Raw genomic sequence first — 144,179 nt, 5'->3', positions numbered from 1 at the left:
GCGCTGCGTCGGAGGCAGACCTGCGAACTGAAGGGAGCGCGACCCATAGCCACCGACAAAGAAGAAAGGACGCGCGCGGGAGGTTGAAGCCGCCGCTGTCACCGCCGCTGCCGTGAATGGGGTCGTTGCCATCGCCCTGCACACCGGCGCCGTACACCACATCGCCGGAGGGCCAGAACGCGATGGAGGAGAATCCTACCTTCGCCACTGCCTTTCACTGCCGCCTACCTTTGCCACTACCAACCTGCTGCTTCGCGGTGCTTAGCTGGCACTTCTGATACTGTCGCCGGAGTTCTGAGGCCACCGGAGCCACCGCCGGAGCTTCTGGCTGCTTCTGTCGTCGCCGAAAAACTCTACTGGTAAGGGCTTTGAACTTGGTTTTCATTCGTTTAAGATTCCGGAAGCTTTATCGCCTCTGTATGTGGGTTTCAGTTACCAATGCCGGAGTCCGGTCGCCGCTGTCGTTTGAGGTGGCTGCCGGGCTGCCGCCGAACCAGTTCAGAGGCCGCCGCTGTTCGGTTCAGCCGTTCCTTCTTCGTTTTGGTAAGTAAGTATGTTTCGGAAAGCCTCGCGTTAGTATTTCGTTGTGTTTGGTTAATGAATATGAATTTTGGTAACGTGGGGTGGGGTCCTGATTATTATATGTTGCGATTAGTGTTGCTATGGTTATTGCGAAGGTGGCTGGGAACTGAGGTTTTGGTTGCCGTCAGTTCGAGTTGAGGCGGAAAGGACTCTGTGAGACGTTTGGGTTATGGAACTGCGTTTTGAGGTAGGGGCGCTTTCCAAAACTATACTTTATGTATTGGAATTATTACATATGGATACTGATGTGAGAAAATGTGTATTTGGTGATTATATCGGCCTTATGTATTATTTGATTGTCTCGAAAGCTTATGAATGTTTGTTTGGCTGAATTGTTGTGCGGCTTTGTGAAATGTAATGTTTGGAAGTTGATTCTTTAAAGATTTAAAATATGAGTTTAATCCGTTGAGGATTGGTTCGAAGTGAGTGAATTATTTTGATGATGTGAAAGATAGAATACTCTTGAAATTCAGCCTGGGTTGCTTTAATTGATTTGGTTTTGATAAATGATTTATTGCTAAACATATTCTTTTAAACTTTGGGAACGATTTAAATCGGTTGATATTGAGTTGATTTTGAAATGGTTTCCTTGAGATATGACACTGAGGCATTTAGCTTGCTTTTGAATTGATTTCTGGTTTTGGGCTGTTAAAAAGGAATGAGAAACGGTTTAATTGGGACCCGAACCGGGTGGCAAAGTCCAAGTTTTAGGGGAGGTGCTGTCGAAATTTCTATAAAATCCGAGTCTTTATTGAAATGTTGTTGGGAAAATGATGAGTTAAAGACTTCTACTATTTTATTTGAATTATCAAGAAAAGGATGATTCATGCTTTCGAAATGAGTTAGTAAAGAGGAAATTGTGATTTAGTCTTGCTTCTTAAGAAAGGCATTGTATCTCTTTCAGGAGAAAGTTATTTAGATGAAACTTGTGTTTTAAAGCTGTTTGAATGTGAAAAGGGTTTATGCCTTTGAATTTGACTTTGGGGTTTCAATTAAAGAAGTTTTAATGATTTTGAAAGGACCTGAATGTCTATTGACAAGTTTCATTTTGAAATGTTTTGAGAAAGGTTTTAAGTACTCTTTGAATTCTGAATTCTTGCAAGACTAAAACAATTTTGAACAGTTGAAACGTTCTAGAATTTATCATGGGGGGTTGAAGTTGGTTTTGCCTAAGTAAAGGAAACGGCTTTGAAAGAAGTAAATGATTACGTGACTCGGTTTGGCTTAGATTCTATTTTACTGCTCAAATCGGAAAGTCAAGGTTTTAATGATTTTAAATGAATTTGGCGAAATGAGTTATGTTATTCTCCCCTAAAGACTTGGGACTCTGCCAAGGAACTTTTGTTATGAAATCCCATTGTTGGATGGATGATTTTGAATGTTTCAAAATAAATCTTTAACTTGCCATGGTTATGGAAGTTTGGAAAGAGGATGCCGAGAGTGGCATTATTTTCAAAGAGGAATTTACCTTGAGTAAAAGTGGCTTATGAGCCTGAGATGATTTGAGAAATGAGATCTTTAAAGCCAAGGCTGAAAAGAGTTGAAACTTGATTTCAAAGTGAATGATTTGAGAAAAGTGATTTATGGCTTGAATGCCGATTTATGAATTTGATGATGTTGAATGGTGGAAGTGCTGTTTTATTGTGAGCCGGAATGGCTGTGTATGATTTATGAATATTGGCTGGTTCTGGATTGAACCGTGAGCCGGAATGGCTGTGTATGATATTGATTCATGGCTGATTGCCGAATGAGTTATGGGCCGTATGGCTGACTATGAATTATGAATTTAAGCCGGATGGCTGAGATGGATGTTGATCCATGGCTGGGACTGAATGAATATATGCTTGAGATACCTGGGTAGTAGCAAGGGTTGTGGTTCGTCCCACTTACTCCAGGTCAGAGACTGTGACGCCTGGGTAGTAGCGGTAGTAGTGGTGATTCCACTCGCTCCAGGTTGAGCTTTTAAACACCCGCCTGGGTAGTAGCCGTAGTAGTGGTTATTCCACTAGCTCTGGGTTGAGCGGGTAGTAGCAATGGGGTTGTAGCTCAAACCTACTTGCTCCGCGATGGGTGTTTATGTCCATGGTTAGCTACCAGGACGTGTCGGGTTGGCTATATAACCGACAGATGATATCATCAGCCACTAGGGACAGGCATGCATCATATGCATCTATGTGACATTGTTTGGGTGTGCATATTGTACTTGGTTTGCCTATGTGATTAACTGCTAATTGTTCTACTTGCTGTAACTGTTTGTTTGTGTTTGAACTTCCTATTTGTGTTTGCAACTGGGACTCTGTTGGATTGTGGTGATTGGTTGTTGGTTGGATTTGTTTGGGCCTAGGGCCGTGGTTGAAATGAGATGGACCGATGGTTGGTTTCGATTTTGTGTGTTTCCGGTTTGGAAAGATATAAAAGGCTATTTTGGTTCAGTATAGATAAACCTTTTTGAAAGGCTTTTGATGTTTTTGAGAATTGAATGGTTCCTCTTTCAGAAAAGATTTTCGACTTCACTTTTATTGAAAACCGTTGTTTTTGAAAAGAGGTATAAGACGGTTATTAATCACTGGTACGGTTATCTTCATGTATCCTATTACAGTAATTCCCAAAAACCCTCTACTGAGAACCCTTTCGAGGATGATGTTCTCACCCCCCTACATTTTTCCCCTTTCAGGATATGGGCGCAGAAGTCACAAAGAGTTTATTTAGTTGTTGTTGAGATGCTTTGTATTGCTTTAGTATATTTTTGTACCCTCGCCTTTATCTTGATATATTCTGTAAGAGGGATAGGAATTGTATTGGTTAATGCTTGTAATATTATATATGTATATGTATATATATGGATGTACTCTTTATGAGTTTTTGTAAGTTGTATGGTATCTATGGATGTGCGTTGTCGAACGAAAGTATTTTGGGAGTGGTATTGCGGTTTAAAGTTTCAAACAGGCTCATATTTTAGTAGTAAATAGTATAAAAGTCGTCGTAATATACAGCCGGAAGCGTGAGCTTTGGTAGTTAGGGTGTTACATTATGGTATCAGAGCAGTCCTTCCTGTAGAGCCTGAGGAATGGACCGACTATGCTTTGGTTGCATACTCTGAGCGTTTGTCATGTACTAAGTCTTGTCGAATGACGAGGATTAGAGCTTTATGCACATGACGGTCTATTGATTAATGTTGTTAGTCTTGCATTGCATGATTCTTGGTATTAAGTTTGGCCGGCTTAATACTAGTGAATTATGTATATGAGAGCACTAATGGGTTATCATAAATGATCCACGAGTTTTGAGTAAAGCGAAGTCGTGGGTTTTGGGATCGTTGGAAATTATTTCTCGAGGCTATTCAATTGTGTGTCTTGAATTTTATTCGAGTCGACTTGTTCTTTCATAGCCTAACTTGAAGTTCTTGTTTGCTACTCCTCTTGAAAAGTAGTTTGATTTTTCAACTCTATTCCTCTATTCATATGTATTCTTGTTTGATCTTAAATGCATTTGCTCGTTTGGAATCCTTGTTGCATCTATCTTCCTCTGTTTGAGTTCTTCTTGATTCACGTATTCCTTGCTATAGCTTTGCACTTGTCTTAATGTGCTGTGCTTTTAACTCCGGATTCCGAGTCCATTCTTTGAGAAATTGTTGATTCAGTTTTTCTCTTATTTGACAGTGATCACAGCCAATTTCGAGATTTTTATAAAAATTGCTGTTGATTAGATATATACTTATCTGTATATATAAAACTTTGAGATTACTTATACAATTTAACAACTATTTATTTCTAATACCTCGCCTGTACTTTTACTGGTTACGGAACTGCATTTACTTTGAACTACAATTTGACTTTCTAGTAATTTTAATATAGTTCCAATGCACATCTTCATTTGATTATGTATTTGAATATTTTTCAAAATTTTGAAAAGAAAGGATTTACCACTTTTGTCTCGGTTGAGTTTCGTTTAATAAGCTTTACTTAACTTATTTTGAATTGAGCTTGATTTAGCATGCTATATGGTTTATGCCATTGTTGTTCTTTTGAAAATGTTGGACTCATAGCTTTCTTCTTACGAACGGACTAAAGTCTTCCTTAAGCCTTCCATCTCCATGAATGTCATGCTTGACCTTGTTTTTAACTCATCTTTTACATCTTGTGAATATTGCCATTGATCTTAGTTTTTCCTTTTTGTGAATCTCATTCTTATATGAGTAAGTTTGATTCGTTTCAAAATAGTGCATCATTTATCCTCTCATTGTCTCTACCAGAGTTTTTAGTCAAAGACTTATCCTTGAGAGATTACTAATGATTGAGTTGTCTTTTTCTATAACTTTTGTATTCTTTTGGATCAATTGAAAGCTTGTTTGATGACTCATCCCTAGTGAATCTTGTTTGAACTACTTTGATTTAAGATCCTTTCTAGTATGGTTTGACTCCTATTTAGTACATCTTAAACTTCTTGAATGTTCTTCTGAGATGGTGATTTCAAGAACACTTTTGAGTCTTGTTTTGAACTTTTTAAAGAAGTTTTGAATTCTCTTGTAAGAAGTTTTAAACGGAATTTATTTTCTGTTGTTTGATTGAGATTGAAACCATTGTTCAATTTTGGCGAAGTTAATTTAAAGTTGGCATACACTATTTTAAATGAAGTTTTGAAAAGCTTCCTTGTTTAGTGGAAACCGGTTCGTTTGTAACGCACCACTTATTTTCTTTACCAAATTGTAAGCAAATTTTTACTTCGGAGTTTCTTTTCTAAAAAGAGTTTAACTTCCTCTTTCGTACTTGCTATAAATGTTATACATGCTTGTTTGAATATGAAATTTTGAGAATTTTGAACAAACATTTGATTACTTCCGAGTTTTTATGAACTGCTTTTGGTTAAGTTGTGCATCTAATTATCTTTCTAAAATATTTGAGGAAATATTTTAGCTCTTAGCCAAAGTTGTGTGCATTTGTTTTTGGAACTCTACAAAATCTACTTCAACATGAAATTGTATTGAAGTAAAGCCACATTTATACTTTTGTTACTCTCTTGAAGGATATTTGTTGCTTAACTTTTCTTTTAGACTGCGAGGTGATTTTCCTGCAAGTTTTCGATTCTTTTAAGAACAATGTATTCAGAAGTATTTTTAATCATGCCCTTGAGTTTTGTGAGCTTTGCCTTGGGTTTGAGATATTCTCTTTTGTGAACCTCATACTTCTTCGACTCATCTTGAATTTGTTCAAACTGATGCAATGATTTTCTTCTTATTGATCCTATTGAACTTCTTCGATCCAAGGGTCATCTTTGAAGTTGTCAATTGAATTGAGTCTAGCAAACTTCATTGCTTGAGTGTCCTTGTTTATCTGGATCTGGATACATTCTCCCAAATCTTTGAGTACTATCCTTGACATTTGACTCTCCTTTCTAAAGTCTTGTATCCTTCTGAGTAGACTCGAGAATTATTTTGATATCACGTGCGACTTGTAGACGTAGTAACGCGATGCGTTAGTTCTTTAAGACGTGATATGTGTATACGGAAGTTGAAGCGGTAGGTGTGCAACGTATGAGTTGTGGGTGTTTTGTTCCTTGCGAATGGGTTTGCAGTTGTCAGGCTTGTGATCGAGTATGGGGATTGTAAAGTGCTTGATGGAGTTAGAAAGTTGAAACTTTGAGGTTGATATGAGATTAGTGTGCGGATGTTAAGCACGTCATTTTAACTCCATCCTGTTTTATAGCTTGATGCTTTGCCCTACTATCGCATGATTGACCCATGTTATCTTTTGCATTGAGCCTACCTTGTAACGTTTGCTTTGCAATCGCACTCCTACCTTTGCACCCTTATGCATATGACAATCAAAGTATTTGAAAATCGTATATATGTTTATATGATGAGATATTTTTGCTTCTTCCTTAAATGTGTTCAAGGGTGAACTGTTATGAAATTTCTTTCGTTTTGCATCAATTTTCGAGGGCGAAAATTTTTATAAGGTAGGTAGAATGTAAGACCCAAAACCTTTGAAAAATGGCTATCATTAGCTAATTTCAAATTCAGTATTTCTATAGCTTTAATTTCGGAAATTTCTCTATTAAAGAAAATTAAAGCAAGTTTTGATTTATTGAATTTGACACGGGTTATGATTATTATCCAATTTTACAATTATTGGATTATTTTCTATATTTGAATTATAAAGTTGATAGTTATAACATAATAAGGATTTTATATGATTTGGATTGGATAAGTAATATTTTAAATATTAATACTGCTATTTTGAAAAATAAAGAAATTAAGTATATTATTTCTAATTATTTGACTTGAGCATTTTATTGAAAATAATTTGTGAGATTGATGAGCAAATAGTATTTTTATACATTATTATTGTTGGGTTAAAATTCATTTCTAGTTACTACTATATTGTCCCTATTTTCATTTGAAATTACAAAAGTAACCCTAACCCTAATTTTTGAAAATGAAACCCTAACCCTGAAACCCTAACCCATGACCCGGTTTCCTCACAACTGCTGCATCCCTCCCTTCTAACAACAGCACACACGGTTTCATTCCTCTTCTTCCATGAAAGGAAAGAGGCAGAAACAGAAAACGGAGAGAAGGGGAAAGGGACTGCCGATCTGAGAAGAGATGAAGGACGGCGTCGGCGGGCGTCACTGCCGCCGCACCACCGTGTTGCACCGGAGAGGATGAGAGAGCGAGGAACAGATCCGAGAGGGGAGGAGGGCGACGCAGCCGCCGAGCCGATCGTCTTCCTCGCCGCCAGTGCCGTCGTTGTCACCCTCGATGGAGGAGAGAAGGGAGAGCGCTCGCGAGGAGCTACTGCAGAAGCCATCGCGCGTTGCTGCTGCGGCTTAACTGCGTCGCCGCCGACTGTGAAGCTACCGCCGATTTGTCGCGCGAGGAGCCCGTGCCGTCGTCGATCATCCTTGCGCTGCGTCGGAGGCAGACCTACGAACTAAAGGGAGCGCGACCTATAGCCACCGACAAAGAAGAAAGGACGCGCGCGGGAGGTTGAAGCCACCGCTGTCACCACCGCTGCCGTGAATGGGGTCGTTGCCATCGCCCTGCACACCGGCGCCGTACACCACATCGCCGGAGGGCCAGAACGCGATGGAGGAGAATCCTACCTTCGCCACTGCCTTTCACTGCCGCCTACCTCTGCCACTACCAACCTGCTGCTTCGCGGTGCTTAGCTGGCGCTTCCGATACTGTCGCCGGAGTTCTGAGGCCACCGGAGCCACCGCCGGAGCTTCTGGCTGCTTCTGCCGTCGCCGAAAAACTCTACCGGTAAGGGCTTTGAACTTGGTTTTCAATCGTTTAAGATTCCGAAAGCTTTATCGCCTCTGTATGTGGGTTTCAGTTACCAATGCCGGAGTCCGGTCGCCGCTGTCGTTTGAGGTGGCTGCCGGGCTGCCGCCGAACCGGTTCAGAGGCCGCCGCTATTCGGTTCAGCCGTTCCATCTTCGTTTTGGTAAGTAAGTATGTTTCGGAAAGCCTCGCGTTAGTATTTCATTGTGTTTGGTTAATGAATATGAATTTTGGTAACGTGGAGTCGGGTCCTGATTATTATATGTTGCGATTAGTGTTGCTATGGTTATTGCGAAGGTGGCTGGGAGCTGAGGTTTTGGTTGCCGTCAGTTCGAGTTGAGGCGGAAAGGACTCTGTGAGACGTTTGGGTTATGGAACTGCGTTTTGAGGTAAGGGCGCTTTCCAAAACTATACTTTATGTATTGGAATTATTACATATGGATACTGATGTGAGAAAATGTGTATTTGGTGATTATATTGGCCTTATGTATTATTTGATTGTCTCGAAAGCTTATGAATGTTTGTTTGGCTGAATTGTTGTGCGGCTTTGTGAAATGTAATGTTTGGAAGTTGATTCTTCAAAGATTTGAAATATGAGTTTAATCCGTTGAGGATTGGTATGAAGTGAGTGAATTATTTTGATGATGTGAAAGATAGAATATTCTTGAAATTCAGCCTGGGTTGCTTTAATTGATTTGGTTTTGATAAATGATTTATTGCTAAACTGATTCTTTTAAACTTTGGGAACGAGTTAAATCGGTTGATATTGAGTTGATTTTGAAATGGTTTCCTTGAGATATGCCACTGAGGCATTTAGCTTGCTTTTGAATTGATTTCTGGTTTTGGGCTGTTAAAAAGGAATGAGAAACGGTTTAGTTGGGACCCGAACCGGGTGGCAAATTCCAAGTTTTAGGGGAGGTGCTGTCGAAATTTCTATAAAATCCGAGTCTTTATTGAAATGTTGTCGGGCAAATGATGAGTTAAAGACTTCTACTATTTTATTTAAATTATCAAGAAAAGGATGATTCATGCTTTCGAAATGAGTTAGTAAAAAGGAAATTGTGATTTAGTCTTACTTCTTAAGAAAGGCATTGTATCTCTTTCAGGAGAAAGTTATTTAGATGAAACTTGTGTTTTAAAGTTGTTTGAAAGGACCTGAATGTCTATTGACAAGTTTCATTTTGAAATATTTTGAGAAAGGTTTTAAGTACTCTTTGAATTCTGAATTCTTGCAAGACTAAAACAATTTTGAACAGTTGAAACGTTCTAGAATTTATCATGGGGGGTTGAAGTTGGTTCTGCCTAAGTAAAGGAAACGGCTTTGAAAGAAGTAAATGATTACGTGACTCGGTTTGGCTTAGATTCTATTTTACTGCTCAAATCGGAAAATCAAGGTTTTAATGATTTTAAATGAATTTGGCGAAATGAGTTATGTTATTCTCCCCTAAAGACTTGGGACTTTGCCAAGGAACTTTTGTTATGAAATCCCATTGTTGGATGGATGATTTTGAATGTTTCAAAATAAATCTTTAACTTGCCATGGTTATGGAAGTTTGGAAAGAGGATTCCAAGAGTGGCATTATTTTCAAAGGGGAATTTACCTTGAGTAAAAGTGGCTTATGAGCCTGAGATAATTTGAGAAATGAGATCTTTAAAGCCAAGGCTGAAAAGAGTTGAAACTTGATTTCAAAGTGAATGAATTGAGAAAAGTGATTTATGGCTTGAATGCCGATTTATGAATTTGATGATGTTGAATGGTGGAAGTGTTGTTTTATTGTGAGCCGGAATGGCTGTGTATGATTTATGAATATTGGCTGGTTCTGGATTGAACCGTGAGCCGGAATGGCTGTGTATGATATTGATTCATGGCTGATTGCCGAATGAGTTATGGGCCGTATGGCTGACTATGAATTATGAATTTAAGCTAGATGGCTGAGATGGATGTTGATCCATGACTGGGACTGAATGAATATATGCTTGAGATACCTGGGTAGTAGTAAGGGTTGTGGTTCGTCCCACTTGCTCCAGGTCAGAGACTGTGACGCCTGGGTAGTAGCGGTAGTAGTGGTGATTCCACTCGCTCCAGGTTGAGCTTTTAAACACCCGCATGGGTAATAGCCGCAGTAGTGGTTATTCCACTGGCTCTGGGTTGAGCGGGTAGTAGCAATGGGGTTGTAGCTCAAACCTACTTGCTCCGCGATGGGTGTTTCTGTCCATGGTTAGCTCCCAGGACGTGTCGGGTTGGCTATATAACCGACAGATGATATCATCAGCCACTAGGGACAGGCATGCATCATATGCATCTATGTGACATTGTTTGGGTGTGCATATTGTACTTGGTTTGCCTATGTGATTAACTGCTAATTGTTCTACTTGCTGTAACTGTTTGTTTGTGTTTGAACTTCCTATTTGTGTTTGCAACTGGGACTCTATTGGATTGTGGTGATTGGTTGTTGGTTGGATTTGTTTGGGCCTAGGGCCGTGGTTGAAATGAGATGGACCGATGGTTGGTTTCGGTTTTGTGTGTTTCCGGTTTAGAAAGATATAAAAGGCTATTTTGGTTCAGTATAGATAAACCTTTTTGAAAGGCTTTTGATGTTTTTGAGAATTGAATGGTTCCTCTTTCAGAAAAGATTTTCGACTTCACTTTTATTGAAAACCGTTGTTTTTGAAAAGAGGTATAAGACGGTTATTAATCACTGGTGCGGTTATCTTCATGTATCCTATTACAGTAATTCCCAAAAACCCTCTACTGAGAACCCTTTCGAGGATGATGTTCTCACCCCCCTACATTTTTCCCCTTTCAGGATATGGGCGCAGAAGTCACAAACGTTTATTTAGTTGTTGTTGAGATGCTTTGTATTGCTTTAGTATATTTTTGTACCCTCGCCTTTATCTTGATATATTCTGTAAGAGGGATAGGAATTGTATTGGTTAATGCTTGTAATATTATATATGTATATGTATATATATGGATGTACTCTTTATGAGTTTTTGTAAGTTGTATGGTATCTATGGATGTGCGTTGTCGAACGAAAGTATTTTGGGAGTGGTATTGCGGTTTAAAGTTTCAAACAGGCTCATATTTTAGTAGTAAATAGTATAAAAGTCGTCGTAATATCCGAGCTATCAGAGTCGTGCAGCCGAAAGTGTGAGCTTTGGTAGTTAGGGTGTTACATTATTGGGTAAAGGCTCAATGTTAAATAGATAATAAAGAAATTAGGTTATTAACACCTTACTTTTGGTACGATTATGACGTGCTGGAAATTGGGTCATTACAGACAACACTGGTATAGACATCCCCCACTAAAGCGTCCTCAAAACTAAATAAGCGTAGCCTTTGCCAAAGGCATCATTTTTTGTCATTTTTAGCTACATTTTTTAAGAGTAGCTAAATAGGTGATTTTCTTGTTCATTATCAGTAACTAAGTCAGTGATATCAGCATTAGATGATATTGAAATAGGAATAGGATAACAAGAAGTAGAAATATTATGAGATGTAGAATGAATATTAATATTAGAAGGAGAGATATAGCAGAAAACATATATAAGGAAAAGATTTTTCATCAAAAATGATATTTCTAGCTATAATTACCTTATCGCTTTTAGAAAATATAGGCACATTAACCCATAATTGCTTTATAGCGCTTTGATTGTGGAGCATACCTCGAAAATAAACATAATTCATACCTAAAATCTAACTTATGTTTATTAATAGGTCTTAAATGGGCAAAGCACTGACAACCAAAATTTTTTAAAAGAGAGTAATAAGATTTTACATGCTTGTGCATCTCATACGGTGATTTGAGATTGAACACTTGGTGAAAAACTTACTTATGAGAAATACAACATTTAAAAAGGCATCTTCCCAGTATATTTGTGAAAATTTGGTTGCGGCAAAGAGAGCTAGGCACATCTTAGTGATGTGCTTATGCTTCCTTTCCACCACACCATGTTGTTGGTGTGTATATGGACATCATAACCTATAAAAAATGCCATGCTCTTGAAGGAATGTCCTGAAATCATAAGATAAAAAATTTTTTGGCATTATCTATCTAAATAGATTTTAAATTTGAACCAATATGCTTTTTCATCCAAATTTGTACTGTTGAAAATTTTGAAAGACATGTGTTTGAGAGGTTAAAAGGTAAAGACATTTATAGTGAGTAAAAGCATCAACAATATTCATGTAATATTTATAACTAGATCTAGATGTAATGGGTGATGGCCCTCATGCATCAATGAAAACCAAATCCAAAGGAGCAGAATAAATAGTTTAAGAGTATGCAAATGGAAAATAATGCAATTTTCCCATATAACATGGCTGGTGCGCGTGTACGCAAACCCCCATACTCTTCGTACAGCAGTAGTACCAGCAAGTGCACTGGGTCGTCCAAATAATACCTGAGCGAGTCAGGGTCGATCCCACGAGGATTGTGGCTTGAAGCAAGCAATGGTTATCTTGCAGGTCTTAGTCAAGCGGAATCAGAGTGTTTATGTCAACCTTGAATGATTATATGTCATAAATGCTTGGATGTTAAGTTGAAATAAGGATAGAGATAAAGTTGAGATTCGGAGTTGCTTTGTCTTTCTGAATGAACTCTGGTATTACTGTCTTCCTTGCGTATGAACGATCTTCTTCTATGGCAGGCTGTAAGTGATCAAAGCCATTGTCTGTGGTCATTGATCTCCTCTGCTACAGGTCAAACGCCATTGCCTGTTGTCATTCAATCTGACGGAGGGTGAAGCTCTTAGCAATTCATTCTCTTGGCGATCCTACTCAAAACGTTACAGACATGGTCGAATCTTCCGGATCAGAGAATGATGCTTCTTTGGATTCTAGCCTATACCACGGAGACCCTAATCTCTCTGAAAATTGGCTGAACTGGTGTCTCGAGAAGTCCCCAACGAAGTCGTGGATTAACCGTCTGAGAGATGTATAAACATAGCTGTTGGCTCGTGCTTTCCGGCCAAGTATTCACACGAACCCAAGTAGACGCGGGTGTTTGTCAGGCACGTTCGTCTTAATGTGATGAACAAAGCTAATTGGTTAGATCATCCTATTCACCATGATGAAGATCGGATATACATCTTAGAGATAGATCAAACACAGATCGAAGAAGAAACAAAAATACTTTTATTAATTCATAGGACTCAGCAGGGCTCCTCCCCTCAACCTAGGAGGTTTAGAAACTCATACTGAAGTAAAAAAAATGTAAAACTCGAAAATAGTGTAAAAGGTCTGATGTTCTCTCCTCTAAATCGAAGAGTCTGAATTACATAAATAAAATCCCTTAAATACTAAACAAATGACTAGTAAGAGTAAAACAGTCTATTTAGTGCTAAAATCCACTTCTGGGGCCCACTTTGTGAGTGTTTGGGCTGAGCTTTGATGAGATCCATATGCTTAGGCTTCCTTGGGCATTGAACTCCAGTCCTGACACCTTTTTGGGCGTTGGACTCTAGCTTGGAATCCCTTTCTGGCGCTGGACGCCAGAACTGGTCAGATGGCTGACGTTGAATGCCAGTTTTGGGCCTTCTAATCCGAAGTAAGTATGGACTATTATATATTGCTGGAAATCTCTGGAAGTCAGCTTTCTATAACTGTTGAGAGAACTCCATTTGGACTTCTGTAGCTCGAGAAAAGTTCTTCCAAATGCAGGCAGGTCAGATTTGAACAGCATCTGTAGTGCTTCCTCTGTCTCTGAATCAGACTTCTGCTCTAGCTCCTCAATTTCAGCCAGAAAATACCTGAAATTGTCCAAAAACACAAAAACTAAAAATAGAATCCAAAAATATGAATTTAACACTAAAACCTAGAAAAACTTAATAAAAACTAAATAAAAACTACTAAAAACTATATGAAAGTAATGTCAAAAAGCGTATAAAATATCCGCTCATCACAACGCCAAACTTAAACCGTTGCTTGTCTCCAAGCAAGTAAAAACACAGTAGGATAGAAAAGAAAATTAAGATACAATAAATTTTTAAGTTTCAAATGAAGCTTAGTTAAAATCAGATGATCGGGACTTAGTAGCTTTTTGCTTCTGAATAGTTTTGGCATCTCACTATCCATTGAAACTCAGATATGTTGGCATCTTTAGGAACTTAGAATCCAGTTGATATTATTGACTCTCTTAGTTTGGCTTATTTTGATTCTTGAACACAACTTTTTAGAGTCTTGGCCGTGACCCTAAGCACTCTATTTTCCAGTATTACCACCGGATACATTCATGTCACAGACACTTTACCTGGGTGAACCTTTTCAGATTGTGACTCATCTTTGCTAGAGTCCCCAGATAGAGGTGTCCAGAGTTCTTAAGCACACTCTTTTTGCTTTGAACCATGACTTTACCGCTCAGTCTCAAGTTTTTCACTTGACACCTTCACGCCACAAGCACATGGTTAGGGACAACTTGTTTTAGCTGCTTAGGCCAGGATTTTATTCCTTTGAGCCCTTCTATCCATTAATGCTCAAAGCCTTGGGTCCTTTTACCCTTGCCTTTTGGTTTAAAGGGTTACTGCCTTTTTCAATCTGCCCTCCTTTTCTTGCATTTTTGGGCAGTAATGGATTTTTCTACTTTTTTTTTCTTTTCGCCATTCTTTTCTTTCTTTTTCACATGCATTTAAATTTTTTTTTTGCAACATGCTTTTTCTTGCTTCAAGAATTAATTTTTAGATTTTTCGTATTATCAATAATGGTTTTCCTTTTTCCTTATTCTTTAAAGAGCCAACATTCATAAATTTCAAGTTCAAATATGCATTGTTTATTCATACATTTAGAAAATAAAAGCAAATGACACCACATCAAACTAATTAAACTAATCTTATTTTAAACTTGAAATTCATGCATCTCTCAATTCTTTTCAAATAAAAATTTTTTATTTAAGCAATGTGAGAGATATATGGAACATTTTACATCTTTAAGACATCAATGCAAATGATCATGCAACTTAGAACAAGAGAACAAATAAACAGATAGACAGAAAACAGAAAAATAACAAAGGAAAGGAATAAAAAAGAGAACGATTCCACTTGAATGATGGTGGCCAGTGCTCCTTCTTGAGGATCCCATGTAGTGCTTGATCTCTTCTATGTCGCTCCTTTGTCTTTGTTGAGGCGGCCGCACAGGCTCATGTGCATGCTCTCTAGTTTGCTCCATCCTCTTCTTCTATACTTAAGAGTGGTAGAAGTCACAAAGCAGAGTTTTTGCAACACCAAACTGAAGAGTTTTGCTAACCCTCGAGCAAATATGATTAATGGAGAGGAAGAAAGTGGGGTAGGTGGAGCTTCTGTGGGACCTCTTAGTCCTGAGAGGCTAGAAAATTCCAGATTCTTTGCTTCTCTGCATTGGCATTTGAACACCCAGGGGCTGCTCCCTGGCTGGCGTGCAACGCCAGCAATGCTCCCCTCTTGGGGCATTGAACGCCCAGGAGGGCTTCCTCACTGGCGTTCAACTTTAACATTCTTTTCGGAGTGTTCTGTTTTCACTGCTGTGAATTCTGTCTCTGGACTGATGCACATGATCATGACTCTAAGACTGAAAAGAAAAACAAAATGCAAATAAAATAAATAAGGTTGAGTAAAATTGGGTTGCCTCCCAACAAGCGCTCTTTTAAAGTCACTAGCTTGACCTTCAGCTCCTTAAGGAGGTGAGTAAGGGCTCAGATTTTCGCCTCTTACAGTGAATTTTCTGCCTGTTCTCTCATGAATGAGCTCTACATACTCTAGAGTTAGGACATGGTTCACTGTATGTGGTAGGACTGGATTCTTAGTGAAGACAACTCTCATGCCAAGTGAGAGGCCTTCAGTTGGGACTTTCTTGTCCTTCCAGCCTTTAGGTACTTTCTTTTTAGTACCTTTGTGCTTAGAGCTTGTTGAGGACTGCCCAACATCAAACTTAGAATTGATGTCTGTGGGCTCTGTAAAGCTCTGCGTAGAAAGAGAGGGTTGGCACACTAGGTGTTGCACAGTTGTCCCTATCTTATTGGAGGGAGAATTATGATTGGACATCTTAAATAAGATGTAGTCCTCTCCTAATTGGAAAATCATTTCTCCCTTAGCTACATTAATCAAAGCTTTTGCAGTAGCTAAGAAGGGTCTTCCAAGGATGACACAATCATCCTCATCCTATCCAATGTCCAAGACAATGAAGTTTGCAGGAATGTAGTAGTTTTCAACCTTAACCAAGACATCCTCCACTAAGCCATATGGCTTCTTCATGGTCTTGTCTACCATCTCTAATGAGATGTGTGTAGGTTGTACCTCAAGGATTTTCAGCTTCTCCATTACAGAGAGTGGCATAAGGTTGATGCTTGGCCCTAGGTCACATAGAGCCTTTTCAAAGGTCATAGTGCCTATAGTGCAAGGAATCAGAAAGCGTCCAAGATCAGGAAGCTTCTGAGGTAGCTCTTACTGAACCAAAGTATGGAGTTCTTTGGTAAGTAGTGGAGGTTCTTTCTCCAGAGGCTTTGTACTAAATATCTTGGCATTCATCTTCATTAGAGCTCCTAGGAAACGAGCAACTTGCTTTTTCCTACTGTCTTCATCCTCACTTAAGGATGAGTAGTCATCAGAACTCATGCACTGCAGAAGTGCATTCAAAGGAACCTCAATAGTCTTTATGGTTTCTTTTGGTTCTAGGCTAGAGGGTTCTTGAGTGGGCTTTGAGCACTCAAAGGGTGTGCTTGGGCTGGCGTTCAACGCCAGCTCTGTAAGCTTATTGGGCATTGAATGCCCTTGCTGTCCACCTTAACGCCAGTCCCTCTAGCATTCTGGGCATTGAACGCCCATCAGAGATGTCCTTACTGGCGTTCAACGCCAGCTTCCCTGGGCTGGTGGGCGTTGAACGCCCAGTGAGGGGTTCCTCACTGGCGTTTAGTGCCAGAATGGCTGCCTGGTTGGGCGTTGAACGCCCAGTGAGGGCTTTCTCACTGGTGTTCAATGCCAGAAAGCCTTCCTATTTGGGCGTTGAACGCCCAGCCAGTGCTCCCTGGCTGGCGTTCAACGCCAGCTTCTCTGCTAAGATGGGCATTAAATGCTCAGTGAGGGGTTCCTCACTGACGTTTAATGCCAGGCTTCCTGTCATTGTGGGAATTGAATGCCCAATAAAGGCTTCTTCACTGGCGTTCTTCCCATTCTCCTCCAATTCGGCCTCAACCTCCATGGTTATGGCCTTGCACTCGTCTCTAGGATTAACCTCAGTATTACTGGGAAGAGTGTCAGGAGGGATCTTAGGGATCCTCTTGCTCAGTTGACCAACTTGTACCTCCAAGTTTCTAATGGAGGACCTTGTTTCATTAATGAGACTATGAGTGGCCTTAGTGAGGCTGGAGACTAGAGTGGCTAAGTCAGAATGGCTCTGCTTAGAGGTCTCCATATTCCCTTGAGAAGATGGGAATGGTGGTCTGTTATTGAACCAATTTTAGTTCCTACCACCTTGGTTGAAACCTTGCTGAGGTTTCTATTGATCCTTCCATGAAAGGTTATGATGATTCTTCCATGAAGGGTTGTAAGTGTTTCCATAGGATTCTCCCATATAATTCACCTCCTCTTTGGTGGGTTGATCAGGATCATAAGCTTCATCTTCAAGAGAAGCTTCCTGATTACTGCCAGGTGCAGTTTGCATCCCAGTGAGATGTTGAGAGATCATGTTGACCTGTTGGGTCAAGATCTTATTCTGAGCCAGGATGGGATTCAGAGTCTCAACTTCATGAACTCCTTTCTTTTGAGAGATTTCATGATTTACAGGATTTCTCTCAGAGGTGTACATGAATTGGTTGTTTGCAACCATCTCAATGAACTCTCTTGCTTCTTCAGGTGTCTTCTTCAAGTGGAGAGATCCACCTACAGAGCTATCTAAGGAAATCTTGGATATCTCAGACAATCCATCATAGAACACGCATATGAGGGACCATTCTGAGAGCATGTCGAGAGGACATCTCCTGATCAGTTACTTGTATCTTTCCCAAACTTCATAGAGGGATTCACCTTCTCTTTGTCTGAAGGTTTGAACTCCCACTCTAATCTTGCTCATCCTTTGAGGAGGAAAGAACTTAGCCAGAAAAGCGTTTACAAGCTTTTTCCAAGAGTCAAGACTCTCTCTTGGTTGGGCATCCAACTAAAACTTAGCTCTGTCTCTTAAAGCAAAGGGGAAAAGCATCAGCTTGTAGACTTTAGGATCAACTCCATTAGTCTTTACAGTATCACATATCTGTAAGAATTCTGCTAAGAACTGATGTGGATCTTCCAGTGGAAGTCTATGGAATTTGCAGTTCTGCTGTAGAAGAGAGACTAATTGAGGCTTAAGCTCAAAATTGTTAGCTCCAATGGCAGGTACAGCAATGCTTCTGCCATAAAAGTCAGAGGTAGGCATGGTGAAGTCACCAAGGACCTTTCTAGGCTCCTCTTGTGGTTCGGCCATGTCCTCCAATTCTTGTTCAAAACTTTCTGAAAGGTCTCTTCCGGAGTGTTGTGCTTTAGCTAGTTGTAAACGCCTCCTCAGAGTCTTTTCAGGTTCAAGATCAGGAGTCAAGAGGGGTTCTTTATCCCTGTTCCTGGTCATAAACAAGAAGAAAAGAAAAGAGGAATAGAGACTATGCCAATAGACAAGAAGCTCCTCCTTAAAGTCAGAAGTAGAGAAAGAAGAAGAAGATAAAGAAATAAAAATAAAAATAAATAAAAGAAGTAAAAGAAAAATACTTTGAAAATAGTAGATAAGAGTAAATAAAGGAAGATAGAATATTCAAGAAAAGTGAAGATGGAAAAGAAATCACAAGAAAGCTTTTTGTACCACTTGGATAAAAGAGTTTCCAGTGAAATGTGAAGAAGAAAGGAAAGAAGATAAAGAAGTTGAGGTAGACCAAGAGTAGAAGGAAGTAGAGTTGAATGAATAAAGATGAGAAGAGAAGTATAAATAGAAAAATTAAAATATTTTTGTTTTTATCTTATTAATTAATTAAATTAAGTTTTCGAAAATTATGTTAATAATTTAAAAAGAATTTAAAACTTAAATGCAAATTTCGAAAAATAGAAGAGAGAGAAATTTTCAAAATTTAAGAGAGAAGGGAGTTAGTTAGGTAGTTTTGAAAAAGAAGAGAGAGAAGAATGAGATATAATTTTCGAAAATTAAGGAAGAGAAGAGTTAGATAGGAGGTTTTGAAAAAGAAGAGAGAGAAGGGGGTATGATTTTCGAAAATTGAGGGAGGAAAAAGTCAGTTAGGTGGTTTTGAAAAAGATGAGAGAGAAGATAAGATATTAATTGAGAAAAGATAAAAATAAAAATAAAAATAAAAGATAAGATGAGAAAAGATTTAAATTTTAAAAATAAGATAAGATAAGAAATTAAAAATTTTTGAAAAAGATATGATAAGTTTTGAAAAAGATAAGATTTTGAAAAAGATATGATTTTTAAATTTGGAAATTTTGATTTTTGAAAACTTGATAACTAAAATATGATAAGATAAAATTTTAAAAATTGAAATCTGAATTTTATTTTAAATTTTAGAAAATTATGTTAGAATTAAGTTAGAAAATATATTTTTTATTTTTTTGAATTTTATGATGAAAGAGAAAAACACACAAAAGACACAAGACTTAAAATTTTTAGATCTAGCACCCCTTTATTTTCAAAAATTTGGAGGGAAACACCGAACGACACTAAACTTAAAAATTTTAAGATTAAAACACATACAAGACTCAAGAACACCTTGAAGACTCACAAGAACACAAAGAACAAAATATAAAGACTCAAAGAACTCAAGAACATAAAAAGAACACCAAACTTAAAATATTTAGAAAACCAAACATAAATTTTCGAAAAACACAAAGAAAAACACAAGAAAAATAACAAGGAAGTACCAAACTTAAAAACTTGACATAAGATTTAAACAAAGAAAATATTTTTGAAAAATTTTTAGAAAGAAAGACTCATAAAAATCGAAAAACACAAGAACAAAAATAAAAGACTCAAAACAAGAACAAAGGTCGAACAAAGAAAATAAAAATATTTTTGAAAAACTTTTTTTGAAATTTTCAAAAAGTTTGAAGAAGAAAATAAAATTAAAGTCTCAATAAGAACACTTTCAAAGACTCTCAAACAAAGAAAAGACAAATATTTTAAAGAAGTTTTAAAATTTTTGAAATTGAAAAGCATGAACATGCAGGACTCAATACCAAGAACATGAACACAACGCTCTAGCCAATTGAACTACAAAAATAAAAAATATTTTTGAAAAAAGTTTTGAAATTTTCGAAAATTTGAAGAAAGAGAAAAATAAAAATAAAAGACTCAAAGACTCAAACCAAGAACAAAAATTGAACAAAGAAAAGAAAAATATTTTTTTTGAAAAAGTTTTAAGAATTTTCGAAAATTAAGAAAAGGAAAACAAAAACAAAAGACTCAAACAAAAATTAAAAATTACCTGATCTAGGGAGCAAGACAATCCTTCAATTAGTCCAAACTCAACAATCCCTGGCAACGGCGCCAAAAACTTGGTGCGCGTGTACGCAAACCCCCACACTGTTCGTACAGCAGCAGTACCAGCAAGTGCACTGGGTCGTTGGTGCACGAAATTGTGATCTCAGGTAATGGCGCCAGAAACTCTATACGCACGTCTTAATAAATCGTTTTTCATTCACAACTTCGATACAACTAACTAGCTAGTGCACTGGGTCGTCCAAGTAATAAACCTTACGTGAGTAAGGGTCGATCCCACGGAGATTGTCAGCTTGAAGCAAGCTATGGTCACCTTGTAAATCTCAGTCATGCAGATATCAAAAGGTTATGGAGTTTTCGAACATAAATAATAAATAGATAGAAAATAAAGATAGAAATACTTATGTATATCATTGGTGAGAATTTCAGATAAGTGTATGGAGATGCGTTCGTTCCTCTGAACTTCTGCTTTCCTGCTGTCTTCATCCAATCAATCCTACTCCTTTCCATGGCTGGCTTTATGTAAGGGCATCACCATTGTCAATGGCTACATCCCATCCTCTTGTGAAAATGGTCCAAATGCTCTGTCACAGCACGGCTAATCATCTGAGGTTCTCGATCATACTGGAATAGGATTCACCCTCCTTTTGCGTCTGTCACTACGCCCAGCACTCGCGAGTTTGAAGTTCGTCACAGTTATTCAGTCCCAGAGTCCTACTCGGAATACCACAGACAAGGTTTAAACTTTTCGGACTCTCATGAATACCGCCATCAATCTAGCTTATACCACAAAGATTCTGATTAAGAGATCCAAGAGATACTCATTCAATCTAAGGTAGAACGGAAGTGGTTGTCAGGCACGCGTTCATATGGGAATGATGATAATTGTCACGTTCATCACATTCAGGTTAAAGTGCGAATGAATATCTTAGAAGCGGAATAAGTTGAATTGAATAGAAAACAGTAGTACTTTGCATTAATTCATGAGGAACAGCAGAGCTCCACACCTTAATCTATGGAGTGCAGAAACTCTACCGTTGAAAATACATAAGTGAAAGGTCCAGGCATGGCCGAATGGCCAGCCCCCAAAACGTGATCAAAGATGATCCGAAGATCATAAGATGTCTAATACAATAGTAAAAAGTCCTATTTATAATAAACTAGCTACTAGGGTTTACAGAAGTAAGTAATTGATGCATAAATCCACTTCCGGGGCCCACTTGGTGTGTGCTTGGGCTGAGCTTGAATGTTACACGTGCAGAGGCTCTTTCTGGAGTTGAACGCCAGGTTGTAACGTATTTCTGGCGTTCAACTCTGGTTTGTGACTTGTTTCTAGCGTTTAACTCCAGACAGCAGCGTAGAACTGGCATTCAACGCCCTTTTACGTCATCTAAACTCGTTCAAAGTATGGACTATTATACATTGCTCGAAAGCCCTGGATGTCTACTTTCCAACGCAATTGGAAGCGTGCCATTTTGAGTTTTATAGCTCCAGAAAATCTACTTTGAGTGCAGGGAGGTCAGAATCCAACAGCATCAGCAGTCCTTCTTCAACCTCTGAATCTGATTTTTGCTCAAGTCCCTCAATTTCAGCCAGAAAATACCTGAAATCACAGAAAAACACACAAACTCAGTAAAGTCCAGAAATGTGAATTTAACATAAAAACTGATGAAAACATCCCTAAAAGTAACTAGATTCTACTAAAAACATACTAAAAACAATGCCAAAAAGCGTATAAATTATCCGCTCATCACAACACCAAACTTAAATTGTTGCTTGTCCCCAAGCAACTGAAAATCAAATAGGATAAAAAGAAGAGAATATACTATAAATTCCAAACTATCAATGAAACATAGCTCCAATCGGATGAGCGGGACTTGTAGCTTTTTACCTCTTGAATAGTTTTGGCATCCCACTTTATCCATTGAAGTTCAGAATGATTGGCTTCTATAGGAACTCAGAGTTCAGATAGTGTTATTGATTCTCCTAGTTCAGTATGATGATTCTTGAACACAGCTATTTTATGAGTCTTGGCCGTGGCCCTAAGCACTTTGTTTTTCAGTATTACCACCGGATACATAAATGCCACAGACACATAATTGGGTGAACCTTTTCAGATTGTGACTCAGCTTTGCTAAAGTCCCCAATTAGAGGTGTCCAGGGTTCTTAAGCACACTCTTTTTTTGCTTTGGACCTTGACTTTAACCGCTCAGTCTCAATTTTTCACTTGACACCTTCACGCCACAAGCACATGGTTAGGGACAGCTTGGTTTAGCCGCTTAGACCAGGATTTTATTCCTTTAGGCCCTCCTATCCACTGATGCTCAAAGCCTTGGGATCCTTTTTATTTGCCCTTGCCTTTTGGTTTTAAGGGTTATTGGCTTTTTGCTCTTGCCTCTTGGTTTTAAGAGCTTTTGGCTTTTTCTGCTTGCTTTTTCTTTTTCTTTCTATTTTTTTCGCCTATATTTTTTTTTCTGCAAGCTTTGTTCTTTGCTGCTTTTTCTTGCTTCAAGAATCATTTTTTTTTATGATTTTTCAGATTATCAAATAACATGTCTCCTTGTCATCATTCTTTCAAGAGCCAACGTATTTAACATTCATGAACAACAACTTCAAAAGACATATGCACTGTTCAAGCATACATTCAGAAAACAAGAAGCATTGTCACCACATCAATATAATTAAACTAAGTTCAAGAATAAATTCGAAACTCATGTACTTCTTATTCTTTTGAATTAAAACAGTTTTCATTTAAGAGAGGTGATAGAATCATAGGACATTCATAACTTTAAGACATAGTTACTAACTACTAATGATCATGTAATAAGACACAAACATGGATAAGCACTTAACATAGAGAAAATGAAAAATAGAGAATGTAAGAACAAGGAATGAATCCACCTTAGTGATGGTGGCGTTTCCTTCTTGAGGAACCAATGATGTCCTTGAGCTCTTCTATGTCTCTTCCTTGTCTTTGTTGCTCCTCCCTCATTGCTTTTTGATCTTCTCTAATTTCATGAAGGATGATGGAGTGCTCTTGATGTTCCACCCTTAGTTGTCCCATGTTGGAACTTAATTCTCCTAGGGAGGTGTTGATTTGCTCCCAATAGTTTTGTGGAGGGAAATGCATTTGAGGCATCTCCGGGATCTCATGGTGATGAGCTTCATGCGCCTCTTGAGCTCCATGAATGGGCTCTCTTGCTTGCTCCATCCTTTTCTTAGTGATGGGCTTCTCTTCCTCAATGGGAATGTCTCCTTCTATGAAAGCTCCAGCTGAGTAACATAGATGGCATATAAGATGAGGAAAAGCTAGCCTTGCCATGGGGGAGGACTTTTCGGCTATTTTGTAGAGTTCAAGGGAGATGACTTCATGAACTTCTACTTCCTCTCCAATCATGATGCTATGAATCATGATGGCCCGATCCACAGTAACTTCGGATCGATTGCTAGTGGGGATGATGGAGCGTTGTATGAACTCTAACCATCCTCTAGCTACAGGCTTGAGGTCCAGTCTTCTTAGTTGAACCGGCTTGCCTTTGGAGTCAATCTTCCATTGAGCTCCTTCCACACATATGTCCATGAGGACTTGGTCCAACCTTTGATTAAAGTTGACCCTTCTAGTGTAGGGGCGCGCATCTCCTTGCATCATAGGCAAGTTAAACGCCAACCTCACATTTTTCGGGCTAAAATCTAAGTATTTCCCCTGAACATTGGTGAGATAATTCTTTGGGTCCGGGTTCTTACTTTGATCATGGTTCCTAGTGATCCATGCATTGGCATAGAACTCTTGAACCATTAGGATGCCGACTTGTTGGATGGGTTTTGTTAGAACTTCCCAACCTCTTCTTTGGATTTCATGTCGAATCTCTGGATACTCATTCTTCTTGAGCTTGAAAGGGACCTCAGGGATCACCTTCTTCTTGGCCACAACATCATAGAAGTGGTCTTGATGAGCTTTGGAGATGAATCTTTCCATCTCCCATGACTCGGAGGTGGAAGCTTTTGTCTTCCCTTTCCCTTTTCTAGAGGATTCTCCGGTCTTAGGTGCCATCAATGGTAATGGAAAAACAAAAAGCTTATACTTTTACCACACCAAACTTAGAATTTTGCTCGCCCTCGAGTAAGAAAAGAAAGAATAGATGAAGAAGAAGAAGAAATGGAGGAGAGGGAGAGGGAGATGTGTTTCGGTCAAGAAGGGGAAGATAGGGTTGTGTTGTGTGAATTTGAAGAAGAATGGGGGGCTATATATAGGGAAGGGAGGGGAGGTAAGGTTTCGGCCATATATGGTGGGTTTGGGTGGGAAATTGATTTTGAATTTTGAAGGTAGGTGGAGTTTATGAGGTAGGTTTATGGGGAAGAGTGGATGGATGTGAGTGGTAAAGTGGTGATAGAGAAGAGAGATTGAGGTGATTGGTGAAGAGTTTTGGGGAAGAGTGTTTATGGGATTGTGTAAAAGAGGGGTGAGAAGAAGTGAGTGGAGGTAGGTGGGGATCCTGTGGGATCCACAGATCCTGAGGTGATCCTGTGGGGTCCACAGATCCTGAGGTGTTCAAGGATTTACAACCTTGCACCAAATTAGGCATGCAAAATGCCCTTGCACACAACTCTGGGCGTTCAGCGCCAGATTGGTGCTTGTTCTGGGCGTTGAACGCCCATTTGTTGCCCATTTTTGGCGTTGAACGCCAGAACCATGCTTGTTCTGGGTGTTCAGCGCCAGCTCTTCTCCAGGGTGCAATTCTGGCGTTCAAACACCCAGATGCTGCCCATTTTGGGCATTCAGCGCCAGAACCATGCTCTGTTCTGGCGTTGAACGCCAGCCAGATGCTTCTTACTGGTGTTTAAACGCCAGTAAGGTCTTCCTCCAGGGTGTGATTTTTCTTCTGCTGTTTTTGATTCTGTTTTTAATTTTTATATTTATTTTGTGACTCCACATGATCATGAACCTAATAAAACATGAAAAACAATAAAAATAGAAATTAGATAAAAATTGGGTTGCCTCCCAACAAGCGCTTCTTTAATGTCAATAGCTTGACAGTGGGCTCTCATGGAGCCTCACAGATGTTTAGAGCATTGTTGAGACTCATCAACACCAAAATTAGAGTTTGGATATGGGAGTTCAACACCAAACTCAGAGTTTGGTTGTGGCCTCCCAACACCAAACTTAGAGTTTGACTTTGGGGGCTCTGGTTGACTCTGCAATGAGAGAAGCTTACTGTGCTTCCTCTCCATGGGTACAGAGAGAGATCCTTGAGTTTTAAACACAAGGTTGTCCTCATTTAATTGAAGGATCAATTCTCCTCTGTCCACATCAATCACAGCTCTTGCTGTGGCTAGGAAGGGTCTTCCAAGGATGATGAATTCATCCTCATCCTTCCCAGTATCTAGGACTATGAAATCAGCAGGGATGTAAAGGCCTTCAACCTTTACTAACACGTCCTCTACTTGTCCATAAGCCTATTTTCTTGAATTGTCTGCCATCTCTAATGAGATTTTAGTGGCTTCCACCCCATAGATTCCCAGTTTCTCTATTACAGAGAGGGGCATAAGGTTTATTCCTGAACCAAGGTCACACAGAGCCTTCTCAAAGGTCATGGTGCCTATGGTACAAGGTATTAAGAACTTTCCAGGATCCTATTTCTTCTGAGGCAATCTCAGTTGATCCAGATCACTTAGTTCATTGGTGAACAATGGAGGTTCATATTCCCAAGTCTCAATACCAAATAATTTGGCATTCAGCTTCATGATTTCACCAAGAAACTTGGCAGCTTGCTCTTCAGTAACATCCTCATTCTCTTCAGAAGAGGAATACTCATCAGAGCTCATGAAGGGCATAAGGAGGTTTAATGGAATCTCTATGGTCTCTAGATGAGTCTCAGATTCCTTTGGTTCCTCAAAGGGAAACTCCTTATTGATCACTGGACGTCCCAGGAGGTCTTCCTCACTGGGATTTACGTCCTCAACCTCCTTTACAGGTTCGGCCATGGTGGTTATGTCAATGGCCTTGCACTCTCCTTTTGGATTTTCTTCTTTATTGCTTGGGAGAGTACTAGGAGGGATTTTAGTGATCTTTTTACTCAGCTGGCCCACTTGTGCTTCCAAATTTCTAATGGAGGATCTTGTTTCATTCATGAAACTCACAGTGGCCTTAGATAGATCAGAGACTAAATTTGCTAAGCTAGATGGATTCTGCTCAGAAGTCTCTGTCTGTTGCTGAGTGGATGATGGAAAAGGTTTACTATTGTTAAACCTATTTCTTCCACCATTATTAAAGCCTTGTTGAGGCTTTTGTTGATCCTTCTATGAGAGATTTGGGTGATTTCTCCATGATGGATTATAGGTGTTTCCATAAGGTTCACCCATGTAATTCACCTCTGCTATTGCAAGGTTTTCAGGATCATAAGCTTCTTCTTCAAAAGATGCCTCTTGAGTACTGTTGGATGCAGCTTGCATTCCATTCAGACTCTGAGAAATCATATTGACTTGCTGAGTCAATATTTTATTCTGAGCCAATATGGCATTCAGAGTATCAATTTCAAGAACTCCCTTCTTCATAGGCGTCCCATTACTCACAGGATTCCTCTCAGAAGTGTACATGAACTGGTTATTAGCAACCATGTCAATGAGTTCTTGAGCTTCTGCAGGCGTTTTCTTTAAGTGAATGGATCCACCTGCAGAGGTATCCAAGGACATTTTAGCTAATTCAGACAGACCATCATAGAATATGTCCAGGATGGTCCATTCTGAAAGCATGTCAGAAGGACACTTTTTGGTCAGTTCTTTGTATCTCTCCCAAGCTTCATAGAGGGATTCACCTTCTTTCTGTCTGAAGGTCTGAACATCCACTCTAAGCTTACTCAGCTTTTGAGGAGGAAAGAACTTGGCTAAGAAAGCCTTGACCAGCTTATCCCAAAAGTTCAGGCTATCCTTAGGTTGAGAGTCCAACCATACTCTAGCTCTGTCTCTTACAGCAAAAGGGAAAAGAATGAGCCTGTAAACTTCATGATCTACTCCATTAGTCTTAACAGTATCACATATCTGCAAGAATTCAGTTAAGAACTGAAAAGGATCTTCAGATGGAAGTCCATGAAACTTGCTTTTCTGCTGCATCAGAGAAACTAATTGAGGTTTAAGCTCAAAATTGTTTGCTCCAATGGCAGGAATTGAGATGCTTCTTCCATGTAAATTGGAATTAGGTGCAGTAAAGTCACCAAGCATCCTCCTTACATTATTATTATTTTTGGCTGCCATCTCCTCTTCCTGTTTGAAAATTTCTGAAAGGTGCTTGCTGGATTGTTGTAATTTAGCTTCTCTTAGTTTCCTCTTCAGAGTCCTTTCAGGTTCTGGATCTGCTTCAACAAGAATATTCTTGTCCTTGCTCATGCTCATATGAAAAAGAGGGACAAAAAAAAATAATAATAATAATAGGGGTCCTTTTTACCACAGTATAGAGGTCCCTGTGTGAGTAGAAGAAAAGAAGAAGAAAAAATTCGATCACAGATGGAAGAGGGGGTTCGAATTTGGGTGAGATGAAGTGTTAGTAGATGAATAAATAAATAGAAGGAGATAAGAGAGAGAGAGAATTTTCGAAAATAATTTTTGAAAAAGAGTTAGTGATTTTCGAAAATAGTTTTTGAAAAAGTTTAGTAATTTTCGAGAATTAAAATCAAAAATTAAAATAATTAGTTAATTAAAAAGAAATTTTGAAAAAGAGGGAAGATATTTTCGAAAATTAGAGAGAGAGAGAGAGTTAGTTAGGTAGTTTTGAAAAAGATAAGAAACAAACAAAAAGTTAGTTAGTTAGTTGAAACAAATTTGAAAATCAATTTTGAAAAGATAAGAAGATAAGAAGTTAGAAAGGATATTTTAAAATCAAATTTTGAAAAAGATAAGATAAAGAGATATTTTTTAAAAGATATGATTGAAATTAGTTTTGAAAAAGATTTGATTTTTAAAATCACAATTAATGACTTGATTCACAAGAAATCACAAGATATGATTCTAGAACTTAAAGTTTGAATCTTTCTTAACAAGTAAGTAACAAACTTGAAATTTTTGAGTCAAAACATTAATTGATGATGTTATTTTCGAAAATTAGGAGATAAAGATAAGAAAAAGATTTTTGAAAAATATTTTTAAAATTTTCGAAAATAAATAAGAAAATGAAAAAGATTTGATTTTTGAAAAAGATTTTGAAAAAGATAAGATTTTTAAATTAAAAATTTGATTTGACTCATAAAAACAACTAGATTTTAAAAAGTTTTGAAAAGGTCAACTCAAATTTTCGAAATTTATGAGTGAAAAAGGGAAAGATATTTTTTTTTATTATTTTTGAATTTCTTATGATGAGAGAGAAAAACATGAAAATGATGCAATGCATGAAAATTTTGGATCAAAGTATGTGATGAATGCAAGAACACTATGAATGTCAAGATGAACACCAAGAACACTTTCAATGTCAAGATGAACATCAAGAACATATTTTTGAAAAATTTTTAATGCAAAGAAAACATGCAAGATACCAAACTTAGAAATCTTTCATGTTTAGACTCTTATGAATGCAAAAATGCACATGTAAAACAAGAAAAGACACAAAACATGAAAACATCAAGATCAAACAAGAAGACTTACCAAGAACAACTTGAAGATCATGAAGAACACTATGAATGCATGAATTTTCGAAAAATGCAAGATGAATATGCAATTGACACCAAACTTATAACATGACACATGACTCAAACAAGAAACACAAAAATATTTTTGATTTTTATGATTTTCTAATTTTTTTTTTTTTTGTATTTTTCAAAAATTAATTTGAAAAAGGAAAATAAGGATTCCAAAATTTTTAATATGAATTCCAGGAATCTTGTACTCTTTAGTCTAAAGCTCCAATCTGAGGGTTAGGCATGGCTTAATAGCCAGCCAAGCTTTAGTATGCTATTGATATTTTTTCATGTATAGAGCAACTAAGTGTGTGAGAATCAACAAGCTCTTGTGATGATAAGTTGAAACCCCAGTCCAAAAGATTAGACATGGCTTACAGCCAGCCAGGATTCAACGAATCATCATGAAACACTAGAATTCATTCTTAAAAATTCTGAAGAAAAAAATATATTTTTGAAAACATTTATTTTTAAATTTTTTTTCGAAAACAAAGGAGAAATTTTTGAAAGATTTTTGAAAAATTTTTGAAAATAAAACAAAAAGAAAATTACCTAATCTGAGCAACAAGATGAACCGTCAGTTGTTCAAACTCGAAAAATCTCTGGCAATGGCGCCAAAAACTTGGTGCACAAAATTGTGATCTCAGGTAACGGCGCTAGAAACTCTGTACGCACGTCTTAATAAATCATTTTTCATTTACAACTTCGATACAACTAACCAGCAAGTGCACTGGGTCGTCCAAGTAATAAACCTTACGTGAGTAAAGGTCGATCCTATGGAGATTGTCGGCTTGAAGCAAGCTATGGTCACCTTGTAAATCTCAGTCAGGCAGATATCAAAAGGTTATGGAGTTTTCGAACATAAATAATAAATAGATAGAAAATAAAGATAGAAATACTTATGTATATCATTGGTGAGAATTTCAGATAAGTGTATGGAGATGCGTTCGTTCCTCTGAACTTCTGCTTTCCTGCTGTCTTCATCCAATCAATCCTACTCTTTTCCATGGCTGGCTTTATGTAAGGGCATCACCGTTGTCAATGGCTACATCCCATCCTCTTGTGAAAATGGTCCAAATGCTCTGTCACAGCACGGCTAATCATCTGAGGTTCTCGATCATACTGGAATAGGATTCACCCTCCTTTTGCGTCTGTCACTACGCCCAGCACTCGCGAGTTTGAAGTTCGTCACAGTCATTCAGTTCCAGAGTCCTACTCGGAATACCACAGACAAGGTTTAGACTTTTCGGACTCTCATGAATGCCGCCATCAATCTAGCTTATACCACGAAGATTCTGATTAAGAGATCCAAGAGATACTCATTCAATCTAAGGTAGAACGGAAGTGGTTGTCAGGCACGCGTTCATAGGGAATGATGATGATTGTCACGTTCATCACATTCAGGTTGAAGTGCGAATGAATATCTTAGAAGCGGAATAAGTTGAATTGAATAGAAAACAGTAGTACTTTGCATAAATCTTTGAGGAACAGCAGAGCTCCACACCTTAATCTATGGAGTGTAGAAACTCTACCGTTTGAAAATACATAAGTGATGAAGGTCCAGGCATGGCCGAATGGCCAGCCCCCAAAACATGATCAAAGATGATCCGAAGATCATAAGATGTCTAATACAATAGTAAAAAGTCCTATTTATAATAAACTAGCTACTAGGGTTTACAGAAGTAAGTAATTGATGCATAAATCTACTTCCGGGGCCCACTTGGTGTGTGCTTGGGCAGAGCTTGAATGTTACACGTGCAGAGGCTCTTTCTGGAGTTGAACGCCAGGTTGTAACGTATTTATGGCGTTCAACTCTGGTTTGTGACTTGTTTCTAGCGTTTAACTCTAGACAGCAGCATAGAACTGGCGTTCAACGCCCTTTTACGTCATCTAAACTCGTTCAAAGTATGAACTATTATACATTTCTGGAAAGCCCTGGATGTCTACTTTCCAACGCAATTGGAAGCGCGCCATTTTGAGTTCTGTAGCTCCAGAAAATCCACTTTGAGTGCAGGAAGGTCAAAATCCAACAGCATCAGCAGTTCTTCTTCAACTTCTGAATCTGATTTTTGCTCAAGTCCCTCAATTTCAGCCAGAAAATACCTGAAATCACAGAAAAACACAAAAACTCATAGTAAAGTACAGAAATGTGAATTTAACATAAAAACTAATGAAAACATCCCTAAAAGTAACTAGATTCTACTAAAAACATACTAAAAACAATGCCAAAAAGCGTATAAATTATCCGCTCATCAGTCGTCCAAGTAATACCTGAGCGAGTCAGGGTTGATCCCACGAGGATTGTGGCTTGAAGCAAGCAATGGTTGTCTTGTAGGTCTTAGTCAGACGGAATCAGAGAGTTTATGTAAACCTTGAACAATTATATGTCATAAATGCTTGGATGTTAAGTTGAAATAAGGATAGGGATAGAGTTAAGAGTCAGAGTTGCTTTGTCTTTCTAAATGAACTCTGGTATTACTGTCTTCCTTGCTTGTGAACAATCTTCTTCTATGGCAGGCTGTAAGTGATCAAAGCCATTGCCCGTGGTCATTGATCTCCTCTGCTACAGGTCAAACGCCATTGCCCGTGGTCATTCAATCTGACGGACGGTGAAGCTCTTAGCAATTCATTCTCTTGGCGATCCTACTCAAAACGCCACAGACAAGGTCGAATCTTCCGGATTAGAGAATGCTGCTTCTTTGGATTCTAGCCTATACCACGGAGACCCTAATCTCCCCAGAAATCGGCTGAACTGGTGTCTCGCGAAATCTCCAACGAAGTCGTGGATTAACCGTCTGAGAGATGTATAAACATAGCTGTTGGCTCGTGCTTTCCGGCCAAGTATTCACACGAACCCAAGTAGACGCGGGTGTTTGTCAGGCATGTTCATATTAATGTGATGAACAGAGCTAATTGGTTAGATCATCCTATTCACCACGATGAAGATCGGATATACATCTTAGAGATAGATCAAACACAGATCGAAGAAGAAACAGAAATACTTTTATTAATTCATAGGACTCAACATGGCTCCTCCCCTCAACCTAGGAGGTTTAGAAACTCATACTGAAGTAAAAACAAAATGTAAAACTCGAAAATAGTGTAAAAGGTCTTATGTTCTCTCCTCTGAATTGAAGATTCTGAATTACATAAATAAAATCCCTTAAATACTAAACAAATTACTAGTAAGGGTAAAATAGTCTATTTAGTGCTAAAATCCAGTTCTGGTGCCCACTTTGTGAGTGTTTGGGCTGAGCTTTGATGAGATCCACTGCTTAGTCTTCCTTGGGTGTTGAAATTCAGTCCTGGCACCTTTTTGGGCATTGGACTCCAGCTTGGAATCCCTTTCTGGCGCTGGACGCCAGAACTGGTCAGATGGCTGGCGTTGAACGTCAGTTTTGGGCCTTCTAATCTGAAGCAAGGTATGGACTATTATATATTGCTAGAAAGCTCTGGAAATCAAATTTCTATAGCCGTTAAGAGCGCTACATTTGGACTTCTGTAGCTCCAGAAAAGCTCTTCCGAATGTAGGCAGGTCAAATCTGGACAGCATATGCAGTGCTTCCTCTGTCTCTGAATCAAACTTCCACTCTAGCTCCTCAATTTCAGACAGAAAATACCTGAAATTGTCCAAAAATATAAAAACTCATAGTAGAATCCAAAAATGTGAATTTAACACTAAAACCTATAAAAACTTAATAAAAACTAAATAAAAATTACTAAAAACTATATGAAAGTGATGTCAAAAAACGTATGAAATATCCACTCACCAATGGCTCACAAACGAAAGATTGTAGAACTGAAGTATTAGTGCATAGGATATTACATTGATTTAGAACAGTTTGAACAATCACAAGAAAGAGATGGCCTAATCTTTTGTGCTATCTAATATTTGTCTTATAGATCGCTAAAAAAGAATAAACAGTAGAATTATTCAAAGGTCTAGGTATAATGTTTTCAAACGCTTACAATCCATTCTTAACTTGTCCTTGGAAGAGCACTTTCTTAAACACTTTTAATTTCACAAGGCAATAAAAGCGGTAAAGTTTAAAAATACATCATTGTCTAAGTAAAATTTGGACACACTATTAAAGTTTTTAGCAAGATTTGGAACATGCAACAGATTCTTTAAAACAAAAACTTTATTTCTAAAAGGATTTGGTAAGAAAGAATTACCAATTTTTACCCCTATACCATCTTGCCACATATAGCTAATATGGGCATCTGTAATCTAAAGCATAAATGAGGCTTGAAGTATCAAATGTTAAATAATGACTTGCACAAGAATTTACATACCAAGAATGATCCATGACCATGGAAGGTGTAGTACCAAACTTGCCTTTAGGACATAAAATCACTCATCAAACATGTCATGGCATCGAGTGGCATAAAAGTGGGATTAAAAATAACTAATTTAAGCACAAAAATGCATGTTTTCACATTTAGGCACAATCTAGAGAGAAAATACAAAAGTATGCTATTTGGATGAATAAATGTGGGTTTATATGATAAAATCCACTCAAATCAAAATAAAGTATATCGTCAAATATGGACTCATTAGTGTTGGTCACTCCTAAGAAGTTTGGGAGTCTGGGAATTAGAGATCCTTTTTGTGCTAATATTGCTCTTCTTGGAAAGCTAGTTTGGCAACCTTTTCACCATCTTGACAAGCTATGGGTTTAACTGTTGACAGAAAAATACCATTCCTCTAAGGATGATTGCTTCAGTCGGTCTCGAGGCTGATGTATGAGAATCTTATACCCTTTTTCTAGTAGTTTTTATATTATTTTTAATTAGATTTTATTTACTTTTACTTGATTTTAGTGCAAAATTCACCTTTGGATGCTACTTTGAGTTTTTCTGGTATTTTTATGGTTTTAGGTGAAATTCGGAGCAGTTTGGAGAAAGCATGGAGCAAGAAACGAAAATGTTGTCAGCTCCCCCCTGGGCACTGAACTCCCAACCTGGCGTTCAACGCCAGCCAGGGGGCATGAAGTCAGAAGCGTGCACTCCTTTCTGGGCGTTCAACGCCCAATCCTGGCATCGAACGCCAGCCTGCAGTCCGAGCCACTCACCAATTGGGCCTCCAAGTGGACTTAGCACCTCTTAGACTTATCTTATTTTATCTTTGTAATTTTTATCTTAAAATAATATCTTTTAGGTTTAGCTTTATTAGATTAGTATTTAAAGCAGAAGATCAATTAGGTTTAGTATCGATCTTCTTCCTTCCGTACTTTTCAGAATCCTGTTTTCTCTGTGAGCAACTAAACCTCCTGGTTAAGGTTAGGAGCTCTGTTTATTTCTATAGATGATTAAGATTATTATTCTTCTATTTTAATTAATGTTTGATTCAATTCTAAGGTGTTGTTTTCGTTCTTAATCTTATGAATCTGGGTGGAACGAGAGTATGACCCTTATTCTACATGAGCTCTTATGATTCTCGAGAGAGCTATCTCGCTTGAGCTACATCTTGAAAACACTCCTCCTAAACTGCGAATTACCTGGACTAATTAGGATATGTGACATAAAGTCCGGTTAGCTTTGGGTGATTGAGATTTTTGTGGCGCTAAACTAGTTTTCTGAACTTCACCCTCTGATCTGAATTGAATGACCACGAGAGTGGCTTTTTTTTAATGAAGATTAGAGGAGATTAAATCACTAAGAGATTAGGGTTTAATCACTCATAGTTTGTCATAGAATGAATCACTCATTGTTAAAATAGTTGGTAAGACATTTTAATCCGGAAAAGTGAACATCTCCGAGACCTTAACTGTTTTCTCATCATTGTTTTACTCCAAACCTGTTTATTTGCTTTATTTACTTGTTTTTTACCACTATGCGTTTTACACCAACAACCATATTTTACAGTTTTCCTGACTAAGTCCAACAGGATAGCTATTTCTTGCTCAGTCCGACATTTCTCGTGGGATCGACCCTCACTCACCTAAGGTATTACTTGGACGACGCGGTGCACTTGCCGGTTCAGTTGTGCGAGTTCTAATTTTGTGCACCAAGTTTTTAGTGCCGTTGCCGAGGATTGTTCGTGATTGACAACTACCGGTTGTCTTGTTGCTTAGCTTAGGTATTTTTACTAATTTTATTTAATTATTTTTCTTTTTGATTTTCGACTTTTATCTTGTTTATTTTTCCTAATTTTCGATTATTATCTTATTTATCTTTCCCTTATTTTCGAATTTCTTTGTTTTAGTTATCTTATTTTAATTTAATTTTAAATTTTAAGTGTGGTGTCCCGTTAGTGGTTTTCTTTTTTGTTTAATTAATTTTTCTTTTAATTTTTGAATCCTATCTTGTTTATCTTTCTTGATTTTTGATCTTTACCTTATTTATCTTTGACTTTCGAATTTTATTTTAATTATTCTATCTCTCAATTAATTTCAAATTTTAAATTTGGTGTTTCTTTAGTTTTTCTTTTTCTTTCTTTTTGAAATTCGAAAACAAAAAATTTTTTAAAACCTTTTCTTTTTAATTTTTGAAAATCTTTAGGCTACATCTTCCATCTTTATTTTCAAATCTTTTTGTTAATTGCTTGCTTTATCTTACTTCATTTCTTTTAGGATATCTCCCTTCTTGATCTTGATCCTGAACTTGAGAGGACCTTAAGGCGGCGTTTGCAACAAGCTAAAGCATACAAAGCCGGAGAGAATCTCACGAAAACTTTTGAGAAGGAAGCTGAAGAGACCACTATGGTTGGAGGGAATCCAAACGCTGAAGAGCAAGTAAAAAAGGTGCTTGGCTCATACACTGCACCCACTACTGACTTTTATGGGCGCATCATATCACTACCTGCCATTGGTGCCAATAATTTCGATCTCAAGCCTCAACTAGTCACTCTGGTGCAACAGAACTGTCAGTTTCATGGACTTCCGCAGGAGGAACCCAACAAGTTCATATCTGATTTCCTGTAAATCTGTGATACAGTCAAGACGAATGGAGTGAACCTTGAGGTTTACAAGTTCATGCTCTTTCCTTTTGCGGTAAGGGATATAGTAAGGCTATGGTTGGATTCTCATCCCAAGGAGAGCCTGGACACATGGGACAAGGTGGGCACTGGGTTTTTGACCAAATTCTTTTCACCCCAGAAGCTGAGTAAGCTTAGGGTGGAGGTCTAGACCTTCAGACAGAAAGAGGGAGAGGACCTCTATGAGGCTTGGGAGAGATACAAGCAGCTGATCAGGAGATGCCCTCCTGACATGATATCCGAATGGACAAGGATGGAGATTTTTTATGATGGCCTCTCAAAGAAGGCCAAGATGTCACTAGATCCCTCTGCTGGCGGTTCATTACACATGAAGAAGACGTTTGAAGAGGTGATTAAGCTTATTGAGATGGTTCCCAATAACCAATACATTTACACTTCTGAGAAGAACCATGTGAACACAGGGACTACTCAAAGGAGAGGAGTCGTGAAAGTGGACACACTGGACACCATTTTGGCTCAAAACAAGCTTATGTCCCAGTAAATTAGCATGATATCCCAACACCTAAGTGGGATGCAAGTTTTAGCTGTTAATACTCAAGATGCACCCTATGAAGGAGACGTTGGTAACATTGCTCAAACCACCATGGAGGAAGTAAATTACATGGGAAATTCCTCCAAAAATCCTAATAATGATTCCTATGCAAATACTTTCAATCAGGAATGGAGGAATCACCCTAATTTTGGGTGGAGAGAGCAGCAAAGCCCTCAACAAGGCTTCAACAACAATCAGGGTAGAACCAATCAAAATAGGTTCAACAACAGATAATTCTAACCCTTTCAGTAGCAGCTGGAAATGCCTCAACAAATCCTCTCTGACTTAGCCACAATAGTTTCTAACCTCTCCAAGACCATTCATAGTTTCATGCAAGAAATCCAATCATTAATCAGGAACTTGGAGATACAAGTGGGTCTGTTGAGTAAAAGGATACCTGAGGGACCCTCCAACACTCTTCCAAGCAACACAGAGGTAAATTCAAGGGAAGAGTGCAAGGTCCTCATTATAGACAAGGAGGCCGAACCCAAGGAGAAACAAGTTGTTGAGGATTTGAAGGAGAATAAGGCTCAAGAGGAGACTGGGAGTGTACTGGTACACACCCCAATGATGATAAAAGAGCCTGAAGTACAACACTCTCTAAACGTGCAAAAGGAGACTGAGGATGAGTAAATTTCTCAATTCGTGGCAATCCTCAAGAAGTTACAAGTCAATATTTTTTTTTGCTAAGGTGTTGGAGAAGAAACCTCCCTATATGGCCTATTTGAAAAATACAGTTTCTGAGAAGAAGGTCCTGAAGGGAGATGAAACTGTGGTACTGACCAAGGAGTGTAGTGCACTAGTGCAAAAGAAGCTACCTCAGAAGATGTCAAACCCCGGAAGCTTCTTGATTTCTTGCACTATAGGAACCATTACATTTGAGAAAGCACTCTGCGACCTTGGATTAAGCATAAATCTTATGCCACTCTCTGTGATGAAGAAGCTGGGGATCCAAGAGGTGCAGCCTACAAGGATCTCACTAGAGATGGTAGACAAGTCCCTAAAGAGGGCATTTAGAATGGTGGAGATTGCAGAACGTCCTTGTAAAGGTTGAAGACCTTTACCTCCCTGTGGACTTCATGATACTTGACATTGGAGAGGACAAGAACGACTCCATCATCCTAGGAAGGCCCTTCTTAGCCACTGGGAAGGCCTTGATTGATATCGAGAGAGGAGAATTAGTTCTAAGGTTATGGGAGGACCACATAATATTTAAGATTCCCAACCCTCATTCTCTCTCAGACAAATGAGGAGGTACTACCATACAACACTTGGTGTTTTAACTTTCTCTCTCAGTGGAGAGCCATACAGAACCTCCAGACATCAAACCTAAGTTTGGTGTTGGGCATTCACCACCCACCATTGAGGGAGGAGGCACCAAGAAGAAAGTACCCAAGGGCTGGAGGAACAAAAAAATTCCAACTGAAGACTTCTCACCTGGCATGAGAGTAGTCTTCACAAGAGGTCTAGTCATACCACATACTGTGAACCAGATCCTGTCTCTAGAGCATGTTGAACTAATTCATGAGAGCACGGGAAGGAAGTTCACCATGAGGGGTGGAGATTTGAGCCCTTATGAACCTCCATAAAGGAGCTGTCCGTCAAGCTAATGACGGTAAAAAAGTGCTTGTTGGGAGGCAACCCAACCATACGTATCCTATAGTTTACTTTTACTTTCTTTTATGCTATTTTTGTTTATTTGAGTTTGATTTCATATCCTTTTATTTTCTATTGATTTTCATAGTTTTCCTCTTATTTCTAATATTTGTGATCATGTGTAGCACTTAGAACAGAAACAAAAACGTGTAGCAGGAGAACAGAACACCCTGGAGAATACCCTCTATTGGCGTTAAATTCCAGATCTGGCACTCAGCTCCAGAGGGAAAAAGCAAAGTTGGACGTTAAATGTCCACATGGGAGTTGTTCCAAGCCACGTTTTAGTCCCCTGAGGGAGTTCAACGCCCATTCTTGACATTGAACGCCAGAAAAACTTCAAAAAAAGGGATCCCCCTTTAGCGTTCAACGCCAGCTCGGCAATGAATGCCCAGGAGGCAGCAAGGGATTCAAAAATTCAAGTCTTTGGCCAATGGTTAATACCCCAACCACCCACCACTTCACCATTTACTCACTCTTATCTCTCCCCTTTCATCCATTTTTCCATCCACATTCATCCATCCCATCACTCATCACTTCCCTTGATTCTCTCACCCCACCTTTTACTCCAGCCAATCACCTCTCATCAATCCCATCCATATCTCTTCCCACCAACCCCATTCACATTCAAATTTAATCCCCCACCCCCTCCCCTCCCCCCCTCCACATTTTTCCCTCCCCAATTCCGAACTCAACCCCAACTCTCCTCCTATAAATACCCCTCATTTCATCCACTTTCAACACACCTTCACTACTCTTCTCCTCTTCCACACTCTTCACCATACCCATTCCCTCTCTTCATTTTTTCGCTTCCATCCCTCCCAAAGGCCAAAGCCTATACACTATCCCCTCTATCTCCTTCTATTGTCTTCTTGTCTTTTCTTTTTCTGATATTTCTTTTGCTCAGAAACAAGCAAAGTTCTTAAGTTTGGTGTTAGAAGCTCCACTTTTTGGTTCTTTTATCTTACCTCCATGGCACCAAAGACCAGAGAATCCTCAAGAAAAAGAAAATGGAAAGCTCCCGCTTCCACTTCTGAGTCATGGGAGATCACAAAATTCCCCACCAAGGCCCATAAAGACCATTTATATGACGTGGTGAGGAAGAAGAAGATGATTCTCGAGGTCCCTTTCAAACTGAAGGTCGATAAATACTGAGACAAGATTGGAAAATTCTGGCCAATTCTGTGACCGAGGTTGGAGAATTGATGGTGCAGGAGTTCTATGCCAATGCCTGGGTCACAAGGAAGCATGATACAAGCGTGAATCCGGAGCCAAAGAATTGGTGCACCATGGTTAGAGGGCACATCATAGATTTTAGCCCTGAGAGTGTGAGGGTGGCACTACAGTTGCCAGAGCCACGAGATGACCCTTATTCATACACTCGAAGGATCAACATTGACCAAAGGTTGGATCAAGTTCTTGCTGATATCTGCGTGCTTGGAGCTCAGTAGAGAAGGGATGCTCAAGGTCGGCCTTACCAACTAGGTAGGCTTAACCTTAAGCTAGTGGCTAGAGGATGGCTGTAGTTCATCCAACGTTCGATCATCCCACGAGTAACCGCTCTGAGGTTACAGTCGAGCGAGCAGTGATGATTCACTGCATTATGCTCGGCAATGAGGTGGAGGTACATGAGGTGATCCCACAGGAGCTTTACAAAGTAGCTGACAAGTCCTCCACTCAGGCAAGGCTGGCATTCTCTCATCTCATTCACCGCTTATGTGCAACAGCTGGACCTCACATAGAGGGAGATACCCTGATTGACAAGGAGACACTGATCACGAGGAAGGGTATGGAACACACTAGGGAGCTTGTGCAAGGACCGCAGCAAGAGCCAATTCCACCACCTCCACATGATATCCCGGAGATGCCTCAAGGGATGTACTTCTTTCCCTGTGACTATTGGGATCAGTTGACTACATCTATAGGAGAGCTGACATCATCAGTTGATCAGCTGAGGCTGGAGTATCAGGACCAGTCTACTATCCTCCATTAGATAATGGAAGATTAAAGGAGATTGATGGAGGAGTAGAGGATGCAGGAGCGTGACATTGAGGAGCTTAAACGCTTCAGAGGATTCCCCGGAGGGAGCAGTAGCCGCCATCACTGAGGTGGTCTAGTTTCATCCTCCCTATCTTTCTTTTATCACTGTTTTCCTAGTATTTCATTATATTCTCTGTTTTCTATTCTAGTTGCATGATCACTCTTAGAATTTTCTTGCTTTCTAGTAGTAGTTTATTTTTTGTTTTATTCAAAGATGTCTTATGTATTACACATCAAGCTTAAAAAGAAAAATCTATTGAAAAATAAGTAGTAGAATGCATAAGATCTTGAGTTATATTATGAGTTATTCTGATTACTTTGAAGTGGTGGCATTATCTCTATTTTCTGAATGTATGATTTAACTGTGCATATTTGATATTGAAGTTGACTATATTGGTTCTTGAGGAATAGAGATTTAGAAAAATATTATTGATTCTCTAAATTAAGAAAAAGATTGATTCTTGAAGCAAAAGAAACACCAAAAAAAATTAAAATAAAAAAATCAAAAGAAAAAGGTCCAAATCTTTGAGAATCAATGGTTAGGAAGGTCAAAATTGATCTAAAAGCTCAAAAGAGTGGTTTTCCCTAACCATATGCTTGTGGTGTGAAAGTGTCAAGTAATCCTTGAGACTGAACACTTAAAGTCGTGACCCAATGCTGATAAAGAGTGCGCCTGCTGCACGAAATTGTGATCTCAGGCAACGGCGCCAGAAACTCTGTACGCACGTCTTAATAAATCGTTTTTCATTCACAACTTCGATACAACTAACCAGCAAGTGCACTGGGTCGTCCAAGTAATAAACCTTACGTGAGTAAGGGTCGATCCCACGGAGATTGTCAGCTTGAAGCAAGCTATGGTCACCTTGTAAATCTCAGTCAGGCGGAAATCAAATAGTTATGGAGTTTTCGAATATCAATAATAAATAGAAAATAAAGATAGAAATACTTATGTATACCATTGGTGAGAATTTCAGATAAGTGTATAGAGATGCTTTCGTTCCTCTGAACCTCTGCTTTCCTGCTGTCTTCATCCAATCAATCTCACTCCTTTCCATGGCTGGCTTTATGTAAGGACATCACCGTTGTCAATGGCTACTTTTAATCCTCTCTGGAAAATGGTCCGATGCGCTGTCACTGCATGGCTAATCGTCTGAAGGCATCACCCTTGTCAATGGCTGCATCCTATCCTCTTGTGAAAATGGTCCAAATGCTCTGTCACAGCACGGCTAATCATCTGAGGTTCTCGATCATACTGGAATAGGACTCACCCTCCTTTTGCGTCTGTCACTACGCCCAGCACTCGCGAGTTTGAAGTTCGTCACAGTCATTCAATCCCAAAGTCCTACTCGGAATACCACAGACAAGGTTTAGACTTTTCGGACTCTCATGAATGCCGCCATCAATCTAGCTTATACCATGAAGATTCTGATTAAGAGATCCAAGAGATACTCATTCAATCTAAGGTAGAACGGAAGTGGTTGTCAGGCACGCGTTCATAGGGAATGATGATGATTGTCACGTTCATCACATTCAGGTTGAAGTGTGAATGAATATCTTAGAAGTGGAATAAGTTGAATTGAATAGAAAACAGTAGTACTTTGCATAAGTCTTTGAGGAACAGCAGAGCTCCACACCTTAATCTATGGAGTGTAGAAACTCTACCGTTTGAAAATACATAAGTGATGAAGGTCGAGGCATGGCCGAATGGCCAGCCCCCAAAACGTGATCACTATGATCAAAAGATGGTTCAAAAGATCATAAGATGTCTAATACAATAGTAAAAAGTCCTATTTATACTAAACTAGTTACTAGGGTTTACAGAAGTAAGTAATTGATGCATAAATCCACTTCCGGGGCCCACTTGGTGTGTGCTTGGACTGAGCTTGAATGTTACACGTGCAGAGACTCTTTCTGGAGTTGAACGCCAGGTTGTAACGTGTTTCTGGCGTTCAACTCTGGTTTGTGACGTGTTTCTGGCGTTTAACTCCAGACAGCAGCGTAGAACTGGCGTTCAACGCCCTTTTACGTCATCTAAACTCGGACAAAGTATGGACTATTATATATTTCTTGAAAGCCCTGGATGTCTAATTTCCAACGCAATTGGAAGCGCGCCATTTTAAGTTCTGTAGCTCCAGAAAATTCACTTTGAGTGCAGGGAGGTCAGAATCTAACAGCATCAGCAGTCCTTCTTCAACCTCTGAATCTGATTTTCGCTCAAGTCCCTCAATTTCAGTCAGAAAATACCTGAAATCACAGAAAAATACACAAACTCATAGTAAAGTTCAGAAATGTGAATTTAACATAAAAACTAATGAAAACATCCCTAAAAGTAACTAGATCCTACTAAAAACATACTAAAAACAATGCCAAAAAGCGTATAAATTATCTGCTCATCACAACACTAAACTTAAATTGTTGCTTGTTCCCAAGCAACTGAAAATCAAATAGGATAAAAAGAAGAGAATATACTATAAATTCCAAACTATCAATGAAACATAGCTCAAATCAGATGAGCGGGACTTGTAGCTTTTTGCCTCTTGAATAGTTTTGGCATCTCACTTTATCCATTGAGGTTCAAAATGATTGGCATCTATTAGGAACTCAGAGTTCAGATAGTGTTATTGATTCTCTTAGTTCAGTATGTTGATTCTTGAACACAGCTACTTTATGAGTCTTGGCCGTGGCCCTAAGCACTTTGTTTTCCAGTATTACCACTGGATACATAAATGCCACAGACACATAACTGGGTGAACCTTTTCAGATTGTGACTCAGCTTTGCTAAAGTCCCCAATTAGAGGTGTCCAGGGTTCTTAAGCACACTCTTCTTTTGCTTTGGACCTTGACTTTAACCACTCAGTCTCAAGTTTTCACTTGACACCTTCACGCCACAAGCACATGGTTAGGGACAGCTTGGTTTAGCCGCTTAGGCCAGGATTTTATTCCTTTAGGCCCTCCTATCCACTGATGCTCAAAGCCTTGGGATCCTTTTTATTTACCCTTGCCTTTTGGTTTTAAGTGTTATTGGCTTTTTTGCTCTTGCCTTTTGGTTTTAAGAGCTTTGGCTTTTTCTGCTTGCTTTTTCTCCCTTTTTTTATTTTTTTTTTTTGCCATTTTTTTTTTCTGCAAGCTTTGTTCTTTGCTGCTTTTTCTTGCTTCAAGAATCATTTTTATAATTTTTCAGATTATCAAATAACATGTCTCCTTGTCCTCATTCTTTCAAGAGCCAACATATTTAACATTCTTAAACAACAACTTCAAAAGACATATGCACTGTTCAAGCATTCATTCAGAAAACAAGAAGCATTGTCACCACATCAATATAATTAAACTAAGTTCAAGGATAAATTCGAAACTCATGTACTTCTTGTTCTTTTGAATTAAAACATTTTTCATTTAAGAGAGGTGATGGATTCATAGGACATTCATAACTTTAAGACATAGTTACTAAATACTAATGATCATGTAATGAGACACAAACATGGATAAGCACTTAACATAAAGAAAATGAAAAACAGATAATGTAAGAACAAGGAATGAGTCCACCTTAGTGATGGTGGCGTTTCCTTCTTGAGGAACCAATGATGTCCTTGAGCTCTTCTATGTCTCTTCATTGTCTTTGTTGCTCCTCCCTCATTTCTTTTTTATCTTCTCTTATTTCATGAAGGATGATGGAGTGCTCTTGATGTTCCACACTTAATTGTCCCATGTTGGAACTTAATTCTCCTAGGGAGGTGTTGATTTGCTCCCAATAGTTTTGTGGAGGAAAATGCATTTGAGGCATCTCCGGGATCTCATGGTGATGAGCTTCATGTGTCTCTTGAGATCCATGAATGGGCTCTCTTGCTTGCTCCATCCTTTTCTTAGTGATGGGCTTCTCTCCCTCAATGGGAATGTCTCCTTTTATGAAAGCTCCAGCTGAGTAACATAGATGGCAAATAAGATGAGGAAAAGCTAGCCTTGCCCCAGGAGAGGGCTTTTCGGCTATTTTGTAGAATTCAAGGGAGATGACTTCATGAACTTCTACTTCCTCTCCAATCATGATGCTATGAATCATGATGGCCCGATCCACAATAACTTCAGATCGGTTGCTAGTGGGGATGATGGAGCGTTGGATGAACTCCAACCATCCTCTAGCCACAAGCTTGAGGTCCAGTCTTCTTAATTGAACTGGCTTGCCTTTGGAGTCAATCTTTCATTGAGCTCCTTCCACACATATGTCCCTGAGGACTTGGTCCAACCTTTGATTAAAGTTGACCCTTCTAGTGTAGGGGCTTGAATCTCCTTGCATCATAGGCAAGTTAAACGCCAACCTCATATTTTCTGGACTAAAATCTAAGTATTTCCCCCGAACCATTGTAATATAATTCTTTGGGTTTGGGTTCTTGCTTTAATCATGGTTCCTAGTGATCCATGCATTGGCATAGAACTCTTGAACCATTAGGATGCCGACTTGTTGGATGGGGTTTGTTAGAACTTCCCAACCTCTTCTTTGGATTTCATGTCGGATCTCTAGATACTCATTCTTCTTAAGCTTGAAAGGGACCTCGGGGATCACCTTCTTCTTGACCACAACATCATAGAAGTGGTCTTGATGAGCTTTGGAGATGAATCTTTCCATCTCCCATGACTCGGAGGTGGAAGCTTTTATCTTCCCTTTCCCTTTTCTAGAGGATTCTCCGGTCTTGGGTGCCATCAATGGTAATGGAAAAACAAAAAGCTTATGCTTTTACCACACCAAACTTAGAATATTGCTCGCCCTCGAGCAAGAGAAGAAAGAATAGATGAAGAAGAAAAAGAAGATATGGAGGAGAGGGGGGAGGGGTGTATTCGGCCAAGAAGGGGAAGAGAGGGTTGTGTTGTGTGAAAATGAAGAAGAATGGAGGGCTTTATATAGGGAGGGGAGGTGGTTAAGGTTCGGCCATAAGGGTGGGTTTTAGGTGGGAAATTGATTTTGAATTTTGAAGGTAGGTGGGGTTTATGAGGTAGGTTTATGGGGAAGAGTGGATGGATGTGAGTGGTGAAGTGGTTATAGGGAAGAGAGATTGAGGTGATTGGTGAAGAGTTTTGGGGAAGAGTGTTTATGGGATTGTGTGAAAGAGGGGTGAGAAGAAGTGAGTGGAGGTAGGTAGGGATCCTGTGGGGTCCACAGATCCTGAGGTGATCCTGTGGGGTCCACAGATCCTGAGGTGTTCAAGGATTTACAACCTTGCACCAAATTAGGCATGCAAAATGCCCTTGCACACAACTCTCGGCGTTCAGCGCCAGACTGGTGCTTGTTCTGGGCGTTGAAAGCCCATTTGTTGCCCATTTCTAGCGTTGAACGCCAGAACCATGCTTGTTCTGGGCGTTCAGTGCCAGCTCTTCTCTAGGGTGCAATTCTGGCGTTCAAACGCCCAGATGCTGCCCATTTTGGGTGTTCAGCGCCAGAACCATGCTCTGCTCTGGCGTTGAACGCCAACCAGATGCTTCTTACTGGCGTTTAAACGCCAGTAAGGTCTTCCTCCAGGGTGTAATTTTTCTTCTGCTGTTTTTGATTCCGTTTTCAATTTTTATATTTATTTTGTGACTCCACATGATCATGAACCTAATAAAACATGAAAGAATAAGAAAAATAGAATTAGATAAATAAAAATTAGGTTGCCTCCCAACAAGCGCTTCTTTAATGTCAATAGCTTGACAGTGGGCTCTCATGGAGCCTCACAGATGTTCAGAGCATTGTTGAGACTTCCCAACACCAAACTTAGAGTTTGGATATGGGAGTTCAACACCAAACTTAGAGTTTGGTTGTGGCCTCCCAACACCAAACTTAGAGTTTGACTATGGGGGCTCTGGTTGACTCTGTTTTGAGAGAAGCTTACTGTGCCTCTTTTCCATGTTTACAGAAGGATAACCTTGAGTTGTAAACACAAGGGAGTCCCCATTCAATTGAAGGACTAATTCACCTCTGTCAACATCAATCACAGCTCTTGCTGTGGCTAGGAAGGGTCTTCCAAGGATGATGAATTCATCCTCATTCTTCCCAATATCCAAGACTATGAAATCAGCAGGGATGTAAAGGCCTTCAACCTTTACTAACACGTCCTCTACTTGTCCATAAGCCTGTTTTCTTGAATTGTCTGCCATCTCTAATGAGATTTTAGCAGCTTGCACCCCATAGATTCCCAGTTTCTCTATTACAGAGAAGGGCATGAGGTTTATCCCTGAACCAAGGTCACACAGAGCCTTTTCAAAGATCATGTTGCATATGATACAAGGTATTACGAACTTTCCAGGATCCTGCTTCTTCTGAGGCAATGTCAGTTGATCCAGATCACTTAGTTCATTGGTGAACAAAGGAGGTTCATCTTCCCAAGTCTCAATACCAAATAATTTGGCATTCAGCTTCATGATTGCACCAAGGTACTTGGTAACTTGCTCCTCAGTAACATCCTCATTCTCTTCAGAAGATGAATACTCATCAGAGCTTATGAAGGGCATAAGGAGGTTCAATGGAATCTCTATGGTCTCTAGATGAGTCTCAGATTCCTTTGGTTCCTCAAAGGGAAACTCTTTATTGATCACTGGACGTCCCAGGAGGTCTTCCTCACTGGGATTTACGTCCTCAACCTCCCTTACAGGTTCGGCCATGGTGGTAATGTCAATGGCCTTGCACTCTCCTTTTGGATTTTCTTTTGTATTACTTGGGAGTGTACTAGGAGGGATTTCAGTGATCCTTTTACTCAGCTGGCCCACTTGTGCCTCCAAATTTCTAATGGAGGATCTTTTTTCATTCATGAAACTTACAGTGGCCTTAGATAGATCAGAGACTAAGTTTGCTAAATTGGAGGTATTTTGTTCAGAGTTCTCTGTCTGTTGCTGAGTGGATGATGGAAAAGGTTTACTATTGTTAAACCTATTTCTTCCACCATTATTAAAGCCTTGTTGAGGCTTTTGTTGATCCTTCCATGAGAAATTTAGGTGATTTCTCCATGATGAGTTATAGGTGTTTCCATAAGGTTCACCCATGTAATTCACCTCTGCTATTGCAGGGTTTTCAGGATCATAAGCTTCTTCTTCAGAAGATGCCTCTTGAGTAATGTTGGATGCAGCTTGCATTCCATTCAGACTCTGAGAAATCATATTGACTTCCTGAGTCAATATTTTATTCTGAGCCAATATGGCATTCAGAGTATCAATTTCAAGAACTCCCTTCTTCATAGGCGTCCCATTACTCACAGGGTTCCTCTCAGAAGTGTACATGAACTGGTTATTAGCAACCATGTCAATGAGTTCTTGAGCTTCTGCAGGCGTTTTCTTTAGGTGAATGGATCCACCTGCAGAAGTATCCAATGACATCTTAGCTAATTCAGACAGACCATCATAGAATATATCCAGGATGGTCCATTCTGAAAGCATGTCAGAAGGACACTTTTTGGTCAGTCCTTTGTATCTCTCCCAAGCTTCATAGAGGGATTCACCTTCTTTCTGTCTGAAGGTCTGAACATCTACTCTAAGCTTACTCAGCTTTTGAGGAGGAAAGAACTTGGCTAAGAAAGCCTTGACCAGCTTATCCCAAGAGTTCAGGCTATCCTTAGGTTGAGAGTCCAACCATATTCTAGCTCTGTCTCTCACAGCAAAAGGGAAAAGCATGAGCCTGTAGACTTCAGGATCTACTCCATTAGTCTTAACAGTATCACATATCTGCAAGAATTCAGTTAAGAACTGAAAAGGATCTTCAGATGGAAGTCCATGAAACTTGCAGTTCTGCTGCATCAGAGAAACTAATTGAGGTTTCAGCTCAAAATTGTTTGCTCCAATGGCAGGAATGGAGATGCTTCTTCCATGTAAATCGGAATTAGGCGCAGTAAAGTCACCAAGCATCCTCCTTGCATTATTATTATTTTCGGCTGCCATCTCCTCTTCTTGTTCGAAAATTTCTGAAAGGTGCTTGCTGGATTGTTGTAATTTAGCTTCTCTTAGTTTCCTCTTCAAAGTCCTTTCAGGTTCTGGATCTGCTTCAACAAGAATGTTCTTGTCCTTGCTCCTGCTCATATGAAAAAGAGGGACAGAAAAATAATAATAATAGGGGTCCTTTTTACCACAGTATAGAGGTCCCTGTGTGAGTAGAAGAAAAGAAGAAAAATTTTGAACACAGATGGAAGAGGGGGTTCGAATTTGGGTGAGATGAAGTGTTAGTAGATGAATAAATAAATAGAAGGAGATAAGAGAGAGAGAGAATTTTCGATAATAATTTTTGAAAAAGAGTTAGTGATTTTCGAAAATAGTTTTTGAAAAAGGTTAGTAATTTTTGAGAATTAAAATCAAAAAATAAAATAATTAGTTAATTAAAAAGAAATTTTGAAAAAGAGGGAAGTTATTTTCGAAAATTAGAGAGAGAGGGAGTTAGTTAGGTAGTTTTGAAAAAGATAAGAAACAAACAAAAAGTTAGTTAGTTAGTTGAAACAAATTTGAAAATCAATTTTGAAAAGATAAGAAGATAAGAAGTTAGAAAAGATATTTTACAATCAAATTTTTGAAAAAGATATGATTTTAAAAAAGATAAGATAGAAAGATATTTTTGAAAAGATATGATTGAAATTAGTTTTGAAAAAGAGTTAATTTTTAAAATCATAATTAATGACTTGATTCACAAGAAATCACAAGATATGATTCTAGAACTCAAAGTTTGAATCTTTCTTAACAAGCAGGTAACAAACTTGAAATTTTTGAATCAAAACATTAATTGATGATGTTATTTTCGAAAATTATGTGATAAAGATAAGAAAAAGATTTTTGAAAAATATTTAAAAATTTTCAAAAATAAAAAGAAAAATGAAAAAGATTTGATTTTTGAAAAAGATTTTGAAAAAGATAAGATTTTTAAATTGAAAATTTGATTTGACTCATAAAAAATAACTAGATTTTAAAAATTTTTGAAAAAGTCAACTCAAATTTTCAAAATTTATGAGAGAAAAAGGGAAAGATATTTTTTTGATTTTTGAATTTTTATTGATGAGAGAGAAAAACTTAAAAATGATGCAATGCATGAAAGTTATGGATCAAAACAATGAATGTATGCAAGAATGCTATGAATGTCAAGATGAACACCAAGAACACTATGAAGATCATGATGAACATCAAGAACATATTTTTGAAAAATTTTATATGCAAAGAAAACATGCAAGACACCAAACTTAGAAATCTTTCATGTTTAGACACTATGAATGCAAGAATACATATGAAAAATAAGGAAAGACACAAAACATGAAAACATCAAAATCAAACAAGAAGACTTACCAAGAACAACTTGAAGATCATGAAGAACACTATGAATGCATGAATTTTTCGAAAAAATGTAATATGAACATGCAATTGACACCAAACTTAGCATCTGACTCAAGACTCAAACAAGAAACATGAAATATTTTTTATTTTTATGATTTTTTATTTTTTATTTTTTTTGTATTTTCTTTTAATTTTTTCAAAAATCATTTGAAAAAGAAAAATAAGGATTCCAAAATTTTTAATATGAATTCCAGGAATCTTGCACTCTTATTCTAAAGCTCCAATCTGAGGGTTAGGCATGGCTTAATAGCCAACCAAGCTTTAGTATGTAACTCAGACATGACACAGCTGACATACCCATTAACCTGCCTCTATGCTGATGGTTGGAAGCCACTATCCAAAAGAATTAGACATGGCTTTACAGCCAGCCAGGCTTCAACATGCTTCATGAAACTCTAGAATTCATTCTTAAAAATTCTGAAGAAAAATATATTTTTGAAAATATTTATTTTAAAAAAATTTTTCGAAAACAAAGGAGAAATTTTTTTGAAAGATTTTTGAAAAATTTTTGAAAATAAAACAAAAAGAAAATTACCTAATCTGAGCAACAAGATGAACTGTCAGTGTTTCAAACTCGAACAATCCCCGGCAACGGCGCCAAAAACTTGGTGCACGAAATTATGATCTCAGGTAACGGCGCCAGAAACTCTGTACGCACGTCTTAATAAATCGTTTTTCATTCACAACTTCGATACAACTAACCAGCAAGTGCACTGGGTCGTCCAAGTAATAAACCTTACGTGAGTAAGGGTCGATCCCACGGAGATTGTCGGCTTGAAGCAAGCTATGGTCACCTTGTAAATCTCAGTCAGGCGGAAATCAAATAGTTATGGAGTTTTCGAATATCAATAATAAATAGAAAATAAAGATAGAAATACTTATGTATACCATTGGTGAGAATTTCAGATAAGTGTATAGAGATGCTTTCGTTCCTCTGAACCTCTGCTTTCCTGCTGTCTTCATCCAATCAATCTCACTCCTTTCCATGGCTGGCTTTATGTAAGGACATCACCGTTGTCAATGGCTACTTTTAATCCTCTCTGGAAAATGGTCCGATGCGCTGTCACTGCATGGCTAATCGTCTGGAGGCATCACCCTTGTCAATGGCTGCATCCTATCCTCTTGTGAAAATGGTCCAAATGCTCTGTCACAGCACGGCTAATCATCTGAGGTTCTCGATCATACTGGAATAGGACTCACCCTCCTTTTGCGTCTGTCACTACGCCCAGCACTCGCGAGTTTGAAGTTCGTCACAGTCAGTCAATCCCAGAGTCCTACTCGGAATACCACAGACAAGGTTTAGACTTTCCGGACTCTCATGAATGCCGCCATCAATCTAGCTTATACCACGAAGATTCTGATTAAGAGATCCAAGAGATACTCATTCAATCTAAGGTAGAACGGAAGTGGTTGTCAGGCACGCGTTCATAGGGAATGATGATGATTGTCACGTTCATCACATTCAGGTTGAAGTGCGAATGAATATCTTAGAAGTGGAATAAGTTGAATTGAATAGAAAACAGTAGTATTTTGCATAAATCTTTGAGGAACAGCAGAGCTCCACACCTTAATCTATGGAGTGTAGAAACTCTACCGTTTGAAAATACATAAGTGATGAAGGTCCAGGCATGGCCGAATGGCCAGCCCCCAAAACGTGATCACTATGATCAAAAGATGGTTTAAAAGATCATAAGATGTCTAATACAATAGTAAAAAGTCATATTTATACTAAACTAGTTACTAGGGTTTACAGAAGTAAGTAATTGATGCATAAATCCACTTCCGGGGCCCACTTGGTGTGTGCTTGGGCTGAGCTTGAATGTTACACATGCAGAGGCTCTTTCTGGAGTTGAACGCCAGGTTGTAACGTGTTTCTGGCGTTCAACTCTGGTTTGTGATGTGTTTCTGGCGTTTAACTCCAGACAGCAGCGTAGAACTGGTGTTCAACGCCCTTTTACGTCATCTAAACTCGGCCAAAGTATGGACTATTATATATTGCTGGAAAGCCATGAATGTCTACTTTCCAACGCAATTGGAAGCGCACCATTTTGAGTTCTGTAGCTCCAGAAATCTACTTTGAGTTCAGGGAGGTCAGAATCCAACAGCATCAGCAGTCCTTCTTCAACCTTTGAATCTGATTTTTGCTCAAGTCCCTCAATTTCAGCCAAAAAATACCTGAAATCACAGAAAAACATAAAAACTCATAGTAAAGTCCAGAAATGTGAATTTAACATAAAAACTAATGAAAACATCCCTAAAAGTAACTAGATCCTACTAAAAACATACTAAAAACAATGCCAAAAAGCGTATAAATTATCCGCTCATCAGCGCCTAAGGCTCTGAGCACCACTGTTTGGGAGTAAAAGCAAAGTAAAAGTCAAACCCAAAGGGTTTTCCCATTTAAGTGCTTGTGGTGTTTATGTATCAAGTTAAAGCTTGAAAACAAAACATTTAGAGTCACGTCTAGACTCAAAGGTGCAAAGCACCAAAAGTAAATAAAAATCTGTGTTCAAGAATCAACAAGAACTTAAGGGAAGAGAATCAATAATACTATCTGAGTTCTAGTTCTGAGGGACACCAATATTTCTAAACTTTAATGGATAGTGAGATGCCAAAGCTATTCAGAAATAGAGTGTCATTAGCTCCATTCAGTAATTAGACCTGAGCTTGATTGACAACTCTAATCTTGTGTGTTTTCTCTTCTTTGGTCCTATATTGTTTTGGTTGCTTGAGGACAAGTAATAGTTTAATTTTGGTGTTGTGATGCATGAGCATCTTATACCCTTTTTCTAGTAGCTTTTATATTGTTTTTAGTTAGATTTTATTTACTTTTACTTGATTTTAATGCAAAATTCACCTTTGGATGCTACTTTGAATTTTTCTGGAGTTTTTATGGTTTTAGGTAAAATTCAGAGCAGTTTGCAGAAAAGCCTGGAGGAAGAAACGAAAATGCTGTCAACTCCCCCCTAGGCACTGAATGCCCAACCTAGCGTTCAACGCCAGCCAGAGGACATGAAGTCAAAAGTGTGCACTCCTTTCTGGGTGTTCAACGCCTAATCCTGGTGTTGAACGCCAGCCTGCAGTCCGAGCCACTCACCAATTGGGCCTCCAAGTGGATTTAACACCTCTTAGGCTTATCTTATTTTGTCTTTGTAATTTTTATCTTAAAATAATATCTTTTACGTTTAGCATTTATTATTACATTAGTATTTAAAGGAGAAGATCAATTTGGTTTAGTATCAATCTTCTTCCTTCTGCACTTTTCAGAATCATGTTTTCTCTGTAAGTCATGAGCAACTAAACCTCCTGGTTAAGGTTAGGAGCTCTAATTATTTCTATAGATTAAGATTATTATTCTTCTATTTGAATTAATGTTTGATTCAATTCTAAGGTGTTGTTTTCATTCTTAATCTTATGAATCTGGGTGGAACAAGAGTATGACCCTTATTCTACATGAGCTCTTTGTGATTCTCGAGAGAGCTATCTTGCTTGAGCTACAGGTTGAAAGCACTCCTCCTAAACTGCGAATTACCTGGACTAATTAGGATATGTGATATAAAATCTGGTTAGCTTTGGGTAATTGAGGTTTTTATGGCACTAAACTAGTTTTCTAAACTTCACCCTCTGATCTAAATTGAATGACTACAAGAGTGGCTTTTGATAAAGATTAGAGGAGATTAAATCACTAAGAGATTAGTGTTTAATCACTCATAGTTTGTCATAGAATGAATCACTCATTGTTAAAATAGTTGGTAAAACGTTTTAAATCGAAAAAGTAAACATCTCCGAGACCTTAACTTTTTTCTCATCATTGTTTTACTCCAAACCTGTTTATTTGCTTTATTTACTCACTTTTTACTACTTATGTGTTTTACACCAACAACCATATTTTACAGTTTTCCTGACTAAGTCCAACAGGATAGCTATTTCTTGCTCACTCCGACATTTCTTATGGGATCAACCCTCACTCACCTAAGGTATTATTTGGACGACCCGGTGCACTTGCCGGTTCAATTGTGCGAGTTCTAATTTCGCACACCAAAGGCAGGGGATCTTATGTTTGGAAGAGTATATGTCGAGCTTGGAATATATTAAAGGAAGATTTTATTTGGTGCATTGGGGATTTGGAATAGAACTAAATGGAGAAGAGAGGAGCGACTGTGTTATGAGATGGATTATGTTCACATTTCTTATTCGGATCTTTGGATCTTGGACATTTGGTCATTTGGACAGTGGAACCTTGAAAATATCTATTCTCCTCTGAATCAGTCTCTGCAGAGCAATATTAACTCTTACAACCCGGATGTTTAAATTGGTTCAAAGGTTGATTGGTAGGGGTGGCAAACGGGCCTAAACCCGTCGGGTCGGCCCGTGTAACCTGCCAAAAAAGGTAGGCCGGGCTAAAAAATTGGGACCGCCAAAAAACAAAAGACTGCCTAACCTGCACCGCTTAAACCGCGGATTTTGACGCTGGGTGGGCTTCCCCGCCGGGCTTAGTTTTTTGTAAGGGGGTATTTTTACAATTTTTTTGTCAAAATTCAACTTCTCTCAACCCAACTTACAAGAGTATGAAGATGAAAATTGAGAGTTTTGGATTGTATTTATGTTGCTTTGGAGACAATATTTATAATTATGTTTTGGATTATGTTTATTTTGTTTTTGAGACAATATTTATAATTATATTTTAGATGAAAACTTGGTTTATAATTATGTTTATTAGATATTTATAATTACAAAGATTTTAATGTTTGTGAATATAAAAAATATAATTTTTTATACCTTTAGAAACTATAAATTTATTAATATGATTGTGAAGTTATTATATATATTATTTAGTAGTTAATAATAATAAAAAAATGAGTTTTGGCGGGCTTAGCCCGCCAGCTTGCCAGCCCGCAGTTAGGCGGGGCGGGGTGGAATTCTAGGACCGCCTCTAGGCGGGACGGGGCGGGCCAGCCCACCAAAAAGGCAGACTTCTGATGGGGTGGGGCGGGCTTCTCCGCTTGCCACCCCTATCGGTTGGTATTGAACTGGTGTGGCTTCAAAGGTTTATGACGCTCGTAGTGGTTATTTGTAACTCAGTAAGAAAGATGTTTAGTTGGGAGGATAGGGGGAATTGGTTTTGACTTTGGCGTCAACATGTTCAGGAAAAGTACAAATTCTTGGTCTGGCTATGTCTTCGGGAGGCTCTTCCTACTGCTACATTTCATTTTAGGAGGGACATTTCGCACACGAATAACTGTCCACGATATTTTTTAGGTCAGGAATCAGTTTTACATTGCATTCACGATGTGTATCCCCTCTACTATTAGTGGCTCATAGATTTTTCTTTGGTTGATACCTTTAAAATTAATTATGATGCTAGCTATCCTGACAATGGTGCTCGGATTTGTTTTGCCTGTGTTAGCAGAGATCGGAAGGAAAGGTGGCAACGAGGCTGCTGGGAACAATTGAGAGTCATAATATTCTATAAGGAGAGTTATTTGCTATTTGAATATACTTTCTTTTAACTTGAGACTCGGAAAAAAGAGATATATATGTGAGACAAACTGTTTGGATGCCTTTATTATTGTCAATCATTTACATGATTACTTTAGTTTTATTAATCTTTTGGGATTAAAAATCCGAAATATAATGTTTTAGAAATTATGTGCTGATCTCCAATTAATCTTGAGAGAGATGTACAATGAAAATCTTTCTCTCCATTCTTTCCAAATAAAACTTTCATTGTCTTAGAAAAAATTTGAAAGTAATATTTAATGAAATTATCTTTCTTAAATAATTTTTTTTTATTATTGTTTGTTTTCTTTCCAATCCCAAACAAAAACTCTCTTGTGAAACCTGTCCCGTAGACTTTCCAAGAAGTAAGTAGTGATTCTTCCCGCCCTTTACTTGGTTGCGCAAGAGGGAAAGAAAAAAAAAACACAACAGCGATACTCTGAACGAAAGAGAGAAAGAAGGAAAGAGAGATGTGTGGAAGAGCACGGTGTACTCTAAGAGGCGATGATGTAGCAAGGGCTTGTCATCGCACCCTTCCCGCTATTCGTTCTCTCCATATGGACCGGTACGGTAACAATTCCACTCTACGCTTGCTTCAAATCCTTGTTTTGGAGTTCATTTAGCAACTTAGGAACGGATTATACTAAATAATCCAAAACTAGTTAAGCATTTACTTTTTTATTTTATTAACTTCTGCACTCTGGCTCTAGAGGGGCCAAATTAAGCTGCTTTATTGTATTCAATCTGAAAAGAGGGCTTTTGTTTTGTGTATTAGAGCTTCGAATGCATTTGCGTAATTGAGTTTCAGTGAAGACTTACATACATTATCTTCAGGCGAAGTTAATTGTCCTTTTAACTGTTCTCAATCACACGAAGAGAACTGCATGCGAGTTAACGCTTTGAATTTGCCGGTGTGTAGGTATAGGCCATCCTATAATGTGTCGCCGGGATTCAATCTGCCGGTAGTTCGTAGGGAAGATGCGTCTAACAGTGAAGGCCATGTTCTTCATTGCATGAAATGGGGTTTAGTCCCCAGTTTTACAAAAAAGACAGAGCGGCCTGATCACTACAAGATGGTATATCTTCACTTGCTCAAAGCACTTTTGTATTTTATTAGGTTATATTCTCAGCCCGCTTATACATTAATTGTAACCTTAGATAACTGATTGTTAAGCCATTTTGGATAGTTGTTACGGCAGCTTAAACTTTGATTTGCATATATTCTAGATAAATCATTATAAACTAAGTTCAAAGTTGTTGCGGTGTTCCCTTGCTGCTATGCCAGCTAACTAATTATGAGAGTTCGAGGTGAAAAATTTGGGTCATATACCCGTACACAGATGACAAAAGTTATAATCATGTCACTCAAACATTGATGTAAGATCCAAAAACCCAGAGTTTCCCAATCCTCTCACTTGATTCTCAAATAAATCTTGCAATTTTAACTGACACTATACTTGGGAATGTCAGTATGCTTAAGAATGTGGATAAAATTAAATGGTACTGTTTATTTATTTATTTTCAAAGTCCTTATTAGAGTGTCTAGCACATATTATTATAAATTCCAATTCGTTTTTATGAAGTACTTATTCTGATGTGTCGTGTGTGCTATATACTGCAGTTTAATGCTCGATCTGAGTCCTTAAATGAAAAAACTTCATTTCGCCGTCTGCTTCCTAAAAACAGATGCCTTGTAGCATTAGAAGGGTATGTATTGCATTAATTTGTTTGTCCTGTTTTCACTCTTCTCTTCTCGCTTAAGCATGATTGGGTTGGGAGTGGGAATGTTTCCTCTTGAACCTTTTCTCAATACCTGCTTGCTGTTTCGGCTGGTATTTTAGTACAAGAATATAGTTCAAGGAATAAAGTTGGACATTTTTCTTTACTGATTGTATTCCATGGACATGGTTACACGAGTGAAGAAATGCTTGCATGTATAGTTGAGCATTTTTGTCTTTTTTTTTTTCTGGGAAATGTATGAGCTGGATGAAAATTAAATAATTAATTCTGTTTGCTGGGTAGACAAAGCATTTGCATTATGTATTTTCATCTTGACAATCATGGTCCTGACTATGTATTCCTTTTCCTATTATATCTTCAGCAGTTCTATTATTCTTGTCGAAATTTATTGCCTAGTTTGTAGGAAAAAATTATGGTTTCATATATTTCTTTTGACTGTAGAGTGTAGACACTTCTTTATAGTTGATATAATTTTTCTAAACAGTCCATCGCATCCATTTTTCTGATGTAAAGTTGAACTCTTTAAGTTGATTTTTCTAAATATTTGTTTGAAGATTTTACGAGTGGAAAAAGGATGGTTCAAGAAAACAGCCATACTATATTCACTTCAAAGATGGACGACCACTTGTCTTCGCTGCTCTTTATGACTCTTGGCAGGATTCTGAAGGTAAGATATTTCTTTAGATAGATGTCAGAACTGGTATCAGCAATAGGAAAGTTGTGTGTGTGTGAGAAGGCAAACTGACCGAGGAACCTCCTATAGTGTACACTTGGGAAAAATCTAACTAAGGAATGAGTCTCCTACAAATTGGTACAGATGACAAGACAAAATCAAAACTTCCCTCTCTTCCTCTATATCACTTTTACTCCTAACTGACTTGTTAACAACTTTCTTGCCATTTTCCTCCTCCTCCTCCTGTTGTAAACTCTCCCAAATTTGTTCCTAATAAAAAATGTAGGGCAATGACATTTGATTCATTAGTAGATTTCCTTTTAGGTTTACTTAATGCTGATGCGAATATTTTTAACTACAGGTGAAATACTATACACATTTACTATTATTACAACCTCTTCCTCTCCAGCTCTTCAGTGGCTTCATGGTGAGTCATGCACTCCTAAATGTTGACGTGCTAGCAAAATTTCTGGCTGATATTATATTACAAGTCTGATACTAACAAATCACTATTTAAATAGCTGGATTCTAGAATGAGATTACTCTATTGTACTGGCCGTGCCTTGATAAAAACTATTGTTATACTGTTGCAAATGACTGATCTTGATTATATCACATTTTATCAAACAACTGCAAATTATTTTAGTGATTCTTTTTTCCTTTGCGGTAATGCCTTTGGTTCTAAATTCTGTATTAGCCCATTTTGTTTCGTTGAGAAGGAACTTGGTTTCCATTTCCTTTCCTGTGTTTTGTGAATAAAATAGTGAAAGTAGGAAATTTGAAAATGCGAAAGAAATTATAAAGGTGGCATATTGGTAGTTAAAACTAATCTAGAAATACAAAAAGAAAACAAATTCACCTGAATGTATTAGTTGTGGCTATTCTAAAAGAACAGAAAAGAAATGTGCTTACTCTTTACCCTGTTTGTTACCAAGCCCTAAATGGTTTACTTCAACGGGGAAACCATTTTGACCTCATGATACCTGATTTGAAGAACGTAGAAAAAAAGGATTTCAGTGAGATCCTAGGTATGCCTTTTCTCCTTTCTATAAATAAAAAGAATTTACGTAAAACACAATTTCGTTGATAAGTTTCCTTAATAATACATTGAAAAGAATAGATGTCATTTAACAATTTGGTTCTAAGCTTATATTTAAGATGCACGAGATTATCTGTTCAGCCAACTTGAGGGAACTATGTGCCCCTTTTTATTATTAGCCCTGTACCTATTGAGTGGCCATGTCCTACATTGGTGAACTAAGATTTGTCACTTTTATTGTGTCTTTGTAGACAGGATGCCTGTTATTTTTTGTGACAAGGAATCAACTGATGCCTGGCTAAGCGGCTCTACTTCCAGTTTTAAGAATTTGCTGAAGCCATATGAGGAATCTGATCTGGTATGATCTTTATCTAATTTGTTTAGAATTTTGACATTAATAGCTTGTAAATTTGATATTTTAAAAAAAAAAAGAAGTAAAAAGTGCTTTTTTCTTTTTCAATTATAAAACATGCAAACAAAAATATTTAGAATTTAAGATAATTTTTCTTTCCATTCAAATTTGAAAGAAAGCCTTGCATGTTTGCTCTCAGAAAGCTTAAATCATGAATTTTTTTTTTTTGTTTGCTAACCAATCCTTTTGATGTCTAGGTTTGGTACCCAGTGACGCCTGCAATGGGCAAGCCATCATTTGATGGACCTGAGTGCATAAAGGAGGTATGGCCATTGAGCATTCTGCTTCCCTTTCATGTGATTTCTCCCTGGTTATGGTTTTCTCGGTTTCAACATTTCAACATGCATGCCAAGATGTATTGAGCCAAAACAAAATAGACAAATCACATGGAGTTTTATCTAAGCCATAATTATGTTATGTGTGACTAGATCTTAGTTCTTTCGTTTCTTAATGCATACATTTTTGGAAAAACAAATTTTAGAAACATACATTATTTTGTTGGGTTCGGGCATTCGGCTCATTGAAAGCTCTTAATTACATTGGTTTTTGCTTTTTACTGGGTTTCTTGAGAGGGGTTTATTGGCAGAGTCTTGGTATGGCATTAAATAAGATTGCTATACTGTGACTTGGAGGTTACTAGATCCAAATAATGGAATTAGCTTCTTTACTTGCAGGGTTAAGATCAAATACAATAACCATGCTACATGTACATAAAAAAATCAGTCACTCGTATAGACATGTTGCAATACAAAATACACATTGAAAATGAGTTAAACAACGTATGTATTTATACAAAAATACATAGTGGCTGCTGCGCAAATAGGATTTTTGTTAATCCAGATAAGAAAAGAATCATGCTGGCACTTACAGTAGTTGCATTAATTGCTGTTCATATGTAGGTTTGTTAGGCTTTGCTTGTGAAGAAGCAAAGATCTTATTAAAATAGGTTTCTTAGAATTTAATATCTCTACAAACTATATTCAAATCCTAACAAACCGAATTTAATGCTATCATTACTTCATCAACTTGAGATAAATTTAACTGCCATCATAATCAGCCAAGAATGTTGTCCTAAACCTAGTCCGATTGTGCAGATTCAAGTAAAGGCGGAAGGTAACACTTTGATCTCTAAGTTCTTCTCAAGAAAGGGATCTGAAAATGAAGAGACAAAGCCAGAGCAGAAAATAGTGCCAAGTCAAGGATTTATCAAGAGTGAAGAACAGGCAGAGGAAGCCAAAAAAACTGAGGTAGGGGACAGTGACTTCAAATCTTCTCAAGATGCTACGAAGGTCCCAACCAAGCGCGATTATGAGGCTTTTTCAGGTGAATCAAAGCCAGCTTTGGCTAACAAAGATGTTGTGAGTCCAAACCCTGCAAAGAAAAGGGAAAAGGCAAAGACTAATGCTGCTGATGATAAACAACCGAACTTGTTTTCCTACTTTGGAAAAAGATAATCAGTTATGAAGGATTGGCTTGAACGACAAGATTTTGCCATGTTATGTTGGTTATTGGTGTAAATTATGTAATGTAGATGCATTTTGTTTTAGTTCTCCATAGAGAGAGGTCATGCTTTATCCAATGCATTTTACTCTACGCTAACCCGCTCAAGTCTTGTGGGAAGGACTCACTTTCCCATCGATCATGGATCGTGTACACCATCTTAATATAACAATGCTTGTTATTTGTTAACCGCGCAATCTTTTCTATTAAAGTTTCTGAACTCGATATAATTTATTTATTTTTAATATAAAAACTGTATTGCTTTCTTTTTGGGTCATTGCGTGATAAAACAACAAATAAAAGCAATGGAGATCTACAATGGACAATTTCCATCGTCACAAACTCTATCCTCGAAAGGAGTCATTTATGTGGCGGTTCTACCTTTGCCATCTTCAATCAATCTCCTACTCTTGACAGTAGCTGTCACAAACTGCTCCATTCTAATTTCAATGCAAGATTCTCCACATCAACTGCATCCTTTTTAGCTGGAACTATTGCCTTTGGGGTTTCCTCTTCATAAAAATTTTCTATCAACTGCCAAAAGATTGAGAACAATAGACTCCTTTCAGTATGATAGTAGGAAATTGAAAGACTAAAAAAGAGTCAATTTTATCATTTAAGATAAACACATTAGATATATGTAGGCAAATTAGATTTACTGTATCTATGCAAACTATGTATTTATGTAAGGGAACATATTATTTAAAGACGCAGAAAACGTCTTTTTTTTAAGATATTTTTTAATAATTAAAATTTAACACATATAATCATTTAAATTATGTTATTTTTGTCAAAATTATGTTAGATAAATTAATTTGACCGAAAAATAGTGAATCAAATTTTGAATTCGTCTAAATTAATATTATTTTTTATAAAAAATTACTATAATACTCCTATTATATAAAATGACTAAAATACTCTTATTATATATATTAATTTTAAAAATTCTAAATTCTAGCCCTTTTCTTCTCTATCATTATAGGGTTAGAATTTAAAGTTTTCAAAATTTATATATATATATATATATATATATGATAGGAATATTTTAGTTGTGTTTTATAATAGGGATATTGTAGTAACTTTTTATAAAAAATATTAATTTATACCGGTTTAAAAATTTAATTTATTAATTTTTTTGCTAAACTGATTTGTCCAGTCTAATTTTAATAAAAATAATATAATTTAATTGATTATATGTATTAAATTTTAATTTTTAAAAAACATCTTTAAAAAAAAGACGTTTTTGACATCTTTATTTAAGTGGCTCCTTTTTGTTTATTCATCAAGTAAAACGTTAGGATTGGTCCATGATTCATAAGTCATAACTCCTTTATTTTTATAACATTTTCTTTCAATAAAATAACCTAAAAGTTCGCAACCAATATTAATTGTACATTTCCCTAATATTTTGCTCTACTTACCAATAACCTAAACATTAGACTATTTATTTTGTTACATGATGAACATTTCAAGAAATTTGCTCTTTACTGTCTGATTTTATATATAAATCCAACTATAAATAATATTACTTTCGGATATATCGTCGGCTTCCATCCAACTAAAAAATCCTCGACCTAAACACATTACCATCAAATTTCCTAGTTCCAACACGAAGAATGTTGGTAGTGCCGTCGGATAATTTGACTAGGAGCGTTTATAGATCAAATTATACCCATACAATATTTATCTATATCTGATCTACAATTTGAATATATGATTCAATCGAATTAGATCACAGATATTACGTTTATGTTTGTAAATTCGATCTGCACTAAATAATATACATATGTTGTATTTATATTTTATTTTAATTAATAATTATTTATATATGTTATATTATTTTATTTTTATTATTTAAAAAAAATTGCTTGAATAATATTTTAGGAGTCTGGAAGAGTAAAAAAATGAGATTTTATTAGAGTGAAAAAGTAGTTTTATTGACTTTTTTTATAGAAATAAATTTTTTTAATATATTTTTTATTTTGTGGATATATTCGATATTCGATCTTAAAATATACGGATCAAATCATATCTAAACATAAAAAAGTACGGATATTAGATTTGATGAGTTTAATGTAGATCAGATCAAGATTTTGATTATATCCGATCCTATTCACAAATACCCTTAAATTCAATGATAATAACACCAGAAATGATGAATTGATAAAGTATTATTGTCGAATTTTTTCCTATAAACCCAAAAAAAATAAATTAATTTATTACTGTATAAATTCGACAGCAATGTGTATGACTAGTTTTTTAAAGTTATTTTCAATTAAATATATTAAATACCCATTATCCTGTTACCAAAAATTCATATTTAAAACACTATTAAAACTAATAGGAAATAAATAGTGTTTTTTATTAAAACAATAAATTAGAATATCAACAATACAAATAAAATGTACAAAAATAATAAAAAGTTAAATTACAAACCATGACTTAGAATCGTCGTGTAACAAAGTTCAAATAACCTAGACACTAACAAAATTAAAACTTATTAAATTGTTTACGAAATTTCGATAAAACTTTCTCTTAAATAAGATGCCTCCACCAAACAATATTCTTGTTGTTTCCCAAATTAAACCAATTTGATAACAACATAAGCATCAGTGATATCATAAATTTAAAAACTTTCAGAGAAATTTTGGCAAAATTTTCTTTAAGTTAGCCGTCTCCACCAAACAACATTATCAATTTTCACCAAGTCAACAAATGCAATAATAATTTCAAACAAGCAAATATTCAGTCAAACATCCGATTCTAATCATTCTAATAGGCATTCCTTCAGGGACGGACCCAAGCATACAAATGAGGGGGCACTTGCCCATGATGTTTTTAATTTTTGTTTTAAAAGATATACTTATATATAATATATATCTAATATATCGCATTTATTAGTATTCTAGATTTAGAATACTATACATAATAATATTATACCTTAAATTTTGAAATATAAGAGAATCTCTTATAGAATAGGTTATTGAAGGATATTATTTTATCCACTAATAGTGGACAAATTAGAGTATTACCAAATTATACACCTATTGCTACAGCTGTAGATATAAATAGGCATGATAGTATTCAACTGCATAAAAGTAGTGCGGAGAACTAGTTAGAATTGTGCCTGCCATCCAATTCGGTGACGCATGGCTAGATTATTCTACCACTCTATAAATAGAGGCTCTCTTCACTTCATCAAATATCCTTCAAATTTTAAATGATCCATTACAAATAAAATAAATTCAATTAGTTAAAGTTTTAAATTTATTTTTTTATTTTTTTTTTATTTTGACTATTATTTAACCTAATCAAATTTAATTATTGTACCGTTAATTCTTTATTCTCTTAAACCCTCTTCTTATTTTTATATTTTCAACTTTCTTTTTCTATTCCTTGTCTAATGGTCATCTTCTCTTCATCAAAAAGTAAATTTTAAATTCTCTAATTTTTTTATATAGCTCTCCATGACTCTATGTATCTTTCAATTTTATTGTTTTTCTTTTTGATATTTTTAATTGTAATTTTTAATTCAAACAATTATAGTTTAGGTATCAATCTAATATTTTATTTTTTTCGTGACTTTATATATTTTATTTTATTCTTGATTTATTTATCCTTATTACTTATTTTTTATCTTTTGTTCTATTATATGTACCTATGTTGCATATAAAATTTTAAAATGAATTGATTAATTTACTAATTTATAATATTTTTTTATTTTTAAAAATAATGATAAAAAATATTTTATCTAACATTATATCATAATTAAATTAAAAAATATATAATAAATTTAATTATTTTAAAAAATAAAAAAATTATAAAAATTATGTTTTTATTATTTTATATAAACATACTTTTCATATAAAAATTTAATTTTTCTAGTATTTATATATAATTCTAATTTCAAATTATAAATACTAATGTATTATTATGTGCTAATATGCCAGTTAATTCAATCTTTTATTATTAAATGTGTATAAAAAGATTAGTTAGGATAATAAGTTATCTATAATTTAATTAAAATATTTTAATTTTAAATTTTAGAAAAAAAAAATATTTTTTATAAATTATATATAATAAATAGTATTTTAAGAATAAAAGTGTTCGCTAATTCTTTTTAATTTTTATATCTCCATATAATTAATAATATTTAACAAAATTTATTTAATATATATATATATATATATATATATATATATATTTTTTTTTTTTTTTTTTTTTTTGCCTCCACTCCTAAAATTTTCTGGGTCCGTCACTGCATTCCTTTATTATTTTCAGTAGAGAAAGGGTCGAGAAGAAGTGATTGGACATCATTCTTCCACTTTCGTCCTACAAATCTAACTTAAAAAATTTAAAATATTTAAAAAAAATAACCTCAACTGCAAACTACAAATAAGACTATACCAATAACCTACGAAATAAACTCCAATCAATCCAAAAGAAAACAACACAATTCTAATAAAACAAATTAATTATTGAATAAAAATTACCTATCTATTATAAATCAATAGTTGACCTAATTTATCATTTTTTTAACTTAACTAATGTATGTTCCGGTGTCCTACACGGGATAATACATAAAATTATATAAAAAATTTTTATTAAAATTTAAATAAAAAATATCTATTGTAATTATTATTATAAATATTTTATAACTTAAAAATATTAAAAATAATTAATATTTGTTTTAATCAATTTGAATTGGTTGAATGGTCATCTCATTTGTCCGTTTAAGTAAGTATTTGGAGTTCGAATCTCGTCTTATGTGTATAACAATCCATTAGTTAGCGACAGACCCTTAATAAATAAACCATCAATATGTAGTGGATTAGTCCTCGATTTGCCGAGTTAGGAAATCCGTAGAAAAAAATTGTATTTGTCTTTAAAATAAAATCTTTTTTCATTAATAGCAATACTTATGGACTTTTGTCTTTGTTGAAATTTACTTGGGACAATTTTATTTGTTGGTATCATATTCATTCTTAAAGTCAAAACAATATGACCAACATTGTTACTCATTAAAACTTCACATTTTATGAAATGATTTTTAAATTTTCAAATTCATAAACTTATGTCATTACAAAAGTTATTAGATTGATTAATATTTCTTGATAACATGGTGTACCAAAACACCATCGTTGAGTATTATTTAGTGTAAAAAGTAACTAATAATAACTTTTGTTATTCAATATATAATTTAATCTATTAAAAAATAAATTAATATTTTCTAAACTTGTAAATGAATTTTCTTCTAATTTCTTACACCATTTTATTTGATAATATTTACCATTAGAAAATAGCAAATGACCATACTATTTTACAATTTATATGATGTACAAAGTAATTTCTTATCTTGAAATAAATTCTGGTTAGTGAGATAAAATTTAAAATATATTTTTTTATTTTCTTACTCAAATTTAAATTTAGAATTGAATAACAACTCATCCTTTTTTAATTTCAATAAAAAAATAAATTGGTTAGATGCAAAATATTCAATATTTAATAATTCCAATCATTTAAATTTTAATTACCAAAAATTGGGTTAAAAATTAATTATAAACTCAATAATCGATAATATATATTATATTAGTACGTAAATAATAATATCTAATGTATTGATTATTTTTTTTGATAAAATTAATGTATAATCTATTGAGAATTGATTTATTATTCAAAATTTTTTTCATAAACTTTGTAATATGTGATAATAGTGATCTTATTTTTTATTATTATTTAAGAAATTTTTCATAATTTTTTAATTATGTAATTAACTTAATTAATAACCTTTATTATTGTTTTTATACAAAAAAAATATCAATTTATACTATTTACATATTTTTTTACTACTAATAAATAAATAAGTATTTGCACTATTATATTTATTGTCTTAGATAATGACTTAAGTTACTTATTTTGTATGTTAAATTTATTAAATATTAAGATGAAAAAAATAAATTATACAAATAGCTAAAGTGAGGGCCCCGGAGATAGGATTTTTCAACTGTCGATCGACGCGACAATCATGCCTGCTTGACAAAGCCTTTTTTAGTCTCCCAATAAACGAAAAAGGATTGCTGGTGACTCTAACGCTATCTTACTATCATAAAAGTTATTTCATTCCAGAGTCTCTGGCTGAGGGATATCTAGTTTAAGTGCCAGTTGCCATTGAGAAAAAAAGGCATTTCGATTGAAAATAGATACAAAACATATTATTTTATCGCGGTTATCCCGGACTGCGTTCCGAAAAAGTGGCCTACTAGAAATGAAAGAAAGGGCGAGCACTCGTGTGTTTCAACCCCACTATCACTATACTATTCATAGTTGTGGGGCACGGAGATTGCTCGTCCTGCTTGAGTCGAGCAATCTCTAGTTTCCTTCCCTGCAGAATAGTGTTCAATTCCATTCAGTGATTTTAGGCCAACTGGAAGGGTCAATCCAGCAGATAGAGAATTAATGGAGTCACTAACAGCTATTGAGTATTCAGTTTCTTTGGATCAATCGGAAAAGAAAAAAAATTATATAACATATATAATAATCTTTAATATATATAGTTTCATGTATATATTAAGATTATCTATTTTAATTATGTAAATAATTATTGTTATTTTCACTTTTTCGTTACATTAGAAAATAATATTTAAAACTAAAAAAAGAGATAATTAATTTTTTAATTTGAATTAAAAAATGACTTGTAAATATATCAAACTTTTATATATATTAAGTGTTATAATATTAAATAGTATAGTATTTGTTATAACAATGACTCAAAATATTAATCCAAGATATATTTGGACCTAGTAAGACCTCAATGCAAGCAAGATCAACTAAAATCCATTATTAGGGTCCAAAATCTGACTTAAGTTCATTACCTTAAAGGCCCAATGCAGATGAAGTCCACGTGTCCCCTTTTAAATTGGCTCAGATTGGATCTCCATTTCTAGTTAGATATGGTAATGAGTACTCAGAGGAGCGTGAGAAGCCCCCTTTCCATCCCTCACTTCTATTTTAAAAAAAATGTTCCCGTTCCTTCTCCGTCATTGCAAGTTCCTGTTTAATTATCCCTTAGGAAACGCAGATCTTCTCGGTTATCTACGAATATTCTTTGAAATTTTTTAAAAAAATTAACACAGAAAAATATAATATAATAATCATAAATAATCAATTCAATATAATTCAATATAATTTATAACATATTCGTTATGAAAAATAACATTTCAAAAGGAGAAAACATGAAAACATATTCCAACATAATAACATAACATAATTTTTTGAAACGATATTGAGCAACGTAGTGACGAATTTGAGAGACAGAGAAAGTAAGTTAGAGAGAGAGAGGATCGAGGCTGAGAATGAGTCCGGAAGAAGAAGGAAAATTTCGAATTGGGGACAGAAAGTAGGGTTACTAAATTCAAGGAATGGATTTATGTATATATAAATTAGGATAAATTAATAATTTTATATTCGCGTATATTTAATAGGTTCCATGGGCGGGTACTTATGTCCGTGTCCTCATTAGGGGTGGCAAACGAAAAAGCCCGCCCTATCTCACCAAAAGTCTGGCATCTGGTGGGCTGGCCCTCCCCGCCCCGCCTAATAAGGCGGTCCTGAATTTTTCCCCTGTTCCGCCTAATGGTAGACTGGCGGGATCTCCTCTTTTTTTTTTTATAAACCATTAAATATTAAACAATATATATGATTTCACAATAATTTTAATAAATTTATAATTTCTAAAAATATAAAAAAATTATAATTTTTAAATTCACACACATTAAAATCTTTATAATTATAAATATGTAATAAACATAATTATAAACCAAATTTTTTGAAACAAAATAATAAAACCAACATTGTCTAAAGTAAAACAAATATTATCAAAAATATATAATTAAACATCTTCAAGTTTATAATCAATCAAATATAAAACATAATCCAAAATATAACTTAGAACATCTTCAATGATCATCTTCATCCTCTTGTAGATCAATAACATCCTAGAAATTTGTAAAAAAATAGCTCTGACAAAATAAAAGTTTGACCCTGCAGAAAAGTTTGCCCCGCCCCGCCCCGCCAAAGCTCATGGATTAGGCGGTACGGGGGTAGGCGGGCTTTTTAAGTTTGGCGGTCTTAAATTTCCAACCCAACCTGCTTTTTTGGCGGGTTATGCAGGTTAGCCCGACGGGTTTCAACCCGTTTGCCACCCCTAGTCCCCATCCATTTTCGTATGGCAGGTCGTGAGGATTTCACGAGTCCACATCTAACCCAAAACGCGAGTAATCCCTGTAAATACCCGCTTTAGTTGTTTTTGTGATCATCCCTATTGTTAGCATTCATTGGTTCGTGACGTGGAGCTATTCTAGCAACTCAATAAATTTTTAGATAATCAAAGTTTAGGTTATATCATTTTTATAAAGTCACATATGTATCCTTATTATAACAATATTAATAAAAGATAAATGGATAAACATTAAACTATTGTTTGGATATAAGATGGAAAATAAGAAGAAAGAAAATGGAAAGAAAAAAAATAAGAGGAAAGAAAATGAAAAGAAAATTATATTTTTTTGTGTGTTGTTTAGATGAAGAAAAAATGAATGAAAAAAAATAAAAAAAAAAATTCTTTTGCTTGGATAGAATGAAAAGTAAGAAGAGAAAAAATTATAATAGAGTAAAATTATATTAATATTTTTATATATTATATATAAATTATAATTCAAATGGTAACTCTATATTTTTACCCATATTTGTACTTCTGCATCAATTTTTTTTTTTTTTGTAATTTTGAAGAGAAAACATTTACATGAGCTCCACATACACTTTTATATTTTTCATTCAATTTTTTTGTTGATCCAAACAATAAAAATTTGATTTTTTTATCCATTTTTTTCTCCAACATTTTATTTTTCTACAAATTCTTCTAACCCAAACAATACATAAATAAGTAACATTTTCATATATATAACAATAACTAATATCACATAGTAGGTTAATTTACGTTGATAAACCAAAGCCACCCCAAAATTACCTGAATCACCCAAATCCAAAAACGTTACCTAGTTGTCTCCATTTACATTTCTATATAAATTAAATTTAATGAATTCGAATTAGGGTAATATGTAGTAAATCGAATCTATAGGATTCAAATTACTTGCCATTATGATTCGAAAGTAAATTGAATTCAAAGAATTCGAATTATGTCATCCCCTACTAAATTGAATCTATAAATTTTGATTTATATGGTCCATGCTAAATCGAAGCAATAAGGTTCGATTTATACTCACTTAGTAGCAATCCAACTCATTGTAAATCGAATCTCCTTCATTCGATTTAGTAGCATAGATAGCATCTAAGTAATTTGAATCTTATAGATTTGATTTTGTAAGACCCAGAACTTTGAAAAGTCTTATTATGATCAAGTCTCAAATCATATAGTTATTTATAGCCTTAATTTCAGAGATTATTTTATTAAGGATAATTAAGGCAAGTTTTGATTTATTGAACTTGAGACAAGTTATGATTTATTATCCAATTTGATAATTATTGGATTATTTTCTATAATTATATTATAAAGTTGGTAGTTGTGAAATAATAAGGATTTTTATATTATTCGGATTAAATAATTAATATTTTAAATATTAATACTGTTACTTTGGAAAATAAAGGGTTTAATTATATTATTTCTAATTATTTTGATTTGGGCATTTTATGAAAAATAATTTATAAAATTGATGAGCAAATAGTATTTTTATACACTAATTTTGTTGGGTTAAAATTTGTTCCTAATTACTATATTACCCCTACTTTTATTTGAAATTACAAAAGTAACCCTAACCCTAAGTTTCAAAAATGAAACCCTAATCCTATACCCAGCAGCCACCACCTTTCTTCTTCCCCTCAGCAGCTGCAACCTCTCTTTTCCAAGCAGACACACACACGCACAGCTTCCCCCACAACCCAGCAGCTGCGCAGCCCTATCCTAGCCACAACACAGTTTTCTATCTCTCTTTCCATGAATGGAAAACAATAGAAGCAGAAAGGGAGAGATGGAGCAGAGTTGCGATCCGGGGAGGGGATGAGCCGCGCGGTCGTCGGTCATCTCGGCGCCGTGCTTAGATCGCGTCCAGCCCTCGTCGCCGCCGACCCGTGACGCTGCCTCCAGAATCGCGCGAAGGACAGAGGGAGGAGAGAGAGAGATCGAGGCGAGCCTTGAGGAAGTGAGCTGCGCGAAAATGGAGAAGGAGAACGGCACCGTCCCTTGCCGTGATCGAAGCTTGCTGCCGCCGCGTTGCTCGGGACTGTCGCACCGCCACTGTCGCTGGGAAGACCGCCGCCGCTGTCCGAGAGGCCACCTCTGCTGCGAATCAGGACTAAGGTGAGAAAGAGAGGACTGCGAAGGTGGGAAGTCGCTCTGCCCAATCTCCGCCTGTGCTGCCAGACCCGCCGCGGTCAGCTGTCACAGGGTCGCCGTCAAGCCGTGTCGGAGGAGGAGCGCCGCCGCCGTGCCTCCATCGTCACTGAGGACGCCGGTTGTCGCTGTCGCCATCAGAAAAGGGCTCAGGTCGCCGCCGGTGTCGCTGCCGGATAAGGGAGCTGCATCTCTGTGATTCTGACTGCTGAGGATGGTCCTGTGACTTCCGGGATCTCCGCCGGAGCTCCGGGCTGAGCCTCTGCCGCTTGAGACCCTGCTGCTGTCGCCGGAAAAGGTTGTCGGTAAGGGTTTTAATTGTGGTTTCTGTCCTTTTTAAATTCCGGGAATACTATAGTCGCTACGTGTTGGTTTCAGATGTCGTGATCAGAATTTGTCGCCGCTGCCGCTTGAGGTGGCTGCCGGGCTGTTGCCGAGCCGGCCCAGGGAACGTCGCTGTTTCGGTTCAGCCGTCCTTTCTTAGTTTCGGTAAGTATTTATGTTTCGGAAAGCCACGCGTTAGTATTCTGTGGTGTTCGGTTAAAGAATATGAGTTTTGACAACGTGGGGTTGAGTCCTGATTATTATATGTTGCGAATAGTGTTGCGATGGTTATTGCGAAAGTGGCTGGGAGCTGAGGTTTTGGTTGCCGTCAGTTCGGGTTGAGGCGGAAATGGACTTGATGAGGCGTTTGGATTATGGAATTGCGTTTTGAGGTAGGGGCGCTTTCCAAAAACTATGCTTTATGTGTTGGAATTATTACATATGGATACTGCTATGAGAAAATGTGTATTTGGTGATTGTATCGGCCTTATGTATAATTTGATTGTATCGAATGATTATGAATGTTTGTTTGGCTGAATTGTTGTGCGGCTTTGTGAAATGTAATCTTTGGAAGTTGATTCTTTAAAGATTTGAAATGAGTTTAATCCGTTGAGGATTGGTTTGAATTGAGTCAATTATTTAGATGATGTGAAAGATAGAACACTTTTGAATTCAGCCTGGTTTACTTTAATTGACTTGGTTTCGGACAAATGATTTATTACTGAATCGATTCTTTAAAGCTTTGGAAATGAGTTAAATCGATTGATATTGAGTTGATTTTGAAATAGTATCCTTGAGATACGCCACTGAGGCGATTGTTGGATTTAGCTTGATTTGAATTGATTTCTAATTTCGTGTTGTTGAAAAGGAATGAGGAACGGTTTAGTTGGGACCCGAACCGGGTGGCAAAAGTCCAAGTTTTAGGGGAGGTGCTGCCGAAATTTTTATAAAATCTTAGTTTTGTTTGAAAGGTTATTTAAAAGGTTTGGATTTGAGAAATTGTATTATTTGATTTATTAAGAGGATATTTATGCTTTCCAACTTAATTTATTTGATGAACCTTATACGTTGAGTTCGGCTTATTTAGAACTGAACTATTTTTACCGTTTGAATCACTGAAGGAAATAATGATGCTCTAATATTGATTTCAATATAAAAAGGAGTTTTTAGTGATTTTTAAAGGAACCTAGACTTTTGATTGAGTAATCAAGTTTGAGGCATTTTGGAAGAGTTGGAAAAATGGGTTCCAAAAAGAAATCTGAAAGCGGTTTGATTCAAATGAACCGGTTCCGTTTCAAATGAGTTGATTTTTGGACCGGGTTGGAACTTGTGATTTTGTATGGTTCGGTTTCATAATAAATTCAATTTTATTTACTTGAACCGAGAATCTATGATTTTAAGAGTTTCAATGAATTTTAAGGAATTGATGCAAGTTGACCTTCCCCTAAAGACTTGGGACTCTGCCGAAAAACTTTTGTTATGAAATTCCACCGCTGGGTGAGTGATTTTGGATACTTTGAAATAAATCCTTAACTTGCCATGGTTTTGGAAGTTTCTGAAAGAGAATGCCGAGAGTGGCTTTATTTTAAAGAGGGAACTCACCTTGAGTAAAAGTGGCTTGTGAGCCTGAGATGATTTGAGAAATGAGATCTTTAAAGCCAAGGCTGAAAAGAGTTGAAATTTGATTTCAAAGTGAAATGACTTGAGAAAAGTGATTTATGGCTTAAATGCCGGTTTTATGAATTTGATGATGTTGAGTGTGGAAGTGCTGTTTTGTTATGGGCCGGAATGGCTATGTATGATTATGAATATTGGCTGGTTTTGGATTGAACCGTGAGCCGGAATGGCTGTGTATGATATTGATTTATGGCTGATTGTCGAATGAGTTATGGGCCGTATGGCTGACTATGAATTATGAATTTAAGCCGGATGGCTGAGATGGATGTTGATCCATAATTGGGACTGAATGAATATATGCTTGAAATGCCTGGGCAGTAGCAAGGGTTGTGGTTCGTCCCACTTGCTCCAGGTCAGAGATTGTGACGCCTGGGTAGTAGCGGTAGTAGTGGTGATTCCACTCGCTCCAGGTTGAGCTGTTAAACACCCGCCTGGGTAGTAGCCGCAGTAGTGGTTGTTCCACTGGCTCCGAGTTGAGCGGGTAGTAGCAATGGGGTTGTAGCTCAAACCTACTTGCTCCGCGAGGGGTGTTTCTGTCCATGGTTAGCTACCAGGACGTGTCGGGTTGGCTATATAACCGACAGATGATATCATCAGCCACTAGGGACAGGCATGCATCATATGCATCTATGTGACATTGTTTGGGTGTGCATATTGTACTTGGTTTGCCTTTGTGATTAACTGCTAATTGTTCTACTTGCTGTAACTGTTTGTTTGTGCTTGAACTTCCTGTCTGTGTTTGCAATTGGGACTCTGTTGGATTGTGGTGATTTGGTTGATGGTTGGATTGTTTGGGCCTAGGGCCGTGGTTGGATTGAGATGGACCGATGGTTGGTTTCGGTTTTGTGTTTCTAATTTGGAAAAAAATATGAAAGGCTATTTTGGTTCAGCATAGATAAACCTTTTTGAAAGGCTTTTAGCGTTTTTGAGAATTGAACGGTTCCTCTTTCAGAAAAGATTTCCGACTTTACCTTATTGAAAACTGTTATTTTTGAAAAGAGGCATAAGACATTTATTAATCACTGGTGCGGTTATCTCATGTATCCTATTACAGTAATTCCCAAAAACCCTCTACTGAGAACCCTTTCGAGGATGATGTTCTCACCCCCCTACATTTTTCCCCTTTCAGGATATGGGCGCAGAAGTTACGAAGAGCTTATTTAATTGTTGTTGTGATGCTCTGTATTGTTTTAGTTATGGTTTATTGTACCCTCGCCTTTATCTTGATATAATCTGTAAGAGGGATAGGAATTGTATTGGTTAATGCTTGTAAAGTTATTTATATATATTTATGTATATATATGGATGTACTCTTTATGAGTTGTTGTAAGTTGTATGGTATGTATGGATGTACGTTATCGAACGAAAGTATTTTTGGGAGCGGTATTGCGATTTAAAGTTTTAAACAGGCTCATATTTTAGTATTAAATAATATAAAAGTCGTCGTAATATCCAAACTATCAGAGTCGCGCAGCCGGAAGCGTGAGCTTTGGTAGTTAGGGTGTTACATTATGGTATCAGAGCAGTCCTTCCTGTAGAGCCTGAGGAATAGACCGACTATGCTTCAATTGCATACTCTGAGTGTTTGTCATGGAATAGGTGTTGTCGAATGACAAGAATTAGAGCTTTTTGCACATGACGATCTATTGATTAACGCCGTTAGTCTTGCATTGCATAATTCTAGGGATTAAGTTTGGCCGGCTTAATACTATTGAATTATGTATATGAAAGCACTGATGGGTTATCATAGATGACGTACTAGTTTTGAGTAAAGCGAATCGTGGGTTTTGGGGAACGTTGGAAACTATTTCTCGAGGCTATTCAGTTGTGTGTTTTGGATTTTGTTCGAGTCGACCTATTCTTTCATGTCCTAACTTGAAGTTCTTGTTTGCTAATCCTTGAAAAATAGTTTGACTTTTCAACTCTATTCCTCTATTCATATGCATTCTTGTTTGATCTTAAGTGCATATGCTTAGTTGAACTCCTTGTTGTATCTATCTTTCTCTGTTTGAGTTCTTCTTGATTCATGTATCCTTTGACATGACTTTGAACTTGTCCTACTGCACTGTGCATTTTTACTCCGGATTCTGAGTCCATTATTAGAGAAATTGTTGATTCAGTTTTCTCTTATTTGACAGTGATTACAGCCAATTTTGAGATTTTTATAAAAAATTGCTGTTGATTATATATACACTTATATATATGTGGAACTTTGAAAATTCCTTATACAGTTTAATAACTATTTAATTCTAAGGCCCCGTTCGTATTTTTACTGGTTTATGGAACTGCATTTACTTTAAATTACAATTGACTTCCTAGTGATTTTACTATAGTCCAATGCACATCTTCATTTGATTATGTATTTGGATATTTTTTTCAAAATTTTGAAAAGAAAGAATTTTTGACTTTTATTCCGGTTGGGTTTCGTTTGATAAGCGTTACTTAACTTATTTTGAATTGAGTTTGATTTAGCATGCTATATGGTTTATGCCATTGCTGTTCTTTTGAAAATGTTGGACTCATAGCTTTCTCCTTATGAACGGACTAAAGTTTCTCTTAAGCCTTCCATCTCCATAGGTGTCGTGCTTGGCTTTGTTTTCAACTAATCTTTTACATCTTGTGAACATTACCATTGACCTTGGTTTTTCTTCTCTGGTGAACCTCATTCTTATATGAGTCAGTTTGATTTGTTTCAAAACAGTGCATCGTTTAATCTCTCATTATCTTTACAAGAGTTTTTAGTCAAAGATTTATCCTTGGGAAATTACTAATGATTGGGTTGTATTTTCCTATGACTTTCGTATTCTTTTGAATCAATTGAAAGCTTGTTTGATGCTTCATGCCTAGTGGATCTTGTTTGAACTACTTTGATTTAAGATTCTTTCTTGTATGGCTTGACTCCTTTTCAAGTATATCCTAATATCCTTGAATATCCTTTTGAAATGGTGATTTCAAGTATACTTTTGGAGTCTTGTTTTGAATTTTTAAAGAAGTTTTGAATTCTCTTGTAAGAAGTTTTAAACGGAATTTATTTTCTGTTACTTGATTTAGATTGAAACCATGGTTCAATTTTGACGAAGTTAATTTAAAGTTGGGATGCACTATTTTAAATGAAGTTTTGGAAAGTTTCCTTGTTTAGTGGAAACCGGTTCGTTTGTAACGCACCACTTATTTCCTTTACCAAATTGTAAGCAAATTTCTACCTCAGAATTTTTTTTCTAAAGAGAGTTTAACTCCCTCTTTCACTCTTGCTATGAATGTTATACACGCTTGTTTGAATATGAACCTTGGAAATTTTTGAACAAGCATTTGATCACTTCCAAGTTTTTATGAACTGCTTTTGGTTACGTTGTGCACCTAATTATCTTTCTAAAATATTTGAGGAAATATTTTAACTTTTAGCCAAACTTGTGTGCACCTTGTTTTTAAAATTCTACATGATCTGTTTCAACATGAAGTTGTATTATAGCAAAGTCACGTTTATGCTTTTGTCACTCTCTTGAAGAATGTTTATTACTTGACTTTCTTTCAGACTGCGAAATGATTTTTCCGCAAGTTTTCGATTCTTTTATGAACAAAGCATTCAGAAGTATTTTAATCGTGCTCTTGAGTTCTGTGAGCTTTGCCTTGGGTTTGAAATATTCGCTTCTGTAAACCTCATACTTCATCGACTCAGTTTGAGTTTGTTTCAAGCTAATGCGCTGGTTTTCTTCTTGTTGATCCTATTGAACTTCTTTGATCCAAGGGTTATCTTTGAAGTTGTCAATTGATTTATTTCTAGCAAACTTCATTGCTTGAGCATCGTTGTTCATCTGGAATTGGATATATTCCTTCAAATCTGAGTATTGTCCTTGGCATTTGTCTCTTTTTTTAAGACCTCGTATTCTTCTGAGTAGACTCGAGAATTGTTTTGATATCACGTGCGACTTGTAGACGTAGTACGCGATACGTTAGTTCTTTAAGAGGTGATATGTATACGGAAGTTGAAGCGGTAGGTGTACAATGTTATGAGTTGTGGGTGTTTTGTCCCTTGCGAACGGGTTGCGGTTGTTAGGCCTATGATTGGCTATGAGGTTGTAAAATGATTGGTGGAGTTGGGAAATTGAAGTTTTGAAGTGGGGACGAGGATTGTCAGCGAACGTTATGCCGCTGTTTAAATACCAACATGCCTTGCAGCCTTTTACCACACTAATTACCACTTTGCTTTGTGAACGCCTATCTTGATTTGCACCCTATTTTGGCACCTCAAGTTTTGTAAAGCTTTAAGATCATATGACCTTGTGCATTGAGCCTATCTTATAACGTTTGCTGTAAACCCCGGTTAAATTAGTAGATAATTAGTTAATAAATTATTTTTTAATAAGAAGGATTAGAAATGCGAATATTATATCAAAATAGGGTAGAGCTCATCGAAACGAGAATTTTGACACTAATTTCGAAGAAATCGGTCCAAAAATTAGACCAAACGGACCGAACCGGTTGAACCGGATCCAAACCGGGCCGTCGGTCCAACCGGACCAACTCATTAAAATGAAGCTGAACCCCTTTCTCTCCCTCATTTGGATGCAGCAGCGTGAAACACTTCCAGGGAGGGGAGAAAGCTTCCGTAACTTTACGGTAAATTTCCGATCCCCGTAACTTCTCCGTCCGAGCTCCAATCGCCGCACCGTTTGCGGCCACGCGTCCACCGCGTCGAGCTCTACATTTCTACCGGAACAATTTCACTGGTAACTTGTTTAATCACTCTCAGCCCTCTTTTCTCCCAATTTTTGAATTTTAAGTGGGAATGTTGAATTTCTTTGATTTCTGATGTTTTAGGATCCAATTAGCTTGAGAGAAACGTTCACTCTTGCTTATGTGAAGCTTGGGTAAGGTGAGGATACGATAATTCTATTTTAATTTCATTAAATTTGAGCTTTGAGTATTAAATTGGGTATATATGTATTATGAATGTGTATTAGGTTGAAAATAAATAATTGGAGCTTGAAATTGTGAATACTGGAACTTGGAGGAAGCGGATTAGTTGAGTTTTGAGGGGCTGTTTTGGTTTTGAATAAATAGCTTTGGTCGTTACGTGGAAATCGGCTAAGGTATGGTTTAGGTTTCTTACATTTAATATATAATGTTCTGTGAAAACTTAGGCTAGATGACCATAGGATAAGTTGGAATGCAGGTGTATATTTAATATTTAGTAATTTGTCGATGAATATATTTGGTTGAAGTTTATTGGATAATTAGTTTTTAATTTTGGATGGTGAATGTTGTTATGTTAATTTGGAGAGAATTATGGTTGAATGTTATTGTTGATTAACTAATGATTTGGTGAATTATTGATTTGAGGTATAACTATTGTGGAGGTTGTTGTGATAATGAGGTATTTTGTGTTAAAAGCCTAGGATTTGTGAACTATGATCCTTAGTTGAATTTTGGTTGTTGGATTTGAATATTGTATGAGTTTAATTGTTGATTTGAGGTAGATTTATTGTGGTGGTTGTTATGATGATGAGAAAGGGTATGTTGAATTGAAAAGAATACAGGTTTGGACCCAAACAGGGTGGCAAAGTCCGAGTTTTAGAGGAGATGCTGCCGAAATTTTATAAAAATTAGAGATTTTGTTTATATGATTATTTAAAAAGATTTAGATTTAAAGGTTATATGGTTTGATTTTGAGTTATTAAGAAAATGAGCATGTTTTAAGTTTAGTTCATTTGGAAAAGAATGAATTATGTTTTAAATTGGAACTATTGATGGACGGAATGAGAGGTGTGATAATGAAGGATAATGATTGAATATGATTGACATATAATGATGAATGAGATGTGATTGAGAATGATGTGGATGTTGATGAATTTTAATTGAATTATTTATATGGCTTATGAATTTGAATAATCTGAGATACGAGATTCCCTGGATTAAGTGCCATGGCTTGCCACCACGTGTACCAGGTTGAAAACTCGATACTCTGTTGACCCTACGACGTAAGTGTGACCGGGCACTATATAAATTCCCGGGAATGTTACCCCCATTGAGCAATATTGATTATTTGAGAAAAATCTATGCATAGACTCTTGGGGATGCACGTCGGGGGACAGTCTAAGGACAATTCAGACTTGTCGGGTTGGCTGGATAACCGACAGATGAGCCTCATCAGCCATAGGACAGGCATGCATCATATGCATATTACTTGAATTACTTGCTTGTGCTCTAATTGGGTGTGCCTATCTGTATTTTCCATGCTAAATGTGTATTTGTTACCTGCAGTAGTTGTAACCTTCTTGTGTTTGCCTTTATCTGTCTATTTGTCCGTGAAAATGCATGATGGAGTTGGAGGTATGGAGGAATGGCAGTATAGGACTTAGATTTAAGGTTAAGTTAAGTTAGGATTAAATATTTTTAGGAAACCACCTTTTATGGCTTCTGTTTAATACTTTAAGCTCTATAATCTGAGTGTCGGCGTTTTAGGATTGCCTCTGGCATTCCCAGGACCTTATATATTATGTGTGTGGCACCTTTACCATACTGAGAACCTCCGGTTCTCATTCCATACTATGTTGTTATTTTTCAGATGCAGGTCGAGAGGCATCTCGTTAGGCGTCTGGACTCTTGAAGCGGAGTGGTTACTGGGATATTTTGTTATGCTATGATGTATATATATGTACTTAGTTTTCTCTCCGCATGACTTATTCTTTTTGATCCTCTTAGAGGTTTATGGAGAGGCAGGATTGTGTATATGTACTTTTGGGTTTTGGATATGTATGTATATATATGTGTAAATATTCTCCGGCCAGTCTTGACTTCGCAGGCTGAGTTAGGAGCTTGATATTTTGTATCTTTGGCACTCTATTCCCACTTCTGTTAGCTTATGTTTGATAGTTATGGTTTTCTTAGCACGTAAGTTAACTCGTTCCTTGAGCGTTGCGCCTTTATTGTGCGATTTTTATTTCCCCCTTTTCTTCAAGGCTCCTAGCATATTATAACTCTTCTGCTATTATATGTACTTATTTTATTTTAGAGGTCGTAATACCACATCACCTCTGTTTTACGACTTAAGCGTAAAGCTTTGTGTGGTAGGGTGTTACATTAATGGTATCAGAGCAGTTCGTTCCTATAGAGCCTGAAAGACGGACTGATTGTGCTTCTGTGCATTCTCTGTATCTGTGTTTATGTGCTATTAGGATATCTGATTGATATATATGGCATAAAAGTTTGTGAGCATGCATTTGGAACTTAAAGCATTAGACCTGCGATATTGAGACTGATCAACTTAATATCACTTGTTTGGTGTGTATAGGGACCAGATGTCGACTCGCGGACGCGGTCGCGGGCGAGGTAGAGGTAGGACAGGCACCGTTACTCCTGTACCCACAGGGACTGATCCAGTAGACTTTATGGCTGCCTTGGGAAATATGGCTGCAGCTATGCAGGCAACAGCTGAGGCACTGGGTAATCAGATAAATCAGGGTAATCATGGGAACAATAATGATAGAGACGGTCCTATGACACTTGCTACATTTCTGAAAGTTCGCCCTCCGACTTTTAGGGGAACCTCAAATCCCACTGATGCAGATAATTGGATTCAGGCTATGGAAAGGGCATTACAGGCACAACAGGTTCCTGAAGAGCAATGGGTTGAATTTGGAACTTATCAGTTGCAAGGTGAAGCTCAGTATTGGTGGCAGGGAACACGACGTATCCTGCAGCCTGATGGTGCTGCGATTCCTTGGGAGGTTTTCCGGACAGAGTTCTATAAGAAATATTTTCCTAATTCAGCCAGAAATGCCAAGGAACTTGAATTAATGCAGTTAAAGCAGGGACAGATGACTATTGCTGAGTATACTAGCAAATTTGAGGAGTTATGTCGCTTTTCTCGTATCTGTCAAGGTGCGCCTGAAGATTTTGCTGAATGGAAGTGTATTAAATATGAGGGAGGTCTTCGGAGCAATATTCTGAGCTTCGTTGCCCCAATGGAGATCAGGGTATTTTCTGAATTGGTGAATAAGAGTAGGGTGGCTGAGGATTGTGTGAGGAAGGCGGCAGCAGAGAAAGGGAGTTTGAGGATGCCTTTTCAGAGGCCTTCAGGGAGGAACTTTGCTCCGAGAGGTAGGAATTTCAAACGTGGAGGTTTTGTTTCGCAGCAGACTCAGGGTCAAGGTAATTACAGAAGGCCGAATACCAATGCTAGTCAAGGAAAAAGGTTTGGGAAGCAGCCACAGCAAGATCTGAATTGTCAGAAGTGCGGAAAGTATCATCCTGGAGTTCCGTGCAGACTAGGACTTGGAGTGTGCTATTCCTGTGGACAGCCCGGGCATATAGCCAGTAATTGCCCTGAGAAGAAGAAGTATGAGACTGGTAGGGTGCAGCAGCCGGGGAGAGTATACACCACTTCTACCATTGGTGCTGAGGGATCTGAGACACTGATTAGAGGTAATTGTGAAATGGCTGGTAAAATCTTAAATGCTTTATTTGATTCAGGAGCAAGTCATTCATTTATTGCATTTGAAAAGGCCCATGAATTAGGATTGAGAATGGTGGTTCTAGGTTATGATTTGAAAGTATATAATGCTACTCATGAAGCTATGGTGACTAGGATAGAATGTCCACAAGTTCCTTTTCGAGTGCAACAGCGTGAATTTGTGCATGATTTGATTTGTTTGCCTATGACTGGTCTTGATCTCATTTTGGGATTGGATTGGTTATCCAAGAATCATGTTTTACTTGATTGTTCTAAAAAGTCAGTACAGTTTATGCCGGAAGGGTCAGAAGCACCGGTTGTGGTGAATAGTTACTATTTGAATTCTATGATAGTAAACTGTTCTGGAACCGAATGTCAGGGTATTATGTTATTAACTGCGGGAGTATCAGGTGATGATCAGAGTTTAGAGCAGATTCCTGTTGTATGTGAATTTTCAGATGTGTTTCCGGATGATATTAATGAATTTCCGCCTAATCGGGAAGTTGAATTCGAAATTGAGTTGGTGCCTGGAGCCGGTCCGATTTCAATTACTCCTTATAGGATGTCACCTTTAGAAATGGCTGAACTGAAAGCTCAGCTGGAAGATCTGTTGGGTAAGCATTTTATCCGACCAAGTGTTTCTCCGTGGGGAGCGCCAGTGTTACTGGTAAAGAAGAAGGATGGGAGTATGCGGCTGTGTGTCGATTATCGGCAATTGAATAAGATCACTGTGAAGAATAAATATCTGTTGCCTAGAATCGATGATCTAATGGATCAGTTACAGGGTGCCGGTGTATTTTCTAAGATTGATTTGCGATCCGGATATCATCAGATAAGGGTTAGAGACGAGGATATTCCGAAAACTGCTTTCAGAACCCGTTATGGTCATTATGAGTATACAGTGATGTCTTTCGGGTTAACTAATGCCCCGGCAGTATTTATGGATTATATGAATAGGATTTTTCGACCGTATCTGGACAAGTTTGTTATTGTCTTCATTGATGACATTCTTGTTTATTCTAAGACTGAAGAGGAACATGCTGATCACTTGCGGATTGTGCTTCAAATTCTGAGAGATAGGAAGTTATATGCTAAGTTATCTAAATGTGAGTTCTGGAAGAGTGAAGTGAAGTTTCTTGGCCACGTGGTGAGTAAGCAGGGGATAGCTGTGGATCCTGCTAAGGTGGAAGCAGTGATGAATTGGGAGCGACCAACTTCAGTGACAGAGATCAGGAGTTTCTTAGGTTTGGTGGGGTATTATCGCAGATTCATTAAAGGATTTTCACAGCTCGCCTTACCTTTAACTAAGTTGACTAGGAAGGACACACCTTTTATCTGGACTCCGGAATGTGAAGAGAGTTTCCAGGCATTGAAGCACAAGTTGACTACTGCACCTGTATTGGTATTACCTGAACCAAGTGAACCGTTTGAAGTGTATTGTGATGCATCTCTGAAAGGGTTGGGGTGTGTTCTGATGCAGCACCAGAATGTTGTAGCATACGCCTCACGGCAATTAAGGCCGCATGAAATGAACTATCCGACACATGATTTGGAGCTTGCTGCTGTTGTGTTTGCTTTAAAGATTTGGAGGCACTATCTCTATGGTGTTAAGTTTCAAGTTTTCTCAGACCATAAGAGTTTGAAGTATCTTTTTGAGCAGAAAGAATTAAATATGCGTCAGAGGAGATGGATGGAGCTTCTAAAAGACTATGATTTTGAATTGAATTATCATCCAGGAAAAGCGAACGTTGTGGCGGACGCTTTGAGTCGAAAATCTTTATATGCAGCTTGGATGATGCTACGGGAAGAAGAATTACTAAAGGCATTTCAAGGTTTGAATTTGGGAATTAGAGAAGAATCTGGAATCCTGTGTTTGAGTCAGTTGCAGATTTCAAGTGATTTTAAATCAGAACTTCTGAAGGCTCATCGAGATAGTGAAGCGTTACATAAGGTATTACCAGCAGTTGAACAGGGAAAATAGTGGAGAGTGTCAGAAGGTCAGGATGGTTTATGGAGGTTCAAGAACCGGATTATTGTGCCTGATGTTGGAGACCTGCGACAAAGTATCTTGAAGGAAGCTCATAAGAGCGGGTTTTCAATTCACCCAGGGAGCACTAAAATGTATCAGGATCTGAAAGCGATGTTCTGGTGGCCAGGTATGAAGAATGATGTGGCATTGCATGTATCTAAATGTTTAACGTGTCAGAAGGTTAAGATTGAGCATCAGAGACCATCAGGGACCCTTCAGCCTTTGGAGATTCCACAATGGAAATGGGAGAGTATCGCAATGGATTTTGTGATAGGTTTGCCTAGAACCCGATCTGGTTGTGACGCTATTTGGGTGGTTGTGGATCGACTGACAAAATCAGCTCACTTTCTTCCTATCCAAATAAGTTGCACAATGGAGGAATTGGCTCGAATGTATATCAAAGAGATTGTCAGGTTGCATGGTGTGCCTTCTACTATCATATCTGACAGAGATCCTCGTTTCACATCAAGGTTCTGGGGAGCTTTTCAGCGTGCATTTGGGACTCAGTTAAGCTTGAGTACTGCGTATCACCCTCAGACAGATGGTCAGTCAGAAAGAACTATTCAGACCTTGGAAGATATGCTAAGAGCTTGTGTTTTGGACCAACCGGCGAGCTGGGACCGGTATATGCCATTAGTAGAGTTTGCTTATAATAATAGCTATCATGCGAGCATCGGAATGGCTCCATATGAGGCTCTGTATGGCAGGAAATGTCAATCTCCATTGTGTTGGTATGAAACTGGAGAAAGGAGTTTATTAGGGCCTGAGATGATAGCCAAAACGACTGAGCAGATAAAGAAGATTCGTAGTCGAATGCTTATATCCCAAAGCCGCCAAAAGAGCTATGCTGACCAGAGGCGAAAGCCTTTGGAGTTCGAAGAAGGAGAACATGTCTTTTTGAAAGTTACACCAACCACTGGAGTGGGAAGAGCTATTAAGACTAAGAAACTGAATCCCCGTTATATTGGACCGTTTGAGATCCTGAAGAGAATTGGGCCAGTGGCTTATAGAATTGCCTTACCGCCGTATCTTTCGAATTTGCACGATGTGTCCCATGTGTCACAGCTTCGGAAGTATAATCCTGACGCAAGTCATGTTCTAGAACCAGAACCAATCCAAGTGAGAGAAGATCTAACACTCCCAGTAATTCCGGTGAGGATTGATGACACCAGTGTTAAACGATTACGAGGAAGGGAAGTATCATTGGTAAAAGTAGCTTGGAGACGAGCTGGTATCGAGGAACATACCTGGGAACTCGAATCAGATATGCGAAAGGACTATCCACATCTCTTTTCAGGTAACTATATTTGAATTTTGAGGGCAAAATTCTTTATTAGGTGGGTAGGATGTAAACCCCGGTTAAATTAGTAAATAATTAGTTAATAAATTATTTTTTAATAAGGAGGATTAGAAATGCGAATATTATATCAAAATAGGGTAGAGCTCATCGAAATGAGAATTTTGACACTAATTTCGAAGAAATTGGTCCAAAAATTAGACCAAACGGACCGAACCGATTGAACCGGATCCAAACCGGGCCGTCGGTCCAACCGGACCAACTCATTAAAATGAAGCTGAACCCCTTTCTCTCCCTCATTTGGATGCAGCAGCGTGAAACACTTCCAGGGAGGGGAGAAAGCTTCCGTAACTTTACGGTAAATTTTCGATCCCCGTAACTTCTCCGTCCGAGCTCCAATCGCCGCACCGTTTGCGGCCACGCGTCCACCGCGTCGAGCTCTACATTTCTACCGGAACAATTTCACTGGTAACTTGTTTAATCACTCTCAGCCCTCTTTTCTCCCAATTTTCGAATTTTAAGTGGGAATGTTGAATTTCTTTGATTTCTGATGTTTTAGGATCCAATTAGCTTGAGAGAAACGTTCACTCTTGCTTATGTGAAGCTTGGGTAAGGTGAGGATACGATAATTCTATTTTAATTTCATTAAATTTGAGCTTTGAGTATTAAATTGGGTATATATGTATTATGAATGTGTATTAGGTTGAAAATAAATAATTGGAGCTTGAAATTGTGAATACTGGAACTTGGAGGAAGCGGATTAGTTGAGTTTTGAGGGGCTGTTTTGGTTTTGAATAAATAGCTTTGGTCGTTACGTGGAAATCGGCTAAGGTATGGTTTAGGTTTCTTACATTTAATATATAATGTTCTGTGAAAACTTAGGCTAGATGACCATAGGATAAGTTGGAATGCAGGTGTATATTTAATATTTAGTAATTTGTCGATGAATATATTTGGTTGAAGTTTATTGGATAATTAGTTTTTAATTTTGGATGGTGAATGTTGTTATGTTAATTTGGAGAGAATTATGGTTGAATGTTATTGTTGATTAACTAATGATTTGGTGAATTATTGATTTGAGGTATAACTATTGTGGAGGTTGTTGTGATAATGAGGTATTTTGTGTTAAAAGCCTAGGATTTGTGAACTATGATCCTTAGTTGAATTTTGGTTGTTGGATTTGAATATTGTATGAGTTTAATTGTTGATTTGAGGTAGATTTATTGTGGTGGTTGTTATGATGATGAGAAAGGGTATGTTGAATTGAAAAGAATACAGGTTTGGACCCAAACAGGGTGGCAAAGTCCGAGTTTTAGAGGAAATGCTGCCGAAATTTTATAAAAATTAGAGATTTTGTTTATATGATTATTTAAAAAGATTTAGATTTAAAGGTTATATGGTTTGATTTTGAGTTATTAAGAAAATGAGCATGTTTTAAGTTTAGTTCATTTGGAAAAGAATGAATTATGTTTTGAATTGGAACTATTGATGGACGGAATGAGAGGTGTGATAATGAAGGATAATGATTGAATATGATTGACATATAATGATGAATGAGATGTGATTGAGAATGATGTGGATGTTGATGAATTTTAATTGAATTATTTATATGGCTTATGAATTTGAATAATCTGAGATACGAGATTCCCTGGATTAAGTGCCGTGGCTTGCCACCACGTGTACCAGGTTGAAAACTCGATACTCTGTTGACCCTACGACGTAAGTGTGACCGGGCACTATATAAATTCCCGGGAATGTTACCCCCATTGAGCAATATTGATTATTTGAGAAAAATCTATGCATAGACTTTTGGGGATGCACGTCGGGGGACAGTCTAAGGACAATTCAGACTTGTCGGGTTGGCTGGATAACCGACAGATGAGCCTCATCAGCCATAGGACAGGCATGCATCATATGCATATTACTTGAATTACTTGCTTGTGCTCTAATTGGGTGTGCCTATCTGTATTTTCCATGCTAAATGTGTATTTGTTACCTGCAGTAGTTGTAACCTTCTTGTGTTTGCCTTTATCTGTCTATTTGTCCGTGAAAATGCATGATGGAGTTGGAGGTATGGAGGAATGGCAGTATAGGACTTAGATTTAAGGTTAAGTTAAGTTAGGATTAAATATTTTTAGGAAACCACCTTTTATGGCTTCTGTTTAATACTTTAAGCTCTATAATCTGAGTGTCGGCGTTTTAGGATTGCCTCTGGCATTCCCAGGACCTTATATATTATGTGTGTGGCACATTTACCATACTGAGAACCTCCGGTTCTCATTCCATACTATGTTGTTATTTTTCAGATGCAGGTCGAGAGGCATCTCGTTAGGCGTCTGGACTCTTGAAGCGGAGTGGTTACTGGGATATTTTGTTATGCTATGATGTATATATATGTACTTAGTTTTCTCTCCGCATGACTTATTCTTTTTTATCCTCTTAGAGGTTTATGGAGAGGCAGGATTGTGTATATGTACTTTTGGGTTTTGGATATGTATGTATATATATGTGTAAATATTCTCCGGCCAGTCTTGACTTCGCAGGCTGAGTTAGGAGCTTGATATTTTGTATCTTTGGCACTCTATTCCCACTTCTGTTAGCTTATGTTTGATAGTTATGGTTTTCTTAGCACGTAAGTTAACTCGTTCCTTGAGCGTTGCGCCCTTATTGTGCGATTTTTATTTCCCCCTTTTCTTCAAGGCTCCTAGCATATTATAACTCTTCTGCTATTATATGTACTTATTTTATTTTAGAGGTCGTAATACCACATCACCTCTGTTTTACGACTTAAGCGTAAAGCTTTGTGTGGTAGGGTGTTACATTTGCTTTGCAATCACACTCCTACCTTTGCACCCTTATGCATATGACAATCAAAGTATTTGAAAATCGTATATATGATTATATTTTGAGATATTTTTGCTTCTTCCTTAAATGTGTTCAAGGGTGAACAGTTATGGGATTTCTTTCATTTTGTATCAATTTTCGAGGGCGAAAATTTTTATAAGGTGGGTAGAATGTAAGACCCAGAACTTTGAAAAGTCTTATTATGATCAAGTCTCAAATCATATAGTTATTTATAGCCTTAATTTCAGAGATTGTTTTATTAAGGATAATTAAGGCAAGTTTTGATTTATTAAACTTGAGACAAGTTATGATTTATTATCCAATTTGATAATTATTGGATTATTTTCTATAATTATATTATAAAGTTGGTAGTTGTGAAATAATAAGGATTTTTATATTATTCGGATTAAATAATTAATATTTTAAATATTAATACTGTTACTTTGGAAAATAAAGGGTTTAATTATATTATTTCTAATTATTTTGATTTGGGCATTTTATGAAAAATAATTTATAAAATTGATGAGCAAATAGTATTTTTATACACTAATTTTGTTGGGTTAAAATTTGTTCCTAATTACTATATTACCCCTACTTTTATTTGAAATTACAAAAGTAACCCTAACCCTAAGTTTCAAAAATGAAACCCTAATCCTATACCCAGCAGCCGCCACCTTTCTTCTTCCCCTCAGCAGCTGCAACCTCTCTTTCCCAAGCAGACACACACACGCACAGCTTCCCCCACAACCCAGCAGCTGCGCAGCCCTATCCTAGCCACAACACAGTTTTCTATCTCTCTTTCCATGAATGGAAAACAATAGAAGCAGAAAGGGAGAGATGGAGCAGAGTTGCAATCCGGGGAGGGGATGAGCCGCGCGGTCGTCGGTCATCTCGGCGCCGTGCTTAGATCGCGTCCAGCCCTCGTCGCCGCCGACCCGTGACGCTGCCTCCAGAATCGCGCGAAGGACAGAGGGAGGAGAGAGAGAGATCGAGGCGAGCCTTGAGGAAGTGAGCTGCACGAAAATGGAGAAGGAGAACGGCGCCGTCCCTTGCCGTGATCGAAGCTTGCTGCCGCCGCGTTGCTCGGGACTGTCGCACCGCCACTGTCGCTGGGAAGACCGCCGCCGCTGTTCGAGAGGCCACCTCTGCTGCGAATCAGGACTGAGGTGAGAAAGAGAGGACTGCGAAGGTGGGAAGTCGCTCTGCCCAATCTCCGCTTGTGCTGCCAGACCCGCCGCGGTCAGCTGTCACGGGGTCGCCGTCAAGCCGTGTCGGAGGAGGAGCGCCGCCGCCGTGCCTCCATCGTCACTGAGGACGCCGGTTGTCGCTGTCGCCATCAGAAAAGGGCTCAGGTCGCCGCCAGTGTCGCTGCCGGATAAGGGAGCTGCATCTCTGTGATTCTGACTGCTGGGGATGGTCCTGTGACTTTCGGGATCTCCGTCGGAGCTCCGGGCTGAGCCTCTGCCGCTTGAGACCCTGCTGCTGTCGCCGGAAATGGTTGTCGGTAAGGGTTTTAATTGTGGTTTCTGTCCTTTTTGAATTCCGGGAATACTATAGTTGCTACGTGTTGGTTTCAGATGTCGTGATCAGAATTTGTCGCCGCTGCCGCTTGAGGTGGCTGCCGGGCTGTTGCCGAGCCGGCCCAGGGAACGCCGCTGTTTCGTTTCAGCCGTCCTTTCTTAGTTTCGGTAAGTATTTATGTTTCGGAAAGCCACGCGTTAGTATTCTGTGTTGTTCGGTTAAAGAATATGAGTTTTGACAACGTGGGGTTGAGTCCTGATTATTATATGTTGCGAATAGTGTTGCGATGGTTATTGCGAAAGTGGCTGGGAGCTGAGGTTTTGGTTGCCGTCAGTTCGGGTTGAGGCGGAAATGGACTTGATGAGGCGTTTGGATTATGGAATTGCGTTTTGAGGTAGGGGCGCTTTCCAAAAACTATGCTTTATGTGTTGGAATTATTACATATGGATACTGTTGTGAGAAAATGTGTATTTGGTGATTGTATCGGCCTTATGTATAATTTGATTGTATCGAATGATTATGAATGTTTGTTTGGCTGAATTGTTGTGCGGCTTTGTGAAATGTAATCTTTGGAAGTTGATTCTTTAAAGATTTGAAATGAGTTTAATCCGTTGAGGATTGGTTTGAATTGAGTCAATTATTTAGATGATGTGAAAGATAGAACACTTTTGAATTCAGCCTGGTTTACTTTAATTGACTTGGTTTCGGACAAATGATTTATTGCTGAATCGATTCTTTAAAGCTTTGGAAATGAGTTAAATCGATTGATATTGAGTTGATTTTGAAATAGTATCCTTGAGATACGCCACTGAGGCGATTGTTGGATTTAGCTTGATTTGAATTGATTTCTGATTTCGTGTTGTTGAAAAGGAATGAGGAACGGTTTAGTTGGGACCCGAACCGGGTGGCAAAAGTCCAAGTTTTAGGGGAGGTGCTGCCGAAATTTTTATAAAATCTTAGTTTTGTTTGAAAGGTTATTTAAAAGGTTTGGATTTGAGAAATTGTATTATTTGATTTATTAAGAGGATATTTATGCTTTCCAACTTAATTTATTTGATGAACCTTATACGTTGAGTTCGGCTTATTTAGAACTGAACTATTTTTACCGTTTGAATCACTGAAGGAAATAATGATGCTCTAATATTGATTTCAATATAAAAAGGAGTTTTTAGTGATTTTTAAAGGAACCTAGACTTTTGATTGAGTAATCAAGTTTGAGGCATTTTGGAAGAGTTGGAAAAATGGGTTCCAAAAAGAAATCTGAAAGCGGTTTGATTCAAATGAACCGGTTCCGTTTCAAATGAGTTGATTTTTGGACCGGGTTGGAACTTGTGATTTTGTATGGTTCGGTTTCATAATAAATTCAATTTTATTTACTTGAACCGAGAATCTATGATTTTAAGAGTTTCAATGAATTTTAAGGAATTGATGCAAGTTGACCTTCCCCTAAAGACTTGGGACTCTGCCGAAAAACTTTTGTTATGAAATTCCACCGCTGGGTGAGTGATTTTGGATACTTTGAAATAAATCCTTAACTTGCCATAGTTTTGGAAGTTTCTGAAAGAGAATGCCGAGAGTGGCTTTATTTTAAAGAGGGAACTCACCTTGAGTAAAAGTGGCTTGTGAGCCTGAGATGATTTGAGAAATGAGATCTTTAAAGCCAAGGCTGAAAAGAGTTGAAATTTGATTTCAAAGTGAAATGACTTGAGAAAAGTGATTTATGGCTTAAATGCCGGTTTTATGAATTTGATGATGTTGAGTGTGGAAGTGCTGTTTTGTTATGGGCCGGAATGGCTATGTATGATTATGAATATTGGCTGGTTTTGGATTGAACCGTGAGCCGGAATGGCTGTGTATGATATTGATTTATGGCTGATTGTCGAATGAGTTATGGGCCGTATGGCTGACTATGAATTATGAATTTAAGCCGGATGGCTGAGATGGATGTTGATCCATGGTTGGGACTGAATGAATATATGCTTGAAATGCCTGGGCAGTAGCAAGGGTTGTGGTTCGTCCCACTTGCTCCAGGTCAGAGATTGTGACGCCTGGGTAGTAGCGGTAGTAGTGGTGATTCCACTCGCTCCAGGTTGAGCTGTTAAACACCCGCCTGGGTAGTAGCCGCAGTAGTGGTTGTTCCACTGGCTCCGAGTTGAGCGGGTAGTAGCAATGGGGTTGTAGCTCAAACCTACTTGCTCCGCGAGGGGTGTTTCTGTCCATGGTTAGCTACCAGGACGTGTCGGGTTGGCTATATAACCGACAGATGATATCATCAGCCACTAGGGACAGGCATGCATCATATGCATCTATGTGACATTGTTTGGGTGTGCATATTGTACTTGGTTTGCCTTTGTGATTAACTGCTAATTGTTCTACTTGCTGTAACTGTTTGTTTGTGCTTGAACTTCCTGTCTGTGTTTGCAATTGGGACTCTGTTGGATTGTGGTGATTTGGTTGATGGTTGGATTGTTTGGGCCTAGGGCCGTGGTTGGATTGAGATGGACCGATGGTTGGTTTCGGTTTTGTGTTTCTAATTTGGAAAAAAATATGAAAGGCTATTTTGGTTCAGCATAGATAAACCTTTTTGAAAGGCTTTTAGCGTTTTTGAGAATTGAACGGTTCCTCTTTCAGAAAAGATTTCCGACTTTACCTTATTGAAAACTGTTGTTTTTGAAAAGAGGCATAAGACATTTATTAATCACTGGTGCGGTTATCTCATGTATCCTATTACAGTAATTCCCAAAAACCCTCTACTGAGAACCCTTTCGAGGATGATGTTCTCACCCCCCTACATTTTTCCCCCTTTCAGGATATGGGCGTAGAAGTTACGAAGAGCTTATTTAATTGTTGTTGTGATGCTCTGTATTGTTTTAGTTATGGTTTATTGTACCCTCGCCTTTATCTTGATATAATCTGTAAGAGGGATAGGAATTGTATTGGTTAATGCTTGTAAAGTTATTTATATATATTTATGTATATATATGGATGTACTCTTTATGAGTTGTTGTAAGTTGTATGGTATGTATGGATGTACGTTATCGAACGAAAGTATTTTTGGGAGCGGTATTGCGATTTAAAGTTTTAAACAGGCTCATATTTTAGTATTAAATAATATAAAAGTCGTCGTAATATCCGAACTATAAGAGTCGCGCAGCCGGAAGCGTGAGCTTTGGTAGTTAGGGTGTTACAGATTTACTACAGAAACACGTAATTCGAACTTCATAAATTTGATTTATATAAATATGTAAATTGAGACATGTACGTAGCCTTTTTTATTTTGGGGGATATACGTAAAATTAGTTTGCAAATGGCTTATAATGGTGATTTATCCCACATATTATAACTTGTGAAATCATAATATTTTGAGAAGTAATGTATAGACAAATTAAAAGTTGAGAAGTCTGAAAAATTTTAGAAAAAAATTACATGTTGATCCATAAGATTTTTTCTAAAAAAATTTGTCCATAGTCTATGATTAATAACTTTAAAATTATATATGTTATTTATTTTATAAATATTTTTTATTTTATAAAGACTTATAATTTTGTTATCGGCGATGTTAGTGGTTATAGAGAGATTTTTATCTTTAAATAAATTATAAAGAAATTAAAAATAAAATTGGTTGCTATTTTTTTTTAAATTCATTTAGTTTTAGTTTAAATTAAAATTAAATTATATATTCAATTTATATTTATTTTTTTATCCTAATGATTATATATAATAGATAATATATATGAGCATGTTTTGAAAGAAACTATTGAATTTTATATAATTGAAAGTTAACTATGAAATTAAAATTAAGATGAAGTGAAATACAATAAAAATATGAGGAGTGAAAGTAAAATAAATAATTAAAAATAAGGTAATAAAATAATTAAAAAAAGTAAAAAAGAGAGAAAAATAATGTATGTAGTTGATAAAAATACATTGTAAAAAAATTAGTATAATCAATTAATATAAAAGATGAAAGACAAAAATTAAGATATATTTTTGTTAAAAAATTCAAGAAAAATATTATGAAGAAAAACTTATTAATTAAGTTTTATGAAAATATTATAAAAAATTTAAAATATTAGTAAATAAAATAGTAACTTCTTTAAGAACTATTAACAAAATACATAAAAGCACATTCTGATTCCTAGATATAGAAAATAATAAGAGAATAATTTAAATTAAATTCATTTATTTTATTTTTTATTTATTATTTATTAAATAATTTAATATTTATTTAATTTTGGTCAAATCAGATAATATAATTGATTAGTTATAATTAATATTGTTCACCCTAATGGTACAATTGAAACATATTAAAACTCTAAAGGTAAAATTAAAACTAAATATTAAGGATAAAATTAAAATAAAAATGCATTTTGTAATACCCTAACTACCAAAGCTCACGCTTTCGGCGGCGCAACTCTGATAGCTCGGACATTACGACGACAGTTATACTATTTAATACTAAAATATGAGCCTGTTTAAAACTTTAAACCGCAAAGCCGCTCCAAAAATACTTTTTTTCGATAACGTACATCCATAGATACCATACAACTTATAAAGACTCACAAAGAGTACATCCAAATATATATATATATATATATATATATATATATATATATATATATATAACATTACAAGCATTAACCAATACAATTCATATCCCTCTTACAGAATATATCAAGATAAAGGCGAGGTACAACAAGTAATAATCTAAAGCAAGACAGAGCATTTCAACAACTAAATAAACTTTTCGTGGCTTCTGCGCCCATATCCTGAAAGGGGAAAAATGTAGGGGGTGAGAACATCATCCTCGAAAGGGTTCTCAGTAGAGGGTTTTTGGAAATTACTGTAATAGGATACGTGAAGATAAACCGTACCAGTGATTAATAACTGTCTTATGCCCCTTTTCAAAAATAAAGGTTTACAACAAAAGAAAAATCTGAAATCCTTTTCTGAAAGAGAAAATTGTTCATTTAAAACAATATTCAAAAGCATTTCAAAAGGTTTATCTATGCTGAACCAAATTAGCCTTTCACACATTTCCAAACCATAACCACAAAATCGAAACCAACCATCGGTCCATCTCAATTCAACCACGGTCCTAGGCCCAAACAATCCAACCAACAACCAATCACCACGATCCAAAGAGTCCCAATTGCAAACACAGATAGGAAGTTCAAGCGCAAACAAACAGTTACAGCAAATAGAACAAGTAGCAATTAATCTCAAGTAATCACATGGGCAAACCAAGTACAATATGCACACACAAACAATGTCACATAGATGCATATGATGCATGCCTGTCTCTAGTGGCTGATGATATCATCTGTCGGTTATAGAGCCAACCCGACAAGTCCTGATAACTAACCATTAGACTGTCCCTCTGTCGTATCTCCCCAACTCGAGTTATACTCAATATAAACTTGATCATAATTATGATCCATATCCATCACCCTCACTGGTGAATATTTATGGGGGTGAGCTCATCCGGGGCTTTCACAGTGCCCAGCCACCCTGACGACATAGGGTCAAAAGAGCTTCGAGTCTCAACCTGGAGCACGTGATGGCTAGCCACTGCTTTCTCCCAGGGAAACTCTTATCTCTGATAGTGGAAGTGCAACATTCACATTTATCAATGATTCAGCATATACATGCATTCAATCTCATCCATGGATCAACATCCATCTCAGCCATCCGGCTCACGGTTCAGTCCAGAACCAGCCAATATTCATATCATACACAGCCATTCCGGCTCACGGTTCAATCCAGAACCAACCAATATTTATAATCATACACAACCATTCCGGCTCACAACAAAATAGCACTTCCACATTCAACATCATCAATTCATAAAATCAGCATTTAAGCCATAAATCACTTTTTCCCAAATCATTTCACTCTGAAATCGAGTTCCAACTCTTTTCAGCCTTGGCTTTAAAGATCTCATTTCTCAAATCATCTCAGGCTCATAAGCTACTTTTACTCAAGGTAAATTCTCCTTTTAAAATCATGCCACTCTCGGCATCCTCTTTTCAAAACTTCCATAACCATGGAAAGTTAAAGATTCATTTTGAAACATTCAAAAATCATCCATCCAAAAATGGAATTTTATAACAAAGTTTCTCGGCAAGGTCCCAAGTCCTTAGGGGAGAATAGCATAACTCATTTCGCCAAATTCATTTAAAATCATTAAAACCTTGGCTTTCTGATTTGAGTAATAAAATAGGATCTAAGCCAAACCGAGTCACGTAATCATTTCAAGCCGTTTCCTTTACTTAGGCAAAACCAACTTCAACCCCCATGATAAATTCTAGAACGTTTCAACTGTTCAAAATTGTTTTAGTCTTGCAAGAATTCAGAGTTCAAAGAGTACTTAAAACCCTTCTCAAAACATTTCAAAATGAAACTTGTCAATAGACATTTAGGTTCTTTCAACATTATTGAAACTCCTCTAATTGAAACCCTCAAGTCAAATTCAAAGGCATTGCCCTTGTCACATTTAAAACAACTTTAAAACATAAGTTTCATCTAAATAACTTTCTCTTGAAAAAGATACAATGCCTTTCTTAAGAAGCAAGACTAAATCACAATTCCTTCTTTAATAATTCATTTCAAAAGCATGAATCATCCTTTTCTTGATATTTCAACTAAAATAGTAGAAGCCTTCAGCTCATCATTTTTCCTAGACAACATTTCAATAAAGACTCGGATTTTATAGAAATTTCGGCAGCATCTCCCCTAAAACTTGGACTTTGCCACCGGTCCGGGTCCCAACAAAACCATTCCACAATCTTTTTCCAACAGCCCAAAATCCAAAATCAATTCAAAGGCAAGCCAAAATCCAACAGTTAATCTCAATACCATATTTCAAGAAAACCGTTTCAAAAATCAAATCATTATTATCAGCCGAATAAACTCATTTCTAAAGTTTCAAAGAAACGGTTCAATAACAATCATTCATCAAAAACCAGATCATTTAAAGCAAGCCAGGCTGAATTCAAGAGTGGATTCTATTTTTCACATTCTCAATAAAATTAACTCAATTCAATTCTCAACGGATTAAACTCGATCTCAAAGCTTTAAAAGAATCAACTTGAAAAGCATTTCGTTTCACAAAACCACACAACAATCCAATCAAACAAACACCCATAATCATAAAAAACAACCAAACAATACATAGGACTGATACAATCACCAAATACACATTCTCACATCAGTACCCATATGTAATAATTCCAATAATAAACTATAGTTTTCGGAAAGTGCCCCTACCTCAAAACGCAAATCCATAACCCAAACGCCTCATCAAGTCCTTTCCGCCTCAACCCGAATTGACGGCAACCAAAACCTCAGCTCCCAGCCACTTTCGCAATAACCATATCAACACTATTCGTAACATATAATAATCAGGACTCGACCCCACGTTACCAAAACTCATATTCATTAACCAAACACAACGAAATACTAACGCGAGGCTTTCCGAAACATACTTACCAAAGAAGGAACGGCTGAACCGAACAGCGGCGGTCTCTTGAACCGGTTCGGCGGCAGCCCGTCAGCCACCTCAAGTGACAGCGGCGACCGGACTCCGGCGTTGGTAACTGAAACCCACATACAGAGGCAATAAAACTTCCGGAATCTTAAACGAATGAAAACCAAATTCAAAGCCCTTACCGGTAGAGTTTTCCAGTGACGGCAGAAGTAGCCAGAGGCTCCGGCGGTGGTCCCGGAAGTCACAGAACCACTCCCGGCGGTCAGTATCACAGAGACGCAGCTCCCTTTCCCGGCAGCGGCACCTGTGGCGGCCTGAACACTCTTCTGGCTGCAGTTTAGCTTGCCATCACCCACAGCGGCGAGCTCAAATGGTGGCGGACACAACCCTCCTCCTCCTTACTCGTTCCGATCTCCCTCTCTCCAGCGGTGACGCAGGTGGATTCCTTTCCCGTCACAGCACCCTTCGTGCGCCGTTTCCCCCGGTTCCCTTTCCCAGACGTGTTCTCTTCCCCGACAGCGGCGAAACTACACCTCCTCCCAGCCTCAGACGCGAGTTCTCCCTCTCCTTCACTCATCATGCTCGACGGCGACTACAGCCCCTTTCAGAACAGCGACGGCGGCGAGGCGTGAAGCAGCGCCCTCTCCTCCTCTTCGTGGCGGCTTTATCGGCGACAACAGTAGCGCCGTTGGAGGACATGGAAGCAGTGGTGACCGAACAAGAACACGATGAGGCTGAGGACAAATGGCGACGACGAACCGAGGTGGTGGCTCCCTGGACGACAGTGGCGCGGTAACGACTCGTAGGTCTGACGACGGCGACGCGACGGCGGTGGTGAAGCCCGACGCGCCGGCGACGCTCCTCCCTCCTCTCTTCCTTCCTTCCTTCTCCGTTTGTCCCTCACCTCACTTCCCTTTCTGTTTCGTTCTTTCCCTCTTCTGGTGGCTGGGTGTGTGTGTGTTTAGAGTAGAGAGGGTAGCAGTTGCGGCTGTTTGGGTTTGGGGGGCTAGGGCTTCATTTTTTAAACTTAGGGTTAGGGGTACTTTTGTAATTTCAAATAAAAGTAGGGGTAACATAGTAATTTGGAATAAATTTTAATCCAACAAAATTAATGTATAGAAATACTATTTGCTCATCAATTTTACAAATGATTTTCAATAAAATGTCCCAACCAAATAATTAGAAATAATATACTTAATTTCTTCATTTTCCAAAATAGCAGTATTAATATTTAAAATATTAATTACTTAGTTCAAATCATGTAAAACCCCTCTTATTTCATAACTGCCAAATTCATAATCTGAATATAGAAAATAACCCAATAATTATAAAATTGGATAAAAATCATAACTCGTCTCAAATTCAATAAATCAAAACTTGCCTTAATTATCTTTAATAAAAATAATTTTCGAAATTAAGGCTATAAATAACAATATGATTTGAGACTTTATCATAATAAGACTTTTCAAAGGTTCTGGGTCTTACACATTTGCTATCTTATAAATTTTTTTAATAAAAATCTCATTTATACATCTTTAAAATGCATCATTTTAATACAATGATATTTTTATTAAAAATAAAAATTATGATAAATATCTCATATATTTGTTTGTAAATTATATACAAATATTTTTTGAAGCATATCACTTTTATTATATGAAAATAACTTAAATATCTTTAAATATAATTATGATAATTCATTAAGTATTGTATTTTTTTACTAATTTATATTTAATAATTTACCTCTAGCTTTTAATTATAGTAAAAATGTAAGATATAATGCTAAAAAAAAGCTAAAGTGACATAAATTTTTTACTAAAAAATTTTTTTTTCATTTTTTAGACACGTGTCTATTTTTTTAAGTTATACAATATACATTTTAATTTATATAAATTAATGACAATTAAATGTATAAAAAAAATACTACTTAATTAAAAAAATTAAGATAACATGTCCTGAACAAATTGAAATAAATAAAGATTTTTAATTATGATAATTAATTATAATCACATATATTTATTTCAAGATTTATACTTCAAAAACTTAGTATATTAATATTTTGTATTTTTATTTCTCAATTTTAGACTATCACAAATATTAGTTACTCTTCAATAATGACAATGCTTTTTTAAAAAATAAACATAATTAAAAGATCTTAAAATTATATAATAATTTTTAAAATAACAAAAAATATATAATTACCTAAAATATAATATTTGTGTAGTAACTGAAATTTAATTACCAATATGAAAATAACATATAATATCATTTCGTAATCAAATAAGTGTTTAATTAAAGAATTTAATATTTATATAATAATATGATAAAATAAATTAAAGTTTGAGTTTAACCATACCAAGCGCTCAAGTTTAAATTTTCAGAAATTAATTTATTTTTGTTAAAGTGAATTGCGTAATAAAAGAATTCATAAAAAAATTCATTTAGTAAAGTAGAAAATAATTTATTTATAAATACAAAATTAAAAAAATTATTCTTAAAATTTGAATATGTAGATAAAAAAAATAAATTATAACTTGCAAAAATTATCTCTAAAATTTATTACAATAAATAATAAAATTGTAAAAATCATTTATCTATATAAATTAAATTATATTAAATTATAAGATATCTAGATATTTAATCAACTTAATTAATTAGTTTGCAACTGATTTGATTTAATAATTTAAAAAAAATTGAATAACCTTTTTAGAAATATGTCAATCTAAATAATATATATATATTGAAGATAAGAAAAATATAACTAAATAATATAGATTTGAATCTTTATTGCTTGTTCGTTTCTAATTTTTTTGTAATTACTTAATAATTTTCGCCTATAAAACTATCAACTACCAAATATTATGATTTAATTAATAAGAATGATGACATTAATATTTTTTCATAAATCTTGTTATTATTTATAATTAGAAAATAGTCATAAATAAATTTATTTCCTTAATGAATATTAATTTTGTTGTTAAATTCTATATTGCCTTTAAAATTTTAGCGTAATTGATCCTAATTTTTATATTTTGAAATGAATTTACTCGAAAAAATTAACATGTAAATCACAATATTATTACAAAATTACTTTTTTAACATAATTAGTAGTGCTTATTTGAACCATTAAATTTAGCTTCTAATGATATTAAAGTCAACCTATTTTATTATCTTGTGTCTTCAAAGAATTTACATGACTGACATAAAAATATAACAATTGAAAAAAAATTCATTAGAATGGGTATATTCATTTTAACAAATATTCTTCTATCTAATACTATAAAAAATACATCGGCTACTTTGAAAAATTGAGATATATTCACCAAACAAACAATCAATAAAACACTCATCCGTACTTTCTCATTTTGGGTACATTTATACATAAAAAAAATTATACATAAAGAAAAAAAAAAGAAGAAAAGAAGAGTTGAAATAGAAAGAGCGATAAAAATCACGATTCTTATAATTTTGTGTGGCCATCTATATATAGTAGTCCAGACAACTATGATTATCTAACAAACTTAATTTGTATTTATTGCACTCAACTTGAATAAGTAAGAAATTATCTTATTTTAATTTAGTCTTTAATTCATATGATTTGAATTTAGTTAAATATATATAATTTGATTTGATTTGATTATTAGTTAAAAATATCTCAGTTTCCTATTTTATTCATTGATTTATTATTTTAATGACTAATAAATTAATCAAATTAATTAATTAGTACACACAATAAATTTGGTTTAATAAATTAAAAAATAAATTAATAAATACTAACAGAATATTAAAATAAATAAATTAGGAAATACTACCAAATCAAATTGATATAAATATAATAAATTATATGATATTTAAATATCTAATCAAATCAATTAGTTGATATAGGTAGTTTATCGTAATAACTTGTATTTAATGAGTTAAAAGAAATAAATTAGGAAACACTCTCAGAAGCATGCCATGTCAGCTCCATCATTAAATGCAGAAATCTGATTTTTATATAATAGAATAGATAGAATAGACTAGTATATGTTCCCGTGTCCTACACGGGATAATAAATAAAATTATATAAATTTTTTTTATTAAAATTTAAATAAAAAATATCTATTGTAATTATTATTATAAATATTTTATAACTTAAAAATATTAAAAATAATTAATATTTATTTTAATCAATTTGGATTGGTTGAATGGTCATCTCATTTGCCGTTTAAGCAAGTATTTGGAGTTCGAATCTCGTCTTGTGTGTATAACAATCCATTAGTTAGAGACAGACCCTTAATAAATAAACCATCAATATGTAGTGGATTAGTTCTCGACTTGCCGAGTTAGAAAATTCGTAGAAAAAATTGTATTTGTCTTTAAAATAAAATCATTTTTCATTAATAGCAATACTTATGGACTTTTGTCTTTGTTGAAATTTACTTGGGACAATTTTATTTGTTGGTATCATATTCATTCTTAAAGTCAAAACAATATGACCAACATTGTTACTCGTTAAAACTTCACATTTTATGAAATGATTTTTAAATTTTCAAATTCATAAACTTATGTCATTACAAAAGTTATTAGATTGATTAATATTTCTTGATAACATGGTGTACCAAAATACCATCGTTGAGTATTATTTAGTGTAAAAAGTAACTAATAATAACTTTTGTTATTCAATATATAATTTAATCTATTAAAAAATAAATTAATATTTTCTAAACTTGTAAATGAATTTTCTTCTAATTTCTTACACCATTTTATTTGATAATATTTACCATTAAAAAATAGCAAATCACCATACTATTTTACAATATATATGATGTACAAAGTAATTTCTTATCTTGAAATAAATTCTGGTTAGTGAGATAAAATTTAAAATATATTTTTTTATTTTCTTACTCAAATTTAAATTTAGAATTGATTAACAACTCATCCTTTTTTAATTTCAATAAAAAAAATAAATTGGTTAGATGCAAAATATTCAACATTTAATAATTTCAATCATTTAAATTTTAATTACCAAAAATTGGATTAAAATTTAATTATAAACTCAATAATCGATAATATATATATATATATATATATATATATATATATTAGTATGTAAATAATAATTTCCAATGTATTGATTATTTTTTTTTACAGAATTAATGTATAATCTATTGAGAATTGATTTATTATTCAAAATTTTTTTCATAAACTTTGTAATATGTGATAATAGTAATCTTATTTTTTATTATTATTTAAGAAATTTTTCATAATTTTTTAATTAAGTAATTAACTTAATTAATAACCTTTATTATTATTTTATACTAAAAAATATCAATTTATACTATTTATATATTTTTTTACTACTAATAAATAAATAAGTATTTACACTATTATATTTATTGTCTTAGATAATGACTTAAGTTACTTATTTTGTATGTTAAATTTATTAAATATTAAAATAAAAAAAATAAATTATACAAATAGCTAAAGTGAGGGCCCCGGAGATAGGATTTCTCAACTGTCGATCGACGCGACAATCATGCCTGCTTGACAAAGCCTTTTTCAGTCTCCCAATAAACGAAAAAGGATTGCTGGTGACTCTAACGCCATCTTACTATCATAAAAGTTATTTCATTCCAGAGTCTCTGGCTGAGGGATATCTAGTTTAAGTGCCAGTTGCCATTGAGAAAAAAAGGCATTTCGATTAAAATAGATAGAAAACATATTATTTTGTCGCGGTTATCCCGGACTGCGTTCCGGAAAAAGTGGCCTACTAGAAATGAAAGAAAGGGCGAGCACTCTTGTGTTTCAACCCCACTATCACTATACTATTCATAGTTATGGGGCACGGAAATTGCTCGTCCTGCTCGAGTCGAGCAGTCTCTAGTTTCCTTTCCTACAGAATAGTGTTCGGTTCCATTCAGTGATTTTAGGCCAACTGGAAGGGTCAATCCAGCAGATAGAGAATTAATGGAGTCACTAATAGCTATTGAGTATTCAGTTTCTTTGGATCAATCGGAAAAAAAAAATTATATAACATATATAATAATCCTTAATATATATAGTTTCATGTATATATTAAGATTATCTATTTTAATTATGTAAATAATTATTGTTATTTTCACTTTTTTGTTACATTAGAAAATAATATTTAAAACTAAAAAAAGAGATAATTAATTTTTTAATTTGAATTAAAAAAATGTCTTGTAAATATATCAAACTTTTATATATATTAAGTGTTATAATATTAAATAGTATAGTAATTGCTATAACAATGACTCAAAATATTAATCCAAGATATATTTGGACTTAGTAAGACCTCAATGCAAGCAAGATCAACTAAAATTCATTGTTAGGGTCCAAAATCCGACTTAGGTTCATTACCTTAAAGGCCCAATGCAGATGAAGTCCACGTGTCCCCTCTTAAATTGGCTCAGATTGGATCTCCATTGCTAGTTAGATATGGTAATGAGTACTCAGGGGAGCGTGAGAAGTCCCCTTTCCATCCCTCACTCCTATTTAAAAAAAAATGCTCCTGTTCCTTCTTCGTCATTGCAAGTTCCTGTTTAATTATCCCTTAGGAAACGCAGATCTTCTCGGATATCTACGAATATTCTTTGAAAATTTTTTAAAAAGATTAACACAGAAAAATATAATATAATAATCATAAAATAATCAATTCAATATAATTCAACATAATTTATAACATATTCGTTATGAAAAATAACATTTCAAAAGGAGAAAACATGAAAATATATTCCAACATAATAACATAACATAATTTTTTGAAACGATATTGAGCAACGTAGTGACGAATTTGAGAGACAGAGAAAGTAAGTTAGAGAGAGAGGATCGAGACTGAGAATGAGTCTGGAAGAAAAAGGAAAATTTTGAATTAAAGACAGAAAGTAGGGTTACTAAATTCAAGAAATGGATTTATGTATATATAAATTAGGATAAATTAATAATTTTATATTCGCGTATATTTAATAGGTTCCATGGGGCGGGTACTTATGTCCGTGTCCTCATTAGGGGTGGCAAACGGAAAAGCCCGCCCTATCTCGCCAAAAGTCTGGCATCTGGTGGGCTGGCCCGTCCCGCCCCGCCTAATAAGGCGGTCCTGAATTTCTCCCCTGCTCCGCCTAATGGTAGGCTGGCGGGATCTCCTCTTTTTTTATAAACCATTAAATATTAAACAATATATATGATTTTACAATAATTTTAATAAATTTATAATTTCTAAAAATATAAAAAAATTATAATTTTTAAATTCACACACATTAAAATCTTTATAATTATAAATATGTAATAAACATAATTATAAACCAAATTTTTTAAAACAAAATAATAAAATCAACATTGTCTAAAGTAAAACAAATATTATCAAAAATATATAATTAAACATCTTCAAGTTTATAATCAATCAAATATAAAACATAATCCAAAATATAACTTAGAACATCTTCAATGATCATCTTCATCCTCTTGTAGATCAATTACATCATAGAAATTTGTAAAAAAATAGCTCTGACAAAATAAAAGTTTGGCCCAGCAAAAAAGTTTGTCCCGCCCCGCCAAAGCTCATGGATTAAGCGGTACGGGAGTAGGCGGGCTTTTTAAGTTTGGCGGTCTTAAATTTCCAACCCAACCCACTTTTTTTGGCGGGTTATGCGGGTTAGCCCGACGGGTTTCAACCCGTTTGCCACCCCTAGTCCCCATCCATTTTTGTATGGCAGGTCGTGAGGATTTCACGAGTCCCCATCTAACCCAAAACGCGAGTAATCCCTGTAAATACCCGCTTTGGTTGTTTTTGTGATCATCCTTATTGTTAGCATTCATTGGTTCGTGACGTGGAGCTATTCTAGCCACTCAATAAATTCTCAGATAATCAAAGTTTAGGTTATATCATTTTTATAAAGTCACATGTATCCTTATTATAACAATATTAATAAAAGATAAATGGATAAACACTAAACTATTGTTTGGATATAAGATGGAAAATAAGAAGAAAGAAAATGGAAAGAAAGAAAATAAGAGGAAAGAAAATGAAAAGAAAATTATATTTTTTTGTGTGTTGTTTAGATGAAGAAAAAATGAATGAAAAGAAAATAGAAAAAAAATTCTTTTTCTTGGATGGAAGGAAAAGTAAGAAGAGAAAAAATTATAATAGAGTAAAATTATATTAATGTTTTTATATATTATATATAAATTATAATTCAAATGGTAACTCTATATTTTTACTCATATTTGTACTTCTGCATCAATTTTTTTTCCAATTTTGAAGAGAAAACATTTACATGAGCTCCACATACACTTTTATGTTTTTCATTCAATTTTTTGTTGATCCAAACAATAAAAACTTGATTTTTTCATCCATTTTATTCTCCAGCATTTTATTTTTCTACAAATTCTTCTAATCCAAACAATACATAAATAAGTCACATTTTCATATATATAACAATAACTAATATCACATAGTAGGTTAATTTACGTTGATAAACCAAAGCCACCCCAAAATTACCTGAATCACCCAAATCCAAAAACGTTACCTAGTTGTCTCCATTTACATTTCTATATAAATCGAATTTAATGAATTCGAATTAGGGTAATATGTAGTAAATCGAATCTATAGGATTCGAATTACTTGCCATTATGATTCGAAAGTAAATTGAATTTAAAGAATTCGAATTATGTCATCCCCTACTAAATCGAATATATAAATTTTGATTTATATGGTTCATGCTAAATCGAAGCAATAAGGTTCGATTTATACTCACTTAGTAGCAATCCAACTCATTGTAAATCGAATCTCCTTCATTCGATTTAGTAGCATAGATAGCATCCAAGTAATTTGAATCTTATAGATTTGATTTACTACAAAACACATAATTCGAACTTCATAAATTTGATTTATATAAATATGTAAATTGAGACATGTACGTGGCCTTTTTTATTTTGGAGGATATAAGTAAAATTAGTTTGCAAATGGCTTATAACGGTGATTTATCCCACATATTATAACTTGTGAAATCATAATATTTTGAGAAGTAATGTATAGACAAATTAAAAGTTGAGAAGTCTAAAAAATTTTAGAAAAAAAATAAAAATATAAAAAAATTACATGTTGATCCATAAGATTTTTTTTAAAATAATTTGTCCATAGTCTATGATTAATAACTTTAAAATTATATATGTTATTTATTTTATAAATATTTTTTATTTTATAAAGATTTATAATTTTGTTATCGGTGATGTTAGTGGTTATAGAGAGATTTTTATCTTTAAATAAATTATAAAGAAATTAAAAATAAAATTGGTTGCTATTTTTTGGAAAATTCATTTAGTTTTTAGTTTAAATTAAAATTAAATTATATATTCAATTTATATTTATTTGTTTATCCTAATGATTGTATATAATAGATAATATATATGAGCATGTTTTGAAAGAAACTATTGAATTTTATATAATTGAAAGTTAATTATGAAATTAAGATTAAGATGAAGTGAAATACAATAAAAATATGAGGAGTGAAAGTAAAATAAAGAATTAAAGATAAGGTAATAAAATAATTAAAAAAAAGTAAAAAAGAGAGAAAAATAATGTATGTAGTTGATAAAAATACACTGTAAAAAAAATTAGTATAATCAATTAATATAAAAGATGAAAGACAAAAATTAAGATATATTTTTGTTAAAAAATTCAAGAAAAATATTGTGAATAAAAACTTATTAATTAAATTTTATGAAAATATTATAAAAAATTTAAAATATTAGTAAATAAAATAGTAACTTCTTTAAGAACTATTAACAAAATACATAAAAGCACATTCTGATTTCTAGATATAGAAATAATAAGAGAATAATTTAAATTAAATTCATTTATTTTATTTTTTATTTATTATTTATTAAATAATTTAATATTTATTTAATTTTGATCAAATCAGATAATATAATTGATTAGTTATAATTAATATTGTTCACCCTAATGGTACAATTGAAACATATTAAAACTCTAAAGGTAAAATTAAAACTAAATATTAAGGATAAAATTAAAATAAAAATGTATTTGCTATCTTGTAAATTTTTTTTAATAAAAATCTCATTTATACATCTTTAAAATGCATTATTTTAATACAATGATATTTTTATTAAAAATAAAAATTATGATAAATATCTCATATATTTGTTATAAATTATATACAAATATTTTTTGAAGCATATCACTTTTATTATATGAAAATAACTTAAATACCTTTAAATATAATTATGATAATTCATTAAGTATTATATTTTTTTACTAATTTATATTTAATAATTTACCTCTAACTTTTAATTATAGTAAAAATGTAAGATATAATGCCAAAAAAAGCTAAAGTGACATAAATTTTTTACTAAAAATTTTTTTTTCATTTTTTAGACACGTGTCTATTTTTTTAAGTTATACATTTTAATTTATATAAATTAATGACAATTAAATGTACAAAAAAAATACTACTTAATAAAAAAATTTAAGATAACATGTTCTGAACAAATTGAAATAAAATAAATATTTTTAATTATGATAATTAATTATAATCACATATATTTATTTCAAGATTTATACTTCAAAAACTTAGTATATTAATATTTTGTATTTTTATTTCTCAATTTTAGACTATCACAAATATTAGTTACTCTTCAATAATGACAATGCTTTTAAAAAAATAAACATAATTAAATGATCTTAAAATTATATAATAATTTTTAAAATAACAAAAAAATATATAATTACCTAAAATATAATATTTGTGTAGTAACTGAAATTTAATTACCAATATGAAAATAACATATAATATCATTTCGTAATCAAATAAGTGTTTAATTAAAGAATTTAATATTTATATAATAATATGACAAAATAAATTAAAGTTTGAGTTTAACCATACCAAGCGCTCAAATTTAAATTTTCAGAAATTAATTATTTTTGTTAAAGTGAATTGCGTAATAAAAAAATTCATATAGTAAAGTAGAAAATAATTTATTTATAAATACAAAATTAAAAAAATTATTCTTAAAATTTGAATATGTAGATAAAAAAAATAAATTATAACTTGCAAAAATTATCTCTAAAATTTATTATAATAAATAATAAAATTGTAAAAATCATGTATCTATATAAATTAAATTATATTAAATTATAAGATATCTAGATATTTAATCAACTTAATTAATTAGTTTGCAACTGATTTGATTTAATAATTTAAAAAAAATTGAATAACCTTTTTAGAAATATGTCAATCTAAATAATATATATAGATTGAAGATAAGAAAAATATAACTAAATAATATAGATTTGAATCTTTATTGCTTGTTCGTTTCTAATTTTTTCGTAATTACTTAATAATTTCCGCCTATAAAACTATCAACTACCTAATATTATGATTTAATTAATAAGAATGATGACATTAATATTTTTCATAAATCTTGTTATTATTTATAATTAGAAAATAGTCATAAATAAATTTATTTCCTTAATGAATGTTAATTTTGTTGTTAAATTCTATATTGCCTTTAAAATTTTAGCGTAATTGATCCTAATTTTTATATTTTGAAATGAATTTACTCGAAAAAATTAACATGTAAATCACATTATTATTACAAAATTACTTTTTTAACATAATTAGTAGTGTTTATTTGAACCATTAAATTTAGCTTCTAATGATATTAAAGTCAACCTATTTTATTATCTTGTGTCTTTAAAGAATTTACATGACTGACATAAAAATATAACAATTGAAAAAAAATTCATTAGAATGAGTATATTCATTTTAACAAATATTCTTCTATCTAATACTATAAAAAATACATCGGCTACTTTGAAAAATTGAGATATATTCACCAAACAAACAATCAATAAAACACTCATCCGTACTTTCTCATTTTGGGTACATTTATACATAAAAGAAATTATACATAAAGAAAAAAAAAAAGAAGAAAAGAAGAGTTGAAATAGAAAGAGCGATAAAAATCACGATTCTTATAATTTTGTGTGGCCATCTATATATAGTAGTCCAGACAACTATGATTATTTAACAAACTTAATTTGTATTTATTGCACTCAACTTGAATAAGTAAGAAATTATCTTATTTTAATTTAGTCTTTAATTAATATGATTTGAATTTAGTTAAATATATATGATTTGATTTGATTTGATTTGATTTAATTATTAGTTAAAAATATCTCAGTTTTCTATTTTATTCATTGATTTATTATTTTAATGACTAATAAATTAATCAAATTAATTAATTAGTACACACAATAAATTTGGTTTAATAAATTAAAAAATAAATTAAAAATACTAACAGAATATTAAAATAAATAAATTAGAAAATACTACCAAATCAAATTGATATAAATTATAATAAATTATATGATATTTAAATATTTAATTAAATCAATTAGTTGATATAGTTAGTTTATCGTAATAACTTGTATTTAATGAGTTAAAAGAAATAAATTAGGAAACGCTCTCAGAAGCATGCCATGTCAGCTCCATCATTAAATGCAGAAATTCGATTTTTATATAATAGAATAGATAGAATAGATTAACCTAAATTATCCTAAGAGGCCTGCTACACATACAAGTCTTTTTGACTTACAAGTCTTACAAGTTGCTACACATACGGGCCTTTTAATGTGTTATTCAACCGTTTCCTGTTTTCAAAGCGCTACACTCACCATGTATTATGAACGACTCTTCTCCTTCCTCTTCCTCTTCCTCTTCCTCTTCCTCTTCGTTTTTTTTTCGATTTTCATGGTTTCTGAAAATCAAGCTTTGAAATCATTTTGAAGATAATGGAACTTCCGAAATACACCCAAACGATTACAAAAATACACCCAAACGATTACAGAAATACACCCAAAGGATTACAGAAATACACCCAAAATTCGTTGAAGTACACCTTATGCATAATTCAAAACTCTTTCTCTTTCTCCTCCTCATCTTCTGCTGCTTCTTCTTCTTCAAAAACGATTTCAGAGCTTGATATCAAAAAACAATAAAAATCGAGAATAACAAAAAAAGAAAACAGAGAGAAAAGCACGTAAATAAAGAAGAAGAAGAGGAAGACGAGGAAGAAGAACGTGCAGCAAGAAGAAGAAGAAGGAGAAAGATAAGGAAAGAAACGAAAGAAAAGAAGAAGAGAAAGAGGAAGAAGAACGTGCAGCAAGAAGAAAAATAAGGAGAAAGAGAAGGCAAGAAACGAAAGAAAAGAAGAAGAAGAAGACGAAGAGGAAGAAGAACGGTTCGAAGCGCGTTTTGAGCGTTAGTTTTAATTGGACTTGTAGGGCTTACAAGCCTTAATCGCTTGTATGCAAAAAATTTCTGTTATCCTAATTCCAAAACTAAATTAATTTAGTTTCAAAACTACTAAATTGACCTAATTAACCTTAGCTAACCTAATTTTCAAAACTAAATTAACTTAAGCTAATCTAATTTTAAAACTAAAAGTAATCTAATTTCAAAACTAAGAGCTTATTTAGGTGAGCTTTTAAGAAAATATATTTTTTCGAGTTATCTTTTTTTAAAAGATCTTATGAAAAAGTAAAAGTAATTTTATATTTGGGTATCTTATGCAAAAAGATCTTTTTATTTATCAATTATGTTTGGGTATAACAATATAAAAGTATTTTTTTGTTTATTTATTACATGAAAAATATTTTTTTAAAAAAAAATAAGATCTTTTAAAAAAATATGTAAATTATAACTTCTCAAAAAAGATATTTTTTATTTTTCTAGCGCTTTTACTTTTATTACTAAAAATTTGTTAAACACGCTAAAAAAAATAAAAAAGATATTTTTCATTGAAAAAAGATATTTTTTAATCAAAATAATGACGCTAAAACAAGTATTAAATTAACCTAAACTAACATAAATCATGTCATCCAATCTACTAAAAATTAAGGAGATTGCTAGGTAAACAATGACCATCTTGAATAACATGAACAACTACCAACAATAAAATAAAAATACACTATATCCTAATTTAATGCTACTAATTAATTTTAAGATTAATTTACTCTTTTAACCCTATTAATTCACATTATTCATATATTATTTAAAAATATTGTTGGTTACCTATATTTTTCCAAAAATTAACTAATCTAAACTGACTTAAAAAAAAAAAAAGAATTACCTAATCTAAATAGACAACTAAAGAGAATCTAACTTAGATTTCATATTTGACAGATTCAGGGCGTGGAAACTATTGTGAGAGTTAAGGGTTTGAAATTGGAACAAAAGGAATAGGGAAAGAGGTAGCGACATGCAGACTCCAAGGGAGAACGAGTAGGGGCGGAGCCACTCATACAGAAAAGGGGCACTGCCCCTTAAATTTTAATTTTTGTTTATAAGTTATGTGTAGATTTTAGTTTAACTCTCTTTAAAATTATAATTTTAATTTTTTTATATTAAAAAATTAAACTTTGGCACCTTCCTAAATTTTATCTTAATTCCATCCTTGAGAACAAGCAACAAATTTAAAAAGGCAATGACAAAGGAGTTCTGGAGCGGCTAAAAAAGAGTGGTGGAGGGAGGCAGTGGTTGGGGTTGAAAAAGAGAGACGAGGAGATACTAAGAATGCAAAAATGAAGAAAGAAGATGTTGAACTCAAATTTAAGTTAGAATTTCTATCGAAATTATGGTCGAATTTTTACGACAATATAATAAAAAACAAATTTAGAGAAAGTGTTTTAGTTATAAATATTAATGTCGGATTTCTTGACGCAATATCTGATGATAATATTCGTGTTATTTAAATCTTCAATAGCTCCTATATTTTATTGAAATTTACCGTTGAATTTTAGTGTGTGATACTAGTAACACTAGGGATGGCAACGGTCCCATGGGGCGGGACATGCCCCCCTGCGCCTCCAGAAACCCCCATCCCCCGCCTCCAGACCCTCCCCGTCCCCGCCCCATTCCCGTAACTGGTAACAGGGATTCCGTCCCCGTCGGATATTAGGATATCCGCAGAGTTTGAAGGAATTGAAGAAATAAATAAGAAAAAAATTAAAAAGAAAAAAAAATCCAATAAACAACAACAATTTCACAAAAATCTCAATATTATGATCCAATTTTACAGTAAAAATTTAAGAATCCAAACTCTAATTCCAATTTTCCAGCAATAGAATCTAACTCTAATCCAAATTTATCAATCAACAAAATCTAAAACCTAAACATAAACTCAATTTCACATTAACAGAATCAAAACCCTAAATCTAAACCTAGTTCACATAAACAGAATTTAAACCCTAACTCCAGTGTCCCAATTTCATAGCAATTTTATAAATTAAAAATCAAAACATATGTGAAAACCAATTTAATCAATTAACAGAAACATCTAACTTATTGCAAGGTGGCTGACCACGGAGACGGAGCACAGTCGTCATCATCTTTGCTGAGCAGAGGCGATGCAGAGTCGTGGTGGGAGAGGCGTCATCGGCGTCGTGGAGCAGAAGCGTTGCTGGAGGTAGCTTGTCATCAACGTTGCAGATCTGAGGCTTCGTTGCAAAGCAGAGGTGGAGGCGGCGGTGAAGCTAGCAGCAAGCAGTGAGCAAAGTAGTGAGAGGAAGAGTGAGCGGCGACAGCGATGGAAAAATGTGAGCGACGATAGCGACAGAGGAAGGTGAGCGACAGCAGTGACAGAGGAAGGTGAGGGACTGAGAGTGAGAACGCAAAGATGAGAGTGTGAGATGACTGTGAGAGAGGCTCATGTGAGAGAGTGAAGTGAGTGAGAGAGGCGCACAAATTATGGTTTGAGGAGGTAGGATTTCATCAAAATTATATATATATGAGGGTTATTTTTGTAATTTTATAATCACGGGTAATAAACGGATACCCATGGGGCAAGGACCTATCCCTTGCTCCCGCCCTCCTCGGAAAAAAATGTCTCTAAAATCTGTCCTCCGACAGATAAATCTCCGCGAATATCCGTTCCGCCTGAAATTTTTGCCATCCCTAAGCAACACCCTCAATCGATTTTAATAGATTATTGTATTGTTAGAAATCCTTAGAATTAATCTAACGGTAATTATTGTCGAAATAATCCGACAAAAAATTGTATATGCTGATAAAATCACGTATGCAATAATAATAATAATAATAATAATAATAATAATAATAATAATAATAAATTTGAGTAATAGAAAACAATTACATATATATTATTGAAAACGAGAGATGCAGAAAATGCATTAGATAGAGATGCTTTTGATAACTAAAGTATATTTCTTATATATTGTTTCGTAAATCACCTGGGTATCGTATATACCAAATTCTTATTGCATGCAGATGTTTAGTTACTGTGTTAGTGATGACGCTAATATAATAATAAGAAAAAGTATATGGAACCAAAAGGTGATCAGCCAAAAAATAAATAAAACTGTTTAATTAGAATCGCTTTTTGAATAATATATTTGAAAATTGCTCCTGGGATCACAGAGCACAAACCAAAACCCAATTTTTCATGGAGCCCAAACACATTTTGGCTGATTTTTGACTGATATGCTTTTGGTTCCTTAGTTGTTCTCTAATAATAAATATGAGAGATCAGAAAATATATATATAATTTAAAACGAAGGCTACTTTATTAGTACTGGCAAGACCAGAGACGTGTATAATATATTTAAGTGCATATTGAAAATGCAAGGAAAGTAGTAATACAATAAAGAGAAATTGGAAAACAAAATACTTACGTCAAAGTACTGGGTAACTGAGTCTTTATCACTTCTTACAAGAAGGGTTACAGAAGAAAAGGTGTACAAGCACTACAGCACAACATTTTATGCGGCTGATTGATTTCTGGTTACATAGAGAAACATTCTTTTGGTTTTTTGCTTTTATACCATACCATATTTTATAGTATGAGATATGTTTGGAATTGGAAGATAAGATCAGGGTTCAAACACTCATGAATGAGTTTTGTATAATGCTTTCACATCAAACTCTTCAAGAAAAACTTTACCACATACTTATGAAGAGGGAATAAACTAAATTACAATTGTGATCAACAAAGGGGAAATAGTTGGGGACGAAGCAAAGGAAGAGACCAACAATAAGCCTCTATCCAGTTCTCTTTTGGTGTAATTTCCATGATGATCTTCTTTAACATCCGAAGTGGAGCCATGACACCCCATTGAACCACCGGCCGCGAGGCAAGACAAAACCCTCGCCGCTTGTTCCCTAACCGGACACTGCTGCCTCTCCTCCGCCGAAGCCGTCTCCTTGGACGGTACAATCCAACCAACATTGTAGAGTTCGATGAGAACATTGATAGGGAAACAATGCCTCTCTTGAACATATATAAGTTTTCTCTTAACTGTTTTCTGAGCAGCATGGCATGATACTAAACTCTTATGTAGCATGTTGGAAAGGTTTGTTATTGGTTGCCATCATCATGGTCATAATGAGTTAATGACTGCAATTATATCAATCCTAATGCTTTTGGAATAATTCTAGTGTGCAATAAAATAATGCTTGAAAAGAAATTCTTTAGTTCCTCTTTATTAGTTTAGGGTGGCGGATGTCATCATTAGAGGAGTAGGCTTTATTAGTTGAGATCGTATGAAATTAGTATAGGGCAAGAGCTACAAGGTGTCTTTAACTCTTTATGATCTATTATGATAACTTGTCTCATGCTTTCACTATATGACCCACGAAGTTTCTCTTTTCCTTTTAAAACTTCAAGGAACGAAGTGAATCACCCATCTGAGGAAACATAAAAAAGAAAAAGAACCGTCTACTTTATTATACTCTTTAAATCATCTATCTACTTATATTATATATATACATGAAACATGATAAACATATTTTTTTCATTATCCCCGGTCTAGTTCAAATTTTATCATATTATGTGTTCGGTTGTTCGTGGAGTCGGTCGGGTGTGAGGTGTGAGTGGTGGATTATTGGGATCTAAATACGAGTTTTGAGGCAGAGAACTGCACCACCGAGTCGTTGGTTTGTTGCTGTAAGACCCAAGACTTTTAAAAAAGTCTTATCTTAAACTAATCTCAAATCATATATTTATTTACAGTTTTATTTTCAGAAAATCAGTTTATTGAAAATAATTTGAAGCAATTTTGATTAATTGGATTTAAAATAAATTAAATTTTATCCAAACTTTATAATTATGGATTATTTTACTATTTACAATTTAAAGTTTTAGAAATTCAAAAATTGAGGTTTGGCTATTCAAAATTAGAGTTTTATCTAATTCTACAACTATTGAATTATTTCTATATTTAAATTGTAAAGTTGGTAGTTGTGAAATAATAAAGATTTTATATGATTTGGATAAATAAATAATATTTTAAATGTTAATACTGCTATCTTGAAAAATGAAGAAAATAAGTATATTATCTTTAATTATTTGATTTGGACATTTTATTGAAAATAATTTATAAAATTGATGAGCAAATAGTATTTTCTATATACCATTAGTGTTGGATTTAAATTAGGTCTCAATTTCTTTAATATTCCTACTTTTATTTGAAATTACAAACTTATCCTTGTACCTAATTTTACCATAATCCTAAAACTCAACACACACAACCCTAACCCTGAAAAACCCTAACCCATGACCCGGTTCCCCTTCTTCCCCCCTTCCCCTTCAACAACACAACGCACACACTCAAAGGAAGAAGAAATGGAAATAAGGAAAGGGATGAGAGCAGAGGGGGATCCGAGAGAGGCCCGAGCCAGCGCCGGTAGGCCTCGCCGTCGCCGCCGAGCTGCTCGCCACTCGCCACCATCGTGTTAGCGCCTCGCCGCCGTCATCCTCGTAGGCATGGAGGAAGCCTTGCTGCCGCTGCTACCCGTGAAGCCGACGCCACCGCGGGTCAGGACTCAGGCAAGAGAGAGAGAGAGAGAGGACTCGTGAGGGAGTCACCGCGGGAAGGAGTTCGCCGCCGTCGCCCTCACTGCGTCGCCGTCGTCCTCGACACGGAGCCAGCCGCCGTCGAGCTTCCATAGCCACCATGTTTCACCGTGGTTGAGGGCGTCTCCACCACCGCACCTTGGCCGACGGTACTGCCGATCTGCTGCTTCGCGGTGCCTAACTGGAGCTTCTGTTGCTGTCGCCGGAGATCGGTGGTTGCCGGAAAACACCACTGTTATCGCTGCCGGAGAAGGGAGCTGCATCGCCGGAGTTCTGGCCGCCAGAAAACCTCACCGCCGTCGCCGGAAAATCCTGCCAGTAAGGGTTCAAGTTGATCTTCATTTCCTTTGGGTTTCCGGAAGCTTCATTGTTGTTGTATGATTAGTTTCAGTTATCATCGCCAGAGGTCTGGTCGCCGCCGCCACTCGAGGTGGTTACCGGGTGCTGCCGCCGAACCGGTTCGGAGACTGCCGCTGTTTCGGTTCAGCCGTTCCTTCTTCATTCGGTAAGCGTTTTCCATTTGAAAGCCCTTTAGATTATTGTTCTGATAATTTAGGCTGAGGTGTTGTGGCGTTATTAGTCGTAGGGTTGTGTATCGATTGCTTGCGTCATGTGCTCGGAGTTCGCGACTGCTTTATTTCGCCAGTTCAGTAAGTATTTATGTTTTGGAATGTCTTGCGTTAGTATTCTAGTATGTTTGGTTATAAACTCTGAGGTTTGGTAACGTAGGTTTGAGTTCTGTATGTTGAATACCGCTTTTAAGTTGCTGTGAGTGCTGCGAAAGTGATCAGGGGTTGAGTTTGTGGATTGCTGTTGAATTTGGTTGAGAGCAAACGTTTCGTAATGCATTTTGGGTTATGGTTTCGACGAGTCGAGGTAGGGGCTTTTTATACAAACTGATTTATTTTAAAGTTGAAATTGTTATAAATAGATATGCTATACAAAATGTATTTCTGGTGGTTATGTGAGTCTTATGAATTGTCTAGTTTTATCTTGAATGAATATGGTTGCCTGTTTGATAGTAACAATGTCTGATTATGATAAATTGGAGATTTCTGGATTGGTTGATTTGAATGATTTTTGATAATTTGAAAGTTGAGTTTTGTTTTATTAGAAACTAATTTGGTCTTGAAAGAGTTGATGATTGGTTTTGTTGGGACTCGAAAAGGGTGGCAAAGTCCAAGTTTTAGGGGAGATGCTGCCGAAATTTCTAGAAAATCTGAGATTTTGATTGGAATTATTATTTTGGAAAAGAATGAATTATTCTTTGACTTAAACGGTTGAGAAATAAATTATGTTTGAACTTGCCTTATTAGAAAAATCTCTATATTTTTGATGTAATTCTTAAGAAAGGAATTATGCCTTAAAAATCAATTTAAATATGATTTTTTTTGTTTTGGAATTTGATTTACGTAAACAGATTTTGGAGGGGTTTTAATGGATTTAAAATAAACCTGGTTTTCAATTAATCTATTTCACTTTACGACATTTAGGAAGAGCTTGAAGTATTTTCTGGAACTTTGATTTATTAAAATTGAAACACTTCCCGAGCCCTTGGGAACAGATTTAAGAATGAAACTGAAATTGGTTTTCGGTTTAAAAATGATTTTGTTTTGGCTTAAGTTTGGTTGGTCTTGAAATTGGTTCGGAATAATTGAAAACACGATTTGGTTTTGGGTTTAAACCCTATTCTATTTATTCAACTCAAGAAGTTAAAGTTTCGGAGGTTTTCAAGGAATTTAAGAAATGAGTTAGGTTATTCTCCCCTGAAGTCTTGAGACTCTGCTGAGGAATCTTACGACCAAATCTTGATTTAGAAATGAATGATTTAGAGTCTTTCAAAGAGATTTTTAACTTGGCATGGTTTTGAGATTTTTGGAAGTGTTGGAAAGATGTGGAAAGTGGCTCCGTTTTGAAAAGTGATTCTTGGTTAGCTGTGATTTAACTATGTTTGTTATTTAAAAGTAAATGGGCCAAGAATGATTTTGAAATAAGATATTGAGCATAATTGATTGTGGATATAATCAAGATTGATGAGTTATTGTTTGGTAGGCGTAAGGGCCGGGTTCGTCCCGCTTATGCTGAGAGATTTGATAATTGACGAGATTGTTGATAAGTCGCTTGCGCCTGGCAAGGACGGTGGTTAATCCCGCTTGTCGAGGTTGCAGCGCTTGCGTAAGGACGGTGGTTAATCCCGCTTACGTGTAGATGTGAGGTCGGAGGCAAAGTATCCCGCTCACATCCTTTCGGATCACAGGAGTGTGCAGGCACTGACATCCTGGACCGTGTGGCGGGCATGTTATCCCAGAGGGTTCCCATTTATACGTGACCGAAGGGCAACATTCCCATGGGAATGTGTCGGGTTGGCAATTGAACCGACAATGTGATATCACAGCCAGTAGAACAGGCATTCATCATTTGCATTTATGTGATATTGTTTGGGTGTGCATATTGTATTTGGTTTGCCTATGTGAATACTTATGTTAACTGCTAACTGTTATACTTGTTGTAATTATTCTTGATTGTGCTTGAACCACATTAAAATTGATTGTGTTTGAATTGATTGGTTTGTGATGAGTTGGTTGCTGATTGAGCTGTTTGGGCCGGGGGCCGTGTTGGATTGGATGGGCTTGAGGCCGTGATTGGTATATTGAGTCTTAGTTCTGTATAAAGTATCTAACCGGTTCAGCATAGACTTAATGAACCTATGCTTGGAACGGGATGATCATTTATACCGTGTAGGTAACTGCTTTCATGGTTACGGTCTAGGAAAAACTTTTCAGACATTTTCTTTAAGAAAGGAAAAATGTTTTGTTTTAGAATATTTGAGAAATTTAGCAAGTCTTCAAAGAGGAATTTTCTGGATTTCGAATGTGAACCTATGGTTTTTGGGAAAGACTCATAAGACGAGCAATGATCACTGAACTCTAAGAATGATTTTATCTTTACGTATCTTGTTATAGCAAATTCTGTAATCCTATAGTGAGGACAAGCGAGGACGACGTTCTCACTCCCCTACAGGTTATTCTTTTTCAGGATATGGAAGACGAAGCTTCAGGAGGGTTATGTTATTTTCTGTTCGGTCTTTTTGTATTACCGTAGCTATTGCTTTCCCTCACCTTTATCTTTATTAAGTTTGTAAGAGGGATAGGAAATTATGATATGTATATTTGTAAACTACTGTTATGTATATATATATATATATATATATATATATATATATATATATATATATATATATATATATATATATATATATGTATCTGATTTGTATGTACATGTATGTTTATATTTTCACGAAGAAGAGTTATTGAAAGGTTATGCGGTTTTAAGTTTTAAACAGGCTCATATTTTAGTCTTAAATATTATAAAAGTCGTGGTAATACTCGAGCTATCAGAGTGGCGCAGCCGAAAGCGTGACATTTTGATAGTTAGGGTGTTACAGGGACCACCTGTAAAACATTCCAATGTTTAAGTTTAGCATTCGTACAATGAGACAGCTATGATTTTTTTAGAATAATGATAACGTATTCGATAAGAGGGGTACAAGTCCCTCTCCCTTATCCTCATTTGTTCGGGTGGGCCCTACTCTCTTTAGGATCCAACCCCTTTCCAACTTTAGCCAGCTGTCGAGATCTTACTGAGGGAGCTAGCTCGGGTCACATGGAGGATGCCTGCCCGTACGGAGGGGGCATGTGTCCGCCTAGTGGGCCACATGGATGTTATTGGGTTGGGCCAGAATAGTTCCCCAATGCGTCAAAATGTGAGATCCACGGCTGGTGCATTCGCCTACTTGGATTCTCGTAACGACAGCCTCTATCCAATGCGGGTCAGTCGTCACGGATTCGGACTTCTGAAGGCTTCCTAGCGTGTGGGAGTTGCCCTCAACACCCGTTTCAAGAGCGTCGCTTCGATTGCTAGTGCGGAATTTAAAACCACAAACTAACCGGCAAGTGCATCGGGTCGTACCAAGTAGTACCTCAGGTGAATGAGGGTCGATCCCACGAGGATTGATGGATCAAGCAACAATGGTTAAGTGATTTACTTAGTTAGACAAGCAGAAAATGGTGTTTGAGTGTTCAAAAGCATTAACAGTAAATTCAAAATATCAGAAAGCAAGCAGTAAACAAGTTATGAAAAATATATATGGAGAAACAGTTAAGTCTTCAAAGATATCTATTTTTTGAATTGACTTTTCTTACTAACTATTTTAATCATGCAAGATTTAATTCATGGCAAAATATATGTGACTAAACCCTAATTCCTTAGACCTTTTTAGTCTCCTCTAAAATTCATCAACTGCTAATTCCTTGGTCACTTAATTCCAATTAGAGGGTGAAGTTCAATTTCTAGTTTATATGCCACAAAAATTCTAATTACCCAAATATAAGAGATTATATGTCACGTATCCCGTTAAGTCCAGATAATTCAAAATTTAGGATAAATTGTTTTCAAGCTGTTGTTCAAGTAAAGAGCTTTTCCAAGTTATACAAGAACTCAATTAGAACATGGGTCATACTTCCGTTCCACCCAAATTCATAAGATAAAGAACAAAAATAATTCTTGAATATAAATCAATACATGAATTAAAATAGAAAAATAATTGTATCAATCCATACAATAGATAGAGCTCCTAACCTTAACAGTGGAGGTTTAGTTGCTCATGGTTCAGAGAGAAAAACTAGGATTCGTAAAAACTGTAAATTTTGGAATGAGGTAGAAGAGAAGAGAAGAGATTTCCGAAGGGCTGATTCTTTTCTCTTTTATATCTAATTCTAATTAATGTAAAAATATAATTCCTAAACTAAATAATATCTTTTCCTAATTATAAATAAAATAAAAGTTTAAATCAAAATTATTTTAAATTGATCCGTGCAGCTTTGGACGAATTGGGGACCACTTGATTCAGTAAGGTCTATGCTGAACTTGGAAATTCTCAAGTTCAGCGTGGATGAGGCAGTGTTGCAAACTTTGTTTCCCTTGAATCCACGCTGAACTTGAGAATTTCCAAGTTCAGCATGGAGTAATGCATGCAGCTTCCTTGATGCGTTGGGCTCCACGCTGAACTTGAAAAAAATTCAAGTTCAGCATGGAGAAGGCCATATGGAATGGAAGAAAAGGGTATACTATTATATACCATTGGAAAGATCTGAAAGTTAGCTTTCTAATGTCACTAGAATCACGTCAATTGGACCTCTGTAGCTCAAGTTATTTCTGTTTGAGTGCAAGGAGGTCGGGGTTGACAGCATCATTCGCTTTCTTCCTTTTCTACTACAAAACTCCGTCAAATCCATCCGAATGCTACCTGAAATTAACATAAATTGCAAAAAACTCAAAGTAGCATTCATAGTTGCTAAAAGATATTTAAATCTTGATTAAACTCCACAATTTGAATGCAAATTCACTAGAAAAAGATAGAGAAGATACTCACGCATCAATTGCTGCGCCTAGAGAATTAAATGTGCTTTAGGCGTGATTTGAAAGCGCGTGAAAATGTCGATTTGCCCCTAATCTTTTGTGCTTTTTCTCATATAGTTACGGTTACCACCTTTGCTTCGCATTCCATTTCTACTTCTCCCTTCATTTTTCATGTCCAGTTATCTCTTCTACCCATTTTCGCAATTTTAGGTTTTGTGTATTGAAAAAACTTGTGATTTTGGTTGTTTAGGGGTGCTCTAATATGAGTTATTGGTGGGTTTCACCCAAAACTTCGGTGGACAAGGCAAGGATTCCCTAAACCCTTTTGGTTTGTTGATATTGTGAGTTCTAATGTTGATTTTTTGGTAATTGTATAGTATTAGATTGAAATTGGTGTTGATTGGAGTTGATTTGGTAAATTGGATTGCTTTGAGTTAAGTTCTTGTGGATGAACTTAAAAGCTTGTGAGGAAGAAGTCATTTTTGGTGGTTTTGAGCTTGGAAAAAAATCGATTAAGGTACGGTTTAAATTTCATTTAAATACCATATAATATGATATGAAATCCTATGCTAGATGCCTCTAGGAATATGATTGAATTGTAGGATTTGATGGAATTAATTAATGTTGTAATTAATGATGTGTTGGTTTTGATTTTGAATTGGTAATTGGTTGTTTATGAGTTGTGAGAATGTGGTATGAGTTACTTAGAAGTGAATAATTGTATGAGAAGGTGATATGAGATTGGTGATTGTGAATGATGAGTTGTTGATTGATCGTTTATGAATTTATGAATTGATGAAATTTGGAGCGAAGGCCGTGAATTTTGGGTCTGAGAGTGGAAAATGTGAGTTTGGTCAGTGTGATGAGTTGAATTGATGAGAATTTGATATGGTTGTGATTGGGTTAGTATTTATTGAAATTGATTGTTGATAAGATGAGAATTAGTAAATTGTGAATGGAAATCGTTAAATTGAATAGATAGAGAGGTAGAGCATAAAGGAAATGTATGTTGAGATTGGTTAGGGGTAATAAACTGGTATAATTTTGAATTGGTTTGGATTGTGAATTTCTTGAAATTTGGCAAATTTTGTTTTTAGGTAAAAATGAGTTTTGGACCAACTTCAGCGGACCGTAACTCAGTCTTCGGAGTTAGAAATTCAATAAAATTAGATTTTTATGAAAGTTTATTCAATGGTCTTTCCAATAGTTTAAGAATAGTTGAAAAATGATTTCTAACAAAAAAGTTATGCATATTTAAAGTTTTTTATTAAAAAAATTGAATTATGCAGCATATTAGCTTTTTGAAAACCTACTATGCATGCGTATGCGAAAACAGTATGCATACGTGCCCATGTTTTTTTGACACATATGCGTACACGGAAGCCATGCATACACTTGACCACTCTATTTTGTAGAAAATGTATTTTTTTTATATATATTTAACCATTTTTCATGCCTTCTAAACCTCTATAAATTCTATTATAAGTCTAAAGTCGGTGAAATAGAGAATAGAGTAGCAAGAAATGAAACTAAATGAGATTGAGACATGATGATGATGGTTGCATATTTCATTAAATAAAATATTTAATTAATTTAAATAAAAAATTCTATAGATCTATTAATTTTAGAATGATTTACTTGAATTTATTTTTGTTTATAAAAATATCTTCAAACTAAAGGAAGATTTAGTTTTAAACAAAAAAAAAGGTTGTTTAATATGTTGTATCACGTCTTGTGTTAATCTAAAAACTTATAAAGATTTAAATCTATCTTTATTTCTATTTAATATTTTTTAAAATCAAACTTTAGACTTATTTTTAGTTTATAATTCAATATAAAATATATCTAATTTATTTTTTTAGATTTAGATTTAATTTATTTCTATTATATATAAATACATATTGGTCGTTGTCAACCAGCTATAACTCGGCGTCATCCGTTATAACTCGTCCATTTATGAGCTATAATTCGGTCAGATAAATGCTCTTATCATAATTGACGATCAAACGGTTCACAAGTCAGATACATTGTCCACCATTTTTATAACTGACCTTAATCCCAAAGCGTAACGGATGAACATCCCATCATATAAAGCAAAGTAAAGTATTTTCTTCGGCAAGTTCGAATACTGACTTAAGTTTTGGAGTGCCTTTACAGGTATACTCCCCCTTTTTTCATTTGTTCGCGCTCTTACGTCACGTTGAGAAGAAAGCTCGAATTCAAGGATTGGACGTTCAGCCACCGAGGTGATAGCTCGGCAATCATCCATCGTTAGGGGCCGATCTATTTCGCAAGTAAGAACACGTATGATGTTTCTTATGAATAAAATATTTTTTTTGTCAAAAAAAATAAATGAGATATATAACATAATATAAAAATATAAGTTCTAATTAATTTAGAGTATAAAAATTGTCACTTCTATTTTGGGAGGATGTCTGACTGCGTGGTGGTGCTCTGAAAGTCCAGTTTCCGAGGCTCTTCTCAGTGTCAAACCAAAGAGGATCTTTTATAGGGGATTGCGGGTTTTGGGATGGGGTTGAGTGGATATGGAATTTCCAATGGAGGCGAGAGCTATTCCAATAGGAGTTGGACCTAGTAAACCAGTTGCATGATGCATTAAGACTAGTCAAACTGGCTCATGGTAGTGAGGATCGAGTTGTATGGAAATTTGATAAACAAGGGATATTTTCTACTAAATCTTTTATGCAGGTAATCCAGGAGGACAACCTTCCAGAGGATATAACAAGCTACAATTTTACAAGGACAATTTGAAAAGGTTTAGTTCCACCAATGGTGGAACTGTTTGTCTGGTTTGTATTGACTGGTAGGATCAATACGAAGGAGATGCTGAGTCGGTTGGGAGTTATCCATCAGGAAGATATCATATGTGTGTTTTGTAATAAGAGTATTGAGTATGTTCACCACTTGTTCCTTGGCTGTGAATTTTCTTGGCAGGTTTGGTGTGCTTGGCTAGCATTTGTTGGAAGGCAATGGTCATACCCAGGAACGCTAAAGGAACATTTTATAACTTGGACTGAGATATCAGCTAGTAAAGAGGAGCGTAAGAGGTGGTTGATGGGATTTTGTGCGATTATCTGAAATATCTGGCTAGAAAGGAATAGAAGAATCTTTCAAAACAAAGGAAAAGGAGTTGCTGAGGTCATTCATATGTCCGTTATAAACTATAAGGAGTGGCTAGGTGGAGATCCTTTTTGTTGTTGATGGCAATGCCGGAGATGTCAATGGGATAAACAGTAATATTACTTGGAGTTGGATAGCGTAGTTTATGATTTTTTGTTTTGTCTACTAGTGTTTGCTCCACTTGATGTGTTGAGCTATTTTCTTTAAAAAAAAAAATATTATTTTTTTTTCAAATTTATGCAAATATTATAGTTCTAAAAATCAGACTGAATCAGTGGGTTAGATCGATCTGACTGAGAGCCGGCCGGTTTCTGTAAAACGATGCTCCCAGAACCAAACCCGTCTCACACGTTTCTTTCTTTAGACTCGGAAGTTCAGAGCTCTTGCCCTCAAAAAACCAAACCCTAGCCATCTAACCTCCATCACCGCCGCAAGGAGAGAGACACTACTGCCGTCCGTCGCGCTCAGGAGCTTCTCTCTTCGTCTGGTTGTCGTGCTCCAGATCTCCAACCCCTGTTCACTCTCACCCATTGCAGTTTCTTCCTCAAGATCGGCGTCCGTCGTCTGCGCTTCTGCCGCCGTCCGTCGCGCTCAGGAGCTTCCGTCTTCGTCTGGTTGTCGTGCTCCAAGTCTCCACCATGAAGACGGACGAAGAGGGGTCGCCGTCGTCCATGGCGTTCAACTTTTCTTCCTCTTACTCTGCTCACTGCCCTCACCGAAGGTAATGGTTGCTCTGTTCAGTGCTCAGCCACGTTCTTGGTTGATTAGCTTTGCTCTGTCAGGTTGATGATTATTGATGACTGTGTCACTGCTCATTGCTCACTGCTTCTTGCTTAAATTGAAAATCTTGTTAATCTTGTTGATTAAATTGATGATGGATGACTCTGTCACTGCTCATTGCTCATCCATTTAGAGATTTTCATTTTTATCTAGATTTTTTTTATCTATTTAGTTTTCATGAGAGAAGAATTTTATTAAGATGAAGAGAGAAAAAAAAAATGGAGAAATAGAGGATAGGAGACCCAATTTTCATGTGTTCAGAATATCAAGTAATTCTCATAAGCTGTGAATTTATCTTGTTACAAGGTCCAACATAGATGCTAACAGAAAACTGTTGCTGAACTACGAATTCTTTGTCAAATGGTTGATATTTTGGGTTGGTGACCATGATAGGGGAATACAGGGAAGATTAGGAGTAAAAATGGGGAAGTTGCATTTTCTGACCCAGTTTTTTTTTTTTTTTGGAACTCAATTTTGGTTTCCAACTGTATCAATTGCACAGCCTCTATGACATGGTATAATGGTGAAACAACACAATGTGTTTTCATTTTTGGTCTTCTATGGGAAAAGACTGGTTTTCTTGAGATTGATTTTTAAAAGTTGTTATATGTTCTGCTTAGATTTTGTTGTGGGACATGGGGAATTATGGTATGCTCAGATGTTGTCATTAGTTATTAGAAATGTTTGCTATTTTAATTATAAAGATGTGCTCTTTCTCACTTTCTATCTGAATTGAGCTTATTACATCATGCTTCTCCTCTGGGACTGATAGCAGAATGGGGTCGATTGCAAACGATGACTCTTGTTAATCTTGCTTTATCTATTTATATTTGTTTAGATTGTTAAATGCTGGTTAATTCAGCATAGGCTTTTGAGAACTTACATTTTCCATGGTTGATGAATATTGCCAATTATACATTCGCCCTGTGTTTATCCTTATTTTTGTTAATTTTTGTGCTAACAACCTTGTTAAAATTGTGCATAAATTATGTGTTTATTTATGTTTTATTTATTATAAAATAGTTATTTCAATTGAACCATGATTGAATCGGTTGGACTAGTAAACCAGTAACTAGAGTGGTCGATGACCGATCCGGTTTTTAGAATCTTGGCAAATATAGAAGGCAAAAATATAATGTGCAGTGACATAAAAAATATCATTTCTCTATGTTTTACAGTAAAAAATAATAATTTTATTCTTTTTTAATATATCATTTCTCAATTTCTAAATGTATAAAATTACCCTTTCAAATTTGTGAAAAAGGTGACAGCAGTGCGGACGGAGAGTTTGGAGTGCGAAGTCATCCACTGCGAGAAGTGCGAAGTTAAAAGCTACTTAAGAGAAAATACTTGAAGTTAAATAATAAAGCAAAGCAGTGATGGCTGTGATCACCCGCCGAATCGCTACTCTTACTCACCGCTACTCCTCTTTCTCAACTGCCACAAAAGTTCCCCTTCTCTATGCCTTCAACGAAAACGACACTACTTCTAACCAAAACGACGCTGCAACACTCCAGCTTCTTTCTTGGGGCAGAGGCGGTTCTGGCCAACTTGGCGGCGGAATCGAAGAAATCCGCCTCTACCCTGCCCCGGTCGCGAACCTTGTCCTCCCTAAAAACTCCTTCGGCCTGTCCCCAACCCCCGGCCGCCTTCTGGACAAACCGGCCACCGCCGCTGGCGACAGTGCGAAGAAGAATAAGAAGAATAAGAAGGAAGAGGTTGTTGAAGTTGGCATCTCGTGTGGGCTTTTTCACTCTTCTTTGGTTGTTGATGGATCCCTGTTGGTTTGGGGCAAAGGTGATGGTGGAAGGTTGGGTTTTGGACATGAGAATCCCTTGTTTGTTCCTTCATTGAATCCACATCTTGATAGTGTTCGCTCTGTAGCCCTTGGTGGCCTGCATTCGGTAGCGCTGACCTCCGCCGGCGAGGTTTTCACATGGTTAGAATCTCTTCAACTCTGGCTTAGTCTATGTAGCTTTTTGCAATTGTAAAAATTAGATCGCTTCGAAAACTTAGTAAAACAATTAAATGTTTTTAGATACAATTTATATCAAGATTTAGTTAATTATGAATGTGCTCAATTTTCAAAATGACATGTATTTTGATGCAGATCTATTGTCAAAAACAAGTACAATTTGATTGATCTTTGGTTTGTAGTCCGAAGCTAATCATGCCGAGAACCATCATCTTATACTATAACTAAATGACAAATATGATATGAGAAATGAAGCGGAATTCATAAAAGCATTGTTGTAGAAAGAAGAATTGTATGAATTCTATCAATATTTGAGCCTTCCTCTATTGTATAGAGAGAAAAGGAGGTTTGTTTCTTGAGTTGTTCTATATTGATCGAATTGTAATGGGTTTGAAACTTGATAACAAGTTAATTGCCATGATAACCACACTTAGGCAATTGTTAATAAGTTTTATTGTCATTGTTTTAATTATGAGGGAGACTCTTACATTGGTTACCATGATTGTGAGTTTTGACAGAGAGTTTGTAGCTCTTTTGGTGATGGAAATGCTCACTTGAAGCCTATGATTTTGACTTTATGTCAAAAATCATTGACGTGGTTTTATCTTTGAAGAGTAGTGGAAGTGAATGTAGTCTCAACATTTAACATTGTGATATCTTATTTATCCAAAAAACTTTGCTTAGTAATATGATAGATTTTTGTGGAACATGGTAATCAATCAGAAATTTGGTGTTTTAATGGAATCCAATGATGTTGACTGATATAGCCAAATATATGGTAGTAAGAAAAGGCTGGTTTTTGTTTAATTTAATGTCATAGTAACTAAAGAAAGCTTTTTGCATGATTGAATCTAAGCATGGCTGCATTGCTTTGTTGCTGATGAAAATGTTCATCTGACTATCCATGCATCCACTTATCCAACAGATGATGATTTTGACTTCTATCAAATAGGAAAATGATTGCCATATTTTATGTTGAATATTTATTTTGAAGCTTATATGGGTTGTGAGTGTGGAATGGCCATCATAAAAAATTTTATGAATGAAAATGAAGCTTGCAGGGGTTATGGTGGTTTTGGTGCACTTGGACATTCGGTATATACTAGAGAACTATTTCCTAGGTTGGTAAGGGGCTCCTGGGAGGGAGCTATACAACACATTGCTACCAGTGGAACACACACCGCAGCAGTCACAGAATCAGGTTCAAATGATGGCCAGAACTTTATCTGTTCATATTTGGAGTTTGGGATTTTATTGATGAATTGTTGGATAATGTAGTGTTTGAATTTGAATCCAAATTCATTGCTTTTGTTGTATCTTGACTTAATTCAAATTGTTTCTATTCCATATTTTGTAAAAGCCTGATTAATTATGAATAGTTAATTGCAAGTTGCGGATATGGACTTACCTTTTATTTTGCACAAGAACCTTGAGATAGACAATGTTTTGACCCGATTTTACCATGTGCTGAAATTCAAGCCATTGGGTGGTAGATAATAAACTCCTTACCTTTTGGTGAAGAAAGTTTAGTTAGCATTGGCAAAAACAACATACCTAAAAGCTTAAGTTATTGAATGAAGAAACTTGAAGACTTGATGGGTTATATTCAATCCTATATCCATTGACAAATTGTCATGTGAAATGACGAATCTATATAATTGATGGCATTTTCTGTTGGATGCAGGGGAGCTTTATATTTGGGGTCGAGATGAAGGGGATGGTCGGTTGGGCCTTGGTCCAGGCCGAGGCCCAGATCATGCTGGGGGATTGAGTATCCCTTCGAAAGTAAAGGAATTACCTGTGCCCATTGCTGCCGTTTCCTGTGGGGGCTTTTTCACAATGGCATTGACAGTTGATGGACAATTGTGGAACTGGGGAGGTATTGTCACTTCCTTTATATAAATTGTTTTTCTACATTTTCTCTTGAAAAACCAGAACAATTCATTTATCCAGTACTTTCATTTTGAAAATTGACAATGTTAGCATCTTTTCAGCCAATTCTAACTATGAACTTGGGAGAGGGGATAAGATCGGTGGTTGGAAACCAAAACCAATACCTAGCCTTGAGAATGTCCGAATAATTCAAATTGCAAGTGGAGGATATCACTCCCTAGCATTAACTGGTAAGTTGAGGTGAAATTGTTCAGCTGAATAATTTCATTTCATCATATCATTTGAACTATTTCAATTTTCACTTTTATTAGATGATGGCAAAGTTCTTTCCTGGGGACATGGCGGACATGGTCAGTTGGGTCATGGATCTTTGCATAGTCAGAAGATACCAACAGTAGTTGAGGCTTTAGGGGAAGATCATATTATATATATTTCGTGTGGGGCTTCTTCAGCAGCAGCTGTGACAGGTAAGACCTTAACGCAGTGTTATGTCTCTACATTTTGGAATTTTAAGTAAGATAAATTAAAAAAAACTTTATCCTTTTTTCCTGCAAAATGAGCTCACTTTATGTAAAGTAAAAGAATGTCTTCTTGGTCAATCAGACCTTGGTAAGCAGCCATCACTCTCTTCACTATTAAAAGTGAAAAGCTTTTAACAGAATGTAGAATGAATTGGTCATGCTGCAATTAATGATATACTTGAAAGAGCACTTAAAAGAAAATATGGAGAAACTGAAAATATATCTAGTGATGAAACGATAAAACTATACAAGCGATTTAAAATATGTAGATGTTTACCAATTATCTCCTAGTAATTAGTGATTCCTTGCTTGCATGTAAGTTGGGTGGTTCTTTAGTAACACATATACCAACTAGAGCCCCTAAAGGAACATGTGTATGGCTATTCGTCCAGTGTCCAACTTTTTTTATAAGTGGTTGTCAATCTCAATGTCTAGCATTCACCATTCTCATTGAAATTTGAGTGTCAGATAGCGCCAGCCTGAAATTATCTTTTAACTTTTATATATAGTGGTATGATGGAAATTAAACTCTCGCATTGAATTTTTCTTTTTTTCCTGATAATTTTCTTTTTTTTCCCCCCTAATAATTAAACTTTCCCATAATTTCCAATCAGTGGTATAGTAAACTCTTTTGTTTTTGTTGAAAACAGATACAGGAAAGCTGTACATGTGGGGAAACGGCACGGATTCTCAGTTGGGAGTTCCTGGGAAACCTGCAGTACAACCAAGCCCTGTTGAAGTTAACTTCTTAATGGAAGATGATGGAATGGGACCCCACAAAGTTCTATCAGTTGCAAATGGTGCAACCCACTCCATGTGTTTAGTTTTGAGGGGAGGTTCTTGATACTGTTGACACAGAAACCCCGTGATGATACTATCCTGCCCTTGAACAAAGATAAAGTTCTTAGGCAAAAAGGCAAGCTTCATTAGGTAAAATTCATAAAAATCTTTTCTTTTGTTGAATAAGATGTCTCAAGATTATGGGAAATTTCTTTGATTTTGGATCCTTGTCTTGAAGGCCCGATTCTCATCACGTGGATCCTGGAAATTTTCTTTCTTGGGTTTGATGAAGTAGATCCCGTTAGTATGAACTTTCTGAGTACTTGGGAAATCTCAAACTTAGTTGTAGGAGAATGCTACGATGCACTGAGTTGAACTTGGTTGAACTTGATGCATCATGCACAAAGGTAATCCAACGGCTCAAATCTAGTACATAATAGATCGACATAAATTTACACCGTCGGATTGCCATAGTGAGAATTTAAGACAATTGTCATAAGTTGCAATGATCTAGGATTGATAAGTGTCTGTGTTGTCTGTAGGAAGCTATCATAGACAATACAATTTTGGACAATTTCTTTCAAAGTACTGAACTACATGCACAGTTCTCCTCCGTGCTCCACGATTGTTGGGTTCAAGTAATTGTTGTCATAAGAGACTCAAGAGGATAAGGCTGATGCTTTTACTCCCAACTTGTATTGATATTGATTGATAACAATTTATTTGATTTGTGGCTAAAATTTTGCTTTATCTTATCTAAAAGATAGGAGTGTCTTTGCTTTATGCTGTTTGCTACATTGGCACATAAGAGGACCAAGATTGACATTAATTATTAGCAACCATTATCAGTAGCATCTAGTTAAAGGGGAGTAAAACTAAGCTGGGAAAAAAGAACAAGGTTAAATTAGAGTACCAACTCTACCAATGGAAAGTCTAGAGGGACTAGAAATGATTTAAATTATATTTTGATCACCTCACTGAAGAAATCTACTGCTTAAGCTTGCTACACAGTTTATGCTTGGGAACACATTTACAATATAAAATAAGCTTTATTGTTCTGAAATAAGTTATCATATGAGTAGAATGAAAAGTAAATGGATTATAAGCCAAGTAATAATTCAGTTGAAAACCAGTTTACAATAAAAAACTAAAGTATTGATTACCGTAATCAGGACATACTGTTTAAATTATTTTAATCTTATACATGTACACATAAATTGCTTGTTAAGTCATGATTGAAGAACATTTTAGTTAATACATATCTTTAGAACAATTTTTAAGGATTAAAAAAAAAAAATAAATGGTTACTATTTAAAAAAGGTAAGATTATCAAGCTTCCAATAACAGTATTGAACACATGATGTTAAAATTTAAAATCCTCTAACTTGGTATTATTAAATAATACTCTTAAAATGCTTGCTTAAAAAAGCAGCTGTTCAAACAAACTATTTGAACTAGAGCTAATATTCCCGAAATGATACCTAATCATCTGATAAAGTAATACAGTAATATCTAATTAGAACAGTAGTTGTCTCTTTGAAACTCCTAAATAGCTGAATAATTCGTTCATGTTTGAGTAGCATCCACTTTTAGTTTTTAGTATGAACTACTGCATAGTGAGACGTAGCTAACATTTAGGCAAATCTGCTGGTGGAGGAGGAAGTGAAGTTTCAGGTGTTGGTCCATTCTCAACTACAAAAGCAGTGCCTAGTCCCCATACTTGATGATCATCCACATGGCAGTGTACAAACCATACCCCTGCAACAGATATTAAACTTAGGAGAGTCGAATTTAGACCTCTAAAGTAAGGGAATTGGTTAAGTGATAAGGTGAAGGATTTTCATCATATGTGAATCCTACAATCTTAATTTAAGGATGATTAACCTCTTAGTTTATTACTTTAGCAACTTCCTCATTTTAAAGAAGTTTGATGAGAGTCTAGTACCCTAAATTAGCCAATTGAAATTACTACATTATTGAATTAGCACATTAGATAATGCCAATTACCTGGATTGTTTGCTTGGAATCTTATAATAGCCCATCCTCCTGCAGGGACTGCAACTGTATTCCGGAACTGAGGATTCACCAAATTAAACTTTGCCTTATCTCTAACGGCATCGTAGTTCCCAAACCCTTGAGCCAAAACATGGAAACTATGACCATGGACATGGATCGGATGGCTTTGCGCTTTCAAAACCCCCGTGTTTTGAAACACAATCTCCACCGTGGAATTGAACTTGAACTTCTTCACCTTGGTTAATTTTGGCGAATATACCAGGCTCATGTTGAAAGTGAGGTTAGTGTTTGTGTAGTCAAACACCATAGGAGGATTATCAGGGAAATCAGTAGTGTACACACCACTTACATTGTAATAGGAAGCTTCCAACATAGAATTACCTTTCCCTTTAGGGAGCATAAAAGACTCATTGTTCATGTTTGCTGAGAATTTTTGGTTGAGTGGGCCGACACACTTGGCTTTCAAAGGGCACTTCTCAAGTCCTATCCCAACGGTGATGAACATTTGTTCGTCAACGTTGAGTGGGACAGGGACCCAGTGTGGGCCCCCAACGAGACTCGATAAGTTACTAAACAATTTGAAACTTGTTGGCGTGTCAAAGAATGGAGGCAGTAATGGCATGACCGGTGGTGAAGCTCGAGTATTGTGTCCGTCATAGACGACGATGCCACGTGTCATCGTTCTATCAAAGAGTGGAGGTGGCATGCCAACGCCATACGGAGATGCTGCCATGTAGTATGATCCTGTTGGTTGGTCTGCTTTGAATAGAACGTCAAGGGTTTGACCAGCTGCCAGGATAATTATGTCTGTAACGTATGGTTTGGTGTATGAAGCATCGGCGGCAACCACCGTGAGTTTGTGATCGGCTATCTTGAAGAACAGATTGTTATTCAGTGCAGCGTTGATAATTCTTAAGAGGTAGGTCTTTCCATGCTTCACCTTCATCTTGAACGTCTCTGAATTAATGAGTTTGAATAGTTATAAAGTATTAAACAAAAAATCAACATCATAAATGGTATTAGAATAATGAAATCACAATGAATAATATTTGGTACGGTTTAATCTATACAATAAATATACTGATCTCTATTGAGATTTACGTGGTCATAGTTTTTTTTTTTTGGTTTGCACCAGGGTATCCATCAGGCCGGAAGCCCAATGACTAATCCCTCGGGTACTGCAGAGGCACACAAAGTGGGCGACCCTCCCAAGCAAGCAAATTCCATTCCCATCCTCCAGTGAGTATCGAACCCGGGAGAGATGGTTAAGGGACACAGACCCTCATCCATCTGTGCCAACTTGCGTTGGTACGTGGTCATAGTTGATAAGCATTAGTATAAATGATGTGCATTAGTATTAGTATTTAAGTAATTAAGGCCATACGATTTTGAGAACAATTAAAGAGATCGCCAGGGAAGCCATTTATGGTGTAGGCATTAGATACAGCAACACCTCCACTTACGAGTGCACCTTCCAAAGCATCCAAAAAATTAGTGTCATACCAGTCACCTACATTTTGATAAAATAAAATGTCATAAATAATTAAATATGTTACTCTCTCTCTCTGTATATATAATGAGGAGTGTTAGGGAGCTAGCAATTTTTGTATTTTGTAACCATCAATTAGTCATTAATAGTGTATTCAATGGTGTGAGATTACATCTAGTGATAGGAGATCACTCACTTTTCCTTTGATGGTTAAGTGTTGGTCACAAAATACAAAAATTGCTGGTCTCCTAGACTTCTCCATATATAATATAGGGGTTTAGGACACATGTTAATATTACTAATTAATTGTTCTTATAGAAAACATGGGTCTTTATTAGGATTTTTTATTTTAATAAATTAAATAAATATTTTATTTATTGAAATAAATAATTTTAAAATTTATTATGAAAATATATTATCTATCCTTATCTCGTTTACACTGTAAACGAGATAATTTTTAAAACCGCCCATCTTTCATGTTATATAAATAGTCTATTTTCTCTATTATTTGAAATGTTCTATTTTTAAGAGTTTTGTCTAATTTAAATTATTAATATTTTTTATTATTTTAAAAAAAATATATGTTATATTTATAAATACATATATCTCGTTTAGAGATAATTTTTAATGTATCTCGTTTATAGTGTAAACGAAATATATAGAAATTAAAAAATACACATATCTCGTTTACAGCATAAAGAAAATACATTAAAAATTATCTCGTTTATAGTATAAACGAAATAAGGGTAGATGATATATTTTCGTAATAAGTTTTAAAATTATTTATTTCAATAAATAAATTATTTATTTAATTTATTAAAATAAAAAATCCGTCTTTATTAAACTCATTGTATAAAATAAATTAACTAATATCTTTTATTTGTACCTAGTATTATTGGAACCTGGTGGTAGGGTTTTGGAAATGGGTATGGACCATTGCGAGGGTGAATGATGAAAGCACCATGAAGGGTAGCACGTAAGGCAAATGAGTGAGCATGCCAAAATAAAGTTCCTTCTTGTCCTATGACTTTATATTTATAAGTGAATTTATGTCCAGGATGAATTCCACATTGAGTTACATATTCAACACCGTCTGCCCAAGAAGTAAAGAGCTGATATATTCCATGCCTGTGATACATAATTCAATGTGCCATAGAGAAGTTAGCCATAAATTAAGATTGATATTTTTTGGTTCAAATTATTTGCAATTTTCATTAAAGAATTTAATATTGCTACGTATAAAGAAGTTTCATTCGTGCATTTATTATTAGGTCACCCAAAAAATACATGTATTTATTATTTACTGTTATATCAACAGAAATATTTTTTTTTTGCATCTATTGCATGAATTTTATCGAGACAAACGGAAATGATTCATAATTCTGTAAAACATTTCATATTGTCGGTGTATTCAAATTAAATTCTTTAGTAAAAAAAATATACCTTTTTAATAAATATAAAATTAAGTGATTCCAAAAATAAATTTACTAAATAATCCTGATTTAAGGATAATGTCTTACATGGAAAATGCAGTCACATTTAGTTTTCACCAAGAAGACAATTACTCAACCTTTAACATTCCTATGGATTAAGGATAACTTGACAATTTAATAATAAAGTTTACATAAGAAAATAAATGATTATGAGATAGATAACCAAAACAACTAGGGGTATAAAATGGTTCGCCTCTATTATAATTTTAGGTTTGTTGTTAGCTTGAGCCTCAATGAAATTGCCAAATTGATAGATAATTTAAGAAGTATAGTTTACATCAATTTCTTTTTCATTCTTTAACAAGTTGATTTATTAAATGAATTGTCATCATTATCTTATCTTCGTTAAGACTTGTTTGTAACTTCGCTCAAAATATTCTTGCGGACAAAGTTCAACTTCGATTTCAAGAGAATCCCTTGCTAATATTATTATATTTAGACATTAGTTTACTCAGGATAACTAGCTAGTTCTACATATAAAAAATAAGTCAATAAAATTAGGCATTTCGTAAATATCTTACGTAGAGACAATTATAAAGTTTTATTTTTTATCTTTTAATATTCAAATCAACTCTCTATATACTGTGTAAACCAGCCTGCCTTTCATGAATGTTAAATCTTCACGCACAAATAACATTTTTTTTCCTATTATTTTCAGTTCTATAGATATACAATATATTGATTGCTTGAGAAATTAATTAACAAATAATAACTACCACATGCAATAAAATACACCGGTATAGTAGTCTCTATATATTAATATTAATACGCAATATTTCTTAAAAGATTAGCAACAAACATGGGACAAAACAAAACCATCTTTTGCCGAAAGCCTCATAATCTGTCCTTTTTCTTTTATTGGGTTTTGTTTCGGTGAATGAATTTACCGTACCAAAGAGTTCCGCAAAACAGAGGAGGAACTTGCATAAAAAATAACGAATAAAAAAACCTTATCTGCTTAAATTTGGTTTAGGAACACAGCTAACAGAAAAAGAGAAATAAAACAAGTCAGAAATAAAATCCTTGCCAATAAGAAAGGGTCACACTCACATTCAGAATAAGAGAGTGCATAAAATACAGAGTGAACACAAGAAAAAAAAATGAAAGAAAGAAACTCACAAAACATCATTTTTACTTTCTTCTCTATATCTCGGTATACTTTTATATTATCAAACATAAGAAAAACTAATATCTTTGATGACGTAAACAAAAGACCAAAAAAGAAAATAAATGGTAGTGATTTAAAAAAAATTTAAAGTTGACTCAACAATGATTATTGACCGCATTGAAAAACTTCAATATAATGCTGACAGAAATTAGAACAAAAATTTGTTGACAATTTAAATATTTAAATATACTGAATAGGAAAGTGATAAATATAAGAATGAAAATTGTCACTCTTATTTTGATAATGTTACTTTTGTTTTTTCCCTCTAAATTAATACAAACATACAATACAAAAACCAATTTGTGGAGTAGCACCATAAAAAATGAATGTGGTATTATCATTTCCCATAAATATATTTGTATAGGTAATATGTAAAGTATGAGAAAGCAAAATCAATTTAATTTGATAATTAAGCAATTTGACCAACATAAAACTTTAAGAAACACTACAATAAATTCACGCTGAGGCAATTCTTAAAAAATATTATCTATAATAAGAAAAAGCAATATTTTTTATCAGACAATACTTTTTGATAAAACACAACGTTTTTTGAAAGGTTGGTTATATAATTATGTTTGGTCTAAAACAACGCTTTTTTGCATCAAAGGGAACCTTTCTTAGCAACACTAGAAAAAACGTTCTCTTTTCTTCTATATAAAACAACTTTGAGTAAGGATTCAAAAGTAATGCTTGACGAATTACTTTATTATAATACTTTTTACGAGTTGTCTTTGAAAATATATGTGAGTGTTGTCTTTTTTAATACCTAAATTAAAACAACACTTATTTAAATTTTTCTGTGTTACTTTTTTAGATATCTAAAATAACATTTATCTAAATTTATTTAGAATTATTTCTTTAAAAAGATATATGACACTCTCTAATAAAATTTAATTATTTAAACTAGATTTAATAGATAAAAAGATTAAGTTTGTCTAATTTAAAGGTCAAAAGTTCTTTAAAAAATTAAGTTTGTCTAATTTAAAGGTCAAAAGTTAATTATTTGATCAAAGATTTTAACTTAAAATTATCAACTTACAACTCATAAATATGCAAATTGATAATATCACAAATTGTTATATTTACTTTGTAATTTCACTACCTATGAATTAGTATAAATAGGCGGCTTAGTTATAGCTTAATTTTTCATGGTGGAAATTAAAATGTAGTGAGTGTTAGAAAAAAAGTTGTAAGGTTTTTCTTTGTGTGTTGTGCCTCCACGTTTATTTTGTGTACCAAGTTATTAATTATTTTTTTGGTTAAAAAAATTGATTTTGTACTTTCGATATTTTCTTTTTGTATTTAGGTTAAGTGTTTATACCATTTGATTTGGTATGTTAGATGTAATTAGGACTTGATTTTGATGGAATATTATAAATTACCATTTGTATTTTTATGTTAGAGATTTAATTTAGGTAGTGTAAAAATCGGAAAAAAACTGCTTTAATAAAATAATAATTTTTAATTATTTAGATTAGGCTCAAAAATATAGAAGTATTTTTTTTAAATATAAAGGTGAAATTTGAATTCAATGGATTTGTTTGAGTGAAAAAATGTATCTTTTGCGAAAAAATTTTATACAAATGCGTACCGGTGATTAAGGTGGTAGTACCGTCTCTAGTCTGTCTGATACTGCGTATTTTGGAAAATAAGATTTTGAAAATTGAAATTTATTGTTTTGAAAGGACAAAAATAATTTAGAATAAAAAATCGGGCGCTAATCTTAAAGGTTTTGGCTCAAAATTGAGTCAAACGGACCAAAAACGCTAACAGGTTGGACCGGATCCAAACCAGACCCAAGACCCAACATATATGTGCTCTATTAATGAGCTTTCAACTCATTTTAATGGGAAGAGAGAGAGAGAGAGAGAACTTGGATAGATTGAAGAGAAGAGAAGAGAGGGATGAACATTATTCATCTCCTCATTCTTTTGGCCATAACTTGAGCTACGGAGTTTCGATTGAGGAGCCGTTTGTGGTCACGCGAAACTCTCGCCGAACCCGTTATTTCTAACTAAGCTTTGTAGATAAAAGCTCTAAACTTGTACTCCAGTTTTCTGCCCTAACATTTTTGCATTTTTTGTTCTAGTTTTTGAGTAGATTTTGTGACTTTGTTTATTTAGGAGTGATCTACCATTAGAATATTGTTGGGTTTTGTCCCTATTCTTGTTGGGTAAGGTAAGTCTTTTCAAACTCTTGTGGTTTGATATTTTGGGTTAGCCCTAGTGATGTTTTTGTATGTTATATGATGTTAGATTGAGGCTTGGTATTTGTTGGAGTGAGCTTGGTAATTTTGGAGCTTTGAGTTTGGGCTTGGTGTTTTGAGTTGCGTGAGAATCGGTCAATGTATGGTTTTGGTTTTCTTTATGTGATATGTAATTGATGCGTGAGCATCTTTTCTATCTTTTCCTAGTGAATTTGCATTCAAATTGTTAAGTTTAATCAAGATTTAAATATCTTTTAGCCACTATGAATGCTACTTTGAGTTGTGTGTAATTCTATTTATTTCAGGTAGCATTTTGGACGAATTTGACAGAGTTATCATGAAGAAACGAAGCCACAGCATAATAAGAATTTGAAGCCAAACTTGAGAAAGCTCAAGTTTGGCGCCAAGGATGAAGAGTGGAGAGAATTGCTTGCTGCCATGTTGAAGCCAAACTTGAGAAAGCTCAAGTTTGGTGCCAACCTAGAAAGATCATTCAGCCTCCTCCACGCCAAACTTGAGAAGTTTGGCGCCACTCAAGGGCTCCAAAGGGAAGTTTCACGCAAGACTCCATGCCAAACTTGAGATTACTCAAGTTTGGCGTTGGCAAAGAAGTCCCAAGAGAAGGCAACACTGCCACCTCCACGCCAAACTTGAAGAACTTCAAGTTTGGTGCCACAACAAGAAAGCTTAAGGGATGCTACGCACAACCTCCACGCCAAACTTGGATCCTTCCAAGTTTGGCGCCACAACTAACATTCCAAAGGAAGGCTTCTCTGCACACTCCATGCCAAACTTGGATTCCTCCAAGTTTGGCGCCACCCTTAATGAAGCCAATGGTCCCCACTCGTCCCAGGATGCACTACACGTGAAGGCTTTACAAATTTTGATTAAATTTTATTTTATTTATAATTAGGAAAAAATATTATTTAGTTTTAAAAAATATATTTTACATTAATTAGGATTAGATATAAAAGGGAAAAGAATCAGCCCTTCGGGCTCCTCTCTTCTCTTCGACCTCATTCCGCAATTTACAGTTTTTCAGAATCCTTATTTTCTCTCTGAACCATGAGCAGCTAAACCTCCACTGTTAAGGTTAGGAGCTCTATCTATTGTATGGATTGATTCTATTATTTTTCTATTTTAATTCATGTACTAATTTATATTTCAAGAATTGTTTTCGTTCTTTATTTTATGAATTTGGGTGGAACGAAAGTATGACCTTGATTCTAATTGAGTTCTTGTATAACTTGGAAAAGCTCTTTACTTGAACAACAGTTTGAAAACATATTCTCCTAAATTTCTAATTATCTGAACTTAACGGGATACGTGATATATAATCCTCTTATATTTGGGTAATTAGGGTTTTTGTTTCATAGAACTAGAATTGAACTCCACCCTCTAATTGGAATTAAGTGACTAAGGAATTAGCGGTTGATGAAGGTTAAAGGAAACTAAAAAGGTCTAAGAAATTAGGGTTTAGTCACATATAGTTTGCCATGAATTGAATCTTGCATGATTAAAATAGTTAGTAAGAAAAGTCAATCCGGAAGATAGATATCTCTGAAGCCTTAACTGTTTCTCCATATATATTTCACAACTTGTTTACCGTTACTTTCTGATTCTCTGATTTACTGTTAATGTAGTTGAACTTTCAAAACACCATTTTCTATTTGTCTGACTAAGTCAATCACTCAATCATTGTTGCTTGATCCGTCAATCCTCGTGGGATCGACCCTCACTCACATGAGGTATTATTTGGTACGACCCGGTGCACTTGCCGGTTAGTTTGTGGGCTATAAATTTTGCACCAGTAATGTTTCGTGAAATATAGGCTAGTGGCCTTTAAGATAGGATTTGAATTGTATAAGTTGAATGAAATGATCTTTTGATATGAAGTTGGTATTGACGATAAATTGTGATATTTGTTGATATTGGTGATGATTATTGATTTTGGTTGATAATTAACGATGAATATTGATGTTGTTGATAATGGATGGCGAGTGTTGATATTGTTGATAAATGATGTGGATTATGAGTTTTGATGATGATAAGTTGATGCTTGGATTGATAAGTGTTGAAATAGTTGATAAATTGGAATATTAAAGGTTGGATGTTGTATAGTTGAATAATGATGGATATTTATAAGTTTTTGTGTGATTTAGGTTGAATTTAGAGTTAGATGAGGTGAATATTAAATGGTTTAGATGATTGAATGATTGATATGGTTGAGGAATATTTGGTATGGATTCTTGAGTGATTTTGGTATTGTTGGGTTGTGAATAATTAGTTTTTAATTGAAAGTTTTGGTAAATTTGAGTTTTTAAGGTTTTGGTAAAAACAGATTTTAGGCTAACTTTGGCGGATCATATCTTGAGATTTAGTTTTAGAAATTTATTAAATTCTATATCAAATAAAAGATAATTCAAAGAGGTTTAAACGGTATAGATTTTGTGGAAATCATAATTTTATAGAAAAAGATATGATTGTTGGAAGTTGGTGTCAAAAATCTGAATTTTGTGATGTTGCAGAAAATTATGAGTTCTAGTTTTTGTGCGCACGCACACACCTGTACCTACGCTATGAGTAGAACGAGTGTTGTGACTCGTGCGTACGCACAAGGGGTGTACACACGCACACTTTGTGAAATTTACAAGTTGTGCGTACGCACAACATCATGCGTACGCACAAGCTGGGAAGAGTTTTCTGTTGAAGGCATCTGCACGTATTGATGCATATACACAAAATAGAACATTTTACTTTGTGTGCGTACGCACAGCTCTATGCGTATGCACAGGTTGAGAAAACACTTCTGGTGCGTGCATACGCACAACCCTGTGTGTACGCACAAGTCCTGTTTTCATCTAAAATCATGTTTTTAACTGTTTTACCTTCCCGGCAAGCTTGTAAACTTTTGTAACACTTGTTTAAAACCTTTTTGCTAATTTTTAGGCCTTGAATCAAGGAAGAAAATAATAAGTGAATAAAAGGGATATTTTTGGCTATGAGCTTAGAAGACGGTGACTTAGGCTAGAAAAGTTCTGTGGATAGAATAGTTGACGTGTTTGGGCAGGGTGTTGAGGTGATCATGACTTGAGAAATATGAATGATTATGGTTAATAGCATGAGTATGAACAGAATTGTGCTATGAGTTGTGGTGTATTACTGAATTGTTATGATTGGTAAGTAGCTATGCGCCTCGGATAAGGGCTGTGGCAGTCTCCTACTTATCGAGGTAGCGGTGCCGACGTAGGGGCTAAGGCAATCTCTTGCCTATGTTGAGATGTGAGGACTGTGACAGTCTCCCACTCACATAACCTTTCTGCCGCCAGAGTGAACTGGGGCACTATAACCCGAAAGAGTGTGCCAGACACTATAACTCACGGGACGCATGATAAAGTGCTGGGTACTAGAGAGAGTGAGTAGGGCACTATAACCCTGGTCGTGGCAGAAAGGCGACATCTCGGAGATGTGTTGGGTTGGCATTTTGAACCGACAAGTGATATCACGAGACAAATACAACAGACATTCATCATATGCATCTTTTACCTGCTTGCTTGCTTTGATTACTTGAGTTATGCCTAATTGAATAATATGTCTAAATGCTAGTTGACTTACCTATTCTACCTCAATATTATTTGTGCTTTACTTGTTTGCAATAAATGTGTTTTACTGGCGTTGAGGAGGATTGGGAGGCGGTGGCAATGGAATCGCACGGAAGTTAGGTTGGCGAAGGCTGTGGGATGCAGTGGTGCGTCTGGTATTAGTTAGAAATCCCCTAAATTTGGATAACCCTATTTATGGTTTATGTTATTTATGTTTTTAAGCTTGAATATTTGTATTTAATGTGAAGTTCTAGGATTGTCTTTGGCATTCTGAAACTTTGTATCTTACATATTAGGTACTGTTACCATACTAAGAACCTCCGGATACCATATGTTATTATTTTTCAGATTCAGGTCGTAACCCACCTCGGTGAGTTGCAAGATGGTGACGGAGCGGAATATTTTATGCTCTCTTTTGTATTTTGATTATCTTATTGTAGTACCTTCTCTCACCTTTTTATTTTAGACTTTATGGCCTTAGAGGCTTGATTTGAGAGATAAGTTGTATAAACTATTTTAAATTTCAAAATTCTATTGTATTCAGTTTGATTAGCCAGCCTGAACTTCGCAGGCTGTGACTAATCCTCTTTTTGTATATTATACTTATATATATCATGTTTAATTTAATTATTACCTTGTGTATCCTGGAGGTATCTACAAAGTTTTACATATTATATCTTGTTCTATCCGTGCCTACGTGTTTAGTTATAGTGTGTGAACGCTTCGCGTTTCGTAATTTCGCTTTATGCGACTTTGAGCTTTATTCCTTCATCGGGCGTCTAGTTATATAAGTTCCTGGATATATATATATATATATATATATATATATATATTAAAAACTTTAAGACTGTCGTGACACTTTGTCATCCTTTACTTTACGGCTAAAAGTAAGGTTGATGGTAACAGGGTGTTACAGGTAGAGTGGTTACCCGTTTAAGATATATTTAGAAAGAATTCAATTAAAATAGAGCACGTCATCAACTACCATCTTCTATCTTATTAGAGATTTAGTTAGGATAGAATAGTTACTCAATTTTATAATTTTGTTACATTATATTTACTTAATGAAATATTTAGTGTTTTTCTTTGAGAAAATTGTGTAAATTTGTACTCTCCGTCGCACTTTTGGTTTTCTTACATAAAAAAATCATTAAAATCATGTGTAGATGAAAATAGTATACTATTAATTTACTAAATTTAATTTAGTGTTTTCAGCTAACATGTTGAAGAAAAATTGGTGATCCATGTCAAGAGAGAACAGAGGAGGAAGAGAGTTTGTGAGAGAAAATTCAAGAAGGATGATAAACTATAAAGAACAAATGCACTTGAGCTAACTACTTATACTACTCTCTATTACTAGTTATTTGATAAATATCCAAAGTTCTACCTTTCACACCATCTTAACTACTTTGCTGGCTAGACAATCTTTTAACTAATTCTTTGAACAATAAAATTACACTACAGTCTCCTCATATTAACACCATGCACATGCACAACTCATTAAGTGTCAAGTATGTCAACACATGAAGATAATTTACTATACAAAAATCTATAATAAAACAGATCAAAAATGAAAATAAAAACATCTGGAATAAAAGACAAGCCCTGACCAGTACAATAACAATTTGACAAAGAGTTACGACAATGGACAAAGGATTACAAATTAAAATCAATTTGAATATAAAAATATCATTTCTAAATAAATCAGGGAAAATTAAAGATTACAAATATCCAAGATATTCTTTGCATGTCAAAGAGAGTTGTAATAATTCCAGAAAATATTAAGTAACAACTAATTTAGTCTGTTTTTATATTTGTATTGTATTTAAGTATTTAAGTCAACAATACTAATCAATTTTACAGTTTTTTCATTAAAAATATTAGCTTCCTAATATCTCCCATAATTCAAAGAATATTTTCAATGTACAAACAGTTTGATCATTTGATGTTAGGAAAGTAAGGTGAGGGAAAATTAGGTTAAATAATTTGAAAAACAAATATGCAAGGAAATAAATAATTTACCAATGGAGAGTAATATTGTAGGGTGAGTTATTGAGAACATGGATGATGACAGTGTCACCTTCAGTGACGTGTATTGTGGGCCCAGGATAGAGTCCATTGGCTGCCACTATCACTTGTTCATGGCACATCCGTTTTACAATCTTGTTTTCAATCTGCATGCATACATCAATCAAACTCAGATTTCATTATCATCACAACTAATCTGTTGTTCAAATCGGTTGAAAATATATTAAGCAAATTGTATATATAAAGCGAATACATAATTGAAGTGAAAATTTTCTTTTGTCTTTTTGAAAAATAAGATAAAAAGGGCACATATTTTTTTCTCAACATTTTGTTATATTTCAATTATCAAAGACCACTAATAA

At 35.3% G+C, this 144,179-nt stretch overlaps 5 protein-coding genes, 4 long non-coding RNA genes and 2 other non-coding genes across 22 annotated transcripts in view; 9 read left to right on the top strand and 2 right to left on the bottom strand.

Moving 5' to 3' along the window:
* The first annotated feature begins 27,047 nt into the window (after positions 1–27,047).
* Positions 27,048–27,155, top strand: LOC112746665 (small nucleolar RNA R71). Its single transcript, XR_003174536.1, has one exon. It is a non-coding gene; the product is annotated as a small nucleolar RNA R71 (small nucleolar RNA).
* Positions 27,156–47,577: 20,422 nt separating this feature from the next.
* On the top strand, positions 47,578–47,685 carry LOC112746470 (small nucleolar RNA R71). Its single transcript, XR_003174352.1, has one exon. It is a non-coding gene; the product is annotated as a small nucleolar RNA R71 (small nucleolar RNA).
* A 7,664-nt stretch (positions 47,686–55,349) lies between these two features.
* LOC112743482 (uncharacterized) lies at positions 55,350–60,564 on the top strand. Its single transcript, XM_025792693.3, has 8 exons — positions 55,350–55,576; positions 55,931–56,087; positions 56,633–56,718; positions 57,306–57,418; positions 57,786–57,851; positions 58,715–58,821; positions 59,073–59,138; positions 59,970–60,564. Exons 1-8 carry the CDS (start codon positions 55,482–55,484, stop codon positions 60,327–60,329), a joined length of 1,050 nt encoding a protein of 349 aa, XP_025648478.1. The 5' UTR covers positions 55,350–55,481; the 3' UTR covers positions 60,330–60,564.
* Positions 60,565–71,147: 10,583 nt separating this feature from the next.
* Positions 71,148–74,098, top strand: LOC140178858 (uncharacterized). Its single transcript, XR_011871829.1, has 3 exons — positions 71,148–71,269; positions 71,382–71,496; positions 73,911–74,098. It is a non-coding gene; the product is annotated as an uncharacterized lncRNA (long non-coding RNA).
* Positions 74,099–77,339: 3,241 nt separating this feature from the next.
* On the top strand, positions 77,340–80,259 carry LOC140178302 (uncharacterized). Its single transcript, XR_011870979.1, has 4 exons — positions 77,340–77,508; positions 77,600–77,654; positions 77,743–77,871; positions 80,073–80,259. It is a non-coding gene; the product is annotated as an uncharacterized lncRNA (long non-coding RNA).
* LOC140178303 (uncharacterized) lies at positions 77,878–79,644 on the top strand. The gene is made up of 2 exons (XR_011870980.1): positions 77,878–78,121; positions 78,156–79,644. It is a non-coding gene; the product is annotated as an uncharacterized lncRNA (long non-coding RNA).
* Positions 80,260–80,273: 14 nt separating the features above from the next.
* On the top strand, positions 80,274–87,163 carry LOC140178301 (uncharacterized). 6 transcript variants are annotated; one of them, XR_011870976.1, is made up of 4 exons: positions 80,274–81,205; positions 85,119–85,173; positions 85,262–85,390; positions 86,866–87,163. XR_011870976.1 is itself a non-coding variant. In XM_072214205.1 (3 exons), exons 1-2 carry the CDS (start codon positions 80,278–80,280, stop codon positions 85,127–85,129), a joined length of 939 nt encoding a protein of 312 aa, XP_072070306.1. In that variant the 5' UTR covers positions 80,274–80,277; the 3' UTR covers positions 85,130–85,173; positions 85,262–85,871. The 6 variants fall into 6 exon arrangements, 2 of the variants coding, with proteins under 2 accessions (XP_072070306.1, XP_072070305.1); XR_011870975.1 differs by lacking the exon at positions 86,866–87,163 and adding an exon at positions 85,675–85,871 and having other exon boundaries at positions 85,262–85,640; XR_011870978.1 differs by lacking the exon at positions 80,274–81,205 and adding an exon at positions 84,880–85,027.
* Positions 87,164–88,968: 1,805 nt separating this feature from the next.
* LOC140178857 (uncharacterized) lies at positions 88,969–91,921 on the top strand. Of its 2 annotated transcripts, XR_011871828.1 has the most exons (3): positions 88,969–89,091; positions 89,204–89,318; positions 91,734–91,921. It is a non-coding gene; the product is annotated as an uncharacterized lncRNA (long non-coding RNA). The 2 variants fall into 2 exon arrangements; XR_011871827.1 differs by lacking the exon at positions 91,734–91,921 and having other exon boundaries at positions 89,204–89,556.
* A 21,165-nt stretch (positions 91,922–113,086) lies between these two features.
* LOC112740448 (uncharacterized) lies at positions 113,087–113,740 on the bottom strand. The gene has a single exon (XM_025789151.3). It carries the CDS (start codon positions 113,730–113,732, stop codon positions 113,439–113,441), a length of 294 nt encoding a protein of 97 aa, XP_025644936.2. The 5' UTR covers positions 113,733–113,740; the 3' UTR covers positions 113,087–113,438.
* Positions 113,741–124,126: 10,386 nt separating this feature from the next.
* LOC112743480 (RCC1 domain-containing protein RUG3, mitochondrial) lies at positions 124,127–133,471 on the top strand. Of its 6 annotated transcripts, none has more exons than XR_011870974.1 (9): positions 124,127–124,587; positions 125,911–126,585; positions 127,683–127,822; positions 128,306–128,500; positions 128,616–128,744; positions 128,826–128,981; positions 129,686–129,965; positions 131,868–132,750; positions 132,967–133,471. XR_011870974.1 is itself a non-coding variant. In XM_025792691.3 (7 exons), exons 2-7 carry the CDS (start codon positions 126,026–126,028, stop codon positions 129,877–129,879), a joined length of 1,374 nt encoding a protein of 457 aa, XP_025648476.1. In that variant the 5' UTR covers positions 124,127–124,587; positions 125,911–126,025; the 3' UTR covers positions 129,880–130,577. The 6 variants fall into 6 exon arrangements, 1 of the variants encoding a protein (XP_025648476.1); XR_011870973.1 differs by lacking the exons at positions 131,868–132,750; positions 132,967–133,471 and adding exons at positions 130,054–130,222; positions 130,358–130,577; XR_003171963.3 differs by lacking the exons at positions 131,868–132,750; positions 132,967–133,471 and adding an exon at positions 130,358–130,577.
* Positions 131,179–144,179, bottom strand: part of LOC112743481 (laccase-7) — a 13,647-nt gene continuing 646 nt past the window's right edge. The window contains exons 2-6 of the mRNA XM_025792692.2: positions 143,812–143,963; positions 134,207–134,448; positions 133,216–133,341; positions 131,823–132,788; positions 131,179–131,573 (exon numbers count right to left, since the gene is read on the bottom strand). Of these exons, the coding sequence (XP_025648477.1) occupies positions 131,443–131,573; positions 131,823–132,788; positions 133,216–133,341; positions 134,207–134,448; positions 143,812–143,963 (1,617 nt within the window). The 3' untranslated portion in view covers positions 131,179–131,442. The remainder of the gene's footprint in view (positions 131,574–131,822; positions 132,789–133,215; positions 133,342–134,206; positions 134,449–143,811; positions 143,964–144,179) is intronic.

Source organism: Arachis hypogaea, chromosome 14 (assembly GCF_003086295.3).
Source record: "Arachis hypogaea cultivar Tifrunner chromosome 14, arahy.Tifrunner.gnm2.J5K5, whole genome shotgun sequence".
Taxonomy (NCBI): Eukaryota; Viridiplantae; Streptophyta; class Magnoliopsida; order Fabales; family Fabaceae; genus Arachis; species Arachis hypogaea.
This window is presented reverse-complemented; position numbering and strand designations above follow the sequence as displayed.

Bases quoted from the DNA above. Each gene is read 5' to 3' on its own strand.
- LOC112743482 (XM_025792693.3), top strand. From the start codon at position 55,482: ATGTGTGGAAGAGCACGGTGTACTCTAAGAGGCGATGATGTAGCAAGG. The intron at 55,577-55,930 runs GTACGGTAACAA...GCCGGTGTGTAG, and splicing joins CGTTCTCTCCATATGGACCG to GTATAGGCCATCCTATAATG. The intron at 56,088-56,632 runs GTATATCTTCAC...TATATACTGCAG, and splicing joins GGCCTGATCACTACAAGATG to TTTAATGCTCGATCTGAGTC.
- LOC140178301 (XM_072214204.1), top strand. From the start codon at position 80,278: ATGACACTTGCTACATTTCTGAAAGTTCGCCCTCCGACTTTTAGGGGA. The intron at 81,206-86,865 runs GTAATTGTGAAA...GTTATTTTTCAG, and splicing joins ATCTGAGACACTGATTAGAG to ATGCAGGTCGAGAGGCATCT.
- LOC112740448 (XM_025789151.3), bottom strand. From the start codon at position 113,732: ATGTTCAAGAGAGGCATTGTTTCCCTATCAATGTTCTCATCGAACTCT.
- LOC112743480 (XM_025792691.3), top strand. From the start codon at position 126,026: ATGGCTGTGATCACCCGCCGAATCGCTACTCTTACTCACCGCTACTCC. The intron at 128,501-128,615 runs GTATTGTCACTT...GCATCTTTTCAG, and splicing joins ACAATTGTGGAACTGGGGAG to CCAATTCTAACTATGAACTT. The intron at 128,745-128,825 runs GTAAGTTGAGGT...CACTTTTATTAG, and splicing joins TCACTCCCTAGCATTAACTG to ATGATGGCAAAGTTCTTTCC.